The 144179-nt window shown below is 40.0% G+C and overlaps 3 protein-coding genes across 7 annotated transcripts; 1 reads left to right on the forward strand and 2 right to left on the reverse strand.

Moving 5' to 3' along the window:
- Positions 1-3670: 3670 nt before the first annotated feature.
- On the reverse strand, positions 3671-10726 carry PLEKHF1 (pleckstrin homology and FYVE domain containing 1). Of its 2 annotated transcripts, XM_030470843.1 has the most exons (3): positions 6701-6979; positions 6523-6596; positions 3671-5990 (listed from the first exon to the last, which is right to left on the reverse strand). In XM_030470843.1, exon 3 carries the CDS (start codon positions 5976-5978, stop codon positions 5157-5159), a length of 822 nt encoding a protein of 273 aa, XP_030326703.1. In that variant the 5' UTR covers positions 5979-5990; positions 6523-6596; positions 6701-6979; the 3' UTR covers positions 3671-5156. The 2 variants fall into 2 exon arrangements, with proteins under 2 accessions (XP_030326703.1, XP_030326702.1); XM_030470842.1 differs by lacking the exons at positions 6523-6596; positions 6701-6979 and adding an exon at positions 10620-10726.
- Positions 10727-10874: 148 nt separating this feature from the next.
- LONP2 (lon peptidase 2, peroxisomal) lies at positions 10875-76027 on the forward strand. Of its 3 annotated transcripts, none has more exons than XM_030512264.1 (16): positions 10875-11200; positions 15216-15363; positions 34540-34774; positions 35567-35698; positions 37017-37139; positions 38119-38282; positions 39009-39103; positions 40998-41256; positions 49106-49247; positions 55229-55379; positions 55884-56010; positions 57097-57227; positions 66270-66412; positions 71864-72071; positions 72924-73114; positions 74448-76027. In XM_030512264.1, exons 4-16 carry the CDS (start codon positions 35576-35578, stop codon positions 74667-74669), a joined length of 2079 nt encoding a protein of 692 aa, XP_030368124.1. In that variant the 5' UTR covers positions 10875-11200; positions 15216-15363; positions 34540-34774; positions 35567-35575; the 3' UTR covers positions 74670-76027. The 3 variants fall into 3 exon arrangements, 2 of the variants coding, with proteins under 2 accessions (XP_030368124.1, XP_030368123.1); XR_003995078.2 differs by lacking the exons at positions 10875-11200; positions 15216-15363 and adding an exon at positions 33285-33625 and having other exon boundaries at positions 74448-75865; positions 75900-76027; XM_030512263.2 differs by lacking the exons at positions 10875-11200; positions 15216-15363 and adding an exon at positions 33285-33625.
- Positions 76028-76490: 463 nt separating this feature from the next.
- On the reverse strand, positions 76491-98854 carry SIAH1 (siah E3 ubiquitin protein ligase 1). Of its 2 annotated transcripts, none has more exons than XM_030512266.1 (2): positions 98623-98854; positions 76491-79546 (listed from the first exon to the last, which is right to left on the reverse strand). In XM_030512266.1, the coding sequence occupies exon 2, from the start codon at positions 79542-79544 to the stop codon at positions 78696-78698; it is 849 nt and encodes a 282-aa protein (XP_030368126.1). In that variant the 5' UTR covers positions 79545-79546; positions 98623-98854; the 3' UTR covers positions 76491-78695. The 2 variants fall into 2 exon arrangements, with proteins under 2 accessions (XP_030368126.1, XP_030368125.1); XM_030512265.1 differs by lacking the exon at positions 98623-98854 and adding an exon at positions 82816-83152.
- Positions 98855-144179: the final 45325 nt, after the last annotated feature.

Here is a 144179-nt window from a genome sequence, read left to right on the forward strand (position 1 = left end):
GCTGGTGTACACACAATGGGGTGCGTGCAGCTCAGGAGGGCTGTCGTGGGGGACCCCAGCATGCATACTCACCCAGGCTGCCTTCTCACAGCAGGGCTGTGCTCTGTAAGGTGGTCATCACAGGTTGATGGCTATGTGGGGATGTGATGTGATGTGTGTTAGGGGACATGGTTTCCCCTGTGGGCTTCAACAGGAGGGGGAGCAAATCCACGGAGAGGCCTTGGTGTCTCTTGAAGATCCTTTGGTTTTATCTTGTGTATAACTCTCCTGATAAAAGCCACATGTGACTTTTTAATTATTGTTGTCTGTTAGAAGAAAAGAGACCTGTCTGGCCCTGAGTTCATAGAGTCATAGAATTGCAGACTGGTTTGGGTTGGAAGGGACAACATCTAGTTCCAGCTCCCTGCCACCCACTATCCCAGGGGCAGGGACACCTTCCACTAGACCAGGTTGCTCCAAGCTTCATCCAACCTGGCCTTGGACACTGCCAGGGATGGGGCAGCCACAGTTTCTTATATTAATGATTTTCCTTCTCAAATCTGTTCTGGGTTTTTTTTGTTTAAGCTAAGGTTCTCACCAAAACCAGACTGTGTTTAGGACAAAAAAGGAGAGGCCCGGCAAAGCTCAAACGGGGCACAGAATTCTCTTGCTGCATGGAGCAGCAGTATCCCTGGGCAGCAGGATCGCTGCTGGCAGTTCTGCCCCAAGGTGGTTTGACCACCTAAGAGAGGGTGCTGCACAGGAGTGCTCTGCTAAAGCAAACCTTCTTATCTAGCTCCCCTCTTTTTCTCCGTCCTTCCTATGACAGCCAGCTGGGCAGATGTATAACTTGCTTTGGCCATGAGCGTCTCCATAAGAGGTTTACTGAAAACATGCTTATGGTGTATTTGCACTTCCAGGCCATACTGGAAATCAAGTAAAATTCAGTGTTTGCCAGTACTCGACACCACCTCGTTGCCTGCCTCGTCTGCTCCAGCTGCCATCTTGGGACCGCAGCATTGGCTGCTGTGTCTGTTTGGAGGCTTTATGAACAACTGCATGGGCAGAAGAGGGTCCTTCTCATCCCTGTGCACAGTACCAGGTTTTTTCCTGCCTGGGACGTGCAGCATAAAGCAAGCCTGGCTGTGTGTTGCCCTTGTGCTTCCCTGGAGCACATTGCTCCTCCCCAGCGGGTCTGCAAAGCATCTCCAGCGCTCAAGTCTTGGGCAAGGGTTCCTTGGACCTGTTTTCCCAAGCTGTGTCCACATGGACAGTGACAGTTGTGTAACATCTTATTCCTGCCAACACCTTTCATAAAGATGCATGTTCTGGAGCAGAGTCAGATACAGAAGCCTGTATTTTTTGTTGGAGACACAGCGCTTTAAAGCTCAGCAGTAGATGGGACCATCTGTGCTCCTCAATTCCTCCTGCTAACCAAAAATCCCAGGCTGAGGAAAATGGGAAGCTGCCTTGCAGCAGTGGTGAGTTGGGAGAGGCCGCAGGCTTCAGCAGAGCCAGAACTCCTGCTTGGATAGAAACTGAGTGTTTTGAGTAACTGGAAGCAAGACTTTGACTGAGAGGCTGGCTCAGTTCACCCGGCTGCCTCCAAAAGCTTGTGAAGTGCTGAGTCAGCGCCGTGCTCTGGAGGTGGCGGTGTGCCTTGGCTGCGCCTTGGGATGGTGGAGCACACGTGCCCCATTGAACCTCTTTGATTCTTTCTTTTCGGTTCATTCACAGAGCAAATCTCCCGTTATCTTTCCTTTAGCTTTTGTGACTGGCTGCTACAGCAGTGCCATCCTCTTCCTCACCTTCCTACTGACTTTGGCGAGCAGAAGAGGATTGCCTCACTGCACGGCCCCTACCTCTGTTTTCCTCTCTCTTTGCTGGAGAATCCCCAGCAATTGCAGCAGGTCTGATGCTAACATTCAAGTTTTGCTTTCCATGTTTAATGCACTAGTGTTCTTGCTCCTGACAGCTACAGGGACTGTCCTCTGGCTCCTCTGTGCCCAGCTCAAAAGAAACCACTTTTCTAGGAGTGTCTGGGCTCCCGTTTCAGCTCAAGGGAGCAGAAAGAGCATTTTTCAGTGTCTGATTTCCCGAATCAGTGCAGCCTGGGGTCGGGGAGTACCAAGACTGGTATGCATGGGGAGATGCTGCACAGTACAGTGCCCTTCGGGCTGTGACATTTCAAGCAGGGGCTGAGCAACGAGCCCCTTCTGGCAGCTGATCCCCACACACGATGTTTGGGAGCCTTTCAGGAGGAGGATGTGACCCTACAAAACCCCCAGCCTGCAGATGTTTTTCCGAAGCGAGCATTCAAGCTACCGCTCTTCCCAGCCACATGGGTTTGCAAACTGTAACGAATCCCTGGTAAGGCATTCATTTAGCTCAAAAAAGAAAAAAACCCAAACCATCAGGAAATGCCCCATTAATGCACTGGAGAGAGAATCAAGCTGGAAAACTCCAGACTGGGCTTTAACAGCAGAGCCTGTGATGCAAAACCCATGTGTTCAGCAGGCCAGAAGCCAAGAGCCCCAGGCTCTGATCCCAGTGCTGAGCGCTCAAGATTGGCTGATAAACTACAGGAAAGCTGGAGGGGGGAGGCTTTGTTTAAATTTCCCCATGCTTTCCTGGGCAGGCTCCTTTTACCATATGCATTAACAGTTTAAAAGGCACTATGTTACTTGGGGTTTCCATGTGAGATGTCTTCTCTGACCCATGGCAGCCTTCCCAGGTCCCCCCGCTTAGCTGCAGTGCAATACCCTGTCCCTGTCTTCACGGAATGAAGGCATGCCACTTGCTCGAAGGTTGGTGTGTTTCCCGTAAGGCCATCAACTACAGTATGCACAATAAAAACCCAGACTGATTGGTTTTGGTGGAGTTTGTTTGTTTGGCTGTTTTTGTAGATTTTCTTCCCTGCTGTGATTAAGAAAAGCTCTTGCTCAACAAGAAAATATTTATTAGAGGTGTGCCTGGCCTTCATTAGTAGATAAAAACAGTTCATAGCACTTTTGGGGCTGATAATAGTAAGACCTTTGGACATGTAAGATGAAGAAAAGCTGATCTCTAAGAGAACTAAATAGTTCGAAACTGGAATACCTTTCTGGAGCCAGTTACTAGGAAGAAACTGGGAGTTTTGCCTCGGGAGCAGGGAACTGGAATGCTAGGTATGGACGTGGATTCAGCAGCTGCGCTATTTTTGACTTGTGAACCATTCTAATGGCTGTTTATTTTTAAGGTCATTTTCTGTTTGCATAGCATGTACACCCTTCTGCTGGGTGGGAGGCATTATAAAAACAATCACTGCTGCGCAGAGCTATGAACTAAGCTTGCAGAGGGATGGAAAAAACAGAACTCGCTGTACTTATTGCTTTAAAACCTAAAAACATCTGCTTAGGTCATAAGGTTTGTTGACCTACTCTAAGCTGTGCCCCCACTGGAAAAATACCGTTTCAGTTAATACAGACTACTGCAGGGGATTGCAAAAGGCTTGGGAAAACTAGGTTAGATGATAACATGGTATAAATAGAAAGGACGCATCAGATTTGGCTCTTTTTTTCACTCACGCTTACCTCAGGAGCAGTAAATAGAAACCTATAGCATTCACCCCGCAGCCAAGGGGTGGCCAGCCAGGCCTGAATCCCAGCTCCTGTTGAAGGCTCTTGTTAAATAACAACACTTTATTGTCATATTTTCCTGGTTTCTTCCTGTTGGCCATATCTTTATTTGCACACAGTCGACTGACAAAAATTCATTGGAACAGTGGCAGTTTACAAAAAACACTAAAAGTGACTACTTTGAATTAAAATTTAAAAAACTCTAAGTTTGGCCATCTGGCAGGCAATGCACTGTTTGGAACAGGTCATGGTAAGGAAATGGTTTATAATACTGGCAGTGTACTCCCAAGCATGTTGCTTTTCCAGAGCATAAAATACACAATACAAAAATATAATCAAAGTAATAACGAGTTTGTAGAAAATCTGCTGCAAAACAATTGCTGTTGTCTGATTTTCAGTATATTTACTCCCATGCTATATTATGATAAAATACTTGAATAAACATGGCTTATTTCTAACTTAATTTGAACTTTAAAGTTGATCTCAAGTGAACTGTAAAGTCTTGTGCTCCAATCCTGGAAATACATAAAGGACCTTAACTTTGAACTTGGGAGACTGATAGACATGAGGTGAGCCTGCAAGTGAGCCTCATTCAATGCCTTGGGCTCCTGCTCAGCAGGGAGGTGGAAGTTGAAGTGCTGTACTTTATAGATCTTAATGTGGGGCATTTTCCTGGATTTTTCAGGACTTTTAACAAGTCTTCCCTGGGCTGATAGGCTTGAGTTCATCAAGTTGCTGGTAATCTGATGGATTAGCAGCCCATTTTTGAGATCTAGGGCTCTGCACTTACTTGAGTCAACTACACTAAGTCTCTCCCTCCTAAGCTCACTCCTGTGTATAATTTTGCCTGTCCCTTTCGTCTTTTCTTCCTCCCTCCTGGTCCGGTACCATCAAAATGGCTTCTTTCCATGTGAGATTGCTGGATGCTCCAGTGCTTTGCTAAGGCTGCCCACACTGAGCCTTGCATGAGCTCCCTGCATTTGGAGCGCTACTCCCTTAGTGTTTCCAAGTTGAGAGGCCTGTGTGTAGAAGTGGAAGCCTGTGCTGACCTTACCGTGCCGGGATGAGTGGCTATCCCTTTGGGCTGGCAGGCTTGCAGTGAGCATCTCTGATGTAGATGCAATGCTCATGGGAAACAGCAGCTGGAGTGCCCCTTGCCATGATAGAGGAACACATTGCTAGCAGGCAAGTGTTTAACTCGAGGATTTCTTGCTCTTTTCTCGCCCAATCTCAAACCTTTTAAGTAAAGAAGTCAGTATTGCTCTGTATTTGCAGATGGGAAGACTAAGGCACCAAAGGTTGAACTCATTTGGCCAAGCCTGATCTGCAGGTCTCTGCCCAGTCTGTGCTCTTCACTGAGCTGTTGCTCTCTGCACTCATGTTGTACGAAATGCATTCTCAGAGGGGTAATCCCATCTCTGCTCCCCACACAGACACCACACACACGGGCTAAGATCCACTTTCCTAGGCACAGCCTCCAGGGAAAACATCAAGAAGGATGTGCACTGGAGGCCAAAAGTTGGCTTCCCAATGCCTAAATGCCACTGATTCCCAAGGAGGTCAGCTATGGAAAGATGACCAGGATACTTCTGAGGTATAAAACTCAGTGTCTGCTGGCCACTGGTCAGCTTTGTCATCATCAGACTTGTCGCTGTCATCACCACTGGAGGGTTCATAGCCTGGCATGGCAGAGCAGATCGGCTCCTGCTGCCTGCAATCTGCCTCCGCCTCCTTCTTCTTTTCTGCCAGCAGCTGCCTGTAGCACAGGTTGCAAACCCTCAGGGGCTTGGGGGACAGCCGGGGCATCAGGAACCTCTGCCTGGAGCAGTCTGCGCAGACAACAAAGCCGCACTTGCGGCAGTGGTGCCTTCGTGTGAGTGTGGAGAACTTGGTCTGCGTGCAGCGCATGCAGATATCCGTCGCCTTGTCTGGAATCCAGGGAGCTGCGTGCTCTGTGGAGGGCTGTCGGCCCGTCTTTGTCAGCAGGTGCCTGATGCACTCCTCCAGATGGCTGATCCACTCCTTCCTCTCCGTCAGGGAGGCTGCGGAAACCACAAAGGACTTCTTGGAGGTTTTAATCATCCAGCGGTTCTTCATCTGTAAAGTGTCTGGCAGTGTCTCCAAAGTGACATCTTCAAGGGGAATGATGTGCTGGGAATTGTACTTCCTTTTGTTGATGACTATGCTGCCATAGACGAGGATGTCATTGAAAAGGAAGAATATGCGAGGCTTTGGTTTCTTGCGGCATTCTTTGGTTAAAATCCCTTCCCCTAGCAGGACCCTTCCCGGCACAGCTAAGGGCTGTCCAGAAGCCCCAAAGCAGTTTTCCACAGCAGCAATGCGCTGGCTGTTGATCTCAGTGTTTGCAAGATGGTCCACCATCTCCAGCTCGCTCTGAGGAGAGGAAAGTAAAGAGGGAAGTGGTGAAGCTGCAAACATTTGCACCAGGGTGAGGCTGAGAGGTGAACGCATGTACAGATGAGATGCTTCTAATGCAACCTGAGGTTACGACAATCTCCTTACCACTCCTCACTAGTTTGTTACCTTTATAAATCAAATTTTCAAACTTTCTGACACCACTTAACCGCGTGAACTATACTGGGATAGTTCAGTTTGCAGCAGTGGAAGCCCCTGAAAGTCAGAGCCAGCTCTTTCATTACAGCCATACTTTTTACCAGTATAACTGTATGCCCATAGTAAAGGAAGTTGTTTGGTCTGAAACTGCTCTTATGCAGGCATAAGTACTTAACTGTACTATGACAGCTAAAGGATACCAGGACTCCCTGCTTCTATCCCTCTTGGTGCTGGGAGCTAACTGATGTGGAGCTGGATGCAGGCTCAGTGAGGAGATCCATGGTCTTGGTAACAAGCCTCCCATTTCTGACTGCATGCCTGCTTTCTCAAATATTAGTTCAAGCACACACACCCCACAACGCTGTTTGGGCCCACAGCTGAGGCAGGAAAAAACATTGCAGGATCACTTGTTCCCACTGGTCCTCCCTGCATGACAAAAAGGGAAAAAAATAAAAATAAAAATGAAAATAAAAGAAAAAAGCTCCCACTCTGTGAACAAACCCACACAAGCCAAGCCCTTCCTCCCTTACCGCAGTTACACCGGGGCTGCCAGTGCTTCCACTCGAAAGACATGTTATTCTTAAAATAGCCTGATCTCTGCTGAAGGGGAAGGCAGCATGTTCATCCTTCCCACACCTCTGCACCCTCCTTCTCGCACAGTCTCAGGTGTCAATAGTCTGCTGGGGCTTTTTTAACAGAAAAGCCTAGATAAGGGTACCTCTGCAGTGAAAACAAATGTTTGCTATAGGTAGTATGCAGTGAGGAAAGCGCTCCTTGCTGGTTTTGTTGCACCTAGTCCCTCCTGCACTGAAGGGTGCTGCCCCAAGGCTGGCCGGCCATGGGAACCTGAGTCATTTCCTCCTCCAGCGAGGTAGCTCAGCCATCACGAGGCAGCTCCGAGGTCACAGGGATGTGTGGCACCCAGCTGCTGCTAGCAGTTCATTGAATCACTGATGCAGAGCTGCTCCCCACTGTTTTCCCTGTCCTCCTTGTCCAGAGTCCCCGTAGCCATGGAGGTTGGAGGGGAAAGGGAAGGAGAGTAGGACAGCATGCCTGGTCCAGTGTGTCTGGGACAATGATGGTTTGCATTCTTGCCTTGCTCTTCACCCCAAATCACCCCTTTGGTATGCTAGAAGGGAAACCACAGAGCCATTGCTCAAGGCTGCTGCATGCCATTTACCTCTCACCTGAGCTAGCTGTCAGATAGACCCGTTAATTCCTCTCAGTTCCTAGAATTTTCTTCTCTAGAGTGGGCCAGGGTACAAAGGCACAAACTTAAGAAGCAGGTTTAGCCCGGGGAGACCTAAATGAAGTGACCTACCCTGTAAAAATAGCTTTCACAGAGAAGTGTTGAGCGGCCAGTGCTCCTGAAAAGCTGGCTTCTTTGGGGTCTCCCTTGAACTACAAGGAGGATCCCAAGGCCTCCAGCTTCCTTCTGGAAGGATGTGTATCCTCACAACTTTGAAGCACCAGAATGGATTTGATGGAGCTGAACAGCATCAAGCATATCCACTCGTATGGGTGTTCTCCAGTGTGGAGGGCAATTTACAATGAACTGCAATGCTTGGACAGGGGGAATCTGGGCGTCTGACACCATCAGCAGCAGCAGCAGCCGAAGTAACGTCCCAACCAACCTGCTATCTCAGTATGAACATGCAGAAGTTGTGCAAAGGCATTCATCATTTGCCATCAGGAGGGGAGAAAGGCTCCATTCCCCTTCTTGATCTGTCAGCCCGAGTGGACCTGTACATGAAGGCAGCTGCTCTGCTGCAGGACATACATTCAAATCTATTCTGAATTACAACAATGCAGCATGTGGTTTTTTCTCTCCCTCTTAAATACACAAATAAGGCTGAAGAACAAACAGGCAGGGCAAACTGCTCCACGACTGAACACGAAACTCTCTGACTGTGAATACCCAGAGTCACACCTATCCTGGAATGTGTTTTTGGGGGGTTTCTGACAAACAAATACTTTGATAAGGAGCTTCTGCGTGAAAGACCAAGATGAGCACACAAAATAATAAAGGAAAAAGAAAAACTGAAATTACAGCTTGGGAAGTTTGGTGTGGAAAGACTGTGAATGCAACAAAATGCTGTCAAGAATTTTTGGCAGCAGCTACACCAAGTGGGATAAAACAAAGCAGTTAATCCTGTTCCCACCAGCCTCACTTCCTCATGTTTCTGGGTTATGGAGCCCCAGCTCTTAGCCTGCTTCTTTTACTTTACATATTTTAGAAGCATGGTCCAACCTCTCAAGCACGTATGGTGCTTGACACAACTCTGCTTCTAGGGACCTCCCTGTACCTGATGCCAATGGTAATGAAAACTTTTTGTCAGATATAAAGGTCGTGCCTGCAAAGAGCCGGGAAACATAAGCTCATTTTCAAAGAGGAGTGTGAGCAGTGGAACAGCAGTGATAACATGTGAAAATTAGGATATAAATTTTAATTTCTTTTATTTTCCTGTTTGTTCAAGTTTGCCCTGTCAGGTCAGCAAGGTCACAGTGCTTATTACCACAGGATACATATGCACGTGTGCCATATGCAGCAGAAGCTTACAGAGCTGACATGAGGGTGTGAAGATGTGCTTTACTAATGTGCTACTTTTCGCAGAAGCTTTTGGCATGGCAAAGTTTGGGGTTCATTTTTTTCATCAAGATTCTGTTGGTTCTGCATGTGATCAAGTATTACGCAGTGAATATATAACTCAGTGAACATGATTGATACTCAAAGGAAAAAGAATACTATTTGGCAGTCCACCCCAGAAGTAAGCAAGCCATGTCTTGTAACAATGAGCGCTTGTTCACTTGTGATTCTAAATAGCCATGTTGATGCATGCCAGGCAAAGCATTTCAACTGAAACTCCTGGGTCACGGAGCCTGGGGTATGCTTTTCTGTATGTATCTAAGTCTGTATGTATCTAAGGCTTGGGCGTAGCAATGTAGTGAGCTGTTCTACCCAATTCTTCTGTTCTTGCTGTCACACAGAACTGACAGTCTTGGTATCCACTGCATACCTAACGCATACCACATGCAAGGGACGGTCCAGGAGTACCGGCGTGCAGTGAGATCTGACTGCCAAGGTCTGCCAGCAGAAAATGCCCTGAGCCCCAGCTCTCTGCAGCTCTTCCTTACTCCTTTCTGCTTTGCTCAGCTGAGAAGTCTTCCCTGGAGTTAAGGCCAGCATACTCACCAAGCACATTAAGCAGAATGAAGCTACCTTTAAGCCACACACATTTAAAGCAAGAAAAACATAGTTCCTGTCCTTTTGCTGCCGGAGGGGATTTCAGCTTGCCTCTCCCTCCTTCCTGGCATGCTGTAATTGCAGGACTGCTGGGGGCAGGGTCTGGCAACCCACTTCCAGTCATGCCCATGAGGAACACAGTTCAGTAAATGTACGTTTTGGGACTGACTGTCACATTAGGCCTTTGATTAAGAAATGCCACCAGTCCTGGTGGGATATGGACAGAGCTACTGGGCTTCTTGCCACTGTTGCTCAGCATGCCCAGGACTTGTGGCACATAGGGCACAGCTGAGCAGTGGCATTTGAGATGCTCAGACTGATGCTACCCAAACCAGCAGCCCAAGCTCTGTTGTGGCTCTTGTGCACGCTCAGAGGTGTCCAAACAGCCTTGTACAGAAGGAAGGAAAACCTGGAACTCAGCGAAGAGCCTCACCCCCGCCTCAACCCCCACTCTGCCCTGCTCTCTGTCCATGCACCCATCCTCAGGCGGTGCAGCACTGCGCTGCTCCACCTGCACCTCCTGCTCCCCACTGCCGCCCCTCAGCATCAACATGGTGAGTGGCCATAAGGAAGAGACCTTCATTGGCAGCTCTGGAGCTGATGGGACTAATGTAGCAGCATTTGGTGAGGCCACCCGTTACATCCTCAGGCTGGACACCGGCTCTTAACAAATGACATACACAGGCTCGCTGGTGAGCGTCACCGAGGGGGGAGATGAATTCCGTCTCTCGCAGTGCCTGAAAGCCCACGTGCCTTTCAGAACGGATCTGTGGCCAAAGGTGGGGATTCCTCTTACAGCTCCGCAGCGCGATCAGTCCCTTCGGCTTTGGAACGTGGTCAAACTCGGTAACTTAAAAGAGTTCCTTCTAAAATCCCAGTAAATCCGCGCTCTACCCGGCGCTCAGGCCACGCACAGACACCGGGGTGCCGCAGAGCGGCTGCCCGGGACACCACGGGACGGAGACCCGCAGGCGGGCAGGGGACACCGCGGGCCCCGCAGGGCCGGGCTGTCCGGCAGCGAGCACGGCCTTCCCCACCCCTGTCTCCCGCAGCGGACGGAGCAGCAGAGCCAGATCGCTGCCCTCCGGCCGGCACCTCCCGCCGCACCGCCCCGGAAACCCTCGGCTCCTCCACAACTCTCCTCTGCACCAGCAGCCCGCCCGGCCGCCGCGCCGAGGCGCCCGCCCCGCCGCTGCTTCCCGTACCTCCGCGAAAGCGCCTCGGCCGCCTCCGGCGAGCGCTCCCCAGCCCTGCCGCCCCCAGCAGCTCCGCAACAGCCTCGGCCCGGGCCGCGCTCCCGCCGCTCCGCCAAACGGCCCCGCCCACCCCGCGCCCGAATGCCAATGGGCGCCGCTCGGGCTCGGGGTGCCGCGGGGAGACACGCCCCCCCGCGCGGCGGCTGCCAATGGCAGCGCAGAGCTGGGCGGTGACGCAACGGGTGGGGCGCCGCTAGGGGGAGCCCGAGCGCGGCCTCCCCGGTGTGGAGCGGGGCGGTTGGGCTGAGGGCAGTTGGGCAGGGGAGGGGGGGGGCTGGTGCTGCCGCCGCTCCTCGCGTCGGGAGCTGGTGCTTGGTACCGTTTGCCGGTGCTCGTGGCTGCCTCGCCGCGCCCGTAGCGGCCGTGAGCGCCTTCCGTCCGCCTCTCCTCAGCCGACGCCCGGGCTGGTGCCCAGGCGGGTCCGGACGGGTGAGCGGAAGCCGTGTGCGTCCCTCAGCACTCGCTGCGACTGCCCCTGGCTCTGTTAAACACCGCCCAGCTCCCCGGGCCCGTGCTGATGCATAATTCAGGTGCTTGCCCACTCTCTGTAATGGCTTTTCTATTTTTAATGGGAACTGATGGACCTGTCAAGGTGTTCGAGATGGTTTTTTTATTCCCAGGTTTTCGTTTTCTTTGGCAATAATAATGTGGGCTGGGAAGCTCGTGGTGCGCTTCAGAGCTCAAGTGCTCGGGCAGTCATGAGGGTTTCCGCAAGACCTTATTTCTTAATACTTTATGTTCGTTTCAGCTGAGCAGATGAACGAGGACATGGACCAAACTAATTGCATTGTGTAGCTCCCTGGCAGCGTGTGATGAGGGTTACAGAGAGGGCTGTCAGCAGAGCTCAGCACGGAGGGCAGGCTGCTGGTAGTGCTTTAGTGTGGCGTCTCTTCTGTCCTTGTGGGAGAGCAGGAATGGGTGGTCTGTGGGTGGAAGTGGGGGGCACAGCCTTTGCAGGCGAGCTCTCACAACTGGGAGCTGTTTTGTTTTGAGCCTGGACACCAGCTGTCTCCATCCTGCCTGCCTTGCGAGCAATCTTCTGGCTCTGGGGACATCTGACCAGCTTCGGGGTGAACACTCAACATACATAAAGCTAACTGTAAATATACAAGGCGCTGAACTAAGTATATCACAGTTTGTCTTAGCTGCCAGAATAACTCAGATATAACCAGCTATAGATTATTACTCTTAAATTGTTTTTTCTGTCTGTGTGCTAAAATTGTTCTGAATTTGCTCTCATGTGATCCTAATCATAGTCGTTACCACTGAGATGCAGTTGATTTATTATTCTTGTTGTTTCTCAGTACACTCACCTGGGCACTAATCACTACATGTTGGCCAAACATAGCATTGGGATAGCCAAACAGCCTGGGATTTGGAGGTTGTTTCTACTTTCTCACTCTTCAGCCAGAAGCAGAGGTTTGTCAGTCAGTGCTTGCATGGGGTGAGGGAAGTCTCGAGGTACATGCTGTGCGTGTAGTCAGTTAAGCATGTAGTGTTAAGCAGTCGCACTGAAGACCTGACTTTCTGATGGTATTTTATTTGCTTGTTTTGGAAGCCATTACATCCTTGTTTGAATGCCTTATTGAGATACAATCTTGGAGTTTAACTGGTAGTCTTAAAAGCTATTTGATAAGCAGGTCCAGAGCTCTTTTTTCCTGGCTGTGAAAGTGAAACATTTGTGGGATCACTTCAAAAAGCTGCAGCCCAAATTACCAGCTTTTAATGCAACTGGGGCATGGTAAAGAGGCTTTATCTGATCTGTTGCCTCTGGCATTTTCTCCAAACCCACTTGTTTCTCACTAGCAGAAATATCTTGCCCAACTGGGATGCAGTAATTTCAAAGCAAGTAAAGGAAACTGCAGCTGCTCAGCTGCGTCAGCCAAAGGTAAGCTCTGCAGGGGATAAAATGGCTTTTTATTATCTTCTAGTGGCAAAATTACTACACTAGCCTGCAGGAAAAGATTAGATTATAATAGTAACAAAAACATCTGTTAAATTCTGAGCTTAGTGCATATTTAGTGCATGTTAAAAAAAAAATCAAACAGGCATTTGATAAAATTATTTTGAGTAAAACTCAATATTGAGATTCAGTTTGGGATGTCAGGTGCCCACTGTGATCATAGGATAGACAGTGGTTTTAACTAACTGACTACATGGGGCATTTCATCAGTGGACAAGACAGCTTTTAGCTATAGAGATTTTATTGAGCTGGGCTTGGAATACTCTTATTACTTAGTGAGCGAGTAAGTCAACGTGTGCTCATTATGGGGGTTACTTGTAAGCAGGAATAACCTCTGTCCTACGCGCTGTGAGAGTGCAGTGTGCATGGAGAGATGAATGTCTGTCAGACCTGGCTCCTGGGGGACTCAGCTCATCAGCCTATTTTAGAAATACATGAATTGCCATGATTGATTTGTGTCTCTGAAGCCCTACCAGCATCATTTGCATGCTTTAGGAATGAGGTGCTTCCAAATCTGATGGTGCAGAAATTGGCCCTGCTTGGCTCTTTCAGTACAGGCTTAAACTTCAGACTGTCAGTTTCCAAAATACCACTGGTTCACATGCCTTGGAACGGCTGCCAGGCAAACCCCTTTCAGAGGGTGGTTGTGTCCTCGGGGCTTTTCTCAGCCCATGTACAGGCAGTTACCCATTTCTTGAGAGCCTGGCTGCAAAGTGGTTGTCAGAATGATGAAACTATTCCTGGAAGCAAACTTGAGACCCACTTTTCTTCTGCCTTTGGCATAAGGAAGCAGTATGCAATCGATGTGCTTTTGTTCTTACAACAGCATTGTTGTGCTTTGTGTGTGTGCAGCACTTTATTCTGAGGATCCTAAAGTGCAGCATAATTTCTAGTAACAGTATGAGTGTTTCTACCCTTCTCACAGAGAGTAAAACTGAAACTTGGGGAGTCATATGTGGTCACATGCAGCTTGATCACTGAAATAGGAATAGTAGGTTATTTGCAATTGTTTTCAGCAGCAACAGGCTCTGGCACAGAGTGAATCACTTGGCAGGCTGAGGAACATCCCTCAGAGCTCCTGACTCACATCCCCGTGTGCCTCACCACAGGGTCATGTCCCAGCTCGGAAGTCTCAGTGTTCATTACAAAAGCTGTCATGTGCAAGGAGCACAAAACCACTCACGCATGCAGACTCTAAAGCTGCAAGTTTGCTTCATAAGAGCCTTTGTGTCTGCTGTGCCTTGTCTTTCCCTGCTCAGACCTTCAGCCCTGATCTGCGAGTCACATACGTGCAGTGCTATGTGTGGGCTTTAGGTAGAGATGGAGCTTAAGTCTTGAACAGCCAATAATGACCAAGGAGGTAAAATTACCTAGCCTAGAGAGGCTAAATTTAAATGTTACATATAAATAGATAATAAATATTTGCTCTAGGTTGGATTCTATGAAAAAGAAAGAAGGGGGGATATTCTTCCCAGTAAAAAAGACGTGGTTATTATGAGAAGGGTTTGAAACCCATGTTATCTTTAGGCTGTAGGCTGGTGTTTGTGTTAAGCAGTTGTGTGTGGATCTCAGTGCTGTGAAGGCATAAGGTATTTTGCTTGTTTCTTTTTAAGTTTCAAAATTCAAAAAACAGCAGTGGTGAAAGAGGAATATCAGGGATTTCCCTGCTAAGACAATTTTGGTTTTCATAGCTAGTTTTCTTCACAGTGGTCTGTAACTGTAATCACAGAATCGGTTAGAAGATCCGATCCAAAGCTTGGTACGCGTTCTAATTTATGTTTTGGATCAGCATGTAATATGTAGTTCCATTTATATCCCCCTTCTTAACTGTAAAATACTCAGGGTATTTTGTCACTGAAATGTTCTTTATATATGATGTCATCAGTGCGTATTATTCTGTTTAGTAGAGTATACTGTGAGCAGGAGACGTGCTAAAACTGGAAACTTAAAACCATGAGCAAACCAACTCTACTGATTTATGCTGTGGGGTTGAGCAGAGAGTGTGCAGGAGTGTGGTGGATGTCAGGAGGGCATGCTGGACCTCTGGTGCTGGGCCTGGGAAGCTGCTACTGCCTTGTGGTTCAGAACTCTCCCCCCATCCCACACTGGCAGCCCTTCCTCTGCCTTTTGGAGCACCAGCACCACATGCCAAGTTATCTAGTCTCGGGCTTTTTGGATTGTGCCCAGAACAACCTTATAGACACTTGGGCCAAAGAGCATGGCGTTGGCTATATCACAGCCCCTACCACGCACCAGCCTCTGGGAAAATCGAACGGTACAATGGGCTGTTAAAAACTACACTGAGAGCAATGGGTGGTGGGACTTTCAAACATTGGGATATACATTTACCAAAAGCCACCTGGTTGGTCAACACGAGGGGATCTGCCAACAGGGCTGGCCCAGCCCAATCAGAACTTTTACACACTGTAGAAGAGGATAAAGTTCCTGTGGTGCACATAAAGAATTTGTTGGGGAAGACAGTCTGGGTTATTCCTGCTTCAAGTAAAGGCAACCCCACCTGTGGGATTGCTTTAGCTCAGGAACCCAGATATACTCAGGATGCTTTCTTTCATCCTTAACAGCTTGAGCTTCATGTTCATTTTCTGAGTGGATTGATCAAGTGGGTCGATCTCCCTGAGTCTCCAGGCGGCACCCAAAAACTGCCCAGTACCGGGACATACAGCTTAGAAAGCTCAGAAGAAGCGTGTTCTCTTCAGAGGAGCAGGACAGGTGAGTAAGTACTAACGAAAAAACAGTAGGATTGGCATGCTGCCAGACCATTATTTCTGAGCAGTGTTTCCCAGTAATGGGAGCAGATTCTAGTCAAAATATGAAAGAGAAAAGTGAGAAAGATGTGGGGTAAGAATACGAAATCCCAGAACTGTGAGAAGGTGCAGGTATTCTGTGCAGATAGGAGTATAATATTAAAGGAAAAACACATAAAATTAATGTGGAAAAAAGAGGAGTGTCTAAGAAAAGCTGTTGAAAGCATGTTGCAGCATGATATGAAGAGAGTACTGTATCTTGTGGGCTTAGCCTTCCTTCCAGAGTAACATAATTCTGTGCATGTTCTTCATCTCAACTCTTTTTCCTACTCTTGCTATTCTGTTTAAACAGTGATCTCATATTCAGAATGTGGTTTTATTGCACAGGATAAATCATGGTGAGCAATTAGGTATTTCAAACACTAAACTGAGGTAGATTAGGCATTTCAAATATTAAAGTGGGGAAAAAACACCGGGAACAAGAGTGTGATAATCATTAGTTAATTTGAAAAGATGTAAATGTGTTCACCTATGATTGACTGGTTAGTCAAAGACACATAAAAGACTTTCATTCATAAACCTTGCTTTGCCCATGGATATAGCTTCTATTTATGTGAAGAACATGCTTTGGTCTCTTTTCTTTTGGAACCCAAGCTGAGTGTGTGTGTGTTGCTCAGAAAGCAAAAACCATCTCTCTGTAAGGGACCTGCGCCTCACCCCACATCAATGCCTCTTGTGCAGGAAGGCATCTGCTGCGATTGCCTGGGGAAGCTTTATACATCAAGGGCATAGCGCAGAGAGCTCTGGGAAAGAGAAAAAAAAAAATGAAAAAGGAAATCCTTGTTTCCTTTTGTGCTCTTCAAATACAAGAGAAATAGAAAGATGGTGTGGTTTTTTTCAAGGAGTTCTGCTGGTCTCCTGGAAACAAGAGAGCAAATCTGAGCTTGGCTGGGATCCCCGTCCATTGACATGCTGGATCTTTAAATGGAGAGGTGCTGAGCTGAAGGAGGAGCCATGGGGATTTCTTACCAGGTGGAAAAGGTTGAATGGCTTTTAGAGAGTGTATTTTAGAGAGCCTGGGCTGTGCAGGGTGTGAGATGTGACATAGGCTGGGGTAAAGAATATGTGAAGGATCACACCTTCAGTTGTGAAGTGTGAAAATTGTTGCCTGCTTGAGAAACCGGAGGGATTTTATGTAATAGGAGGTTGTGGGGGGCTGTTGTGGGACATCTGAAGGAGGAGTTGAGGATTTTGCTCTGTACTTCAGCTCAAGCTGAGCAAGAATTGTCCACGTACATATGCTACCATCCTGCTTTTTTTGGGAGTGGAATGGACCTGCAAGAGTTAATGTTTTCCTCAGATTTCTCTTTCTGGTGTACCGAAATAGGCAGAAAGCCTTGAGTTTTGTCTTCTGGTTGGTTTGTGTTTTTCTTTTTTTCGTGTTTTCTCAGAATGAAGAATTTCTTCTCTGACCTCAACCCTGAAGAGTAGCTGGGGGGAGGCAGGGGAAGGCACTGCAGTTTAGCTCTGTATCATTTGGGCTGCTTGAATTCATTAGCTTGGGAGCCCCCATGAATGCCTCAGGCCATGTACCTCCTCATGCACCCAACTTGGGAGAATCTCTTACCATTACTGCATGCATTAGCCTTCATTAATACAATTAGCATAATAACGATTAGGATTCATTATTCCCTACAAAAAGATAAAGCCAGTAATACATATCTCAGTATCAAATTCCTCAGTGCCTTGTCTTGGGATTGCTTTATTTTGGAGTTGTTTGCTCTTTATATCCTCCTATCTCCTAGAAAAAAGAAAGCCGCTTAATTGTAAAACTGTTTGGGTCAAAGAAATGCACTGAGATGATCTTTCACGCATGCTAAATAAGTGAATTGATCTATGGGACCCACACAGCTCAGACAGCCACTCAACTGTCGAAACTGCAAACTTCATCTTCTTCTAGCACAAAAGCTACTTAGTTTCCCCATGTTGAAGACTTTTTATAATAGCAATAAGACAACTCTAGAGAGAACCATCTAATATTAACTCCAGGGAGTAATCATCTAATCACAATCTGGGGGTGATTTGAAGCACTCATCTGGACCAAATGCCTCACAACACCCCAGGAGTGGTTTTATTGCATGATAGCAGTACCCCATTGAGCCTTATTGCTTAATTAAAAACAAATTCCCAAGTAATTTTTTTGCCTTTCCATAAAAACACAGTAGTACATAGCATGTATAAAACATCCATTAAATGATGGTAGATGCAAATTTACATTGTGAGATACAATCCGTTTCTTTACCACTTGGGGTTGAAGTTAAATGTAAAACCATTTCCTATAATCTGTGCACTGCTGTGTTTAGAGAGGAATAAATATGGGAAAGAGAGGTTCATTGTAGGATGCCTTGTTTTTATTAAGTGATATGTTTGGTCTCCTTACAAAGGAGTTCAAATTCTCATCCATCTTGCAGACACAATAGTCAATCAACAGTGTGGCCTTTTCTGCTTCCTCCTGGAGGTTTCCTCAGCGTGCTGTTGCTTCAGTGCAGATCTTCAATAGGAATCCTGTATGTCTGCCTGGGAATTTAATTTCTCTGAGAGAGCATGAACAGTGCAGATGATGTATTTGGGATACATCTAGCTTACAAGTGGTGCAGAGGTGTCCTTTGTGGGTTTTGTAGTCTGATCCGGATTAAGCCTGGTTGGTGTACAGCTGACCTCTGCCTGTGCTGGGTGCATGGCTCAGAGGTCTCCACCTCCTGTAGGTTGACTGGGACCACGGCTACAGCTGTGGCTGCTCTGCAGGTGACCAGACTGCAGATGGGAGTATGAAAGTCCTTTTTCATGTTGAGGCATGCCTTAGCATTCCAGCCCACAGCTCCCTTAGACCTTTACAGAGTCCTTTCATAGCCCCAGCTGTAGCACTCCCCTGAGGACTTTGAGCACTGTTGATATGTTACAAGCAAAGAAAGCAAATCCAAGGTTTTAAGTGATTGTCCAAAAATCATACAGGAAGTGCTAGAGACAATGCTTAGAAATCCTGGTAGCCAAAGCTGTAACTGGGTTTTTGGCCACAGCACTAAAGTAAATGCGGAGGGAAAGGGGAAAGGATTGGCATGACATTTACTTCGGATTTGTCACTCAGGGTGCCTATAAGTAACTGGTGAAATAAGCTTGCAAGTACTTATTTTTTAAACGGAAGCTGAGAATTAGTAGTAACTATTACTCTAGTTGTTTCACATGCTGAAGCCTTCCTGTGGTATCTACAGGCTCTGCATAGAAGATCACACTTGTGTCAACCTCGCCCACTGTGGGCTCCACTCTGTTACACCACTATCAAATGGTAGTTCTCCAAGAACTGGTGGGAGCTGAGGCCATGTGTGAATATCTACTGTTGATAGCATGCTGCAGCATTCAGGGTCATAGAGGCAGCATGCTTTGTCCCATATTTAGATTTTGTAAAAAATAAATGGTTTGGTGAACCACTTTGCTAGAATGTTTTGATGGCTTCATTTTTAATGTCTCGTTAGAGAGATGTTAAGTGTTGTGGTTTGTTACAAAGAGGTTATGACACTGTACTAAGGAAATGAATGAGAGTAAAGCTAGTCACCTGCTTCTGCTGCCTGAGATCAGTCTGAAAGCATGGCAAAAAGAATAATTAAGTCTGTGTATTTAAACCAGTTCTGTAGTAATTTGGGACGTTGTCAGGTCAGGAAAGGACATGAAAGGATCTGACAGTGCTCTTGAACAATAAACATTTTTACCTGAAAGATGTCTGCTGCTTTTATTAGGAATGCCATTATCTTGCTTTGATCTGACACTCTAGGACTGGCTGCTCGTACAGCTGACACAGAAAGTAGCCAACAAAGGAAAGACCTAATAGACTTTAGTACCTTTAATGAAGAGTTTCTCAAACCCCCCACATGTATAACATTTTACAAAGGCTCTTTTCATCTTAATGCATCATGCAGATGGCTGTATGCGGTACGACAAGCACGCACTGTTGGCTAGGGGGCAGGGTTTAACAGACTCGCTGTGAGACTTGACTGGCCCTCAGCATGGAGCTGCGGGAGGGTCAGCAATGCTCCTTGCCTGCCCTGCATATGGAGCAGCTGCCACTGGTACCGGTACAGCCTGGGTGCATCTGCAGGGCAGCGCATGGGAGCGGCCTCGGAGCAGGGCCTCGGGGGAGCAGCTGCGGTAGAGTTTGGGTTGGTTTGTTTGGAATTTTTTGCATTTGGGGGTTTTTTGCAAGTGGTTTTTGAAGCAGAGCAGGAGGTTTATTGGCCTTGAACAGAGCAAGAAAAACCAATTGTGCCCTACCTTGTGGCACCCAGACACACTGGGCAGCAGGGACTGCTGGAGTAGGCATGCCTCAGTTGCATCAAACCTGCAGTTTGCTGGGTGACTGCAGCAACACTGAAGGGTTTGCAGAGTACAAATCTAGCTTATTCTCTCATCTGAGCACTTATTTTTAACTGTCAGGACACAGTAAACATGATACATCTGCATTTATCTGGCCTTTTAACAAGATGAGATTTCAGAATCTTAAGTTGATGGTTCTGGGACATGTATGACTTCCTTTAAGAGTATATCCTTTTATGAAGGATATGAAAAGTAGTATTTTAGTAACTGGAAGTGCTTGGCTTAGTTTGCTTCTGGGTTTTTATTTCATTTGGACACACTAGGCAATTTAGAAAACATATTTGCAATAAGGAAATCGCAGTTGTTATGGAAACATCTGAGACAGGCAGCTGACATAGGATAAGATATGCACCAGATTAGTAGCACACATAGACACAGTAAAAAGGCAAGTTCATGTAAGGTAAGGGAGCAGTTTTTAGGCACCCTTTACTTCATGGGTGGTTTTCAGTGAGGAAAAAAAAAAAAATCCCTTTAAAACTGTGAGCATGTGGCTCCATCTTCTGGTACCAAAGCAAAACGTGTTGCTCTGGGCATAGAAGGAGGTTAGGAGATTTCTAAAGCATTCTTTTGTTAGATGTAACAAAAACGGTAGCAACAACAATAATAATAAATTAAAACACCCGTGCCTCAGATCCAAGTCACAAGTTATTAATGTAGTTTTCCTGAAGCTACAAACCATTCTGCTGAATGGAAAGAAAACTATAATTTGAAACATTCTTAAAAGTGTGTAGCCCCCAAAATGCATTGTCTTCCTGCACAAAACCAGTGTTTGATCAGAGCATGGACTGTACCAGCAAAGCTTGGTGCCTGTGTAGGTGCTAATATTGTCTCTTACTTATAGCTGTAGGATGTTTTTCTTTGTTTTCCCCTCCCCAACAATGTATTTGGCAAAGTAGCTAAAATTCATGATACATCTTCATGGAAATGCTTGCTGGGTAGAAGCAGGAATGAACGGTTCTATGAGGTAGACTGCCAGAAGTCAAAAGAAAATAAAGCTGGTTTATTACTTCACCAAACAGTGAATGTTGTTACACTACATACTGCACATGCTTAATTGAGCTTGATTACTCAATCTGTTCACATTAGTAACTCATTTTGTTTTAAACAGAAGTAAGTCATTGTTCAAAACTAGAACATGTTATTGTTCTCCGGGTAAGCCTTGGGTTTTCTAAGTAAACCTAAAGAATTGCCCCAGCTTTGTTGCTTAGGAAAAACCCTAAAACAGCACAACAAACCAGAAACAAAGGTAATTATCTTGATGCTGTGCTGTCCTGAAACTGTTGGTTGCAAGTCATTGCAAATAGGAGGTATTGCACTGTAAATGCAAAATTAAAAATATGGATCATGTGTTGAACTTAGTTAACTTACTCCAGTGTACATATGTAAGTATGTTTGGGTTTGGGGTTTTTTTTTTCACCCTGGATATTGAGCTCAGGCTATAAGGGACTCTCTGTTCCTTGTAGGAATTATTAGTTCTCAGTCCAAACCCCTACGTGGCAGACCTGTGAGAATGAAGGTGTGGGAACATAAATTTAATGGTCCCACTGCTTCTGCCTGTAGTTGTGCCACTCTTCTACTAACATGAGTAGTGAGTTATTTGCATGCTCACTTATCCATGGGGAGGGTTGTGTGGAGACCTGCTTGGGAAGAGTGGGTTCATGTCAGTCCAGCTCCTGTATGGCAGGGAGTCACATCACAGAAATCATCCCTAATAGCAGCAAGGCTGTGGAAACTAGAGGTAGAACTAGCCTTTATTCCTCAGCGAGGTCCTTTCAAGCCCCCCCCAGAGGGAAGCCTTTTAAATGGCAACAGGATGTGCTGATATAATACGATTGTATCCTCTATGGCTTGCATTTATCATTTCAAAACTGTCCCTGCAGCTGGAGTGGATTGGACTTCCCCTTGGTGCTACCTGAGGTTTCCTCTCGAGTCTGTCCACAATTCCCATGATCTTTTTTTTCTCCTCCCTATATTTAACATTCAGTTTCATCCTGTTTCATTTCATTGGTGATTTTTAGCTTTAATTTCTAGGGTCTGTGGTTTTTTCTGTATCCTGTGGATTATTCTAAAGGGATATACTCACCTTCCTGAAAGATGTCACAAGGTAGCACTTTTCACCAACTCTAAGAGTAAACAAATACTACAGACCTCTTTAAGGAAGTACAAACCCACAACAAATCCTGCCTGGATTGTGTTTGATAAATCGGATCTTTTGCAGACATCTGGAGATTGTGTTTGCAAATCAAATGTGCTTCCAGCCAGCCTGTTTTGTAGTCATTGTTACCATAATTCAGGTTAATGTTGTTGCCACTTTTTACTTGCTAAAACACATGTGGTGCTTTATTGCTAAAAAAAAAAGTGTCTGCTTTGGAACAGAAGTTCTTTTAAAACCCTTCTTGGAAGTTTGCTGTTTGGAGAAACAAATGTCAAATCAATTGTCCTAGCTCTGAACTGCCATTCTGAAAATGCAGCTGTGGAAAGAGATTACTTGGGTATTATGATGGAGAGCACATAAGAATCTAGATTGAGAATTATGTAGCAATAGAGACCTAAAATAACAAGTGGAACAAGTAAACTTCTGGCTTCTCCTACAAAGATTAGCTTAAAAAATACTAGACCCCAAGTGAGAATGTACATGCCAAGTTTTAAATCTCATTGGAATTTTTATAGCTGTTATAATCTCTGATATGTAACCTTGGAAATAGGGTCTTGTAACAGAAGTGCTAAGACTATTGCCTCGCAAAAAAGAGTTGCTGTAATAGGCTACAACTCTGAGACAAGTTTGTGAGGCTGGCTTATGTCTGCATATCATCACTGGGTCTAAGCTGGGCTCTTCACATTATTTGAGGGTATCTGTGTACATGATCAACTGTATGCAGTTGTTCCAGTAGTGTCAGCCTCCTAAGTGTAACAGACACAATCCAGTATATCCTTATCCATGGAAAAGTTGCCACAGGGAGAGGCTTGGAACTTGGACACACTGCCATGGAAAGTAAAGAAAAGCTTATTTATTCCTTTTTATCCCTATCCTTATTCTTCCATATTTCAGAAAGAAATATAAATTACAGAAGAAATGGAAGTTCCCAAGAAGCCTGGGCTGCAGAAGGATTCCACATGCCAATGCTCTTTTCCCTCTCATTATCATACGCTTGCAATCAAACTCTAATTTTTGAAATAAAAAACCTGCAGGATTCTTTACTGGGACTATTAAACCTTCAATCTTCATTATTTAGGATGGCTACTTACCTTCTACTCAATGAAGCCATAATGCAACTGCTCCTATAAAAACTATTGAAATGGCTACTGTGGCACTGAGTAGATTTTCCTCCGTGTAAAATAATCCTCTGTGAGTGAGACATAACTATCATTCACATTAATTAGGCAGCCATATAATGGGGTGTTCAATAGCTATTACATCATTTAAATTCTTCAGTGAGCACCTCAGCCACCCAAGAACTACCCAGCTGAACATTTCTGAGTCCATAATTTTGAAATAATCCTTTTGAGGAAGAATATGCACGGCAGAGTGTTGCAGACAATTTCACACACACACACACAAAATCATTTTATTCAAATTTATGAGATTATTTTAACATTTATGAGAAGTGCATAATCCTATTTTTCCGTCCCTCCCAGAATAACAGTGCTATTAAGTGGAGTCCATTTTAAGGCTGATACTGTGTGTACACTAGAGGATGGGCAAGGAGCTGGTAGTCGGAGGTCTGCCTTGGCAGTTGTACTCAGATACACAACAAGTGTGTTTCCCTAAATGTTTTGTCCCAAGCCTGGGGCTCCGAAGTCATGTGGATCAGCTGAGAAGCCCTGACTCATGGACCAGTCAGGGTTGAAGTTTTGGTTTTGAAGTCATAACTTTTGCCTTTAACAACCATATGAGGACTTTAGCATTTATATTAAATTTTGGTTATTGATTTAAAATTTATGAGGTCAAGCCAAAGTCCTTTGGCATTTCTGGTAACATTGTACTTCCCAGAAACTATTATATGAATATTATCATTAATGTTCTATCTTATTATCTTTTTTATATATGTATTTGAAGATTAGTGTCTCAGTCAAAAGTATGCACGTATGTTGTGAGCCTAGGAGCTCATTCTGAAAGATGAAACAAATAAGGCTGATTTCTTAACTAATACACTAGGATGAGATTTCTATCAGCAGGCCTGTACCACAAATCTTTAACATGCTGTTCAGTTGCCTACAGAAGGTGGTGTCTATTAGAAGGCTAGTCAGTGCCTGAAAGTTTTTGAAAATGTTTTAAATCAGTGTTGTTTGGCAATAGTTAGGTGCTATGGGAATAGTTCCTAATTGAATGGAAAAAGGTAATAGCCTAAAAACAGGCTAAGGAGCAGGACAGAATAGATGGTAAAATTTAGGTTGTGCCTTTTGCCTCAGCATCCTTGTTCAAAGATATCAGTTATGTTATTTTAGACAACTGTATACTCAACTTTTTTTTCTCCTCTTAATGGTTATAAGGTACTGTACCTTATCTGACTAATACACTAATAGAAAACTGCAGAAAGCTCTCTTAACAAGGAAAGCTCTTAATTCAGAATTAAATGTTCTGGCTGAGTTCTCTGTAGTTCTCTGTAATTCCTGTCCAACAGGCAGTGTGCAGAGCTAGGTGTCAAAACCCGTCTGCAGGTAGAGCGCTCGGTACTATTTGTTCTGCAGCCCAGGAGGTTTGTGTTTGCCAGGTGTAATGGCTCCTCTCAGCAGCAGTGGATGTTTGATCCTGTCTTTTTCATATTTGCTATTTAATTTAATTAAACCAGTACACCATAGAGAGATTTCTGCCTTACCAAAATAATACATTTTCATCACAGGCTATAGGGAAGGTGGTATTCCATGGAATATGGAATAGGGAAGGTGGAAATTCCATGGAATTGTCTGTTGACAACAAATAATTTGACGTGGTATGTAGGACCATGGTCTGGTGAACATTGAAAGCTCTGTAAATCCAGTTTTTGTTTGTCTAACAGGATGAATGAAGGTGAGCATTTGTTATATAGGTCAGCTAATGTGTTTTACTCATCAAGGCCCTGCACACTAACAAGCTTACCTTGTGTGGGCTTGTTAGTGTGCAGGGCTAGGAGGCACAGCATGTAAGGGTTAGTCTTTCAAAGTAGTCAGGTGTTTTCCATATCAGAAGAGCTTGTTTGGAGTTTAGGTGTTGCCAAAGAGGCTGTGGTGGTGCAGGAGACTGGCCTGATACAGCTGCTACTGACAATTGGGGATTTTCTATACTGCTAATGCTGCTCCAACTTCATGTGGGGCATAGGCTGAAGAATATGGAGCTGTTGGAGTCCGAAAGGAGAGCTTGTGGGCTGCTGAAGCTAGTACTTGCATCTCTTACGGTAAGGTCACAGTGGAGGCAAAGGGAGATTAATTAGGGAAATTGTAATGTGTGCTGTAGTGTGGCCTTCAGTGTGAAGGTGTCAGTGACTGCAGCAGGAATGATAAGGTGACCAGAACTTTTAGTTAAAAAACATGTCTCTGTATGGTTTTGGGACCTGTAACTGGGGAATGGGCACATGTAACTGCTCTGGTAACAGGCTGAGGAATTGCCTTGTTTAGATAAAAGCAGTGGTGCGCTGGCTTTGAGAAGACATTGCTCCTCTTTCTTGAAAACATGCTGCTGATGCAGAGGAGCAAGATGGTGTCTCAGGTCTAATGCACTGCAGTGGGTCCTGCCTTAAACACAGCTGTGTTTTAACTGAATTTTAAAAGGCGTAGAGGGAGGTGTAGAAAAAAAAAGAATAAGTGAACTGTTGTGGTTATATTAGGCAAAGGATGCTATTTAAGTAGAGAGTTGTAAGCAAAGATATTGTTTGATAGCAAACCTGTCAGTGGCTGTGTGGTGTGTGCTGGTTCTTTGGCACATGCAACCAAAACATGTGGCAGAGCGCAGGCCTGGGCTGCTGTAAGAGCAGTTGCAAGCTCAGTGTTTCCCAGTCACCCAAGGGCACCATTTGCCTTGGAAAGTGAAAAATTCTGATAATTTTTAGATGATATGCTGTGGCTTTTGCTCACTTCTCATGGACTGCTTCATATTTATTTGTAGAATGTTGCAGATTATTTCTAAAGCTTTTATAAAAGCTTTAGAAATATCAGGAGTAAAGAAAAAGTGCTGATGTGGAGAAGGACCAGTAGCCCCAGTTGGTTAGTGTGACACACGCAATCTGTAGCAAAACTGGAGTATTTTTTTCCCTAGAAAAGTGGAAGCCTGCAGATGATGCACAGAATTACCACTGGCACACCAGTGAATACCTGCAGCTTTTCTCTGCAGGATTTGTTTTCCTTACAAACTGACTCTCCTTCCCTTTGTTACCCAGTCTGAACTCCACCTCAGTGTTTCTAGCTCTGTATTCTTTCTCACCCCATGCCATTTTTCTGGTCTCTTTCTATTAGAAAACACCAACAATGTTTCCAGTCAGAGTTTCTAAACCTATGATTTGCAAATTATTGTGAAAATAGTGAAGCCAGGTTTACCTACCTTTTATTTACACCTCTCAGAACAATCAGGTGTCAGAAATGTCTCAGGACGGACAGTACCTGTTCCTGATCTGGTATCAGTACCAGATAATCTTGTTAGAGCTACTTCAGGAATGTCGTGCTATAGCTCATTTATGGTGAGCACGAAAGCTCTTCAGTGCCACTGCTATGATCTGTAGGAGGTGGATACTCCTAGTGCTCTAGATGCTGGGACGTGGCCCCATCAGTGCTATGCCTCCCTGGGGCTGTTCTCTAGGGCTACACCCGTTGCTTCTGGTGATTTTCCAAAGTGTTCCCAGAGCTATCATGGGGTGTCTGGAGCCATATTTTTATGTCTTGGAGGTTATGCTGGCATCTCTGGTGCATTCTTCAGTTCTTTGGGGGCCATTTCCTTACTCAGGTTGTCTGGAGCTTCTTCCCTGTGTCAGGGAGTCTGGAGTTTTGTGATGGGAAGGCTATCTGGTCTCTTGCTGGTAGCACAGGAGGTCTTTTGGGCTCCTTGGTGCAAGAGAGGCACGAACATACTGGAGAGAGTCCAGTAAAGGGCCACCAAGGTGAAGAAGGGATAAAGCATCTCTCACGTGGTAAAAGCCTGAGAACACTGGGACTGTTCAACATGAGAGAAGAAGGCTGGGGTTGGGGTGGTGGAGAGAATATCTTACCAATGTCTACAAACACTTCAAAGGAGGGTGTGAAGAAAACAGATCCAGACTCTGTTCAGTGGTGCCTAGTGATGGGACAAGGCGATGGGCACAAACTGAAGCATCAGGAGACACTTTCCACTGTGTGGGTGATGGAGCACTGGCATGGGTTGGCTGCCCAGAGAGGTTGTAGAGTGTGCGACCATGGCGATATTCCAATGCCGTCTGGATACGTCCTGGGCAGCTGGCTGCAGTTGGCCCTGCTTGAGCAGGGAGGGATTGGACCAGAGGTCCCTTCCCACCTTAACCTCTCTGTGATTCTAGAGTCACAACTGTCACATGCAGGGCCCTTAGCTACCACAGGCATGAGAAACTTGCCCCAGGCCCTGAGGGCACCCAGAGTGCCTGGTGCTTTACTCCAGCCTCCGTGCTCGTGAAGAAGAGGAGCAGGTAATTTTGCAAGTACCAGGGCTTTTAGGGTTCAGTGTTCACTCTGGGGCAGGGTCGAGCGATTGGGGGGTTTTGCAGGAACAGTTTAAAAGGGTGTCATAAAAAGCGTTGCAGGGAGGAGTGAAGCAGGCAAGGGGGGGTTAGAGTTGGCAGGGGACTGCCCTTGTTGGGTGCTATGTGCACATGGGTCCAGTGCACATGGGACCACCTCGGGTGCTGTGTGTGGCTGTTAGTGTAGCAGGTGCTATGGGCATGATGGACTTCACTGCGTCTCGTCCAGAAAGCTCTGGCTGATGACCTTATGCCACAACAGAGACTGCAGCCATCAGCACCACTGGATGCTGATGATGACTAGGACAGACCTCACGCTGTGCTGTTGTTTTTGTTGCTACTTGTGATGGTTCTGCAATGGCTTTAAAGATCCGAAATATCCCTAAAGCCTGTCCCAGACCCACCAGATGCTGCCCTAAAGCTGCCAGCAGCCCTCAAACTCTGCCAAACCCTTCCTGAAAGCTCCTCCTGACCCCCAAACACTCCTCAAAGGCACCTTAAATCTCTTTCCATTCCTCTGTCTCCCCATCCCTCTTTTCTTCTCCCTATCCCCTTTCTGTATTCCTGTTCCTCTGTCAGCTGAAGGTTTGGCATTCCTTTGTGTTTTGTCAGGCCTTCACCAGGGCCTGGTGGGTGCTCAGTGATGTTGATCAGCAATGAATGGAAGAATGACCTGCTTCATTCAGACTAAGTGTAACACCTCTCCAGAGATTTTTGTTGCTGGGTCACAGGGCTGTGGATGTGTACTGGGAAATCACCAGTGGGCCAAGACGCTATGTGGGCAGTATGGTTGATAGTAAAGGGGCTTGTGGGGAAGGTGTCAGGAAGACAGATATCAGTCTCCTACTACTTGGGTGTTAGAGCAGGTGCCCGCAGTAGGTTAGCCTGGGAATTGCTGTTACCATCTGTCTCACGCATCAGTGTGCAAGCTGTCCTCTGCGTAGGCTGCCGGTGCCTTTTGCTTGCCTGTGCCTAAACGGGGCTGTCACGAGGGTGCAGCTTGACTCATGCACATGACGCCAGCACAGAGCCCAATTTCCTGTTGGATCTGCGTTTATGTAAACAGGTGTCTTCCTTCCATCTGCCTCATTTTGCTCCTTTTCCACCTCTGCAGTAGCAGCTTGCGCTTGACTCAGCCTTTCAGGCACACTGTTGAAGCACAGGGCTTTCTAACAGGGTCTGTTCAACTTGAGCTACTTGTGCGCATTAGGCAGCCTATGGAAGTGATGCAAAACGTTTGTCCTGCTACAGCGTGTTTCCCACTAGCTTAGCCTCTCTAGTGCTTGGAGTTTTAGAGGCTGATTTCTGAATGGTCTGGAGAACAAAAAAATTGGGTGCAATGGGTGCTATGTGTGTGTGTCTGTGGCACAAGGGCTGGGGCAGCGCTAGGTAGAGAAGCGTAGGTGGGATGCAGGAGTCAAAGGCTGGAGTGTGGGCTGGCTTCCTTGCTTTCAGGTGAATGAGTGGGGTGTTCCTGGTGGCAGCGCGCTGGGTAGGCAGTGCTCTTGGGCATGGTGATGGATGGTGGCCTGGAAGGCTGCCAGCCCTTCCTTCTCTTGCCTGTGTCGAATGAGAAAATTGATAGATGAGAGGGCTGCTTGTGCCCCCTTTCTATGTTAGGTGTTTTGCACGCCAAGTAAGATGAACACTTGTAACATTGAGGTGTCTGTCTGTGCTGCAGTTTCCCTGAGGAGTACCATCTGCCAAAGGCTGAAGATAGCCAGGTGGTTAGGTAGCTTGGACGAGAAATGCTCTGGACTAGAAATGTGGTTAATAGGCTAAAACCATGTCTAGTTTACATCTTAAATATTTACCCACCTGCAGTATTTTACCATCACTCTGGACATTCTGCACCACCTTCTGGATAGCCGAGGTAATGCGAAAGGTTGTTGGTACTGAACAGGAGTTACTGCTTCGTGTGCCAGGCTGGCTCGGTGGAAGTGCAGTTTAGCTGTTATATGTATTGCTTGTTGCATATTGTCACATTTGAACGGTGGCTAAAACCAAGCTTATAAACAGCAACTGTAAAGTGTGATGTGTCTTACAGTTCTGCTGCACTCACAAATGAAGGGGAAATGTTTTAAGCTATAGGCAGAAAATCCTTGGCTTCTCTCTACTGTTTTCCTGCTTGCACGTGCTTTGGTTTTTCTTCTGTAAACCTGAGGGTTTGGAGGTTTTCTTGTGCAGTTTTTTGTTTAGAATTTCTTGTTTGGGTTTTCTCACTCAGGTGTTGTGGTTTTCTTGTTAATTTAGTGGGATTCAGTATTTATCAGTCAGGATTTACAGTTTGCACATTTACTAACCTTAGCCATAAGTCATAAAGCCCTAGCAACTATTTGGGTTCTGATATTTGCAGTTTTTCAGCTAGAGTTTATGGTTTATAGCAGCACTGTTAATGGGGCTGCTGGGGATTTATGGATACTCAGGGCTGTTGATGGCATTTTCCACTATCCTAAGGGCAGCCAGGCCTTGCCCAAGGCTGAATGAGATCCCCAGACTGCTCCTGGCTTTGCCTACAGCACCCTGAGGTGTCCTCAGTGTGTCTGGGGCAGAGGGCTGTGGCCTGTGTTGATGGTGCTGGGAGATAAGGATGCTGCATGCCACTGGGCCTTCTGCTTTTGGCTGGCTGTGCCTCAGAGTCATCAGTTTGCCCTGTCATCCTCTGGTGTTTTTCTTTTCATTGTACCCCATGCCTCTCAGTTTGTTCTTTTCCCCTTAATCCTTTTTCCTTTCTGTGCACCCCAGGGCTTCTCCCTTTTCTTTTGTCAAGCTGCCCTCAGGAGCCAGGGCCCACTTTGCTGCCCTGGTAGCCCCATCTGTCCCTGATGGGGCTGGTGGTGATGGTTCTCGTTCCTGACCATGGGAGGAACATACACCATGTTCCTGTCCCTGACCATGTGACCACTCCTGTGCATTGGGGGGCTGGGGACAGAAAGCCCCAGGTGCAGCCAGTGGCATTGATGGCAGTGGCCCCTCTACATTTTACATGGTATAGTTGAGCAGCAGATGTGCAGTGTGGGGTGGCTGTGCTGGGTGTTGAGACAATGGAGCCACTGCCAGGCATTGCCTGCTGGGACCAGAACTGTGGCCACAACTTCAGAGAAGATGAGCTGGGACTGGGGGTCCCTGCAACTGGGAATGTGCTGGGTGATGTGAAACAAACAGTGGAGGAGACAGCATGCTGGGACAGGGGGAGCTGCACTGGGGTGAGGGGTGGCCCTGAAAAGGGGAAGGTGTTGCACTGGAGAGGTGCACTGTGGCTTACCTGTGAGCACCCCAGTTCAGCTCTACTCTATCCCAGGCATACCTTCCCTGCAGCTCTCTGGCACTGCCCTATGCCTCCAGCATGGTCCCCAGAGTTGTTCAGACCTCCACCCCATGACCCTCCCCTAGTATTAGTAACAAGTACTAATAATTGATGTCTAGAAGGTAAAAAATCCATCACATTGGGATTAATGAGAGCTAATTAGGGATCTAGCAGCTCTAAAACCTGTAGCACATCAGAGATGTTACAGTCTTAGTTAAACCAAACAAAATGCAAAATGGTTTAAAATTCCTGTGCATCTGTAAGAATAATATTTGCTATAATTGTATTTTCTGTCTTTGTGTTAAATTACTTCCTCTTTAAAGTAATGATAATATAATTTCCAAACAATAACAGTGGGTGCCAAATAATAGGAATGTACTTCAAATGAAAATAGGTAGATATACAGCAGGTGTATAATCTGTTTTAATTGAAAGCTTTCAGTAGTTGACAATGTAAATTTCCAGAAACACAAAGTAGATTAATAAGAAGAAAGAAGCTACCAGGTTTTTTTAAAGGGAAACTAGTTAGCATATATTACGTTATCTGTCAAATCTTCCCATCCCTCATGTCCTAATAAATTTTGAAGCTGTTCTACAACATCTAGCAGTGTTTAACAGTTTGGAAGGCATTACATTAATAGGAATAGAAAAAACTCAGATGAAAATAAGAAATCAATATACGTATTGAGCAAATGTGTAACGTTTAGGTTTGGTTTGTGTTCACATTCCAAATTAATATAGTTAAAGACACTCAAACATTTGTGAGTGTTAAACATATATTTACTAAGTAATTATATTTAACATCAGAAAGTTGACAAAACACATTCCATATTCCTATTATGTGCCCTTTTGTGTTAATGTTTCCTAAACATCATGTTGAATAGTATATTAAATTCCAGCTTCTTTGTAAGGTGCATGCGGTGGCTGCCTTAGAAGATGTTTTACTTTATTTTTCAAATATTTTTACAAGATATTTGTAATAATTTCTTGCATTTAAATATATCATTAGTATTTCCATATGTCCTGATACCTTGTGTTTTCCAGTAGGCCAACAGATTAAGGTGTTAATAAACTGCACAATTAAGCTATTTTTTTACTGTAGCTACACTTGTGCGTTTCAAATTGTCATTTTTGTTGCTACTGAGATTTCCCCTCTGTACAGGATTACCTTTGTTCGAAACATATTGTGCAAGTCACTGATTAACAAGGGATTGGCTAATGTATCTCATTATATTATGCAATTTTGATATTGCACCTCTTTCCACCAGTGGGGGTGGAAGGAAAGTTTCTAAAAGCTGCTTTTTCATCTGAACTCTCCATAAGGCCTAAGTGGTTGAGCCCTTTCCCCTGGGCAGGCTTTAGCAGGACTGGGCAAAGGAATGTTACTGATCATAGTGAGCTGTGACCTTGGCTGATCCCTCCAGGCCTGCTGAAAATAGCTGTACTGCAGCAGGACTGCCCCAGCAGTGCTGGAGCCCCAGGGCCTCTGTCTCTACTCTGCGGGCAGCCAGCCTGGCCTGGGCAAGAGGAGCACCAGTGGGTGCTTTGCTCTTCACTGTACCCCAGCCCCTGGGCAAAGCTCAGGCTTTGGGCCCCTGCCCTGCAGAAGAGATGTCATAGAATCCCAGACTGGTTTGGGCTGGAAGGGACCTTAAAGCTCATCCAGTTCCAACCCCCTGCCATGGGCAAGGACACCTTCCAGGTTGCTCCAAGCCCCGTCCAACCTGGCCTTGAACACTGCCAGGGATGGGGCAGCCACAGCTTCTCTGGGCAACCTGTGCCAGTGCCTCAGCACCCTCAGAGCAAAGAACTTCCTAACATCTAATCTAAACGTCCCCTCTATCAGGTTAAAGCCATTCCCCCTTGTCCTGTCACTACAGGCCCTTGTGAAAAGCTCCTCTCCAGTTTTCTTGTTGGCCCCTTTAGGCACTGGAAGCTGCTCTAAGGTCTCCTGGGACCCTTCTCTTCTCCAGGCTGAACAAGCCCAGCTCTCTCAGCCTGTCTCCAGAGCAGAGGTGCGCCAGCCTCTGGTTATCTTTGCAGCCTCTTCTGGACTTGCTTAGGCAGGTCCATGCCCCTGTTGCGTTGGGGGCTCCAGAGCTGGATGCAGTACTGCAGGTGGGGTCTCCTGCATGTCGTTGTCTTGCATGTCCTCCTGTGCCAGGCTGCCCGGAGCACTCCTAAGAGTCCCTCCACTAACTTCTGCATGATGAAACAGGGAGGACCCCGAACCCTTTGTCCATGAGCACGGACCCAGGAGATCAGACTTTGGAAAAACAAGCAAAAATGGTTTTCATTTGGAAACCGTCACATTTAACCGATGTTGATTCTATCACACCCTGCTTCTCCTCTGTCAGACTCTAGTGCCGTGTTCGCCGTTCTAGCGCCCAGCGCTCTCGGGGCCCTGACCCGCAGCGGGCCTTGTCTTTTAAAAGAGCGAAAAAAGACCGACAAAAAGCGAAAGAGGAGTGACTTCACCGGGCACGCCTCGCCCAGCGGTGGAGCTCCCCGGCGGGGCGCGTGCAGCGCGGACTGGCCCGTCCGGGCGCCCGTAGCGGGGCGGAGCCGAGGCTGCCCGGTCGCGCCGGTGTGCGGAGCGGAGCGGGCGGCCATGGCGGCGGGCAGCGCTATCCAGATCCCCAGCCGCTTGCCACTGCTGCTCACCCATGAGGGCGTGCTGCTGCCCGGCTCGACCATGCGGACCAGCGTGGACTCGCCGCGCAACATGCAGCTGGTGCGGAGCCGGCTCCTGAAGGGCACCTCGCTGAGGAGCACCATCATCGGCGTCATCCCCAACACCAGCGACCCCACTTCCGACTGCGACGACCTGCCCTCCCTGCACAGGTGCCGCCCGGCCCGGCTCGCCCTCGCGGCGCGCTGGTCCGGGCTGACCCTGCCCGTAACCCTCCTCGGCCGGGCCGGCTCGGTGCCGGGGCGAGCTTGCCCTGATGTCACCTTCGCGGGGCGTCGCGCTGCGGGCATGGGCCTGGCAGGGCGAGTCCGCTCCGCGCCGCCGCCGTCGTGAGGGGAGCGCTCCTTGGTGCCGCGGAGGCGCGGCTCTTGGAGGGGGCCATGGCGGCAGGGGCTGTCAGGCTGGTGTGTGGGGAAGGGCCTGAGTGGGGAGACCAAGGTGGACGAAGAAAAGAGGATGAAAGGGCGCAGGTCACGGGCGTCGAGGTTGTCTCAGTCGTTAACGCTCGCGTTTTTCACCTGACAGCACGGAGAGTGACCTAGTTCACATAAAATGAAACCGAACCCTATTTCTGTGGGATAAAGCATGAGTAAAATTGACATGCTGTAACCCTTATTCTCAAAACTATCACATCAGTGGACTTAGTAAAGTTTTTGGAAGAAAGTAACTTCTGGCTTAAATCTGCTTAAACAGGTACATGTGATCTAAAACTGTTCAGAATGAGGCTGACAATTTCACTGAAGAACTGTAAATTACAGTCAGTTTCCCAACGTGTATAGTTTAAGCAGAAATGTCAGTGTTCCTGTCCACAGCAAGCTCCATTAAACTTTATGAAAAAAATATGTTCCTAATTTGGCTGACTGTATTGTATTATCTTAGTTTTTCAGTTAGCTTATTCATTTTCAGGTGATGTATTACGAAGTTGTGTAATTTGGTTGCCTTTTGTGATAAGTAACTATGATCCAGAAGGTTCTTGCAACTTATAGCTTGATTGCTGCTTAATAACGGGCACACAAAATGTTCTGTGGAAGGTGACAAGTAACACAGAGATTTGGTCTGTTTTTAGGATTGGCACTGCTGCCTTGGCAGTTCAGGTGGTTGGCAGCAACTGGCCCAAGCCACATTACACGTTGCTGGTTACGGGCCTCTGCCGATTCCAGATCCTGCAGTTGCTGAAAGAGAAGCCATATCCTGTGGCAGAAGTGGAGCAGTTAGATCGACTTGAGCAGTTTACTAATCAGCATAAATCTGAGGAGGAGCTCGGAGAGCTGTCAGAACAATTCTACAAGTATGCAGTGCAGGTGAACTGTTTTAATCCTGTGTATCATATGCATCAATGTGTGCATTTTTTTTCCTTTGTTTCTTATCTGCCCTTCTCTTTCTGTAGTTCTTATGTTTTTAAGTGACTGTTAGAATTTCAGTATTTCTGCTGCAAAATAAATATTTTTGTTACATCTTAAGGTTTCTGTGTTGAGTTGCAGGGTGTCTGTACAGCTTGTTACAGGATGAGTCTAACTGTGTATGTTAGCGCTGTGATAAGTTTGTATCATTTCATATTTAGTACTACTGTAAATACACTAAGAAAAGGAATACTTTGGGGTTTTTTCTTGGATTACATACTTATATGTATAAACTTATACAGTGGGTTGAGATCTTGTGGGTTTTTTTATTTTATTTTTTTTTAATTATTAAAAGAGAAAAGCCCCTCTAGAACCTTGATTGTAAACAGATGTCCCCAGGTATAATGAGTTTGAATTAAAGGATGCACAGAAAAAGAGTCATTTTAGTGTTAAGATAACTGGGAAGGTTTTATTCAGGGTTTGTGTGTGAAATAAGAGGTGTAGGCACTGAAAAAATTGCTGAAGATTATGATATTTTTTAACTTCTTGCACAAGCTGAAAGCCCAGAGTCTTGGTTGCCCTATGCTGAGTTAGTGCTTCCTGTGAACTTTTAAAAATTTATTTTAGCAGCTTTTTGGCAAAGTACCTAGACATGTTTCATACTGAAAGATGTAATCCTTTTTAGATGAGATACTCAAATATTTTAAAAAGAAACACAACAACCATTAATATTGCTCATTGTGCTCCTTACAGTTGGTTGAGATGCTGGATATGTCTGTTCCTGCAGTCGCAAAGCTGAGACGCCTTTTGGACAATCTGCCAAGAGAAGCTTTGCCAGATATACTGACTTCTATCATCCGTACCTCCAACCAAGAGAAGCTTCAGGTATTATGTTCTTAAACTTTTTTAAGGGGAGTTAGATGTTTACTGTTTATGTTTTCTCTTCAGTTAGTCACCTTTTAGATAATTTTGAAGCTGCTTACACTTGAGACTCTGATAATGTTGTGTCAGAAGGTATTTGTGTTACAACTGAGCATGAATACTTGTAAAAAGGTTTTATGCTGTCATTTGAAGTGGTTTTATATGCATGTGTCAGAACTCACCTAATAGGTAAATTAATTTAGTTAGCATTGGAAACAGTTCATTTTATTAAACAATAAACACAACACGGACTTCCCCTTCCCATGGTAAAGATGATAAATCTTTCTTCAATTGTGTTGAAATCTTGCTTATTTATCACAGTTGACATCATTATACATCTCTTAATACCAGCATCTTTCTTCTTACCAAAGGAAGAACTTTTTTAAAGTATTTTAATAAACATCTCAAAGTGTGGGCTTTTAAAATGCTGAGACACTGGTTAAATTTGCATTGTATGTCTGAGTAACTTTATGCAAAAGGAATGCTTATAGCTTGGTGCTTAGTAGTCTGCTTTCTGTATTTGTTTGCTGTGTTTGGAAGTTTTGTTGTTCCTTTTATTTTGTCACTGACAGTACTGCACATTCAATCTTGAATTGAAACCATAAGTTAGGCTCTTTCAAAACACAGTAGAAATTAATGCAGAAATTAATTCGAAGTGAAGGTGTATACTGAGCTGAATATCCTGCTGGAGGAAGGTACATAAATCATTAAATTTACCATGTCTTTTTTGTTTATTAGAAGTGCTAAAGAAAAGAGCAGCCAGTGGAAGTTGTGGAAAAAAGGAAGAGCCAAATTCTACCCATTTCCACATAGTAACTTCATTAAACATGAAAGGAATAGTGTATAAAATTTTAAAAAGACAAACAAAATAAAAACCCTCAAGCAAGAAAACCTTTAAGGCATAAGGTGATTTTTTTCTGGGTTAATCAAGGTGATCATGCTGTAACTTTCTGAGAGGTCTAGCTGTCTCAATTCAGTAAGTGAAGACCAGAGTGCTGATAGATGTCTGCCACAGAAAATGCAGCTGAAATATTAAGATGCTTTAAAAACAGACAGGATATAAGACTTTTTTTTTTTGAGTGCTTTGTAGTTTTGGCATCCAGACCCTTGAGGCTAGGTTTTGTGGGCTGTATTCTCATTGCTTTTCTTGCTACCTTTTTTCCTAAACCACCTATTCTATAACTGGTGAGAAGACAGTAGCAGTGTCCTTCATACTCCCCTCCCCAAAACTGATGATCCATTAGAGTGAACTCGTTGGCAACTTATAACTCCTTGCTTTTAGATTTTAGATGCTGTTAGGCTGGAAGAACGGTTCAAGATGACTATACCATTGCTCGTTAGGCAGATTGAAGGCCTCAAGCTGCTTCAGAAAACAAGAAAGCCCAAACAGGATGATGATAAAAGGGTATGGACTTTAAATGTGGATAATTAAACATCATAAATAAGTATGAAGATACACTTTTAAGGAGGCTAATGCTCATTCGTTAATTTTAATCTGTGCAAAGTTTTAATTTATAGCAGTAATGTTTCATGGTCAGTCTGGAGCTGCAGAGAGCACCCCACTGGCAACTTCGGTATGTTAAATACCTAAAAGAGAAATTATTTTAAAACAGCAAAGTTTTTATTTGGGGTTTGTTTTGTTGTCATTTTGGGGTTTTTTTTTTTTTTTGCATGTGTATGTATGTGGTAGTTTTTGGTTAGTTTTTTGTGGGGTTTTTTGGGTGGTGGGGTTTTGCGGGGTTTTTTTTGGTTTTTTGTTTTTCCAATCTGAGCACTTTCTGACATTGAATAAAGGCTCAGGTTCCTTCAAAGATTCATTTGATGCCCGGTGGCATGCACACATTGAGTTTTGGCCTGTGCAGTGAAATGTGTACCTTTTCCTAATGGCATTGCAGGTGAATGATAGCTTTTGAAATACAGATAAAAAATGTGTGTTGTAAAATGTAGCTTGCTAAGCTAGGGCAGCTTAGACTTTTGCTGCATCTAACTATACTTACATGGTTTAGTAAACAGCAAGTAATTGAGAAATGAAAAAAGGTAAGAGAGATTTACCTGTTTCGTAAAGATAAGAGTCATTATGCTTAATATGTTGGGCTGCAATGGCCAGAAACTCATAAATAACTTTTTCAGTTTTGTTCTTGTCTTCTGTTCAGGTAGATGAGAAATGCACTTAGGAAATACATACAGCAATATAAGAACTATTACTTTTTGAAGTAGTACCAATAATACTTTGTGAAGTTATTTATTGGATTAAAGTCTTCTGAATTTTTCTGTGGAGGCTCTCCCAGCACCTTGTTTCTATCATGGTTTCCATTCAAAGCCAAAGTATTCACCTTGTTTAAAAAATAGAATACTATTCTCTGGCTCTGTTTTCCATTTCGTAGGTTGTAGCTATCCGTCCTAATAGAAGAAGCAATCACATTCCAAGCACTACAGAAGATGAGGAGGAGGAAGAAGATCATGATGATGTTGTTATGCTGGAAAAAAAGATTAGAACATCCAGTATGTCAGAACAAGCTCTTAAAGTTTGTCTTAAGGAAATAAAGAGGTAGGAGACTTTCAGATGGTGGTTTCTTCTCTTGCATTAACCTTTCCATGTTTGATTACATGTTTGTGTTGCTGTGTTTTGGAAATTATTTTTCAAAATTTAGTAGAGTGCAGTTTTCTGCTTATACATTTCATCTTTTTGGAGCAACGGAAGTGATGACAAAGAAATATGAAGTCTTCTAGATATGGTTTATACATTAATATAGCATTAAACTGTAAGCTCTAAGCCTCTACGTTACAAAGATCTAAAAAAACTCATCTGAATAATACCAGTTTTTAATAATTATTTAATTAAAACTGACCCAGTTATTGAGTCTCTTTTCCTCTGTTTTACCTTTGTGAGAAGATAAGTGTGCTATCCATGGGAATATGATGGATAACAACCTCTTCGAGTGAGGATGCATATATAGTGATGCATGCATTGCGGATGCAGCGTATGCATAAGGAATGGACTCTTTTTTTCATTTCTTTTTGTATCCTATAAATAATCTATTACTATGCAAAGACAAGCTCCTAATTGATGGAGTAGGGACTTGCTTTTTAAGTATTACCTTGTCAGAAAGTAAGAGGGTATTCTGTTGTTTAAAGTGTTTGCTAAATGTCTGTCTTGTGGTGCAGGAGAGTCTTACTTGGCATCAGTCAAATCAGTCTTAATTCCTGATTAATCAGTCTTCAGATCAGTCTTAATTCCTGATTAGCCTTATGAATTCTGTGCATATATTTCCAGATTAAAGAAGATGCCTCAATCAATGCCAGAATATGCTTTGACAAGAAATTACTTGGAACTGATGGTAGAATTGCCATGGAGCAAGAGTACAAAAGGTAACCCCCTCTATTATTGTTGATTGTGTCCTGCACAGACGTTTTAGGACAGTTAACCATCATGTATGTGAATACTGTGTACTTAGTTCTGTCTTGCAAATGTTTGTCTCATTGTCTGACCATAAAAACATCATTAATAAAAGAAGGTTCTGCTGTGTCTTAAGCTACTCAAGTTTGGTGAGGAACAAAAGGATGAAAAAGCACAAATGTAGTTAATTTTAATAATTGCAACTTCAGGTACAGTAGAAAAAATGAATGCCATTTCAGCTTTGTAGTCTAGTTTTCAAAAGTTGTGAGTAGAGTGATACTGTTCATATGGGAACAGTATGTAAAACTGGAGAGCGAGGAAAGGGTTGAAAACCAAACATGACTTCCTGCTGAACAGCACAAGTAGATTAAGTGGGCAAAATTACTTTCTAGGAAGTGTACTGCTGGAAAAAGGGATTTTAATTCTTTCTAAGAGCTACTGAAGAATGAAGCTTTTGAATGGTTTTTAAACAATCTGATTTTAGAAAGCAATTTAACATAACACACCAGCAAAAACTTCTGTCTTTTGCCCTCTTAGTACACGTGGTGATGAACTTTGGCCATTTTGAACTAGAGCCTTGGCTGTTTACATATCATCTTGTAATATTTTCTTTAATCATTAAATTGTAAAAAGATCTGCCTACAGATCTTTGCAGATCTCTATGGTATTATTCAAAGAATACCAAAATGAGTAAAGTATTTGTTGATACTCATGTCCTAGAGGAATGGTGGTTTGGTTACATTTGCTGTTTAATCTTGTAAAATTATGCCATGTCACATGTAGTGTGAAGTCTTACTTTAATCAAAGTTTTGAAGTTTGTATTCACATTCTTGTGAATGCTGCTTTGAAATCCATAGTTACAGTGAATAAAAATATACATGAATATAAAAACAGAAAATCCAATAGAAAATTATGATAATTAGTGAATTTTTTGTCCAGTGGTTCATCACAAAAATTTACGCTGTTGATGATGATACTCTAATCACAATTATCTGCATGTGAAATAGGCACACTTAACCAGTATGAGTGGTCTGCACTGGGAATGCATAGGATTTGAAGGGTGGGTGTGTGCGGAGTTGATAGACGTCACTGCTTCCTGCATGCTATCTTTATGTTGTAGAGCAAAGGAGAAGACAGCTGTCAGAAATTCTTGCCCTGTGTAAAGCATTAGTTCATGTCCGTCAGTGAGGCCTGACCATTTATTGCAAATTATGGCAATTGCAAAAACCTATTTTTTCCAGTCCTGGTATCACATGGGTATTTTTTACAGTGCCAAATTGCTTCGTATTGCATAGCATGTAAAGCCTGCCCTTCAGGCCAGTGAGATCTTGCTGTGTTGGTGAGATAGTTACCCACTATAACTATAGCAGAGCCATCTGCTTATGGCTCTTACCATAAGAGCTCTTACTTATGGCTCTTGCCATAAGAGCTCTTACTTATGGTTCTTACCATAGGTAGATGATGAAGACATAGGGATGAATTTGTCTTTTGAGAAGACCTTACAGGATCAAACTTATTTCTGTGAGAAGGTAAATGCTGAAAAATTTACTTGTCACTGAATTGCTGTTATAGAATAGTTCATTTAAACCAGATTCACTAAGTTGATTTGAACCAGATTTCAGTCTGTGACACTGTAAAACAGTGGGTTTTTTTGTTTTCTAAATTTCATTACTATAATCTATCTATCTTATGTCTAATGTCTAATTAAGAGAGACTTACAATACCTTTGTTTTAGGAAAATGTCTGAAAAATGTGTGAGGGGGATTGCATTGATGAACATGTTTGAAAATGTGTATTGTAGAATGAATTGTTTCCGTTTTTAAAGGTAAATGTGCTGATATATTTTCTGTTGTCAATTATTCATAGATCGCCTTGAAATTCGTGCAGCTCGAATTGTGTTGGATAATGATCATTATGCTATGGAGAAGTTGAAGAAGAGAGTTTTGGAGTACTTAGCTGTCCGACAGCTTAAAAACAACCTCAAGGGACCCATTCTTTGTTTTGTGGGGCCCCCAGGAGTTGGTAAAACCAGTGTTGGAAGATCAATTGCAAAGACGTTGGGTCGAGAATTCCACAGAATTGCTTTAGGAGGAGTCTGTGATCAGTCTGATATTCGAGGCCACAGGTAACTACTTCTTCCTTTCCTAATTGAAATTTTCCCTTTCATTTGCTACAGAATGTATTGATTATTTTATTTGTTTAGCTAATACAGAGCAATTTTGCTTATTTCAAACAGTGATAGTTATTCACTGATATTTCTTGATATTCAGTGGAGGATTTTAGTAATGGGAATGAGTGTTTAGTGTTGACATGAGGCCTTTATTCTTCCCTTTTGCTGCTGCCCTTTATTGTCATAGGGAGGAATGGAATTTCATCTTCAGTTATGTTAGCACTTTGAAGTAAAATTCAGTAGAAAGTCTAATGCAAACTCTTAAATGTTGTATCTGATTTTTGTACTTTTTAAGAGGGATGTAAAGATCTAGTTATACAAAATAGCCTATGAATAGCAATACATTACTTTATAACCATGTTTGTTGAGAAAACAGGAAGAGAAACTGAGAGTGATACAAGTTGCTAGAGGATAGCAACTGAGTTACTTAGTATCTCGGACTTGTTAGTGTAGTATTTTCCCATTTCAAACGGAAGTTTATGCAAGGACACCTAAGCTGGAACATGTCAAAGGGGTGTTCTAGGGTAACTTTCCTTAGGATTTTTTTTGATCTTGCATCTCTTTATGTATATACTTCTTAGTCTATTAAACCATTTGTCTGTATTAGTCCATTTCCCATGCCTTGCAACTGGAAACATATGATTGGTAATGTAGATAAGTAAGTGCCAAACATTAGTGCAGCATTTTTTGGTTCTGTTAAACACATTTTATGCTTTTTGCATGCAGCATAGGATATTTGGAATAATAGATTTGTTAGTGTTCTAAAGATCTGTAAAACCATGTGGGTTTTGGTTTGGGTTTGTTCTTCTTTTTTTAAGTCATATTATTAAAAAAAAGTTCTCCTTACAACATTAGGTAAATTATTGTGAATTAAAGCTATCAGTTATTTCTTTGATGCCATGTAGCAGTTAATTTTGCCCAATGGCTATGCTGCTACTTTGAATCATCAGAATACACCATCATTCTGTCTTCAGTTCTATGTTATTCTGTAATTTCTCTTTGTTTTCAAAGCATAAAAAGGATCTTGGTATTTGTATCACTTCCCTATGAAATTTTAATGATAACCTAAAACAAATACCCCGATAAAAGTTAATTCTGTGATATCAGAATTAAGACCTCTGACTGTAAGCTAGTTGCATGTGTAAATACATTAGAGTGGTGGAAACTCACAGTCCCAACTGGAAGGAATGCGGGAGACTCACTGGGAAATCTTGTGCTGAACATACACATAAACTTCCAGGAATCTGGAATATGAGATATTTCTATGAATCTGGAGCGTAAGATACTGCTGATGACTTCTTAGGCCAGAACAAGAGAGATTAAAAAATAACAGAATAGAGATTTTGTGCTTGATTACAACTTGAAAATTCATTTTTTTCATAAACCTTTAGTTCAGCACTCTTGATAAAACAAACAATAGGTGTTTATTCCTGCACATATTCTTCTGTGGCAAATTCGCAGGAGTTTTCTTTTCCAGCATGTTTGATACTTACCGAGAGTTTGTAGCCTGAAAGAATTGTTTGTAGATTTTGTCCGAGTTTAGGTTTTTCTTACTTAGGTCAATATACCCAGCAGCTACTCTGGGTTTGTAGATACATGGTTTGTAGATATGGTTTAATGCGTTGGTTTTTACTGCATAGCAGTACTCTGTGCAGGTATGTGTGTTGTTTAGTAAACCTTTGTAATAGCTGGCCTTTCCCCCACTTACTTACACACTGATGGAAAAAGAAGCGAAACTGCTCTCCTCCTGCACTACATATTATTCCTGTAATTCATTAACTGTGTTAATCACTGTTTCAGAATTCTGATGTTTCAATGACTTATGATATGGATCCTAAAAACAATTAAAAAATGTGATTCAACATGTTGCTATTCAAACTGAAGCCGCTAGAGGTTGTTCAATACTAAGCATTGTAGGTATCAGTCACTTTTCGAGGGCAGAGCAGGGATGAAGCCTTTGTTATAAGGAAACCACGTCTGGGAAATTGACATTATGAATAAGAGTAAAGCTGTTATCAGCTCTTCCTCAATTGCCAGTAATTCCTTAATCTGTTCATTTTTGTTGTTGTTTTGATTAGTTTTGTTTTGTTTGGCTTTCTATCTTGTGCTTAGGCCTAATAAAAAATAAAGGCAGCTGGAGTTATGTGATAATGAGTCTTTTAAAACTTTTACATTCATGTGTTTGTGGCTGTCACTGTAGTATTTTTGAGGGCATTATTAAAAGATTAATGCGTGTTAGAAGCTAACCATTTTAAATTTCATATTAAAAAATTTACTTGAAATCAGCAGATGGGGAGTATTTGATAAGACAGTGTATTTTTCACCAGCAAAGGAAAATACCATCTAGGATTATCAAGAGTATTATGTGGTTACTCTTCAACAAACAAGCGTATAGTTTAACAACAAACTTCACAAAAGTCAGTATGAGGAGTCCTTTGTAAGGAGTGCTTTTGCACATTTTTTGTAGTTAAACCAACTGTTGCATACTGGGTTTTTTTTAATTCTGTTTAATTTTTTTCCCCGCTTTGCTGCTTCTCAGAATAAGATTTAATCAAATGAAATCTCTGGCTTTTCTGTAGAGCTGTTTCTGTAATGTCCTTTTGTGTGAATAAGTCTTTCCAAATTATTCACAGTCAAGTGAATCCACATTGTGCGTCTGGTGGCAGTCACAGAGAGTAATTAGAGAGGAGATCTGAAAGTGGAAGAGACAGAGGGTGCTGTTCTCTGAGTTTTACTGTTCAGTAGGCTGATCTTCTGATATTACATGTTAGGAGCCATTATTTTTCTCCTGAAAGCTCCTTGTTAAGCTTTAAGGCTGAAGTCTGTACCAGCTGTATGTACCAAGTAATGTACTAAACGTACTATAACATTAAAAAAGAAACTGTGATTCAGTTTCACTTGCAAGCAAATATAGCCTGAAATAGCGTTCACATGGGCCACTTACCGCAGTTTTAAGTGAAGGATGCAGAATGACAGATTCAGCAAACAAAATATATGAGATGGCAGCAAGGTGGGGAGTGGAGTTTCAGTAAGTGTGCTCTTCTTTGTGGTGTGTAACTAGGGCAGCTGGAAACACCCAGGTTTTCCCATCTCAGTGTGGATCATGTGCCTGCAGCTGGGGTTTGTGAATTCTTTTTTTGATCGGGTGCAGAGTAGCAACTACCGTTCTGCCTTCCCAAAATGAAATCATCATCTTGGTACAAAACCAGAACTGCTTTATCAGGCATCCTCCAGCTGTCGTTTGCTTTTACCCATTTACCACTCATCTGTATTACATGTTAAAGTTTGCTAGTTTGCATTTGTTCTTAGCTTGTATTAAAAAAAACCCCAAAACCCACAAAAAAAAAAACAAACCCAAAACCAAACCCTACCCTCCCCAAACAAAACAAAACAAACAAACAAAAAAAACCCAACAACAAACCACCCTGAAGGATGACTTAGCACTTTTTCCAAGAAGCTCACTGCATTTAAGGTCTTCTTAGTACCGATACTTCGTTTTACGCAGGAACTATATGATGTCTGTTGCATGTGTGTGTGGTTTTCTATTTTTAAAAAAGAAAGATGTAATTGTGCCATTTGCTTATAGTGGTGATGGTGAGATCACCATGAAGCTCTTTTTTTTCTCTCTCTTTCCTCTTGGTGGAGCACTCTTCCTTACATTACCATTGCTTTTCAGTTTCTGGAAGTTTGGATAGTTTGGATAGTTTGGTTAGCAGAAGTTCACCGCACATACCTTGCTGCGCTAGAAAAACCTCAAGCAGCTTCACCTGTGAGAGGAATAGCTTTGTTAATACAAGTACGAAGCAGAGATACGTTGGTAAAGCAGTTGAGTACACGCAGCCTCTGTCCTTGCAAAAAAATAAGCTGTGACCTTGTGAACTAAGTTCAGAAATAGTTTGTTTGGCGGCATTAATTTTGTTGTCTGTTCCTTCCTCTGCAGTTTGAAAACCACTATAGTTAAAACAATTTAAAATGTTTTGTCTTTAGAACAGTGTGAAGGGAGTGAGTCATGTTTTTATCAATAATATTGGTACTGCTTTAAGTTATGATTCATACACATTCTCAGTTTACATCAGGAGAGTCAACAAGGTTAGACCTCCCAGATGTTTTTCTTGCATTTTCAAGGATACGTAGCTCCTAATGACATGCTGTACTACTATAGTGCTTTTTTAAATGTACCTTTTAACTGATTTTAAAATACATAAAAAATTACCAAATTACAGACCACCTGTGGCATGAGCTCTTAAAAGCTTTTTTTAATTGTTACTCCTTAAGTGAGATAACCAGGAAACTTCATATGTGCTTCCTGTCTTGAATGGAAAGCAGCTTTCTAGGTTTAATGCATGGAGAGAAACAGTGCATCAAGAAATGAGCAAAGCCACCTTGTATAATCAAAAACGCTGAGGTAGAATATTGGTTTTCCTCCTTTCAACCCTAGCTAAAATAACGAAAATAAAAAATAACATCACATTCAGTGGCTGCTGTTCATGAAAAGCAGTATTCAGTTTCACAGGTTACAAGGCAAAGGTTAATGTCCAGACAGATAAATGGCCATATCTGCTTGTAATTTTAATATGTTCTAACAGATTTATGCAGGGCTGTCTTACCAAGGACTCTTGTGTTGTGTTCCATAATAACCATTTAAAACTAAAACCAGGCTACCTATGTTTCTGTTTTCAAGGTAAAATACTATATTATTTTTCTTTGACATCCTACATATGACATTTGCATTAGCATTCTTGCCTTGGAGATCTTGAGTGTTTGATAAATAGTGTAATATAATAGATATTGGTCCATCTGTAATAGATGTATCTCAGATTAGACTTTTACACATGGGAAAAATGGATTGATACCTAGGTATTTGTTATCCAAAAATTTATAGTCCAAATTTCTATTTTGTGATACCTGATCAAATTATGTAAATAAATTTAAGCATGCTTTTATTTGAAATCTAGTGCATCAATTAAACACTTATATTGGACTTTGCTGTTTAAATTTACCATGTCTAGAGATGATTAAAAAGACAAATGAGAAGACAGTGTAAGAGAAGAAGAGTGAGAAAAGTCAATCGTCAGATAGTGAATGGAAGAGCAGAATGCTTCAAGCTACCATGTGCTTTTCTCATCTGTTAACCCTAATTCTGTGGAGACTGAGTATTTTGCAGAACTACTCTATATTTCCAACAATAGTTCCTTTAATTTTGACCTTTGGGTTTCTTGAAAAAACTCTTGGGTTATATAGAGAACCATTTAATCCTCTTCATAACATTGGATCCATTTTAGTTGGACTGTGGTTTCTATTAAAGTTTTTAGCTCATGACCCAAGGCTTACTTTGGTCAGGGTATGTGAAAAAGAAAATATTGATTTTCTGTCACTGTTAGAATGTTTTTTCTTATTACTTGCTTTCAAAGCCACTTAATTATTATACTCTTAAAATTGTAGTTCTCCAAGGTATTGATCTCACTTGACTTGTCCTAAGTTGTCTTCAGTATATTTGCTTTTTCTGGTTTTTCTTCACCACAGATCTTGATACATTGTGATACTTCTTGATACTTCAACCTACCTGGTATTATGGTGTATTATAAAATGTCAAGAGACTTGATTCTGTGCAACAGTTAAGTCTTACTGAAAGATGCTCTATCTGGGAGAATCTTCCACAAGTGTGAACGTACTTGAATCTAAAATGACTGTGCCTTTAAGTCTATTTTCAGGGTTGTTTGACGGCAAAAAAAAGTATTTCAGTCTATTAATAACAGCTTTTTTGTATCACAGGAAAGAAAAATCTCTTCCTGGTTTTGGTTTGGTTTTTGGTTTTTTGGTTTTTTTTTTTTTTTTTTTTTTTTGAGCTTCTATTTGGAAAATCTCCTAAAAAGTTCTTAAAAGTGGTAGATGTGTGTGCATGAATATAAACAAACAGATCTATTATTCAGAAAACCTTTTAGTACCTAATGCTTTTAACCTTTAACCTGCGTTGCAATTGCATGACTACATGACTAGAGAAACCCAGTTTACCCTCATTTAGTTTATAAACCAAAGCTGTTTCTTAAAACTAGATGCAACATGGGTATCGCAGAACTGTATAGCATTTGAAAGGATGAGATAAAACTTGTGTATAGAAAAACACAAACATGCATTAAAACAATGTAATGTCTTTAAGCATGCGCTTGAGAATAATGCACCAAGCAAGAAACAATGTTTGGAGTTTACCTAATTATGTTATCCTATTGATTATTAGAAACAGGCTATATTGTCTCTGAAGCGTATAAAATTGTTTACTAGTGCAGTAAGCACCTTTTGTTTAAAAAAATTTCAATAAAAACAACAAAACCACCACCACCAAACAAACAAACGAACAAAATTTAAAACTACAAATAAATTTAAAAAATAACAAGAAAAAGGAAAAAGAAATCCCCAAATTGCTACAATGATTAATTTGGTTACACTGGTAAATAATTCACTTCTGTGAACTTCAATTCTCCTTCAGTCTTGTAATTTTCTGACTGGATTTTATAGAATCCTTTCATTCTTTTGGCAGGGTTGCCTGTGTGCAGATGGAGAATGAAGTGGCATGCTCGTATAATAGCTCCCCCATGCAGATTCTTGATCTGTAATGAATGTTACACAGTGCAGCCTTTGGTGGAGATGAATCCACTCACTCACTGAGGAGTAAGACTCCACACAAAAGCAGAGAGGTTTGCTGCATGCTGGCTGCTCCAGTCTTTAGCAGCTGTCTCATGGAAGTGGTAATAGGCAAACTGAAATTCTGTTCCATTTCTGGCTATTTAGATGATCTTTTTCTTTTATTTTTGCTCAGATCTAGAATTAAATACAGTAACTGCAATTTGTTCTCTCAGTGATTGAATATGACATGAAACTAACACTATTGCTGTGTGGTTTAGATTAGGGGGTTTTAATATTTAAAGTTTTCTCTAGTATCTTTTGAAATTACTCCCATGGTATTTTTGGTTTTGTCTTTCTTAATGTCATCCTGTTTATTTTGGACTGTAGTAAACCAGATCATATGGCAAAGCAGGCCTGCTTTGCATATCTGCTTTGTGAAGGTCATGAGATAGGTACTGTAGTTCAGCACTTCATGTATCTCTTTCTTCTCGAGTGACCAGCATTTCGTACTTTTAAAAAGCTGTGATAAATGCAGCAAACAAGAGATATGTATGCATGTAAAATGTAGTTGTTCTGTGCATTGTAAAAAAAGGTTTTACCACTATTATTTAATTTGAATTCATTTTTGTTCCGTTGCACTGTTCTAGTTTTTTATTTCATGTTGAAATGACATAGTAAATTCAATTATTTTCTGTGAGCAGTAACTAAAGCATGCTGTTTATACAGGGGACATTGACAGTTCAGCGTATTTGGAATTTTGATGTAATTTCTAACGTACTGTGTGAACTCGATTATGGTGACAAAAACCCACTCACATCATTAGTAAAATGTTATTATTACTGAGGTTCCCAAATCTGCTTCTGTGTGTTCATACAATACAAGCATTCTTGTACTGAATCATGTAAAATGCTTACAAGCCATAAAGTTTGGATATTCTTTAATGCATATGTTTATCATTCCTTATTAACTAGTGCACTATGGCACTGGAATTTTCATCTGCTGATGTAGTTGCTTATATTAGTTCAGATGCATATTTCATATTTTTATCAACTAGTTCCAAAAAGTTTTGCAGAACAGCAAGAATTGTTACAGTGCTACTTATATTTTCCTTCCAGTTTTATTTTGGATGTTTCTACCCCTGTTGCATGTGGCCTCTTTCCCCATATACATTTATTTCTCACAGGCGCACCTATGTTGGAAGTATGCCTGGCAGAATAATCAATGGACTGAAGACCGTTGGGGTTAACAATCCAGTATTCCTGTTAGATGAGGTTGATAAACTGGCAAAGAGCTTGCAGGGGGATCCTGCAGCAGCCTTGCTTGAGGTAAGAGATGTTAAATTACAAGCATTGTTTCATTTGTAATTAAAAAGAATTAAAATACTGAACTCAGAAAGGAGGATTCACTGGGCAAAAGATAGCATGACAGTGTCAGCTTCTTTAGTCAAATACCAGCTACTGTCTTTTGACATTGCTGGATTTCTGTCACTTGTGCACAATGCAAATGCTATTAGGTAGTATGCTAAGTATCTTTAGTCTCAGCGATCTGTACTTAAACACAAAGAAGTGTTTTATGCTAAGTGTTTCGTATATTTAAAGGCTGTTCAAATTAAACATTACTTATTTGGGGGGCTTCAAGACATTGATTTTTAATGACCAAATGCTGTTAGCCATAGGAAAGAGCTGTAGAGCAGCCAGATGGTAGCTGGACTTTTTCAAGTTTTCCCTCTCTTTCTTGGAACAATTTTAATATATTTCTGAAGCTTTTGATGGTACAAGCTTATATTGGAGCTAAGCATTTTATCTAGCATATGATCTAGACTAGTGTGTTTTTTTAGCAACATTTCTTTAATTAGTGTTGTAATTAACTTTCTGAAGTTTTCCATTAAAGTCATGGATCCCCATCCTTGATGGATTATGATGTGGTGTTTGCTTTCCATGAGATTCAGTTATTAAGTGTGTTTTTTCTGAAATTCTGGGACTTTGACAAAGATGTAGATGAATCTAATTTTAAGGTATGTGGTGGTGTTATTTTATCACAAAGAGTTTAGAGGTGTTAACTTGCTTAGAATCAAATGAAATCTAGGAGATACAAGTAAAGACTTTGATGAATGAGATACTGTTGTTATATTTTGTAAGTCCCTCAACTGTTGTGACATTATTTAAGTAGGTTACTTGTTGGGATTTCAGGAGGCTAAAACTTAAGTGATTATGAAGAAAATGAATTCAGACCTATGCCTTGCAGACTTCATGTGTCAGAGGAGTCTATAGCAGAGAGCAGTAATAAGTTGCCAGAACCTTTTTTCTGCCTTCTGTTTTTCCCCGGAGTATGATACATGACAATATCCCAATACAATTCCTTTTTCCACTGGCTCGCATGTTCAGTGGTTTTATTCTAACAGTTTGCTGGAGGGAGGAAAGAGAATCTCCTCAGGCATGGGCAAGAGAAAAAGAGCATTACTCCTCTCCAGCATCTTAGTGCAGAAGGCTGTGTACATCTTCCTGTGCTAGCACTGACGATGATGAAAAGAAGGAATGGGGAAGGTCATGACATAGCAAAGCTGGCTTAGCCTGAAACACTTGAGGCTGTCCAGAGAAGGTGTACCACAAGTGCACTTAGTGGTTTTGATATTGTGCACATAGAATTTCCTCATATTGCAGCATTTTTACACTGAATACCTCTCTTTTATGTCCTCTCTGGCTGTAGGGGCTACCTTCCTATCGCTGTTTCAGCTCAACTGCTTCTGTGATTGTTCTTTACCTGTTTCAGTCAAAAGGAGTTGGCTTAGTCAGTGATATTTATCCAATTTTTTTGGGTTAGCCTGATTCACTTTCACTGAAATAATTTAGGGCTTAATCCTTGAGGCATCTCAGTTGTCAGACTTAAGGTGTGATAACTTCTGTAGCTGGGTAGTTACAAGTGGGGATAAAAGTGGTTCTGGTAATATTTGCCTACAGAGTCATTCTAATGACTCTGACTGACAGTGCTTACAATAATGATTTGAATATGAAAAATGGTACTTACATTAAGGTGTCATGAGCTCCTCTGTATGACTTTCTGCAAATGAAATGTCAATTGACATTCTACAAATGTCACTATTTTCTTCCTACTAGATAGTGTAAAATTACTGTTTTGACAAGGCCAACTAGTTCTTTGAAAATCAGTGTATGAACAGGCTATGGTTTGAGAGCTCTGTTTTGATCTTTGCATGTTAACATGAACTAGTAATAATTTAAATGTGCTAGAAAATACCATGGCTTCACTTTTCTAGCTTTTAAAATATGACAGTTATGGTTCTTTACTTGTGTATTTCGAAGTGTGTAGAACACATTTCGAGGGTGCATGAAGAGCCTCCAAGCACAAGGAAAACAATCAGGGCAGTGTAACAAATACTCAAATATATTTTAGTTGTACTTTTCACATGTGGGATTTTATTTACTCTTTGCTGCTAATGGTAATGAGCTCTGTTCCTCAGTTTGCTGATATTTATTTTGTCATTTCTGCTTTAGATACTGAACTAAGCTGGCCTAAATCTAGTCAATGCATGGATAAAAAATAGCTGAAAATTGAATTTTGTTAGCTGCCTGTTGATTGTAGACAGTCAAAATCCGTAATGAAGCAGTTATTTGGCACTTCTTGGAAAGACAATAGTGGTTTTTTTTAAGTTTTCCAATCATGAATCCAGATCTGTAAATTAATGTTGCTAATTTTATTCAACCTTTGCTGTTTCTTTTAATTTATTTTTCGTTCCTTGTCTTGCAGTAGAGAATTGGTATTTCTGTTCTTCTTTGATCATGTCAAGTGTATAAGGGCAAATTAAATTAATTTATTTTGTAATTGTTTGTGTTTGAATTTTTGATACTTTGTTGCTGCTTTAGAATGTTTCTGTTTCCCATATTTTAAAACCACATTCTCAGTAATTGTTCATCTCAGTTCTTGCCATGGATTTTTCCAGCTGAGGTTTGTCAGGTTAGCTTCCAACTGTCTGCTTGGGCTGCAGTCTGTGTGTAAGTCGTTGCTAATTGACCATTAGTTGCATCTGGAGAAGTAATTGCTCTACTAACCATGTCTGGGCTGCTCCCCTGTGAGATCTGCATATCCCTACTGCTGTCTAAACATCCTGATGCAGGTGCTTTACCTCTTCTAATGGAGAACTCATGCCTGGACATAACAGCTTAATTTTCATCTGCTTTTTGTGGTTTGCATTGTTGGAAAGTCCATCTGGAATGAGCAAAGGTGGCTGTTATGCAGGAGGATAAACAATAGCAAGTGGTCACCTAATTGGCACGTTTGTTTTTCAGAATGCAGCTTCTTGTTTGGTAAGTGCCATCATTATGCATGAAAGGAACATCCTTTTTTCGTTAATGTGTAGGTGTGTTAAATTCTCACTGACTGGCTACAGTGGGATATATTCAAGAAGAAAATTGCTATACCCTGTAAGCTTGGATGCAAAGTTTGATGTTTTATAATATAATTGCTGGATATGTGTTTAGTTCTAGTGCTTCTGCAGAGTTATTGCTTAAGCAAAGCAGAATGTCTTCCTATTTCCAGTTACTGTTCATCAACAAGGCAATATTTTAGCCTAAATTTAGATGACCTCTGTTTAAAACAGAAGAAACCAGAAATGGATCCAAGTGCTCGATAGTGAGTGTTTGTATGCAGGGAAATTAGACCAGGAGCATAGCCAGGCAATTAAATGTTCATGGAACTTGTTCTGGATTTTGTGGTAATAAAAAGCTGGTACAGAGAAGCCTTTGTATGCATGTGAGCTGTTGGCCATAAATTAACCAAGATGTTTTGTTCGCTCAATGTTCTTTTTCTAAGTAATATTTTTGTATTACTTTAATATCTTTGAAAACTTTTGAACTTGAACTTTAGCACAGATACCTAACTGAAGAGTAGTTCTATTTGCTTTGGAAAATCTCTTAAATGCTTAGGCGTGATACTGGTTTATGTCTTATTCTAAGAAATGGTTACCATGACAAAGAATTATTAATCCAGACAAACTCTAACCCTCGTAGAAAATCTTAGATAATTCACATTTTTAGGTATAATCTGTCTTGGTTTTGATTACTGTTTCCTTTCCCTTTATTTAATAGTGTTGTTTTCATATGAGTACAGCATCAATATTTTGTATATTGTTGTAAATGCTGTTATAATCACCAGCTCAACACTTAATGGGATTCGTAAGGATTTCTAATTGCAGACTAGAAGGAGAAAGAGATAAACGTGTGTAGATAAATGTGATAAAAAGCCCAACTTGGTCTGCCAGAATACATTGTTTTTTTCAAGATCTTTGGAAATAGTTGCAAATGCTTCAGCTAATAGACTGGAATTTTGTAGTAATACTTTATTACCAGTGTAAAATAAAAGAAGGGGAGGGTAGGTTGAATTAGGATTTGCTTTTTAAATCAAGTTTGAAAAAATTGCAAGAGTAGACTTTGGCTGAGGGACTAATATTTAGTATATATCTACTTTCTTTGAGAATAGTTTGTAGATGCTGTGCTTAGATAGACTGCCTGTTGTGTTCTTCTGCATTTTAGGGCTAGACTGTGGGACTAGTTGAGGTAAGAGACATCTATAACTCTGAATTATGCATCAGTATACTTGGCTAGTCAGAATACTTCAAGGCCTTTGCCTTCATCAGTAAAGAAGGGAGTAAATGATACCAGCTGCTTGCGGAAGAGCGTAAGAAGCTTTCGAATAGCTTATAGCCAATGAACAATAGCATTCACTGAGTTCCAACCTCAGTTTTAGAATTTAGGCATATGCTTCAGTTTGTTTTAAGATTTCACTATGAAGGGGAACATATAACTTGTATTTTATTACAGTTGAAATACATTTTCAAGTATTAGTCTTAAATCTGTGCAGTACTTCCAAATAAAATCAGAAATTATTCTGTTTTTAAAAAAGTTCTGCTGTTTCTTGCGTTCTATAAATAAAAACCCTTTTACTAGCTTTTTGTTAATATAAAACATTTCTATTCTGAAGATTTTAAACTTTTCAAGGATTGAGCAGATTTTGAGAGTAATGAAAATTCAGGATAGTTTCTTTCATAACCAGCTAAGAAGTGCTCAAATTCCATTTTTTAGAATTATCAGCACTGTTGCTGGCTGTAATTCAAGTTGCTTAAGACAAGGGGTGCATTCATTTGGGTATAGGCAGATAAATTATTTTGACAACAGGGTGTTATTTCTCAGGAGATGCATAGGTCCCATTATTTGTAACATGAGAACTATTCATGTCAGTGTAGTATTGATAATTCATCATTTGGGAAAGAAAAGTGTGACAGTACTTAAAGAGGGGGTGGTGGAATGAAGGTGGTTCATAGGTGGTAAAATAGAAGCCAAATGTAGATTGCTATATACAATGATCTTCCAATTTTCAGCACTGTTAAAAAACCTACAAGACAGCACCTGTGATCCACATATATAGTTATCACTTAATGTAGAAAATCAGCTTATTCAAGTAAAAGCTTAAACACATGCCAGTGTTGCATTAGCATACATAGTACTAAAAGCAACAGGAAAACAATACTGTTATTTAAGCCATAGTTCTACTTGTGGAGTAAATTTTTGAGGTTGGTCAGACCGATGGGTGTTATTCTTCAGTGCTTGTTTAATATTGTCTCCGTTTTCTAATAAAAAATTTGGGGAAAGAAGAAGAATGCAGAGAAGGTGTTAGGAAAAAGCCAGGGCTCACCTAGAGTCAAGGCTTTCATGGAATGTCACAGGCAATAAGAGAAGCTCCTAGTACTACGTTACTAGTAAAAGGCTGGACAGAGCTGAATGAGTGATTTAGTGACAGCAGATAAGGATGAAAGACCCTTGGTTTTCACAGTTAGATTTCAAGCTGGTGTGCTTAGAGTAAGAAAAGCTACCAGCAGCAGATGATTGGAGTCAGGGATTTCTTGAGAGAGTTCTACTCATACAAGTCCATGGGACTACATGGGCCGCTTTTCTAAGTGTGTTGAGTGTCCTTGAAAGGCCCCCCTCTACCAGCTGTGAAAGGCCATGGAGTTGGTTACAGGAGGTGCTTGGTGACTGGAGAAATCATGCAGCCATCTTCAGAAAAGAGTAAAAAGAATGAATGGGAAAATGGCTTTTTTTTTGCATATGATGTGGAATGTAGTTAGAGAGGAAGAGTAAGGCAGGATATTGAGAGTCAGGTTTTAGTAATGTTTGTAACATATCTTATGAATGTAAAGTCAGATTTGATATATCTGAATGGAATATAATAAAAATGTGCATATTTTATTTACTTCTAGTTGAGCAGCTAAATCAGTTTTGTGTTCACTCTTGTTAAGGTCTTGGATCCAGAACAAAATCACAGTTTCACCGATCACTACTTAAATGTAGCCTTTGATCTGTCCCAAGTCCTTTTTATAGCTACAGCCAACACTACAGCTACTATCCCACCTGCTCTGCTGGACAGAATGGAAGTTATTCAAGTTCCAGGTAACAATGCAGTGTTTTCATTAAAGTGGCTATTGCAGGTCCTTAAACAATGTTGGGGTGTTTTTCCTGAAATGAAAGCAGCTCCTTCAAGTAAGCCTGCTAGGAATCTAGATTTGCCAGAAGTATTAGGAGAGACTAGTCAGGATGCCTCTGTTAGGCCTCTGTCATGACAGGGAAGTTCAGTTCCAGGTGTATGGAGATACTTTGATACATTCTGTAACAGTATTTTCACTAATTGATGTATTTGTATTCTAACTGGCTGTTGGCTGATGCATCTTTTTAAGATTCCAGTGAAGAAAGGGATTGTTGAAACACCAAAATTCTGTTCTTCTTGTTCGCATGAAGTTATGAATAACCAGAAGTATCACACCAACAGCCTTTTAAACTATAACTGAGGTCTTTTAGTTAAATTGAACCAGATACAATTATAAATGGTAAGAAATTTGATTATACTGTAGTGTATAAGCAAAAAAGATTAGTAAGCATATGCTTTTTCTTTTGAAGGATACACACAAGAAGAAAAAATTGAAATTGCACATAGACACTTGATTCCTAAACAGCTTGAACAACATGGCCTGACTCCCCAGCAAATACAGATTCCACAAGTAACCACTTTGGACATAATTACCAGGTAAATCTGTTATTCATTGCTTTATGTTTAAGTATCTTTTTTTTTTTTCTTGTAACTAGTAAATCATTTATAAAGGGATAACACAAAACATTTCATAAGATCGGTTGTCCTTAATAGCTTCAGAAGTTCAACAGTTGGTAATTTATGGAATTGCTCTTCCTGAACTCTGTCTGACTCTGCTGCCTTAATTGAATTATCCTTCCCTCTCTAGAGAATTCCTTGTTCTGGCTCTCAGAGGATGGCTCACAATCACTTGTGTTGACACAATTGGCAAGGCACTATGAATAAACAGCAATTCTTGAAGCTAGTATTGCTGCAGTGTTCACTGTGTGAAGCTGGGGTCTTGGCAGGAGGCAGTCTTTATTTTAAATAATGAAGTTTGATCTATGTCATTTTCATAGAAATTATTGAAGTTACTATTTCATTTCTTGTGATTTGACGGGCCACAATTGTCTAAAAATTGGAGTTATTTAAAAAAAACCTTAAAATGTAGTTAGGTAGTTTGTATTAATTAGAACTACTTTTTTTTGGACATGAGAGCAAAGATATTGATCAGAACATCTTTTGGACTTGAAACTAGCTCATTTCCAATTAATTAAGCATTTTGTGACCAGGAACCACATTTTGGCAGTTAGTGTTATTGCCTGGGGTTTCTTTCTAATTCATAGACTAAAGGAAGATACTCTTACAATCAGTTCCTCAACTTTCAGTGAACTATATTTTGAGTTGCAAAATAGTTCTTCCTTTTAATTTTTATGCATCTGAGAAGAACTCAGTGCTATTGGAGCATTGTTTAGCATTTCATTAAGGTTTGGCACCAGGCGTTGGACATGTCTTCTTCCTACTCTTTGTCTTTCGTTACAATTTCTTACCAATTTTATCAGCAAGCCACAATTATTTTGATAAAAGCACATGATATTTTTTCCTGTTTATCCTGAGTATCCTCTTTTTCCTGAGTAGCCCGAGGTCTCACTGCCTTTCACATCTCATTTTATTTGAATGTATTTTCTAAAAAGAAAGCATATATTCAAAAGAAATCTCTCTTACAAAGCACATCCACCAGTAAAACATTTGTCTCTATGTTAGATACACTAGAGAGGCAGGAGTCCGCTCTCTGGATCGGAAGCTGGGAGCTATTTGCAGAGCAGTGGCAGTGAAAGTGGCAGAAGGACAGCACAAAGAAACAAAGCCAGATCGTGCTGAAGTGGGTGAAGAAGGTTGGTATCTTTTGAATGTTGTATTAAAAAGGAAACTTCTAACATAGTCACTAGGAAGCTGATTTATTAACCTTTTCTCCTTCTTTATACTTCTTTAAGGGCCCTGTTTTTAAAAGCTTTGCAAATAAAGGGACATTCTAACTAAACATGGTTCAGGTAATCCTAAATTAAGAGTTGGGATATAAGTAGAGTAATTTCAACCTGCCAGGTTGGTAATAGAGAAGTTCTGTTTCATATCTTAGGTATGCAGTTATGATTTGTGTCTATTTTTGTCTTCCTAGGCTTTTTTTCACAATTTTTTTTTTTTTTTAATTTTTTTTTTTAGATAAACGGCTGAGCATGGCTTTTGTTATTGTATTTAAAGCAGTTCTTTAACCGCGCTGTGCATGGTATACCGGGTCAGAAATCAGTCCCGTTGTTTTGTTGTACTGTAAATGTCTGCTTGAAGAGCTTTGGAATTACAAAGGTGTAGGTTACTTCAGTATGTGTGTTCTGGTTTCTCATGTACACAGACAATAGTGATTTATCATTCCCAGTCATCCAACAGACTCAATGAAAACTAAACATAGAATTCTCAGACAGTAAAGGTACTCAGGTAACTGCTTCACCAGTAAAGGTAGACCTCTTTGTATTCTTTAAATAGAAGGGAGGGAGGAAGGAAGCAATCAGGCCCATAATCCAGTTCATGTGCAACATGCAGCTGGTGACTGCTCTCTTTTCATCCCCAAATTAGTGTTGTCTTTTATAAAAATGAACGTCCCTACTGTGTTTAGTGAAACATACCATACAGAGCAGAGACTGTTTTGCTTTTATTTCAGCCAGTTGCTGATGGAGGATCTCACTGTACACAGGAGTTTTCTGTTGAAGGCTTCACAGTGCTCTTTGCAGCACTAGGTGTCATGAGGAGCCCTCTGTTCAAGATGATAATAAATGTGAAAGGATGGAATCCGAACCTGAAATTGAGCTCCTAAAATGTGGCTAGTCCTTAGTCTTGATAAAATCTAGCAAGCAGAGTGTCACATGTTTGGTTTGTTTGTTTTTCAAAGACTGCAGTGGCTCCAGTTGATACTTCCTGACAAGAAATACTGCCAGTCTGTCAGAGAACAACTGTGTCCCAGAGGACTCTGGAAAGCAGAAACTGCAGAATGGCTGCTTACTTTTGTTCCAGAAGGCTCACAAACTTAAAATATTGAACAGACCCCTCTTGGATTGATGTTGTGAAAGATTCTGTAACATAGGTGATGTGGAAAAAACCTTTAGGTTTTAACATCTGTACAGCTAGAATAGCTCTGGGCTGGTACAGAGGAGGACAAATAAGGAGATTTGTCTGTTCCTTTAAAATAAGGCAGCACTCAGGTCTGAATGGTGCCCCCCTTTCTGAGAGTAAATCCTGGGGGAGGAACTATTACTGATACTTGTACAAATTAATTAGTAGAGTATAGGAAGAGTTTTACCCATACTAAAAGCTTTTGTAATTTGTCTCTGGAAGTCTATTTATTGACAGATTTGGCTTTACCATGCCTTTTTTCCCTAAGTCAGTATTTTCCTTCTGAAAATTAAATCTTGTTTTACCTTGTTGAGTTTTCTAAGATCATTATAATATCTGTAGAAAGCGTAATGTTGAAAGATTGAATTTGGTCTGCAAATCAGTTTTTGCTTAAGTGGGTTCAGCTCAGCTTTCTCTGAATGTTTGGCTTAAAGAAAGTCAATTCTTACTGTGGCTGTACATGTGTGAATGACTCTGCAGTTTAAAAAGTCCCATTGACATTACAAGGAAGAGCTTTTAAGACATCTTTATTAATGCTTTCTATTTATATTATGTGCATCTTGTCTATCTTCTTTCTGTGGTGTTGGATTTTTCTGAAGTCAAACACAGTTTGTTGATTCTTCTGTGATACCTGAATTTGCTCTTGAAGCAGAACACTGAGCTGCGCCTTTGGGCTGTGGTGGCCAGGCTTGCTAGCATTGAGCAGTATCAGGTGTCTTTGCTACTGTCACTTTTTTGATAGTAATTTTGACAAGCCATGTTTTTAAAGTATTTCTTTGCACTAAAGGGTATCTATGTCTAAAGTGGACTTAAAAGGTCTAACATGGTTGCTGAATTTATAAAAAAATAAGTGTCAAAAAAAAAAAAAAAGGAAAAGTTTCAGAGCACAGCTCCTGATACTATAAGAAGAAACATTTTACTATTAAAGCAAAGAACGAAAAGGAACTGTATTAGACATCTCAATCCAGTGAGGGAGGTATTCATAATGTTAAAATTAGCACTGTACTTGCAACTTAGGTATTTACACTGTTAAAATTATACACTGTTAAAATTAGTACTGGACTTGTAACTTACCAAAACTAAGTGAAAACAGCAAGCTGAGTGCTTCAAAAGAGGGCAAATGCTAGTTTTTTTGGGTGACACACAATCTGGAGTAAGCCTGAAAAGAATGAACTGTGAAGAGTTGCCTTTGTATTTCTGGAATTGAAGCTTGCCATTAGAAAAAGCTATATTAATAAAAAGGAGTCCAAGGGACAGATGGCTCTACAGTTAAAGTTTGATATTACGAAGACATGTATAGAATGGTGCAGTCTTCAAAATGTCTTTTATTTTGTACTAATAGTGTGCTTATACCCTGCTGTATTTTTAGCTGAATATGTCACTTGTTGGGAGCGTATGAGAGTAGGACACTGTTAAAAATATTTTTGTTTAGTTTTCATTCAGTCTGTTGGAAACAACCAAGTATTTAAAACAAAGCTCAGAAATATTGCCAAATACTTGCAAGCTGATACAAATAATGGGACTTGTAGCCTAAATTTATTTCTTTGGGGTTTTATTTCCCCTGTGGATTAGTGGTCATTTCTGCAGTTGTGCATAGTGATAATGAATTTTTATTTCAAATAATAAATGACTCTGGAAGAATAGGTAATCAAGTTGTTGTCTCTTAGTAGTTTCATTTAGAATTATTTCTTGATTTATTTTTTTTTTTCTTTATCTATATAAAAAGACCTATAATTCATTTTTGCTTTACACATTTGTCAGTTACTGATGTGGGATCAAGACTCTACAGTTAGCGCATTCATATATCATGAGTGGTGAATATGAGAGAGCAAGCTACAGGCTTGCCTTGTAGATTCCAACTCTCTAAAACATAATTTGTATGATTCGTAGCATATCAGAATAGTAACATGGTGCCTATTTTGTTTGTTCAGCTGAGTGCCTTCTGTCTTGTGGGTTTGTGATAAAAGTTGAAAGACATTAGGTGGTAGAACCACAAGATTTCCATCATTATATTGATTAAATCAGATTATTAACTCAAAGTGGAGCATGTGTTTTTGAAGCTTTGTAAATATTGGGCTTTTGACGCTGTTTGGTTTGTAGGCTCTAAAAATGGAGGATACCTGCCACAGCAGAACTGATGCTAGGAGATATGCTGTCAAGGTGTGTTTAGAACCTTCCAGAACTGCATGACTGAAATACACTGGCAGCTTTGTATTGCCTTCCTGGCTCCTTTGATTCCTGAGCTTTATGATGAAGTGGGCAAGTGGAAGAGTGTTAGTTTGCGTCAGTCGTTGAATTTGTACAGTGAACTTCAGCAAAAGCAAATGGAGTAATTTTTCAGACCTCTCCAGGGAGTCACCCTTGTGTACAGTAACACTATCTGATATTTTACTGAAACACTGAGATTTATGAGACACTCGTCTTTGACACTAGAAGAAATTCTAGGAGTCACAAAGATATGTGAAACTCTCCTTCCTATTTTAGTGCAACTGCCTTGAGAATACAATGCAGCAACTGTGCACTAAGGCACCATGTCATGATGCAACAGTTGAAGCTCAGAGTGAAAAATGATTTGCCTAATTCAGACTTGAAAGGAGGTTTAGGATGGGTATTATTTAATAACTACAAGTGATTAAATGAAGATTCAATCTATGTTGAAACCAAGGCTTTAAAAATACTTCAATAACCTGCTAATACAATACAGTTTGTTCTACTCTTTGTGAATGAAACACTTGGTTGTGAGTTTAAATGTAAGTTTGACTGAAGTGGTCAATGTGGTCAATGTGAACTGAAACATGAAGTCTTTATGTTCCCTCCCTCAACTTGGGCATGATGCGTTTTATTTGCAAAACATTATGCATGACTTGGGGGAGGTGGGGGTGTGTTTGCTTGGTTTCAGTAGTTTAAGGGCCTTAATAGAGCTGGGCTAACATCACTGCTCCTGCAAAAAGTGACCTGTTTTATGTTCTAGCCAAAACTCAGCACTTCCAGCAGCACGGGATCTCCCACAGCACTGGGAAGTGAGTGTATGAAACCTGAGCAGCATAAATCCTGCAGTGGTATGACTGTAGGCACTCGAGTTTGAGCTCAGCTGTGCTGGCATTAGTATACTTACCAGCTCTGCAGACTGTAATATGTGGCTCTTTCTAAAAATTGCTTGGAATGACTTTTCTGGTTTAGGCCAAAGAGACATAAATATTATGTAAAGTTGGGTTTATATGCAAACTATTTTTTTTACCATGTTATTTTATCTAAAAAACCCCAAAACCTCAAAATCAAGTGCTTCAAGTACATGTTGTTGTTCTAGATGAGAATTGATGGAATGTAGTTATTTTGTGAAAACAGAAATTTTCTGATCCTGTGAGGAAAAATGCATGTAGCATTAAATTGAAATATACAAGTAAGTGTTAGCATGATTACGGTCCCAGGAAGTAGTTCCTTTCCAAAAGAAAATCTTTTGGAAGTAACACTTCCCAAGTATGTAGTGCATGAGATTTAATTCGGACAATGGAAAGTTGCTTCTAAGATGTAGTTTCATGTTACCCTGGCTTTGAATGTGGACTGTTGTCAATAAGGGCAATCCCATCCTGTCCTATCTAAATGTAGTTTTATGGTGTTTGGTAGGTAGTTTGGAGGGGCTAAAAGAATTTTGGATCTCTCTATCATGTGCTGGAGCCTCTGCTACTGTATCAGCTGAGAAAAAACATGCTGTTTTCTCTTTAATTGCCCCTAAACTTGAAACTTTTCTCTTTCATGCTTATGTTCTTTCTTACGCCTCTTCATAGCAATTCAGCAAATCAGAGTATGTTTAAAAAATTTAGGTTTCTATTATATTCTCCTATCTTGGCCAGCAAGCATGGCTAGAAATCTTTGGCTTTGAGACTTATATATTGCTAGTGCTTAATTTTAATATTATTTATGCGGAGCTGAGAAATTGCTACATGTTGAGGAAGTTTTAGGCTCTTCTATTCACTCATTTCCATTGTATCTCTATAAGAAAGTAGCAGTCTTAAATTCTTAAATCTTTATGCCATGGAATTCCATCTTGAATCGTATATAGTAGTTCATTGCCAGTATGTTTTCTTAGCAGTCCATTTTCTTACAAATGCGGTATTTACATGCAAGACTTTGATTTGTTTTGGGAACTTGCAAAGACAGATTTCTGAGGAACATTGTTGTGACCTTTGCTGAGTAGCGGCAGATTCTGCTTTGAAAATTTTACGAGCATAACCTTTGTTTTTCGTTGTTTCTGGTTTGTTTTTTTTTGGGGGAGGGGGGGTTTTTTCGTTTGTTTTTTGCAGGAGAGGTGTTTGCTGGTTTGTTGTTTGGGGGGTGATGTTGTTTTGGGGATTTTTGTTTTCCCCCCCTCAGTTTTTAAATGTATAAACAACTCAGTACCATGCTGCTTTTGGTGAAGCAGTAAAGCAATAGTCCATCAGCAGGTGGTTCCTCCAGTGCAGTGTGGAGCTCTGTTAAGGGAACTTTGACTCTTTAGCTTATTTCTCTACTTTAACTCAAAACGTAAGATGATTGAGCTGTGTTCTTAACCAGAAGTTCTGATTCTGGAAACTTGAATTTAACTGTCTTGTTTTAGATGCATGTGTCATTTAGCTTCTGCTGTGGTTTATGTCTATTCATCTGGGATATGTAGGGAACATGTATTTGTCATCATTAATGGAAATCTTAATTACTTGCATCTTTGTAGTCAGCAATTCTATAAAGGTTATGAAAGAAGATGTTTTTTCCTTCAAAAAATTGGTGTCTGTTATTGTATTTTGGAACGTCACTGTATGCTTTTATAGAAAATTAGATAATGTCAGAATTTAGGTTCATATTTTCAGAAAAAGTCTGGAGTTTGTTATTGTTACAGATTATAAAATGGGGTCTACTAATTAGATTATATAAACTCAAAGAGTTTCTGATCCTTCTAATAGGGCAAGTGGCCTCAAATTTACCTACTGATTTGTTTATGAGAAGTGTGTCTCCTTCAGCTGTATACATAGAAGTAGGGGAAATAAGAGCAAGCAGAAATGGAAAATAGTGTTTGTTAGATGGTGAAATCTTGGTATAGAGCAAAAGCACTTGTTTTTAAACTCCATTTTGTTTTAAAATATGAATTGTCCTATCAAAGTACTCAGGTTTTGAAGATCCATAGTATTGAAATTGCAGTCCAAGTTGCAAGAATAGCATGTGGGGTTCTGTTTCGTAGACTGGCTAGTATTTATGTATTTGAATTTATTATGTACAGAAATAGTAATTCAACAAAAATACAGTGACATGCTGGAACAACAGGAGGGCCATCTGACTAAAGTAGTGTTTACAGTAAAGGAATGGGATTTGTGCATGGAGCCATGAGTTGTACAATGGAAAGATTAGTGGCTGTTGGATAGTTACTATTAGGTTTGAGTCCTGAATGAAAGCTGAGTTGGTGTTATTATGGTAATAGTGATGTAGAATGTTTTCCTTGATACTGTACGAAGGCATTAGTGAGAATTGCACTGCAACAAAATTAACTGTAAAAAGGCCTTTATATATCATGATTAATAAAAGGATAGTTGTATCTTGTGAAGGAGACATTCTCTCTTCACCTATTCTGAGAATAACTTTTGCAGCACAGAACACCTCTTAATGTTCTATTAAATAGATTAGATCAATGATTTGTGTTTTTCTATAATTGTTTAAATTACTGGATCTTCAGTTATCTTGCATGTATCAATATGCAAAGGAAGACAGTTTCTTAGTTGAAAATAAAATGAATATGGTGCAGAAGTCTTGAAGCTCAGTATACATTCCTGCATAATGTAAACTATCTCTTTAAATGTATCTTAGGCCTATTTTTTGGGGATGGGAAGAAATATCTTCACTGTATGTATGTGTACAATGCTTTTCTTAATGGTAGCCTCAGGGCAGGGAGGCACTGCCATAAAACTGCCACAGAACCTCAGAAACATCTGGATTGTTCAAGTATTTTTCATTTCTGTGATAAATGTTTCACTAAAATATTGCTTTGGGCTCTCAAAAATGGTAATGAGCCTTTTGCATCTGGATCAAATTCTGTGGGGAAATGACTCCCTGTTTACATTCTCCTTCTGTATACAGTCACTTAAGTAAATGTGCAGTGTAGGCCTCGTACAAATGATGTTTAAGTTCTTGAGCTTATTCATGCAAACAACCAGCTGTGTAGTCTGGTTTAAAACAATTTTGAGGCTTTGATATTTATATGGTCCCCGTTACAGTTCACTTTTGTATAGAAAACACATTTGTGGACAGAACAGAAATTTTAAGGAAATTCTGCAAGGAAACAATTGTATAGGTAAGAAATACAATCGTACTATAAATGGAGAGAGGCAGGAGCACACTTTTGAATCCATAAATATTTCTTTAATATATGGTCCCTTCTTGATGATGTTTGAGTACATTCAATGCAAAATATGATGCTTATGGAGATATATATATATAATTTCATGAAGAATGATTCACACCTCTAGGGGTTTCTGAAAATAGCTAATAATTTGATCTTTGAGGTATTTTTTGCTGCAAGTGGTTATTAGTCAGGACACCTTAGCAGTATCTCATCCAGCAAAGGAAAGAACAGAGCCCTGTGTAAATATAATATTTTGAGACAAAAGCCATAGATGAAGTTGTTGTATGAATATTATTTGAGGTTTTACTACTGAGCAAGGACTGTATATGCTGTGTTCTGGACTGGCTGCTGAGCAAACAAGGAATGTTGATTTTGTGAATTAAGCAAAGACCTGGTCTAGTGAAAGATGTCCCTTTGGTTGGACTAGGTGATCTTTAAAGGTCACTTCCAACCCAACCCATTCTATATTTCTATGATTGAGTAAAGCCATAATAGTCATAAGAGACAAAAATCAAATTAAAGAAGTGTAATGTCAGAGTATGTGCTGCACACACAGGCTGCAATAAAGGTGGGCTGTTCTGTGCTGGGGTAGTTGCTCTATCTGACAGCCCAGAAGGAGGCAGCGCACTGGGGCCGTATGAGTTAGGCGTCCAGTGGAGCTGGTTTCTGCGTGATCTACAAGTAGCAGCCTCTCCTGCACCCCGTCAGTTGGTGTTGAGGGTGTGTGTGCAAGGACCGGGGTATGAAGCAGGGAGGCCAGAGCTGCAGAGCAGCAAGTTACACTGTCCATGTTTGACACTGTGAAAGGAGATGTTATTGAATGTAATGCAGGCTAGTGTAAGCAGTGAAGCCATGTGGCAAAGCAGTGTAGGTAAATTTGGCCAAAATGCTCCTACTTCATTTGTCAGATCTTAATTACTAGTGTCATAAGTTAAGCACTGGAGTCCTTGCAGAAAGAGACCAGAGAGGCACTGTTGTAATCGTGTAAAAAGAATGGTAGTTACTGAACTATCAGTATTTCCACATTCAGCTCCATATTCTGTATTACACATTACATTAAACATGATCATCTCCTACACATAAGGTTTTTATGCACAAATCTAATGAAAAGTGCAAAGTCCCAAATTAACTTAATGTGGTTTACTATTTGACCTAGTTTATAAGCGAGTCACACCTGTCAGTGCTCTAGATTTAACATTATCTTTGCTGAACAGTTAGAACATGTTTAACAACTACATTTGATAGCATATTATCTTTAATTTGACAAGATTTTTGTAAAGATGGTTTAAGCACACTTTCATGAATTTTCTGAGCATTTCTTTGGATATTTTATTTTTCTCTGTTACAATCTTTTTAATTCCTGTATCGAGAAATACTGCTACAAATCCTAAATCAGATTTTCTTCTCTTAGATTGCAAAGAGCATGTCACAGAAGATGCAAAATCAGAATCCATCAGTGACACGGCTGACCTGGCTCTGCCACCTGAAATGCCAATTTTAATTGATTTCCATGCTTTAAAAGATATCCTGGGGCCACCCATGTATGAAATGGAGGTAACATCCTTGTTTGTTTCCGGTTGACTCTTTCTGTCTGGTTTGACTAGTTGTCTGTTTTATTGGTATTGACTAAGTTTATACAATATTAACTTTTTAAAAGATGTATTAGTAACAGCACTGTATGTCTTTGTGTTCTAACAAGTGTGTTTTTCACCTAAAGAAGTTTTCATTTTGGTTTCATTCAGGGTACGTAAATAACACAGTGGCATGACTTTCTGTTAGCAAAGATGCCTGCAGCAGTGCTCAAGAATGCGGTAGTGTTTTTTCAGCTTATAACAACTTTGCTTTTGTCTGGGGGATGTTTGGTGGTTTTGGGAAAGGAGCCAAAAGTAGAACCCAGGAATCCTGTCTCTGAGGCAGCTGTGTTAAGGACTGTCCCACATACCTCCTTAAAGCCAGTCAGCATTTCTGGGTATTAAGAGCACTTCAGTTGCACCAGAAGTTCTCAGACATTCTTTAGATTAATGTGATGCTTCACTATTAAAAATGTTTTATGATCAGCCAGGCATCTCCAGCTTCCTAGTACCAGCTCTATTCCTCAGTGGGCATACTCCAGAACTTTTTCTTTCCCCCATCTATATGTTGCTACAGTCTATGAAAATGCCATCAATAAAGTAGTTTGTTGTCTTGGGGTTCTCTTTTCACCATTTACATTCCTTCAGGTGCAGGTGAACTGATAAAGGGTAAGTAGCATATAGAATACTAGGACAGGAAACCAGTTGCTGATGGAAAGCTAAATTTTTCTGTCTTTATCCAAGAGAAAGATCATTAAACCATTAAGTTACTGAGAAACTAGAAATGAAGGGAAAACTTTCAGAAGTGAAAAAAAGTCAAACTTTTAGGAACTTTCCTGTGATAATTCTCTCCTAAATGAGAGAACCAGACTTCAGTGGGATTTAGAGGACAAAAAGGGAACAAGGTATGCAGGGAAAGCAGGACAATAGGAATGATTGTTGAGGAACGAGTCAGTTTTTAGACCTGAACTGAGGTTTTTTGTTATGAAGATTTTATTAGACATTCTTAATGAAGAGACAGAAATGAAGAAACAGATTAGAAGAAGACATTAGTAATATATATACCTATATATACAGTAATAACTATATGTACTCTTATCCAGTATATGGTTTTATATATATACAACTATACCCAGTAATAAAATCATACAAAACAGTTCAAGGCTATTTTAATTAAGAAGATAGTGTGGCTATACTTCAGCTTGATTTGGGATGACTGTAGCCATCAGATCATTTGTGATACTCCTATGGAAATTTTTACTAGTCTATCCACTACCTGACTTTTAGAAACAATTACTGAAAAACAGCATGTGGGGTTTTTCAGAGATCTAACATTCTGTCTGAATTTTCATTTTGAAGTATGTTTCATACTTCAGACATCTGGTCTTTGGAGCTAAAGCACTGCAGGATCATTTGGCTTTTTAGTGCTTGAACTGCAGATGCACATAAGGGCTATTGTAGTAAATTGAACTTAATATTCAAGGCAGTACTCTGATTTCTACAAACGGTGTTTATTAGTTTGATAAAGGTGCTAAAAATAAATTGAATTTTGTAAATTTGTACAAAAATTCTAGTCACTTGCAGTTGTACAACTAGTTCCCAGTCAAGAGCAGAATTAATTCAAATATGAACTTATCACACTTCTTAAAAATTAGATTGGAGGCCAAGAAATATGCTAAAATGTGACTTTCTTTTGAGGTTCTGCATAGTATAGAACTTTTCTAGAGTTGAGTATTCATTTAAATTTGGTAGCGTGACTGTGGTGGCAAATAATTTCTGCTGTTTTGGCCTTTTCCTACAGGAGTAAGTAATGCAAGTAAAATTCTTACACTGTGGTTCTTCATTCCAAGTATACAAATCATGAGTGCTGTGTCTTGGGGTCTCTTGCATGCACAGTTGCCGTGAATATGCATATGAGCATTTCATGGATCTGCTGGCCTGTATAAGCTGAAATAAGACGGACGCTATTGACCTGTGTATCAAAGGTTTTTTAAACGCTTCTGTATTTAGCAGGCAAATTAAGTAGTGCAGAAATAGACCTAGAGGTGAATCCACACAGCATCAATTCCCTGAGCAGCTCAGGGTTTATTTTCATGTGCTATTTGCTGTATTTATTAATGAGCAAATATTTTTCCATACACTTTATGATCTTTCAATGTAAATTGCTCAGACAGCCACGTAACTCCTGTTTTAATGAATTTTCCCAGCTAACCTCTTATTCCATTGAATTTTGTCAAGTGCCCCCAAGATTCTTTCAAGCTCCTGTGTCAATGGCAAGCGTTCCAGCCTGGCTGATGGCGTTTTTTTTCTGGTTCGCAGTCTGCAGTGTGTCTGTCTCTAGCCTTTAAAGCTTCACCTTTGACCTGCATTTTGGCATTTATAATTAGTTGAAATAAAGATACATGTCAGTGCTTGGATGAGAGTGAGCAAATAGAACTGAAAACATGACATGACTTAATTGATCTCTTGTCCTTCAAGGAATACCTTAAAATAAGTGATCAATCTTTTCAGTGCACTGCTTGTGTATTTTCTGCAGAGGTCTCCCAGCAGAAAGGCAGGACAGAATACTTGGCTCATAGTTATAGGATTAATTCATTCATTACAAGTAAATAGTCTTACGTGTCACCCTATAGAACAAATGTAGGAATAAACTATGCAGAAGAAGAATCTTGACAGTAGTTTAAAAGTGTGGGGTTTCTAACATCTCTGGAGCCTTCCCTCCCAGATTACAGCCAAACTGTGGGTCTCATCTACACAAACTTTCAGGAACACAGACCATTTATGTAGCTCTTTTTCCATCATCTGAGAGACATGGCCAGTCATTCTAACAGCATTTTTAACTGAAGTTTTTTAAAAAGAATAACTAGGGATTTTTTTCTAACTTAAATTCCTCTGACTTGTGAGAAGAAATTATTCAGAGGTGCCAGGTTTGTGTGTGTGTGTTTAGGGATTTTCGAGGTTCTTTTCCAAGGACAGTTATCCAAACTGCCAGGGCGTTTTCTATGCATATATCTGTGAACACACATCAGTTACCACTGAGATGAGGAGGTTGCAGTAGAGGTAGTACAGTCTCTACTAGTACAGCAAGAGAAGTTGCTGGCCTTTGAGCCTGCCATTTAGTGCCAAGAATGATGGTTGAAAGGAGATTAGCACTTGCTACACACCTAGTTTCTCTTACCAGATCTCAAGTTACTTGTGAAAATAGAAAGAGGTGTCTGCATAGTGAGGATGGAGGAAGGAATTTGTACTGAGGTGAAATAACTGATGAGTCTAGGACCATCTGGTTTTTGATCTTCAGTCATGTTTGCTGTTGTCTGCCGCTCAGCTCTCAAACTGTAGAATTAGTCTGTAACTGTTTGGAATTGATACACAGTTAGAACCAGTGCTAAAACCCAAAAAACCTCAACCCAACAAATCTCGCTGATGGCTGTTTTCGGATGGGAGAGCGTATGGACAGTTGCTGTTGTTCATTACACCTGAAATGTTTGAAACCATGACAGGCTGCCAAAATACATGATTGTCTCAAGTGTCAAGAAGAATGACTCACAGTTGTTGGATCTCAGTGTAACTAGGATGAATTGATTTTGTTGACCTGAGTTACCAAGTGATTACTAAGCTAATCTAAGTCACTGTAACTAGTAAAATACAGGAATGAATGTAGAAACTGATGTTAACAAAAATGAAAATGCTTGATGAGGTATTTTGATATCATAGAAGTGAAACACTCTATTATGTACCATTTTCTTAAATGCTAGAAAAAGAAATAGCCATCTAAATTGTGTTAATAAGAGCAAATCCACACTGCTGGTTTACAAAACTTCAGCCTCATGTACTACTTGGGGACTTGCAGCAGCATTTTCTAGTGGGCTCCCATTTTAGTAAGGGTCTAGAATACTCAGTAACTTCCTATCTTTGGAGCTCACAGCTGGAGGTATTTCTAACGCAGCCAGCGCACAGCAGGGCCGTACGAGTCATTCTGCCTCTGGACCCAAGGTACCAGGCTGTGCAGGCTTCTATACAGATTTGTCTGCTCTTGCAGCTGGGCTGATGGTTAAATGCAAGTCACCTTTGTGTGTTCAGAGCTTTGCCTCTTCAGTGTCTGTACAGAGTCTGGTGAGCTGACTTCTCTGCTAACTCTGGGAAGGAAGCGAAATGAAAGCACCAAGATCATGGTGAGTTGCGCAGTGCAGAATGAGCTGATGCTAGAGAGAAAAAAAGTCTATTGCTCTGGATTTGCAAGTGGTATAAAATGGAATGTTCAATGTGCTTAGAAGGGACAAAAAAAAAAAAAAAAAGCAGAGTTCAGAATTGGAATTCTTTTATTGTGGTTCTGTTGTGACGCTCCTTTGATTTACTTTCTATCCGAGAAATTAAACATTTAAATTCTCTAAACAGTTTACTAAAGAATTCATCCCTTTTCAGGAATGACTTCAATCAACTTTTAATTCTGCATTTCACTAAGAGACAGAATTATTTTAAAATGGGCCTATGGTTTTATTTTACAAAGGAGTTTTTGTCTTTTGCTCTGGTCACTGCCTCACGCAGTAAAAATTCATCCAGTTTCTTTTTTGCCTTGTAATAAATATGTAACTTAGTAGCTCAGAACATGCTGAATAGCTATATGATCTTTCAGAAGGGCTTCTTCATCTTGAAGCTCAAGAAAATGAAAGGACTTTCTGTGTATTCTTAATCTCTGACAGAGGAGAAAAAAAAAATCAAAACCTGGAACTTGTATGGAAAACATCCTGCCTGTCTTTCCTTCCCCTTAACATGGGACTTGGAGCCCGCCATTATTCTCATCAGTAACTGGGCCTGGGCAGACTTGTAGATGAGCAGATCAGTCTGGTGTGGGTAGAGCTTGCTCAACTACTTGTAATTACTAATGGCAGTCAGTCAGATTTCGCATCCTCTTTCATTTCTAGCAGAGTCATGTTTCCATTACTCGAAATTATTTTTGCAGTGAGCAAGTCATTATGTTGTCTGATGGTATTTTTAGCAATGCAGCCACCTTGAAGGAGGCTCATAGGTAACGTTCGGGAGCAAAACTGGCTTTTTCATTAAGTAACAGTTGGAGAAAACAGACCTCTAGCAGATGGACTAGGTCATATAAACATTGGCATAACACTTGAAGTCCTTTGAAGAGAAAGATTCTCATTGAACTTTTGGGGGTGGGGAAGGTTTCAAAAGCTTGATATATATACCCAGATGTTTGCCATTGCCTTAAGCTAAGCAGCCACATACAGCTCCAATTCTGTAATAGATGTTTACACATTAGGCAGAAACACTGCTGCATTAAAAAAAAAAAATCTGAACATTTGGGTTTACCTTTTGTGCTTTAGTGGGTACAGTTGTTTTGAAGGCAACTATCAAATTGTTTTTGTGATAGTTTTGTTACAGCCGTTCCCTAAACTGTGTCCCGTTTGTTTTCCTTCAGGTGTCTGAACGCTTAAATCAACCAGGAGTAGCCATAGGCTTGGCTTGGACTCCCTTAGGAGGAGAGATCATGTTTGTAGAAGCCAGTCGCATGGATGGAGAAGGTCAGCTTACTCTGACTGGTCAGCTCGGAGATGTGATGAAAGAGTCAGCGCATCTTGCCATCAGCTGGCTGCGCAGCAACGCCAAGAGATACCAGCTAACCAATGGTAGGTTGGGAAGAAATGACAGTGCATTGTGGAGATGGTGTGCATCCATCGGCTAGATAGATAGACAAGTCTGTAATTTTTTTCTAAAATTTAAGACACGGTTTATGTTAAATATCAGTTTTCATAGTCTTAAGCTTTCATACTTTGAGAATTAGTTGGGTTTGTGTTGCAGCTGTGGAGCTGCAGTGCAGTAGGACTTCAGCCAAGGCACTTTTAACTCTTTTGAACCTCCCAAGAATTCTGGAAATGGGTCTAGTTGGATCATCTGCTGACTAGTCAGTAATTGTCCAGTATCTGTCACTACTCACAGAAGTTTTGATAGGTTAAAAAAACTAAACGGAATTGATGTATTAAATGCTGCTTTTATTAACTGTATATACATTTATCTCTCTAGTTTACACTGTTATGTCCTACAGGTTAAGCAAGATAAAAAGATATAAGTAAGAGATTTACTTTGTAAGATTGGTTAATCTGGGTTTCTGTGGAGTGCTGGTTCTTTGGGATGTTCTCTGAAAACTGACATTTAGAGTTGGGGACATAAAACCCCCTAAAAATTCTATGTTGGAATTGCTTGGTTTCTACGTTACTCCCTACTCAGAATTTCCCGACACATGCAAATACAAAGCATATTGGTTGACTTGTTACGGTTTTGTCTGAGAATCTGGATGTGGAAAGCATTTTGAGTTGGTTTTTTGTTTTTCTACAGCCTCTGCAATATAGCATTGTTTTTTCAGCCTACTGTTAAAAAAGTAGTGCTGAGACTTTTAATTCTCTGGTGGGCTTTTAGAATAAAGACCGGGAACAAAATGGTTTAAGATTTTTCACATTCAAACCATTCTTTTTTTCCTTAAGCTTCTGGAAGTTTTGATCTCCTTGACAACACTGACATCCATCTGCACTTCCCAGCTGGAGCTGTCACAAAAGATGGACCATCTGCTGGCGTTACCATAGTAACCTGTCTTGCTTCACTCTTCAGCGGGCGGCTGGTGTGTTCAGATGTAGCCATGACAGGAGAAATTACACTAAGAGGCCTTGTTCTTCCCGTAAGCATCATTTCAGAAAAGAGCCAAGTTGTATTAATTCTCCCTATTCTGGGTATAAAATCTGGTTATGGCCATTTGCAGCGGTCCAATCTCTTTTGGTGTGCTGTCAGGCTGAGGGCAGCCAGCCCGCTGCAGTGCTGCACCGCTCCTGATGGCCTTACATTGAACACTAAAGCTCCCCTTGATGCTACTTTTGGGGAAAGCACAGTAAAATGTCTAGTTATGAAAGGAAGCCTGGACATCTTAAAATTCAGTATGGTCCCAGAATGTACGTACTGCAATTTCTAAACTGTTACTACAGAACTACCTCCAGTTTCTCTGAAAAGTTGTTTCTTGAAGCTCTTACAGTAACTGCACGTAGGTTACTCTTGAAACCATCTCCAAACATGTGTTTTTGAATTCGTCTTAAATTTTGTTACTTTTATATAGTTCAGTTGAATGGTTCCTGGGAAGCTTTTTCAGAGCATGAGGGCAAAGGCAAGTTTTCAAACCACTACAGTTTTAGTTTTCAGTATCAAACGGAGCCTGGCATAAGTGATTAGGCAGATACAGAAGTGAGTTACCTCATACCAAATGATGGACAAAGGAAGTGTGAAGTTAGTTAGGAAACAGTGATTTGTTTCATGCAGTAAACCAGAGGTAACATGGACAGGTATTGGGACTAGAAGGATTTCTGAAACAGCATTCCAGTGGCAGTCAGACCAACACGACTGCCTGTTGGTCAAGGCTCTAGTGAAAAATAAGCACTGCATTGATGCTGCCCTGGTGCAGTTTACTCAGTAGATAAATTGCCTTTACTGTATCAGTGACCAAATTTTGCCTAGTCTTTACAGTGGGTGCAAAAATCAGGTATCTAAATACTAGACCTGGTTTACCTTCCTTCTAAATGTTGTCTAGAATCTTGTGGCATTGCATCCTTGAGACTACTTTCCCCCTAAACCTGGTACTGCCCTTATCATAAAAACAGTTCTAATGTTTTTATGTGGGTTTCAGCATATCTTTTGCAAAAACTGAGTTAGGGCCATCTTTCTTAAGAAATCCTGAAAACTAATGACTCCACTATTGATGCTTTTGTACCTGCATTCCCAGATTAATTTTTAATTTTCTTTCCTCTTAACTCTTACAAAAGGGTACAGTAGCACATTAACATATTTCCCTCATTAAGCATATAATGAGCTAAAACTACAGCTGCATTTTTAATTGCTTTCCTAAATGACTGGGGAAGGGAGAACCTTTCATTAAAATTTAACTCCTGATGTGATTTGTTACAATGATTACCCCATTGGATCAGTGTCATGGGTGTTCCTATATATGTATTTCTTCTCCATATTAGGTGGGGGGAATTAAAGACAAAGTCCTGGCAGCACACCGAGCTGGACTGAAGAGAATTATCATTCCTCAGAGAAATGAAAAGGATCTTGAAGAAATTGCAGTGAACGTACGGCAAGATTTGACTTTTGTTATGGCAAGCTGCCTGGATGAAGTTCTTAATGCAGCTTTTGATGGAGGCTTTGCAGTTAAGCCTAGAGTTGAGCGCTTGAATAGTAAACTTTAAGCAGCCAGGCCAAGATTACATCTGCATCGAGTTTCAGAGAGATCAAGAGTTATCAATGTATCAAGTAGAACTATGAGCTAAACTTGATTGTTTAAATGTGTAAATGTGAATCAAAATAAAAATACTACTACAGCAGTTAACAATCCGAAACCACATTTTACAGGCATTTTACTAACATCAGCAAAGAATCATGAAAAAAATACTCTTTTTACTGATACGATTAAAGCATGAGAAAGCTGAGGCTGCTGGGAAAGAATCCTTAGCTCATCTGGCATATCTGTATATAAATCTTTAAAGAGGATGCATCCACAAAGAGGGAATAATACACAATTCTGTGAGCTGTAGTTGGAGAACACAAATTGCAGCAAATGCAGCTCAGCAAGAGTCCAATATGATTTAGCCCAAGAGTTTACTTATTTAGGAAATAGCATTCAATACGCTAAAAAGCAGCAGCAGCAGGGAAAAAATAAGGGGGTTGAAATCTAAAAAATACGCTCATGGGATTTGAACAGAAGCAATATAGTCTGAGTTAAGTTACTAAGTCCTTTCAGCTCTCAGCTCTGGTTTCTAGCAAGGTCTATGCAGACATCATTTTTCAAACCTAAATGCAGGAACCTACTCCAAAGAACTGAAATGTTCTAATTCTCATGACGGGAGGGAGAGGGCATGCTCAGGTTCGGGTACGCACAGTTGTACTTACAGCACCAGGAGGAGGTGGAGCACACTTGACTATGAGAAAAGCCTGGTCACATTTTGAAGGGACAACGTGCATGTCCTTCTTTCTTAGCTGACACAAATCACCTTGAGCCTGGGGTGCCTATGTTTGGAGTTAGCCTATAAAGAGTAAATCATTTAAACAATTGGATCATCACATTGCATTAGGTACTGCACACTGCAAGTGCTGCAAGATGTAAGAAAAGTGATGTAAGTGATCTCAGCTGACAGCTTTGTCTCAGCTGCCCTTGAATGTGAGTGTGGGTAGGAATTTAAACTTTTTTAATGTAAGATCCTTGAGTTTTTCAATGGTTCATGCTACAGTCAACCACAAGGGAAGCCCTGTATGTTACAGTCTCATCCTGCTCATTTATTCTGAAACAAACTCAAGTGTGCTCATGAAATGCAAACTGTCACTGACAAAAGCTATTACAGAAGCAGCCTATAGATCAAAAGTAATAATTTGTTTTGCTTTCATTTCCGTAGAGAGAATTTGTTTTGCTTTCATTTCCGTAGAGAGAAAGCTGATTTACCTGGAACATAACAGCACCATAGTAATAAATTCTGTGGGTATTTCTGTACCTGATTACAAAAGATTTTACGACTGTCACCGAAAACTTAATCTAATAAAATGATAAAAATAACCCCCCTTTTGTTTCACTATTTTAAGAATTCCACTTCAGTCATTCACTAGCCACGTTAAGTTGCCACGTAAGAGGCAACAACCACCGAGTTTCAGAACACCTTCTGCCTTACAAAATACTTGAACACAGAATGCGCAAAGGAACTAGACAGTTCGTGAAACACCTCAAAGGTACATCACTAATGCACTGCTTCACCTTCTGCAAACAACAACTAGCAAAAAATGTCAAACAGAACCCAAACATGAACATCCAGTTTGTCAATCATTTTCCTTTTAAGGCTTTTTTTTTTTTTTCCTCAAAGGGCAGTGAAAAGCAATAGCAACAGGGCTAGCAAACACAAGACCTACTGCATTTCATCCCATCTATTAAAGACAAATGTGAATACTCACTCCCAATACAGCAAAGTAAAGTAAAACAAACAATGCCTTCTAGAATAAATAGCTAATGGTAAGACAATGCCAGACTTTAATACACCATTTATTTTAAATAAGGTAGTGAACTGTACAGACTTCTAGTATGTTTTCTGTTTCCATATCAGAGTGTAGTTGACTCACCATATCCTCAAACTCTTTAGAGAAGAGTCACTGAAACAGGCTTCTAATACTTTTGAGGATCTGGGCCTAAGGATAATCTCTAATCATTCCATCTGATAATGGACATCCGATGTTCCATACAGATTTCTTAACAAGACCAGAGAGCTGGAAACAAGCTGACCTCAGCAAGCAAACGCCAGTCCCAGGCAGCTGATCACACACAAGTCAGTGTAGCCCTCAAAATATCAAAAAGTATTCAGCCAAGTTTCTGTCAAAGACCAGGAGACAAAACAGAGGTAAATGTAGACAGGCTTAATTAGGTGAGAGTAATAAATGAATTTAGAAGACTGCAAATAATTACTGTGTATTCATACGGAAAAAGATGCTAGATTGCCAGATTTCTGAAGTGTTTATCTACTGTTAAAAGGCACCAGTACATCTTTTAAATCAAATCTGTGTGCAGTTCCAACAGTCTAAATATCAGATCTTAAGAGAAACTTTTACTACACGAAGCCAACTATTTCTGTAGTATTTTATTAATCCAACTTGATGGATTTTATGTTCCTTACCCATACTTACCTCATCATGAATCAAAATAGTAAGAGCAAGAGTTGTCTTAATAGAGCAACCTCTGACAAGAAAGTTAAGACAGTGCACAGTAAATAAAACTGTATTTTAATGGGTTACAAAAGTAGTTAATAGCCAGCCTACCTCCCCAACCACATGTCCACTACCACCAGGTTTGACAAAGATCTCTTTCCAACAGCTTTTCAGCTTAATCTATTCTCTGTGTCTATGCTCTGGAACACAAATACCATATACATTCGTGGTTAAATCTTTCACATACAGACGGTCTGTGGAAAGCCCAGTATCCTTCAAAAGCCTTTCTGGCTAGGGAGTCACACCTGTAGGAGACTGTTTGCATTGTAACGTCCGTCATGTCACTAATATACAGAAATCAGTTCAAGACAGTTCCTTTAGCAACAACCAAAAGCCATGAAGACAAGAAACTGAGCATCAATGTGTCAAACTTTGAGCTAATGCAAAAAGCAGAAGTTGGGTTGCTTTGTTTTTAAATTTGCCAGGTATTCTCTTAATGACAAATATAAAAAGACTGAAAGCATCTCATTCTGACTGCCTTTTTTTTAAGCAAATGGTCTGGGTTTGTAATTAAAATACTGCTTAAGATAATACCTTCTTTGTACTGCAAATAACAAATACAAAGATGCAATCAAGTTTCTAAGCATCTCTAAATTTGAAGCGTGAATTATTATTTTGTTTAAATTCGGAAAATTCTTAGTAATTGTTCCTTTTTGGTAGAAGATAACTCAAAGTACAACAACATCTTGACTTGTTTTTAGAGGAGCTTTCTTTCCCGATACATCTTTCAATAGAAGTACTTCTTTTGAGTTCCGTACATTCACAAAATAGCTCAATTAAGAACAGCATCACCAATGAATTGACTACTGGAAAGAGACAAAATTTACCAAACATACAGAAATAGAAGTTTTACCATAGCAATTATGCATATCAAAAGATGACACCGGTAATTAATTTTAAAAAGATACAAAAAAGAGAAAAACCTGAATTACAGAAAAGAAAGTCATATTTATTTAATGAAAAACTAGAAGTTAATAAAAATTAGCAAATACACAAAAAATATACACAAACAGCAGCAATACTATGTAGTGACTTACAAAGAGGGGACAGGGAGGGAGGGAAGCAGTGGCCAGAGACCAGACCACTCAACATGGCTTGTCAGTCAAAGGGGGGAGGAAAAAAACACAAACAAAAACACGAAACAGTATCCTTTTCAACAGTACAATCAATCTACAAACAAGTTTTTAGAATTATTTTACAACATTTTCTGTAGAATCAATTCTTAATACAAAAGATGCCCGTTCTGGGTGTATATATATTTTCAGTGGTTTACTGTTGACTTATTTTAAATATATTAGTGTTACTACATGCAACTGCTGCTTGTAATTTAACAGCCTTTCCTTTTATTTACCTTCATATATGTCTACCCTCCATCTACCAAATAATTTGCCTGACAGTCAAAGATGGTTACCCTAGTTTAGGCTAAATTAAATGCAACGGTTTAAACACTGGCCTCAAGAGGTTGGATTGCCATTTCAACACATGGATATAGTTACATTGATGCCTAAATTGCCATTTTCTGCAAAGAGCTGTGCAATGCTGGTGTCAAAGACTAGACAGTCACTATTCATAATGGCTGTTGCAATTCCCTCATGGATAGATCGAGGAGTTGCTTCCCAAGTTAATCGCCGTCTATGACCATTTAACTCCAGTCGATAAGCAAAGTTTTCTGCTTGCTTGCGGGTTCCTATCAGCTGTACAATTGCAAAGAACTGCTGATGACCATCATACTTCTCCTGTTTCTCCAATACTAACATAAAATGAAAGCCAAAACAAGACTGCATCATAACCCAGTCAACAGCACCAGGAAGATTAATGTCTGTAGCAAGGAAGACTATATCTTCTCCCTGAAGTGTTGTAATGGACTTATGTTGATGCATCAGGTGTGGCATTACAGCATCCAGAGAACCTTGCCATTTACAGGAAGCACCAGGACATGGACAGGAATAAGGCCTAAACTCACACAGCTCCTCATGGTCTGCTTTTTCTGTGTGTGGCAAAGTTATCTCACATCCGGAAGAGGCATATTTACATGGGAATAGTACAGAATTGGCAACTTTCTCCATAGCCAGGTTACGAATGGAACCAAGTGGGCCTCGGCAAGTTGGACAGCACGTAAGTTTGGGGCGACAGTTGCTACAAACAAGATGGCCACTCTGACACTGAAGAATTGGTGGAAGCACATAGTCAAAACACACAGGACACTCAAAGAGACTAGCCAAGTCATTATTGGAAGCTGTAGTGCCTGTCAGCGCAGGCACCCTCTGTGATGGTGTACACTTTGAAGTACCTGTGGGTAGTGCTGTAGCAGTCTGACGGCTCATTTCTGCAACAGAACAGAGAAAAAAGAATGAGCACCCAAACACATTTGATTTTCCTCTGCATACAGATTTGTCTGATTTACAAAGAAACCTCAAAAGAAACCAGATACAACTGACAGCGAAAAACCCCCATGTAATACAAACTGTGGATATGTTACATGGAGATATTCAGTTGTGCTGCATACAACACAAACACTTGTACGAGAGGCAGATGTAACAAAAGTGAAGAAGTTCTTGTAAATATTCTGAAGTAGAATTTACTTAGTGGAAGCTGCAAGGTAGACGAGTAAAGATACACTAAAAACGGAACTGAAATCCTCAGTTTGTTGTTGGTGTTTTGTTTGGGGGGGGGGAGGGTGTGTGTGTGTGTGTTAATATTGCGTTTACAAAATACTCCACCCAGGTCACTGGGTGTAACAACTGGGAGCACTATGAAGCAATTCTAAGGCTGAATTTTAAGTTGCTGTATATTTAGTCACATGAGAAACCAGCCATGATTTTCCAGATATGACCTTCTCAGCAACCATGTTTACTGTATATTTTGTGTTTTAAATTGAAAACCAGTATCAAGGAAAACCACAGCTCAGAGATCACTGCACTGCTTTGTTCCCCAGGACAGGGCACTGATTCTTCATTACTCTCTTACTAAGGCTTGAAAAGTGCATCCATTGCTTCAACTTCCTGAACTAAACCACCTGTGAAGATACGAGAAAAGAAAACCCACGAATTTTACTGAACTTCCCAAATAAATTAAAAAGATTGAATTTGAGAATTAATTTTAACATCTTAGAGCTCAAACGTTCCCAGTAACTTGAAGAGGCACTGCTGTTGATTAAGTTTCACAGTCAGTGGAGTTCACACTGAAGTTTTGTCCTTTCAAACATCCCTATACAAAAGCTGAGACCTGCCTGACCAAGCACCTTGCTCAAGCATTCAACAGGCCAGTTAAAGTACCGATGGATGCACCCCCCAACTCTCCTCCTTCCCGTGCAGAAGAAACTACTAGTACTATCAGAAAAAATAAACACTCTGGTTTGAAAAGATAAACCTTGCCATCCTAAGTGAAGGAAGTCAAGTTAAATGCTAACCAAAACTGGCGTCTGTTACACAGCAAAATCCTCAACGACCTTAAGTGCTTCCCTGCAAGTACACCAGCTCTGTATCTGTCACATATTTATAAAGCTTTCAAAATAAACCTCATCCTTAATCTCCTTGCTATTTGACATGGGAATATTAGGCAATAGGCAAGCTTCCCATATTTAGCATCATTTCACCCACAAACTTACTCATACTTGGACTAGCATGCAGCATACTGTGCATGCTTTTGCAAGATGCGCTGTTCAGTGCATGCAGCAAAGGAACTAAGAGACTCCAACATAAAATAAACTTATCCCTTGACATCCAAAAAGTAATCAGACCGGCAATTTCAAACTCTTCTCCAGAAGCACCTCTCTCCCCAGTCGAGAGCTAGAAAAACAACGAGTGTCTAAGATCCAGTATTTGGTCACATGCCCAACAATAGCATCACCTCACCCCTCAAAATCTCTTCCTTCATCTCAAGCTTCTTGGACTAGAGATAACCAGTTCCCATTTTTGGGGAAAAAAAAAAACCCCAAACCAAACAATGCTGGACCTTAACTGATACTGTAGAGATACGACAGGAATGTTTGTATCTTCTGGCTTCACTTCCCTACCGTAAGGCATTCCAGCTTAGATGAAAAGTTTATAAGTTTATTTGATCTGTGACAAATCAAACAGATGTTCTGGGGAAGCAATGCCACGTGAGCTTGTTGCAAGGGGATTCAAATGGTAAAGGCTTCTGTGGGAACTGAGCACTGCTGTTGTTTTTCCCCAGCACTCGTAGGTGGGAGACTCATTATGACACGCTGCAGTTCTACAGTCTAGAACAAATTATACACAGAGAGTAATGCAACACGGGAGAACAAATTCTGATCACGGTGTTCCCTTGGAAAGAGCTTAGAATCACAAATTGGTTTGGGTTGGAAGGGACCTTAAAGCTCATCCAGTTCCAACCCCCCCCACCACGGCAGAGACACCTTCACTAGACCAGGCTGCTCAGTGACCCATCACATGCATATTCATGCCAAATTCTAAGCGTGTTTCTCTTCGAATATTGTAAACATACACATTTCAGAAACGATTGTGTGTGTTTCATCTTCCCTGAATCAACAGGTCCTCATGCAGGGATCCCCAGTAACCCACAGATAACACTGGCGAACCCACTGCGTTAGACCAGTTCCCTTGGCAGTCTGACAAGCTGGGTGAGCTTTCCTTAATTACACCTCTTAGGGCCCATTCAACAGTTAAATTAAGCAACCTACAAACTTTGCAGGAGACCTTATGCACAGAGGTACTTCCCACTCAAACCTCCTAAGCCTCAAAGTACTAAGGAAAAGAATCATAGTACTAGGGAGAACCATACAGCCCTGTTCTACCGCTGTTTCTGTGTGTGACCAACCTTCACACACACCTTCCACAACTGAGGACTGTCCAAATGAGCAGAGAATGAAATTGAGCAGGAATCTGTGAACCAGGCCATTGAGATCAGCACGCAAGGAAGAAACTGGATAAAGCTATAAACAGTAATTCACCAAGCCTAAACCTGCCCAAAGCCTAAATTTTCGTCACTCTTGTTAACACAAAGATGAATAATAAATCATAATGGAAAAGTCAGAAGTTAATTTCTCATAGCTATCTTGAAAACTACAAGTTAATCACAAGCACAACTCTTAACAGTACAATATATTTAACCCACCAAACTATCAAAAACATACAATTAGAAACCAAGTAAAAATAAATACAGAACTGGAAATAAAATACATTTTTAATTACAAAAGCTTTACTACAGGTAAAACCCCCTAATATGCAATATATGTTACTATCTCTGCTTGCATACAGTGGGACTAAGTCTCTAAGCAACACTGACAAACTAAGGCCAAGTGTCACTGTCAAAGTACTGTTTCCTACAACACAAATTATTCACAAGATTGTACAAATTAAAACAAAACAAAAACAAACCAAGAGGAAGAGTGAAAAGGGAAAAGTGCATTTTAAGATTTCCTAGTTCTAGATCAAGAAAAACTCCGTCCTTGACGACACCAGAATGCACCGAGATATTGACGAAACTGTTCTCAACACGGTTCTGGGGAGAGGTGAGCTGCCCGCACCGCCGAGGCCTCCAGAGGGACATGATTTCGGAACTCCTACAGAACAGCTTACGGTCCCGCGCACACCGCGAGTCACAAATCGCTACCTTTCCCCTTGCTGGCGCTACTTCCCGGCAAGCAGGCACACAGCACTCCCTTCCACGAATGCGGCGAGCTGGAGGCCGGTCTCCCCGTCATGGGGCGCGGAGGAGCTCATCGCGTGTCTCCGCGACCGGCGGCGCCCGGGGCTGCGCAAGGTGCCCGGGGCTGCGCAGCGTGCCCGGATCCCTGGCGGGACCCCGCGCAGCTCCAAGCGCCGCTCTCAGCGCCCCATTTACGGCCGCGCACGCTCCGCATCCACCGGCTGCACCCACGCTCCGGCCCGGCGCCCCAAAATGGTTCCCCCAACCGCCCTCCCGCCGCGGGCCGGCCGGGCCGGGCTGGGCTGGGCTGGCTCCTCCCGCCGGCACTGCCCCGCGCCCGGCTGCGGGCCAGCGGCTGAGGCGGCGCGGCCCACACCGGCCATTGGCTGCCCCGGGCGGCCCCGCCCGGCCGCAGAGGGGAGGGCGCGGCGGCCCGGCTCGGGCGCGGCGCGGGCGGCCCCCGGCGGCCGTTCGCACCCCGCGGAGCGGAGCGCCCGACCCCGGCCGCGGGAGCGCGGGCAGCGCCTCAGCGCAGCGCGGACACCCCGAAGGGCCCGAGGCGGCCCTGCTCCCCGCGCACAGCGCCTCCTCCGCTCGCAGCCGTACACAGAGCTCCCACCAAGATCGGTACGTGCTTCTCACGTGCCACAACCAGGTCTCTTCAGACAGACAGATGGATTTGATCATCTCCCCCAAATAACTGTTTCTAAAAGCTGCAGATTACATTCAAAACATGGATTTCTCTTCCCGTTGCTGCTATTTCAAGGATACTGCTCTAATTAGCATTTTCGACTGTATATCTGTAAAGCACCCATTCAACATGAGTTTTCACCATTTCTGTAAAGCAAAAGCACACTAAACTCAAGGAAAAGACCAACAGATTTGGAATAATGTGACAGTTGAATGTCCACATGGACTACTGAAAAATTACAACAGTTTAAGGATAAAGGAGTTGGAAACCAAGTCAACACACTTGCATGATGCACACACTAGGCTCAGCAAAGCTTAGGCCTTATGGAATACAGATGTAAGGATGGAGGTACAAGTGGAGGTACAAGTTCCAGTGGAGGCAACGGAAGAACATACTGCAGTAAATTGTTTTGGTCACATAAGAAGGCTATGGTATCAGGATGAAGACAATTATCTTTGAAAATGCTTCCCTCCTACTTGAAATTCAAACCCTGTTCAAGGAAGACCATGGAAGCTTGTATTGGCATTCTACCACGTGCAAGTAACACCCCATCACTAGTAACAAAAACTACTGGGTCAACACAAGGCATGCTTCAGCCTCACCCCCAAATGCCCAAAATACACCATCCCCACCTGCTAAGAATCAAGAAAGTTTCCAAGCAGCACAGAAAAGCTGAAGAAAACCAGCACTGAAATGGCTTTGGAGAAACCAAGAGCATATTCTGAAGTGTCTAGAACACGCCCTGGGCTCTCCCTCCTGTAGCAAAGCAGCTGTCCCCAAAACAAAACCACTAGCTCCTCCACAGGTCAGTGAATGCTCTGCTACACTGTGATGTAATGTACGATGGCTGAAGAGGGGAACACGCAACCAACCCACTGTTTAAAAAGCACAGCTGAGGAGCAGGCATAGGAAAGCAGGTTCAAGAGAAGCTCAAAACAATGATGTACCTTGCGTGCCATGGAATTAACAGTACGCAGGAAAGGATCGATACCCTGTCAGCAGCTCATCTTTCAAAGGTGTTGGCTTCAGACACCACTCTAGAAATCACCTCTCCTGCCTTGCACCGAAATACGGGGGGTACCTTTGACAAATTCAAGTCAACACCACCCACATCTCCAAAATCTTCACCCTCATCAAATAGATTAAGACTTGGGTTTAACATTTTAATTTGCTTTTGAGGGAGTATCTGAATATTAGTTTTGGGGAAAAAAAACCCACAAAACTCCTGCAGAGTCATCTAAATGGCTGGAAGGGGGGAAAAACCCTCTGACTCTATAATGCTGAGGAGTGGTGTAAGGACAGGATGTGCCTTATCACAGATGGAATAAAATCTTTTTTTTAATCACACTTCAGAACTAATTGAATTCAGAGACTTCCACTCAAAATGCATTCTTAATGCATTACAGCCATCAACAAAGTAATACAAATATCTTTCAACTTTTTCAAGTCTACGTTCGTATTTCAAAAAGACTTTTTTAAAACCAATCCCCTGTTACAGAGCACTGCAAACGAGAATATTTCATGACACTGTTTCAAGTGGTAAAAAACACCGACAGGTTACTTTTTCCACGATGTGATAGAAGCCAAAGAGTGCCAAAACCTAAGAGTTCAACAACCTGTTGAAAATACTCATTAAACGGGTGTAAATAAGAACTTTAAAAGAAGAAAGATTAGCCAGTATCACCAGACACTTGTACAATTTAATATTAGTAACTTCTGTAAAATATCATAAACAATAAACTGAAAATACTGAAGAGCGACCAATATTTCTTTGGCAGCAGCAGCAGGTTTCATGAACGCAACAAAGAAATGTGTGTATATTTAGAAATAGGACTGTGTGCACATGTACAAGTGTACATTAAGTACGTACCATGGGGCCAAAGAAGCTGCAAGCGTTACGGATACAGAAGTCCCAAGTGAATATTATCTCAAGAATGAAGGTAATTAAAAAGCACAGTTGGCTCTGATTAGAAAGGGGCACTGGTGCACTTTAAGTAGGGAGCTTTCTCGCAATTTTAAAGGAGCATTAGATTAATTTTTATCAAAAATTCTTAGTATACCATACTTTTTGTATCATGGCTGCTCAGTTGTGAAAAGTCTTAAGTAACTGAGGTAACATCTACAGCTCCACAGAAAAGCCAGCTTTTCAACTACATGTACTTACTATTTCTGAAAGTTATCCTCCAACGAATCTACCTTTCCTTGTCCCCTCTTGCACTCATAATCATCAGTGTACAGCAAAACAGAAGGGAAAAGGGTTTTAGCAGGCTCTAGTGAAAATATTATATATTAGCCTCACCACCACCAAACCCACACCTCAGCAAACGAACACATGTAACATTAAGTGCATTATGTACAACTATCCCAGAGAATAGCTTGTGAGTATTTTTTAATTAATATTTTTAATTTCTATTTAAATTTCAGGACACTTGAGGGCCCAAGGTTTTTCCATTTTGAGGTCTACCAATCCATCTCCCACAGCTCTCGGATGACGTCAGAGCACAAAGGCCTGGCATGGTTAATATCAAATGCATGCCTGTTCCTGCAAATGTGACGACACTGGACACAGAAAAGTACATCCTGGCTTATCCATCACCTCTCTACCTACTGGACTACTTCAAAACTTCCAGAAGATAGTTCCTGACATAAATTATTAACCAACTACGAAACACAATTTAGTCTCTATACTCCCTGTTTTGATTCATGAATTATGAATTTTTTCAACCCTTCCAGACACTGTTTTCTTTAGTGCCCTTAACTATATGCTATTTATTATTTCAGACACCTCAGGGCTTCTCATTTCATGCACAACAGCCAAAAGCCAGAGCAATCCATTGTAACAGATTACAAAGCAAGCCCCCCAAAAAAATTAAAAAATTGAGGCAAGTCACATGATGATTTCCTTTTCCAAAATACCACCCGTCCAGTTTTTCTCCTTTTCATACAAAATTACAACAATTTCCATCACCTTGTAGTGACCCAGCCTGCCTGGAAGTGCGGGTAGTTTCCTTCTTGCACCTCAAGACACTCCCTACAAACCCTTCTTCCCAACCATCAGGAAAGGAAATCCCAATGGATTTATATAATCATGGAATCAATCATCCTCTTTGTGGCTACCTCTGCAGTGAACCACCAGACCGTAAGGCTCAGTGTTCTGATGCTATCAAATATGTTCTCGTGTACACAATACGATAACCAATTGAGTCACTGCTAGTGGGCAATCCAGGTCTTCTCCAAATTCAACACATACTGCATAGCAGATGCAGATCCAAACAGCACTATGTAAACACAAACAATACTATTATGCCGATCAAATTATAGTGACCTGTTTCTAATCCAATACAAAAACTTGAGCCTTGGCTCGTGCCATTTTGACTTCTGCTTCACCACTATCACTAACTATTTTGCCAGCCTATCAATGCCAGAACATAAAACGCAGATGTTTTTCTAGCTACCAAAGTTTTTCTTTCCAACAACTTCAAAATGTAAAATTAAGAAAGAACAGTGTCCTAGAGAAGATATACACCACCACATAAAATTCATATTAGCAAGCAACTACTACCATGACTACAGCATTCATTTTTATATCAAAGAACTTCATCACTGTAAAAAAAGTAACGCATACTGTAGCCAAACAGAATTTTCCATACTCTAAATAATTAAGATCCAAGTTATCATGGAATCTCAGAGACTATACTGCTATGATACTCCAGTCTGGCAAAGAAAGACAAGCTGAGGAACAAAGTTAATAGAAAAAACAACTAACTGATAACCCCCTGAATTTCATTCTAGAATGAACACTAGAAATGCCTGATCAATAACAAAAACCTGAGTTTGGACCACTCATTCCATACTGTATTACCAGAGAACATCCCAGCTTTCGTATGTCTTGCAATTATAAGAAAACAGACCATAAACAAATAATAAAGCAAAATAGGATGTGCATCTCCCCCATCTTCTAGAGATGGAAGGAGAGGAAGCAGGACAGAAAGCAAAAGGTAAGGGAACTACAAAGGAAATTCCTTAAAATTCCAGCTATATTAAAACCAATTTATCAAACGCCACTACTAGGAAAAGAAAATGCAGCAATATTTTAAACAAACTGGTATAAGCAATAATAGCAAAAATTAGATACTAGAAAAAAATTCTTCCCTGTGAGGGTGGCTGCCCAGAGAAGCTGCGGCTGCCCCATCCCTGGCAGTGTTCAAGGCCAGGTTGGACGGGGCTTGGAGCAACCTGGAAGGTGTCCCTGCCCTTGGCAGGGGGTTGGAACTGGATGAGCTTTAAGGTCCCTTCCAACCTAAACCAGTCTGTGAAAGTTAAGCCACAAACTAGCCAGTGAAACAACCTTTTTCATTTTATAAACAAAAATACAGAGAAAAAGAATTATTCTTTAAACACAAATCAAAACCAAACACTTGCATTAAAAAGATCATGGACCACTTCCAAATTGGACTTCATCATATTTTTCCCTTTGAAAAACAAGCAATTTATCTCGCTGACACTGCTGAATCCCATCTACTATAGAAGCGTGACGGTGGTGCTACAAAAATACTGCTCAAAGCTGTATAGTGCACACTGCTGCAGTGTACTGAAGCAGGGCTCTGTGACAAAAGGCTTGTCTTCTCTCCATTCACTAGCTCTGTATCCTCAGTGCCAGGAGTCAGTCAATGGCCAGAGCCTTCCTTTTACATAGAACACCTGAACCTCTAGCATGCCTACAAACAGAACCTATACCATGATAAAACTATGGTATGAACTAAAACCAGCAGCTGTCCTACACCAGCCTTCTCAGATACCAAACTGAACATGCCTTTTGGCAGCCTCCTGTAGTTTGACCACAGAAAAGCTAACTGAGATAAAGCAGAAGTTAAGGTTTCAAAATAAAGATAGGAGAAACCACTGAATCTAACAAAGAAAAACTTCATATGAAAATACAGATAACTCTATGAAAACAGTAAATACCAGGGAAAACAGGTTTTATTTTTTAGTAATATTTAATTTCCTTTCACCGTGCACAGAGCACACTGAACTGAGCTGCATCAGCATCATCTTCCAACAATAGTTCAGCCCAGTAATTTCTATGAACACAGGTAGCCAGTTACCTCTTCAAAAGTTCCAGACATAGCATGTTGCAATAAAAAGGCAGGCAGGCATACAGGAGGATCAGCTACAAAGTGAGTTAGTAACAGCACCAGAAAAAAAACCCAGCAAGTTATTTTTCATGTCACATATACTACCATGCAGAATTATGTAAAGCAAGCAGCACTTGATTCCGTTCTATAAGATTTCATAGATGGGCTCTGTATACAACTGCACTCTATTAGTTCAAGAAAAAAAACCACAAAACAATCACGACAACAAAAAAAAAAGAAAACAAAAAACCAAACCCCACCAAAACTCTGTAAATATTAACAGCAAATCCTACCGAGTGTGACAATTTGGGGGCTGTGGCTCTTTCCTCAGCCTGATTTTGCAAAAACTATATTCTCCACTGCATACTGTAACTGCCATGCAATATTGCATCACCATTCCTATGTCTGTGGCAGACAAGGGAGGAGGGTGTGGCGTGGAAGCGCCTACCTTAATTCAGTAAGGCTGAACTAAAAGAAGAACCTGTACTTTGATGTGTCTTCACGTACAAAATCTTTCTGTGATAACTACTCCCATTCAAATTCAAGACCTATTTTATGCTCAGTATTTTTCCTGCATAACTAAACAGTTAGGGAGCAGACCATCAGAATAACCAGACCTGATCAAGGAGGACCTGGCTTATAAAAGAGACTGATCATGACACAGAAAGCCGCTCTGTAGGAGCAGTCAGAACAAGCTTATGTATGTTGACTATTTTTATTAAAATCTCCCCATCTTGTGCATTGCTGAGGCCCATACATATTTCCATCTTAAATAACAATTTATTCTTGCCATCCTTAATTTGTTCTGTACTCCTGTAGGCAGCCCTGGTGACAGTGGAGCCCTGTGAAGAATGGCAGTCTGACCTGTGGAGGGCAAACATGTAGGGGTGGGCATGGAGAACTGAGATAACTGATTCCAGAGTACAGATCTGGGTGCCCTAAGGTATGTCAAACATTAAATCTACACGCACGCACCTCCAGCAGCACAGAGTAGTGACACTGGAAGCCTAATTTAACTCATCAGAAATTATTAAATTTTCAGATCTTCTTGTACTAACCTACACAGAATCTCCAGTCATTTTGAGGCACAACATAAAGAAAATAAAACACACAACATTTTAAATGTAAAGAATCAACTGCATATTTTTTAAATGGTAATTTCTACATTTTGGAAGTAAGATTTTCCTACTATGGATACCCAATTCAGGTAGAAAATAAAGAGCACTGAAATTATTTACACTGTAACAAATTTAAGACCTTTGTAAAATAAATGCAAAAGCAGAGTGGTGCTTTCACATTTCTGATGGTTCCAAACTTTTCAGTACTTCATTTCTTTGAACTCCCATCTGCTGCATGTCTTGGGTTTCTAGCATCCATTCTTTGAAGCACATATGCTTCCATTAAACCCAATCCAATTTACTGAAATGACTTGTTTTTCCTCACTCCTCAGTCCTGAATCAACTGTTTCTGTAGTATTGTTACACAACGATTCAACTGCCACCATTAAAAATCTTTTTAAAAATCATTACTATAATGTTACTCAAATTCCTAAACTTGGCTACTGACAACTCTACCATGGTTGCACTCCTGCACAGAGCAACAGTCCTACCGCTTTTCACGAAAACGTTTTAGCAGGTTTTAGAATGTGGCTTTATCTCAGAAATAAGAGCACTCTTCCAGCAAACATTGTCAACCTAACGCACAGCAAACAGAACTGGGCTGAACTGATCACTCCACAGACGACCATGTCACATGAAAAGGCTGAGCATTCCTTGAAACCTAAAAAAAAATAAATATAAATATATATATAAGGATTAGTGATAATACAGCAGTATTGTGTAGCATGGGCGACATGGGGTTAGCTCCTGCTCTGTCACAAGTTTCTGAGTCACCACAGGCAAGTACTTCCCTGCCTTTCACAGGTTTTTCAAACATTTTTTACATGTTCTTCAGACATTAGTGCCAAAGAGAATGAATTAACTTGATAAGGATACTAAATTAACTCTGTAGACCCTATCTAAATTTACTCAAGGTTAGTAATAAGTAAGTATCATTATACACTAAAGGCCACCATGTTAAATTATTTAACATCTCAGTTTTTACAGTCAGCAACAGTCAAACTTCAATCATTGTTTACTTTCCAACTCCTCACATATGGGTAACTGCCCTCTATTCATTCAAGTATTTTGTACATCAAAGAGACAAATTAAGGAGACATGGCATCTCCCTTCTCACTAATTCTATTGTATTAGGCCAATCTGAAGGCCTCCTTCTGTGACTTCAACTCCATACTGACATTTTATGGAAAGCAAATAAAGTAACCTTTCTTTAGAGGGATCCTTGTATTACCAAAAAAAAAAAATGCCTCAGCTTTCTTTGTGAAGATCCAACTACCCAACTTTTGAAGCAAGTGATTCAAATTCAGCAGAAGAGCAACTCTCAGGCAGGAGAATTCTACGTTCTTTAATGGCCACTGAATTCTGACTAGGCATATCTCAAATGCTAAGCAGAATGCACTCACTATTTCACGTATTTGTATTGCCTGGGAAATGGTTCATAGCATGCAAAATTAAAATTCAGCCATAACTGCTCTGAAGTCAGGCTTGAGTCTTCATCATAAAATAAAACACAAGACATTATAAATGGTGTGAAAGTGACAGGAGTAGATGCATCTTTCTGCTACTTTATGCTCTCTTTATCAGCACTTTTTAAATTCAACACCTATGACTATGTCCTTCTTCACAAAATATTGTCCTCTCTTCTGTTACGTAGTTAAATCAAAACTTGAGCCTATGTTGCAGTGCTGAACCTCAAACATCAACTCCTAACAATGACTCGCTATCCAGAGGGCAACTGTAAATTTAAGTATTTTTTAGCTGCCTTCTTTTACAGGAGTTTTACAAAAATATATTGGGTTAGAAGATCAAGCATTCAAAAATCAGGAAATAAAAATTCAAAGTTTCACAGGCAACCCTAAGACTACTTCCTCATATGCCTATTAAGGAACTCCCTTTATTAATAATCTTTTTTCTTAAAACTCAACTCCTTTAGAGAAAATGAGCACCATATACATCCATGGAAGAACTGTGATTGTACAAAGAACAACAACTTTTCCTTAAATGGAACACTGGATTTTAAAATAAAGCTGTTATGCGCAGCAGCTGGTTTTAATATGCATAAAAGTGCTCTTAAACTTACTGCTTTACAGGTGCTCTTTTAAAAGAATGTCCATCTCAACTTCTATTATGGAATGTGTACCTTTTATTTGTAAAATTTCCTTTCTAATGATTATACTTGACTTAGCACAAAGCCAGGCTAAAATTTTATAGTACACCATCAACATCTGCCAGCCAAATTATTCCCCAGTCACACCTGTGCAACCAGTCTTCAAATTACATCCTTAACGTACTTGCATAATCACACAGATATGGGCCATGTAGTGATGAACCCTACACAAATTAACTCAACCGCATTGACACGTTCATGCACAAAAAAGGGGGGGAAAAATTCCTGTTCATCAAAGTAATTTTGTGACTCTAATGACTTTTTTTATATATATTAAACACATATATGTGCATATGTATTTCAAAATAAACAATCTGAAATCAAGAGATAAGCAGAGCATTCATAGCTTTTACAGGAAAGCAACTGTACATGCATATAAGGAGGAGGAACAGAACAAGACTTGAGGCTCATATATAGGCAAAAGTGAACAACTTCACGCAAAGTTAAAAGCTAACTTCAGTTAAACATGAGAAGCTTATCTTGTACACCTTACAGTGGGATTATATATGTATTGACACACAAATGCATACCAAAGCATGTTTCAAACATGATTTCTAAACCATTATTAGGTAATTTAAGAAGATTAAAACATCTGATTATAAGACTAGCAAATTCCGAGTCCTACACCTGGTCAAAAAATGCTAGAAGGTTGTGAGGTTTCAAAACACAAAACCACAAAAAGTTAAAGTCCATTTTCACATATCTGAGAACAGGATTAAGATCTTTGTTCTAAGGCGATGCACAAAGTTGTGCTGGGCAGAGAAGAGATTCAAAGCAGCCCTGTGGAGAAGGACTTGGGAGTGCTGGTTGACAAGAAACTGAACATGAGCCGGCTTCAGTGTTCACTCGCAGACCAGAAACCAGCTGTATCCTGGGCTGCATCAACGACCAGCAGGTCCAAGGAGGTGATCCTGCTCCTCTACTCTGCTCTCATGAGACCCCACTTGGAGTACTGTATGCAGTTCTGGTGTCCTCAACATAAGAAGGACATGGAGCTGTTGGAGCAAGTCCAGAGGAGGGCCACGAGGATTATCAGGGGGCTGGAGCACCTCCTGTGTGAAGACAGGCTGAGAAAGTTGGGGCTGTTCAGCCTGGAGAAGAGAAGCTGCGTGCAGACCTCATAGCAGCCTTCCAGAATCTGACGGGGGCCTACAAGGATGCTGGGGAGGGACTCTTCGTCACAAACTGTAGTGACAGGCAAGGGGTAAGGGGTTTAGACTTAAACAGGGGAAGTTCAGGTTAGATATAAGGAAGAAGTTCTTTACTGTGAGGGTGGTGAGGCACTGGAACAGGCTGCCCAAAGAAGTGGTGAATGCTCCATCCCTGGCAGCGTTCAAGGCCAGTCTGGACAGAGCCTTGGGTGACGATGGTTTAGTGTGAGGCGTCTCTGCCCATGGCAGGGGGTTGGAACTAGATGATCTTAAGGTCCTTTCCAACACAAACCATTCTGTGACTCTGTGATTATCTTTCAAAGAGAAAGTAGCAACAAACACTACATGTTTAATGGTTCTTAAACATCTTAATAGCACTTAAGAACTGCTCAGCTCTAGTATTTCTTCAGAGTTTTCAAATACCACTACGAATAACTGAAGAACAATCCACCAGATAGAGGCTCCACGACTCCACGCACGCACACACAGTATGCCAGGGTGCAATTCTACCACTTCTACAAATAAAAGCAAGCTGCCACCGAACTGAATGGTTGCGTCGCCTTTTACCTATTAGTTTTCTTTCTCTTTAAGGTAATATATTCAGCAAGATCAGCCTTGCACAACGACATGAGTGCTTACATTGGCACACCAGGAAGACACTGAAAACAAGCTGGCAATGGAGAGCCAGACCAGTCTTTCTTAGCTGTAAGCCTACACTTAGACTGAATCCATGCGCACCCACAATGACAGAGGACGACACCTTTTACAGCAGCACTGGCTTATACGTTAACAGGCAGCAAGCTGCTCTGGGAAGTAAACCAAGTCGTAGTTACCCATTCCTCACAGGTGATTAGTTTTCAACTAAACCTGGGACTAAAACTGGCCCATTTCACATTCACATTGGTGACAGCAACACTGCAAGTTATCACTGGCAGTCTGAATTGAAACTGTCTTTAGCTAATGCTGCTACAGCTTGCGCAGTGCTACATCTTCTGTTATTTCTTCTTTCCTAACACCAATGTGTTAACAGCAGCTAACCACTTCCTTCAGAAAAATCATAGGACACAGGAAAAACTACCTTCGCAAACCCACTTCAAACTAATACCTGCATCATATTTCAGCATAAAGCAATGTGTACCAAGACGTACAAAACAGAACTTGGAAACCTTGTATTTCAGTTGTCATCGTCTTGCAAAATACAGAGGACATAGAATCTTCCCTCATGAAAGACCTGTAATACAGACTAAACAGAAACAACAAAGGTAAGCCTTTTAATACACCTATATTTCTAAGTTAAACACCAGCTCTAGCAATTTTTACTTAAAGGAAATGATTTTCGAGCTTCCTCTCCACCAATTTAACACCAAATTGTTTTAAAATACTGCTACTCCAGTTAAAACCTTTTAAACTTTTTGACAATCTGCACATTAGCAAAATTTAACACACAATTTTACTTCATATATAGTTTTCCTTTGGCATATTTCATCTGAACATGTACTTGAAAATAACTCTTTAAAAAAGTGTGGCATTCTAAATGCTCTTCCTTGACAGCATTCAAAAAAAACCAAATCTTGAAAAGTCACTGTAGTCTTTCATCAAAGACTAAACGAATTTTTGCTCCATCTAGTACTATATGCAAGAACTTAAAAATATTAAAGACTTCATGTCATGCAAACCAATGTTCAAATAAGTGCTGTTTCACTTTAAAGGAGCTGATGACTAATTCCTTAAGCAGCAGAAGTTATCACTACACTCTCCTTGTTTTTCTTCATGTCTCAAGCGAGGTCATCAATTGTTACAAGAAAAGATACAAACCTGTTCCTAGATAAGGCAAACAAAAAAGGAAATAGTCAACAACTGTCTGTAGATAAACTTACTGCTCTTTTTACATCAATTTCCCTGTAGGAATATATTCACAGTAATTTTTAAAAAGGCATTTCCAGATGCAAAAGGACAAATACAGTCTTTACCACTGAAATAATATTTTACTTCCCCACCGAAAACAAAGCCAACCTCAGCTTCCCTATTCAGCTTCTACAAAGAGAAACAAATCAAAACCACAAGTGCACCATTTGGTTAACTGTAATTATCTAGCACTTTAGCTGATTAAAGTACTGTGGAATTAGTAACCAAATCTCTCATTATTCCTGTGATAACACAAAGAATCACCATTTTATAGATTAACTCAAACAGGCATGTATTTAAAAAGAGTTGTCCTGGTCATTATAGAAACACAGTAGGTAGTCTGGATTAGAACTAGAAAATATATATGTGTATGAAGTGTGGCGTAAAATTTAGGAGTATTAATGGGGCATTAATCTAGGATTTTTCTTTCTTTACCTAGTATAGTTAACAGCTAAACACACTATAGCATGGCATAAAACAACTCCCAAAGACTTCAGAAGATTTTTGTTATATGTAATTAAGTGCTAATAAGAGAAACCCAGGCAAAGCTGCTGTAACATCTCACTAACAACACAGTATTTACGCATATCTCTCCATTTCTAGTCCATGATGTGGTACTGTACACAGAAGACATACACCCAACTTGCCTTTTTATCATGATGTTGTACATTTAGGACATGAACAGTACTTACACTTTGAAAAAGAGTACGTTGCTTACACCAAATTCTCTTATTAATGAAACAAAGCATAGATATTAAGATAACAGTATGTTTCTACCTCTCGTGTATTTCTGTTAGAATCAAAAGGGGTATATCTTACTATTCTTTTTTAATCACAGAGTGGTTTGGGTTGGAAAGGACCTTAAAGCTCATCCAGTTCCAACCCCCTGCCATGAGTATCGACACCTCCACTAGACCAGGTTGCTCCAAGCCCCGTCCAGCCTGGCCTTGAACACTGCCAGGGATGGGGCAGCCACAGCTTCTCTGGGCAACCTGTGCCAGCACCTCACCACCCTCACAGGGAAGAAGTAATCACAACTAGTTGCTACTCTGATTTTCCTTCAAAAAACAAAGCAAAGAAGAAAAAAAAAATCCAGTAAAAATTATCTTCTGCATCTACAATGTTCATAATGTTAACTTCAGAGAAGAGACCCTAGGCTGTAGGTCCCAAGTGATGGCCGAGATGAACTAGAGCCTGCCAGCGTTCTTACTCCACTGCTGCTGCTCTCTGCAGCAGGTGGCATTAACTACCAACCAGGACTGGGGTAACTACAGTCAGCAGCTCTAAACACAATTTTCAATTTGGCTTTCTGCAGACTGAGTATATGCATCACAACTGCAGAACTGAGTTCCTTGCATGTATCCTTGCATGTATCCAGAACTTCAGATACCATTGATTTACCTTAACTCATCTGGTTCAGATTAGCTCCTGAAAATGAGACAACCATTAAAGCAAAATACACACTGATAGCCTATTTGGCAAAACTCAGAACTTTTAAAGCTGATAGACCACAAATACTACTACAAGCAGGAGGAAAAAAAAAAAAAAAGGCAAAGTGATTCTAACTTAAAAGAACATCACATTTCCCATAGGAGTTGTATATACAGTCTTCCAGAATGCTTCATGTAAGACGAGAGCTCATAAAACTATCCTACTTAAGTTTTCAGACCAAAAAGAGTTGCTTCTTATCTGAACATGCTCACACTCCCCCCTCTTCAACAACAGAGGCAGGTGTCTGACATCTGAGCAGTACCTCTTTCACAATTCACACTAAGCAGACGGCAGCAACTATGCTCAAACCTAAGTATGGAAATTACCTGTGTTATTTAAAATATTTACTTTCCTTAGTTCACACCTACTTAGCTGGAGCCATTGAATTTGTGAGCTAATTCCTCTAGTACAGTCTAATTAGACTACAGCATTAAAACCATACCAACAGAAACGATAGGTTAACAGACAAGATACTTTGTCATAACATGCACTTTCAGGACTAAAATGTTCATTATTCCATCGTTTTCAGAATTCTTGGGTCACAACAGATTCCTAAAACTATACCACTAACAGATAAATTTTATCCTTGTGCTTCCCTGTATAATTTTTCAGTGCCGTAAAAAGTGCTAAAACTATAGGACAACATCAGTTTCCATTTAAGTTCACACAATTATTTCTAGCACTCATTTTTTACACCAGTGTTATGGTGTAGAACAAATTATAAAAGCAGAACTAATCGATTTTTCCTTAGGAATGGCCCCCAAAGTTATTTTCTACAACAGATTACTAGCCCAGAGATCCATGTTTTATCCTAAAAGCCTCTATATTAGTCCACCTCTATTCCAATACCTCAAATCTTCTTGAAGACTAGCTTGAATAACTCAAGCTTGAGAAGAATCCCTTCCATTTTTCCTCCCCCTCTGGAATGCACTGTGCTAGCCTCAGAGTGAAACAGACAAGTGAAACTATGTCCCACACGTGGAATATTCCATGTCCTTCATGACCTAGTCCAATTAGCTATGAGCTTCCTAACATCCACTCATTTGCCACATTAAACAATTTAAGTCACTTTATCTATTTATTTAGCACATGAGTAAACCGTTTATTATAGAGGAAAGGTAGTATTCACCGAGACTAGTTGAAATAGAGACTGAAGACATAATATTGTAGAAATATTGCATGTTTGCAGCTACAAACGAAACGTGAGCTTATAATAAAAGTGCCACCAGTTCACTACCGGAAAAGAAACTTAGTTTTCCTCCCGAAAAAATACTTGGGATGCTTTGCCTTTCACTACAAACGCTATTGTTTCCTGTCCTTTTAAATCCGTGGAGAAGAGAAGAGAACTCCAGCCTTTTAATCTTATAGGGGAAGCCGTGGGATGAGCAAGAATCTCCCCCCGTCTTTGCTCTCACCGGATTAGAGAGAAGGGAGACAGCAGCCTTCCCGGCAAATGTCACAGAGGGGGACCCAGTGGCCCATTTACTCCGGCAACCTGTTTCCTGCGGCGGCGGGGCCCGCCGGGGCGCAGGCAGAGGGGCGCCGCCGGAGGCTCGCAGCGGTAGGGCCGCCCTCGCCGCCCTCCCTTGGCCGCGCCGGGGCCCGCTCCGCTCCGCGAGCACAAAGCGCACCGCGCGGCGAGGCCGAGCCCGACCCCACAAAGGGGCAGCTCCGCGGCCCAGGGCCTCCGCAGCAGCCGGGCCGGGCCGGGCCGCCGCCTCAGCCTGGCGCACAAGAGCCCAGCAGAAGGGCTCGCAGCCGCCGCGGAGCCGCGTCCCTCCTCCCCTAGGGACCCGCAGGCTCGGCCGGGGAAGAAGGTCCCGCCGCGCCTCGCTGCCCCGGGCCACGCTGCCTCAGACCCCCGCCGCGGGCGGCGGCGCGGGGCCCAGCCGCCAGCAGGAAACCGGACGCCCGTGCTGCGCTTAGGCCGCGGCGGGGCCTTGTCCCGACTCTCCTCTGCGGCCGCCGAGCCGGCCCTGCGGCCGCGCCGGGGCCTTCTGCAAGCGACGAGCGGCCGCCCCGCGCCGTAGCCCAGGCGGGGTGAGGGCCCCGTCAGGCCGGCCCCTCTCGCCCCTGCGAGGTCGCTCGGCCTCCCCCTCTGCGGCGCGCTCACCTGTGGGCGCTGGGCTGGGCGGGACCCCGCTGAGGCGGCCTGGCTCCCCCGATCGTGCGGGCTGCGGGGCAACTGGCTGCGGCGCTCTCACCGAGACGCTCAGTGCCCAGCCCCGACCGCCCGAACCGACCGCGCTCTGCCTGCCGCTCGCTGCCGGCTGAGGACACACCGCCACGGGGGCGCGCCAGCTGCGGCGGAGCGAGCCTGCCTGCCTGCCTGCCTGCCGGGCGCGCTCCCGAGGCGGGCGGGCGGCAGCGCGCACGCGCACCCAGCAGCGGCGCGTGGGTCGGGCTGCCCCGCTCCCGGGGCGGCGCGGGGCGGCGCGGGCCGGCGAACAAAGGCCGCTCGGCTACCCTCGGCAGCGGCGCGGCTGGCGCCCGGCTGCCGGGGGCCTTCGGGGCCCGCCGTGCTCCCACCCTTTTGCCGGGCCCGGGAAGAGGCCGCCTCCTACCTGCGCCTCTGCCCAGCTCCGCCAGGGTTACCCGGCTCCCCCGCGGCCCCGAGAGCAAGCAAGCGATCCCAGGGAAGCCGCCGGCCCGGCCCTCGCCTCCCTGCCTTCCGTGCGCCGCGGCGGCGGGAGCGCTGCTGCGCCCAGAGCAGGAGCTGTTTGGCACAGCAGCATTGATGGGGGCAAAGCCTCAGAGGCCCGAAGGGGCGCTCCCTGTCACGAGGGCTGTTAATTCTGTTTAAAAAAAACACGAAAAAGCCCCTAAAAGAGGCCTTACAGAGGCCGATAACGTCCAGCACGGGGGCATGGTGGTGGTTCTAAGGGACTGCTAACACCAAACCCCTCCTCCGGTCTCTTCAAAGACTTTGCATAATTCAGGTTAGGCCCCCGTCCAGCGATGCCCTAAATACACACGTAACTTTCAGCACATAAACTGAGTGAAATTAGTGTAGTTACTACTGTGTTTACGTATGCTTTGTTGGATTAGGACCCTGAGCATCTACTGAAACTATTCAGGTTTGCCAGAGGAAAGCCACTGTTTATTTTCAGTAAAATATTTAAAAATATGTATTTGCTATCTTACTTCGATTTTTGAATGACTGAAGCATTTTCTTGGCTAGTTTAACTGGTTATCCAGATGGTTCTCAATATCGTCCTCATTCCTTTTGATGACCAGAAAGCACTTCTTTTTGCATAACGTTAATGTGTTGAACCTGCCAAGTCTGCTCTTATTCAGAGATTTTAGGGGACTAGTTTTACGGCAGCTTCTCAATAATACACCTGCGTAGTGATGCCGAACAATAGGTACCAAACCCATTATTTAGGAATCTTTCCAAGTATAGATAATCTGAACTATTTGTTGTCGAAGAATGACAGCTATGGGAGCAACTTCATTGCACATAATTCTTTTTCTGCTCTCCTTGTAGCTGTGCAGTGGCTATTGAGCCTTTTGCTTTAAGTATTCATGAGGAGCAGTACACACTCCTCGTTGGCAAGGACTGCCAACCCATAGTTGGGTTGACTTCCTGAATACTTAAGGAAATACATAATGATTATTGTTTTTGTCCTGGATAGTTATAAATATGAAGAGGGTTTTTTTGCCACCTGTGATTTTAGTACAGAGTAGGGCCAATCATTTGATGTATTTTTAAACAGATGGAAATCTGTTCAGTAGTTCAAAAAAGGCAGTCTCCTGTAGACAACAAGGAAAAAACTTCTATAATAGCAGCAGTTAGTATTTTTAGATAAAAGAACCAGAATGCAGAATCAGTTCCAGTAGCCTCTGTGGTTTCATGCAAAGTATCTCTGTGGTTAAGGCCTTGATCCTGCAAACATGCACTAACTTCTTGCTAAAAAAAGGGCAAGCTGACAGAGTCTCACAGCCCTACTCAGATCAGCCTGTTGCTAGATGGTCAGTATTACTAAGCATTTGCCTTTCACCAAATAGAAACTAGTTCCTTGAGCAGCGAAAATCATTAAGCCTGTTTTCTAATGGATTTTTCTCTCTCTTTTCTCACCACAGGAACCTCCCAGTTCACTCCTGCATTCCTGCCAGCCTCCACCTCTGCGATGCCTCCAGCTTGCCCACATGCCTTAAGCCTTTGTAGCACCCCAACATGCACCGGCCCTGTAGCTGCTGCACCAGAGAGAGCATCCAACACAGCTGCTTCCTGGCTGTGGGCACCCAGTTTACATCTTCAATGTGCACTGTCCAGCTGGCAGACCAAAGAGTCCTCTACTACCCATCATCATGCTTTTCAAGAAAGTTACATGAACTTCAGTGACTTTGAGAGTCATTCCTCCTTCAAACTGGGGTGAAATTAGCTCATGAGTTCAAAAGTTAGTAGAGGGAGCTGGCTGGGACAGACCCCACAGCAAGGTCGCACAAGTTTTATTACTGTAGGAAATGAGGGTTAGAAGGTCTCAAAGACACATTAAGAGGTCGTCTAATCCACCTTCCTGCTCCGAGGTAGAATCAGCTATGCTTTCCTTACTCCTGACAGGTGTTGGTCTAAACAGTTCATAAAAATCCTCTTGAAGTAGAAATTTTTAAACCATCCTCTGAAAGTAGTGTTTGTCTGTCCTTACCATTACGTTGTTGGTCCCCGTGATATATAACCTAAATCTCCCACTTTAATTTTAGTCCATTCTTGAAACACTCCAGTGAACACAGAAACATTTTTTTCCCCTTCCCTGGTTTTGAAGACTTTAATCTTCAGTAAATTACATCAGTTCCTTTCCATCTATAGGTCATCACTGCAAGGCCTCCAATCATTCCTGTAATAAAGGCTGACTCTATGGGCATGCCACTAAATTAGCGGTATCTCTCAATATAGTAACTGCCAATTGAAGTTAGTACTTTTAACATCAAGTTTTACTAATTATTAATTTATCAGCATTACTTTTGTATGCATTGTTTACTAGGAATAGTACCTACTGTCACTACAGAAGTGTATAATACCACTGTGGTTGATAAAGTTATGTATGTACGAGAGCTTATATTTTAATGGGGTTACTGTATTTCGTTACCATTCAATAATGTCTGTAAGTTTTCAGTTTCATATTAAGATGCAATAAGATACCTTTTTCTTCTCTAAGCTTTAAACAGTATTCTTATTCTTAGAAGCGTCATTATTTAATATGCATTTAGTAAAAAGATAAACTATTTATGTGAGTTGCTGTAATATTTTACAAAGTCACTAGTGATATTTTGTGTTTCTGTAAAACATGTTCATTGTTTCAAGAATGAAGAGAGTGTTAGCAACTCATGGCAGCATTCTATTGAGATGTAGAAATATGATTACCAATGGATAAACCAGATACTCAAATCTTGTGGCTGGATTTGGTTTCCTGGGCAGAAACACTGCTTCTGATCAAAGGAACACTTGATCCTGGTAGCTTTAATGCATAGATCCTCAGCAAAGCACCCAAACAGAAACTAATTTCTAAGCTTGTCTGTGACAACACTGAAGCTAGCAAAAATACACATGCTTAAATGAATTCTATTTACAGCATTTTAAAGTCTCTAAAAGCAGTGAAGAATTAATTTTTACCCAGTTTTGAGTATCCTATTCTAACTGCTTTTTTTTGTGTCAAAATGAGAACATTAAGCCCTTAAGAAAATGCGATACATAGCGTCCAACAAAAGACACTTATTTTGAGACTTGAGTAAACAAAGTACCTGGAGGTAACATAGTACACTAATTGCAAATTAGTGATTACACAAATTACAAAGGGACATTTAAGATAATCGTTCCTCAGAGTACTGAGTTTACAAGAAAAAGGCTATTCTTCACATGCAAAATGATACATTCTATTTATCAAAATATGAATAAAAATATTTTTAACCTTATTGTTTTCTATCCAGTCAATATCTTCCCCATACATCTTAGCACTCTGGATGCAGTACTAATGATTTTTGCTGCCCATGATTTCCCAGTATCACAGATGACAGACTTTCAAAAGTTTGTCTGGGACATCCAGGGTTCTTAATAATATGAAGATGGAAGATCAGTTGCTGATCTCTACTGATCTCTTCATCCTGCAGTAGGATGAGTTTGGCTTTTTTAAACTATATTCTTCACTGCCTAGGCTGCTAAACATCTCTCTTTCCAAACAGTTTATTTTGGGACTTTCTGACAACAAGAAAGTGGAAGAACAGAACAATTACTTAAAGCAGGTCATTAAAAAATAATCTTACTTTTTCAAGTAGGCATCAATAGCTGTTTCATATGCTTGGACCACACGTTTGGATAGTAACAAAATTTTGAGCTAGCAAGAGCTCCACAAGAAAGCAATTTTGGGGTACGCTGAAGTTCTTATATAAGGTGTTGAATTAAACCTAGCTTGTAAGAAAGTAACAAGATTTTCTGAAATATGTGTGATAATCCCACTCAACCTGCAAAGCATCATCATATACAGGATTGCTGACTCCAATAATTTTATTGATAAATACTTTAGATGACAAAAGGCTTGGGGATATTTTTCCTACTTCTGACATCTGCAGCATTCAAGAGATTCCCTCTAAAGAAAGTGAACAAACAAAACCTTCAAAAGTAAAAGCTACAGTTTCAGAAGGCAAATAAATAGAACCAAAACCTTAGTATTTAAAGTAATAAATATTTCATTTTGAAGCTCATGTTATGTTAGACTTGTTGGATTTGATACTCCTGATGTACCAGTTGACTTCATTGAATATACTCACAGAAACTATATGTTATAGCCTATTACTAGTTATAGTGCAGCTCTGTACCAAGTCTTGAAACACTTCAAAGGCAGCCTGGAAGAATACCAGGCTGATATTCTGTATTTCATAATTATCACAATTGGCTATTTTGACTGATCTCAATTATTTTATAAGGAAACTTTTTTTGTTTGTTTTGATTGAATTTCATGCATTAGATTTATTTACCACTTACATTCTTTTTCAGGATTTATTAAGAACCTGACATTGAAAGAAGCATCAGAAGATAAGTTTTATAGAAAGATTAGGAAGACAGAAGGATTTTTAGTTTAGCAATGAACACTGTTGTGGAGACAAAAAGAATCTTTTTAAAATGAAAAAAATTGTAAATTATTTTTTAAAAGTTATTCTGGGCAGGAATAGGTGCCTTGCTACCCTTTAAGTCATATGAGCATACTAAAGTATATAACAAAAGCTTTTTCAGAACTGGTAATTTTAGGGTCTACCAAATCTAACTCTTCTGAAGCACTATATAAGACTTGCCTTCTTTCCTAACTTCATTCTTCCTGATAGCAGCCAGCATCTTGATGTTTTGTAGACATCCTAACATACAGGAATCACAGGATTAGGTTGCACATATTTTTTCTGTATGTAGCAATTATTTAGAAAATACATTCAAATAACCTGTCAACCAGTTGCAGGCTATCTACCTGATAGGTCATGGAGCTCCACAGAAGTACTTATGATCAGGATATTTCTAGGCAATTATTACCTTGCAGTTTTAGGAGGGAAGCAAATGGCTATGTGCCAATGCAGGTGAAATAATTAATCTAAATTCTGTTTTAGAACAAGCTCTGATTTTCCAGACAGAAGGAGTATGCTATTAGCAGCGGGAAGAGCTGGCACAAGCCATGTCCTCCTGAGGATCAGTATGATTCCAAGGAGAGGCTTGTTATTTAGCAAGAAGCCATAACTAGCCATTAGACAAAATACAATTCCAGTCAGTCCTGACCTTGTTTAGATTCTAACTAACTAAATTTAAAAACCTTTAAAACTGATCAAAATCTGAATCATCCATTTCTCCCTATGTAAATATGCGGTCTTCATTTAACTCCTAAGTAAAAAAATGAGATGTGTAATTAGATGACATTAAAATGGTATAACACTGGAAATATTCTGTGGCCAAGTAGCACATGAGACTATACAGAAATAAATTCACGACTACATGGCAACTCAGTAAGTCAATTATGAGATAAAAAAAATTATTTAAAATAGTGTGAAACACATATAATAACTTTCCCAGGTTCTAAATTTGCATGTCTGTAAGGTTGAACAAGATAAGAAGGTGGGTTTGAGGGGTTTCTTTTGGCAGGTTATGTTTGGGTGGAAGAAATTTGTCTTACACCATGCCCTGAAGAACAATATTCCTGGACAGTGACAGATAATTAGAAACAATATCAAGTAATAAGTCATCCAGGGTTTTTTTTTTAAGTGAGACTTGTAACTAGATCTGTATTAGTTTGACAGGTAATCTGTATACACAAATAATCAGATGCCAGCTAAACCCCAAGCGTTATATAGAAAGTTCTGAACCAGATTCAACACATCTTTAGTTTAATACAGAAATAAACAGCAAACAGTGAATGCAAACACCTGTAGCTGGCACAAATAAATTAGTTTTCCCAGAGGTGTACAAACATAGTCCCATACCATGCACATTATAGGTAGTTCCTGTCTAAATTCTTACAGTTTGCTCCACTGTATTGCTACTCATGGTTCGGTCAAACAACCAACATTTTGAGCCTTCTTAAAATCAGAAGGAGACCCCTGTAGGATGTAAGTATGTCTTTGGCATAAGCCTAATTATTTATTAAATAGTTGCCTTGAACATATTGGAGGAAAAAGGAGAGTGCCATCACCTTCCTTGCTTAAAGATCCCTTTTTTGCCTTATTTGTGAATATTTGTGAAATACCTCCGACAGAGGCTCATGGCTGCTCTTCAAGTTTTCTGATGAGAAAACTCACACTAATCCTCATTTCTATACTTGCAACCAATCTCCTGAGGCACATGATTAACACCTTGCTCAGATCCTGCCACATCTGCCAGTTCTCACTGTTGTAGCTCTCTCAGTACACATGAATGTTTCATTGTTCCCTTGCTCAGCCTTTACTTATTGACTGTACTACTCAGGCCCATGACTGAACACAGTCACAAACATTTACCAAAAAAAGAGCATTTTGAGAACACCTCCAAAGAAAACGGTCATGCTTTCATCCTTTTTCCACCCTCTCTCCTTCCTCTATCCATACAAACTGGGACAAAAAGTCTCCTGATTTTCATTTTCTGCATGAATCAGTAAGAATGAGAGCACTACTATGGGGAAGCTTGGACAAAGCAGCAAGGTTTGCATTCAGCTTTAAATGAAGGGTGATTGGGGAGTTTTCATTTTTCCTCTTGCTAGTAGTTTTTCAGTAGAGTCCTGGTGGTCACCAAAAGATAAATGCAGCAAGATCATACAGTACAGTGTCTGCTTTATTCATATTCCTATTTATGTTTAAAATGCATTTAAAAATCATTATCACTGTCAACAAATTCTTGTGACCAGAAATACATCAGCAAATCACATACTGGCTGGATGTAACACCTTACATTAAGTGTTCTGGAAAGAGTACAAAGTAAGGGTATTTGTTATCAGGTATCCTTTGTCATGCAACATTCCTGTTAATGTACCGGGAGTTAGCCTGAGCAGATACCAGGAGTGTAGTGAGGATTATAATGTAGGAGGGGGCGCCTCACTGAAGAAGCTGTCTGCCACAAAGAAATCTGATTACATGCATTATCCCTGACACTTCTGATTTACCAGTGAAGAGGGAAAATTACAAAAGACAACATTCTGGTTTCCACAGCTGAGTACCCAGAAAGCTCAAGGCGTTATAATGTTCTTTGGTATGAATGCCTATTTCATACTGCACACATCTTTTTTACTTCCTACTGTAATATCATTTACCATTGTAGCACCTCTTATTTCCAGCCCTCCCCCTTGACTGCTGGTGCTGCACAGGAAAGTTTTTGAGTCACAGGCTTCCTTTTATTCAGTGAGGTCATTATATGTGTTATCCCTCATCTCAAGAGAAAAAAACACAGCCCGATTTGCAACAGGATAATTCAAAGAATGTAATATGACAAGACCAGGTTTGCCATCCCAGTTAGCGTGGTGACACTGGCCATCAATATTGTCACTGTAATTTTCCCTACTAAAGATGTTTGGGGTTTAATTCCTGTCATTTTTGGTGGTTTGGGTTTGGAGGTTGGGTTTTTTTGTTTCAATTCTCTCAGTCGTGTGGAGAGGACAGCTCTCTGGCTAAGGTGAAACACCCTCTTTTTAAAAATTACTAGACTTGATTCATTAAAGAGTAAGGGTGTACACCAAAATAAGCCCAAAATTAAATGTAAAATCTCTTAGGTAGTTATAAATAAATCCATACTTGTTTTGATTATTTTGCACATTTGCTTAAAATGAAAAGCTCTTGGGAAGATCACACATTTACAGAGCTGCCTGAGAGAAAATTTATAGCTTGTCAGCTGCATAAAGATATCATCTTCCAAAGTATTTTTGGGTGACATGATAACAACATTCAATAAGATGTTATACAGAAATCCTGTGCAAGCTGTGCCTGCGTTCACTGTGATAATGCAAAAAAGTTTATTTCTCTAAATGGAAGAAAGCAAGCACATCCTTTGAACATCTGCACAGTGAAATATGCATCCTTTTTCATAATTATGGAGCAAATCCTGCCCTGGCTGGCCCAGCAGGGATAAGGAGAAGCATTACATAGTGCATCCCTCACCACAGGGATCCTGCAGACAGGGTTGGATTCCAACAGGCACACCCCAGAGAGGCACTTCAAGACATGATAAAATACTATAACCCTGTATGCCTGCATGGCCTTATATACAGTATTAGGGATCCTATAAATCACCATCTTCTTATTTTAAATAATATGCAATTCAAGGTTCATATCAAGCAGGGGTCTGCCACAGCCTCAATCTTGCTGTTTCTTAATACATTATTGTAACACACGTTTCTTTAAAAAGTTATGAAAAGAGTGCTAATGGAAAAAAATCCCTAGTTTTTTCAGAAGAACATAAGCTCTAGAACATGGGAGTTTCCTGTGGCAGAACTATTCTTGCATCCTACACATTTAGAAAGTTTGAAAGGGTGGTAAGGAAAGCTACTGCCACATAAAAAACATCAATCATCTCTGTATGTATCCTAAACTACACAATTCAGAGACCAAGTTCAAATAAATCGACTCCAGTACTTTCAAACAAACATGTCTGTCCCTTTAGTCATCACATCACAGCCAATTTTCACAATCAATAAATTTCATCCATGAGCTTCCAATAAATGGTCCTTAGAAGAGCATTACAATGGGAAGCCCTGGAATGTGACCTATCCAAATAACTAACCAAAGCAGAATCTTCGCAGCTGCACATCAAAGCAGCTGGAAAACTACTTTTAGCAAGGAATTAGAGTTCATTCAAAAAAATCCACCTAATTTACCCTATCAAATTTCTCCTGATCGTTGACTGTAGAGTTCCTATACTGCTGCATCCAAAGTTTAGGTTTTGCTGTTTTTGTTAAGCTTTTTTTGAGGCAGTGATAAATTTCAATGTATTCCTGGAAACAGGAAAGAACGTCTTGATTCCAGCTGCTAAATCTGCCACCATTCCTCATTCACAATTTAATTTTGACAATTTAGCTTCCTTTTACAATGGCTACTCTCTCTTGAAAAGTTTTATTCCACTATTCAGCTTCAACTTTTCGAATGTGTGTTGTTTTTCAGGGTTGCATATTTCCTTTTTCTCCTTCGTAAGGAAGTGCATTAAGAAACTGCTTTAAGTTGTGGGTACTTTAACTTTTTCCTCCTTTTTTAACTGGTGTTTACTGTAAGCTCCCAGTTTTATTGTCACCTTCCTGATTGCTGTCTAATTAATTAGATAGTGAAAAGCAAAAGGGTATCTGGAGTTTCTATCAAGGAGAAAGTACCCCTTGGGAATGAAACACAACCCGTGGCTGCTGCATCTGCTGAATTCTAGTGGAAATGAGTTTAATCTAGTTAGAGGATAGACACTGGGGCTTATTAGTGCCAGAGGCCTTCTGAAGTGTGTACATGCTCATCATAAATCCTCAAACTATTTTAAAATTCATTTGTCTTTGTAGTTTTCTAGTTTGCAACTTTGTTATAATGCTTAATGAAACCATAACAAAATCCTTTTACTATGCAAAACTTTTTCCAACAGGATTTTTTACAGCAGAGACTGACAACTAACACAAATAAGAGCTGGGTGGTGGGGGAATACTGTTTATGTCAGTATGGCTAAATATGTGGTCTCAGCAGCCTAAGCTTGTATGTGTCAAACCTGCAACCATTTTTAAAATACTATCCCCCAAAGAGGATGGTGAAAACACCATATCCAAGAAAGGAGATAACTCTCTATAGGCTATCAATACAAATTAAGCAGAGAGGTTATAAATTGCAGTCTCATATGCTGATGGAGGAAAAAAGGAAGCAAAAAGTGAATCTTGACCTGAAAACTCTTGGTCCAAGCAAGACACTTTTCTAAGCCATTCCCAGTTTATCATGTTTTTACTTTGAGTTTTGAACTGCAGTTGCAATGACGCTGAGATGTAAATATTGTGATCTGATTTAAGAATGTTAAAGCACTATAAAACTAACTAATTTCAGCCAGTTGGCTAAGAAATGCAGGTTTGTCTGCCTTTCAGATCAGTTGCAGAATGCTTTTTTTTTTTTTTTTTTTTTTTTTCTGATGCACCAGCAGAGATTAGCTTAGCCCAGGTGCTGTAACTACATGCTATTACCCATTTGGACAAGTTACAAGGCTAATTGAAAAAGATGATTTACTGTTTTGGAGAGCCAACAGAGGTTATTTCTGACACCAAAACAATTATATTGTCTACAACATGAACTGTGAATAATGTATGCATTATACTGTGTTTGTAGACTACCAAAAGTCGTCTAAACAAGCATAATCTGGGAATACCCTAATACGTCTCCTTTTGTGCATGTCTGATACAAGCAGTACCAATCTTCCATATTCTAGGATACCCTGAATGCAGACAATGAACAAGAAAAGCAAAATAGTACCTGAAATCTTGTGTATCTATTTCCAACAGCAGATTCTCTGAGTGCTGGAAGAAGATGGAATAGTCACTGCACTTCCCCAGTTTGTCTTCATGTGTGCATACAAAGACATGATGTGTTTGTATGCACTGATGAGTTTAATACATTATCTTTGCAGTACCTACAAGAGGACTAGGAAAAATCCAGCATTTCATGACCATAATTCAGGAATAACCCTCCTGAGCAACCAGAATATTAGAAGGCTAATGGACAGCTTCTCATCATTGTGATGTCACAAGGCATGTCCAAACAAGCCCCCTGGCTAAGGTGCCCTTACACAGCCCACACTGAGCAGTTGGCTCAGTTCCTGTGATGGAATACTGAATTTAATTCTTTCATCTATGCAACCTGCAATTGGCCACCTCTTCAGATTACATGATGCTAAAGTATATTAGGTAAAAATACAAATATATATCAACTGGATTTTCAGAGATCTTTGTTTGATCATAGGTCCCTTTACATAACTTTAATAGTAACATGGCCGGTTTCAAACCAGGCTAAGTTACACAGGTAACGCTGCTTTTATTAAATGCCCCCATGCCTGTAAATGCTTATCATATGCCAGGGCTTCAGTATGCCAGTTGTTCAATAAACATAAAGTTAAAATGACACTTAATACCCCACAGAGAATTTTGTATAAGATGGGAGAACATGGACAAAAGAAAGTGGTGAGACAATAAAAGCTAGCAATGTAGGAAGTAGTTACAGTCTGTTGACATCCTGATATTTCTCCTGTTTTGTAGGCATGGCCATAAAAAAGGGGACAAAAAGTTCACGAGAATTTGAATGAAAATAACAGAGTTTTGCAGGCGTGCAAAACCTTCTTCCAAAGCATGAGTGGCATAGAAAAATGTGCATATTTGAGTTGAGTGGTTAACTAAAAAGTCATTGATCCTACTGTGTTTAGGTTATTGGAAGAAGAATTTAACCACTCAGTACCGTTCAGAGGTGACAGACGTTAACAGAGAGGCTGTGAATGGATCTAGAAAGGGGGATGGTTGGTTTGCTTGATGCAATACACAAACCAGAAGCATATGACCCCAGAAAGGGATCATATTCTCAAAGTCACTGTCTAGAAGAAAAAATGTTTTAGCAACACAGACACCAACAGAGAGAAGTATCAGGATACATTCATTTACTGTGAAGCACAGATACAGAATCTTAGAAACACAGCTTTTTTTCTCTTTCGCTCCCCCCCCCTTTTCCTCCTCCCCTAGCTGATGTACTGTATTTGTTGAAAGTAGTGAATTAGGGTACTGAGAATCAATCCTCACAGTGTGGTTTTGGAAAGCATTTCATGTTCATCAGCTACCTGTTTAAACAGAAGGATTTCCTGGCATCACTACTGGCTTACACACAGATTCACTTACACACACTCCATTTTTAATGAGGTGCCCACATCAGTCATATAACATTACTTACAGAGAAGCCTTACTGATTTTCTTCAGTGTTTTTTAATAAGACAAGACTTCTGTAACTCCCACTGGTTGAGATAAGAACAGTCCAGTAACTAAAGTATAATATAAAACCACTACTGCTATCACCAATAATAATAATGATAAGGGAAATGACAAGGGGAGAGAATATAAAAATAAAAGGGGAAAGGAAAAAAAACAATAAACACAATTGATGCACAATACAATTGCTCACCACATACCAACCGATACCCAGCCTGACCTGAGCGGTGATCTGGGCCTTCCAGCTAACTCTCCCCACTGGGCATGACATACTGTGGTATGGAATACCCCTTTGGCTAGTCTGGGACAGGTGTCCTATCTCTGCTCCCTCCCGGCTTCTTGTGCCCCTCCTCACTGGCAGAACATGAGACTGAGAACGTCCTTGATCAGAGTAAACATTACTGAGGAACAACTAAAAACATCGGTGTGTTATCAGCATTGATATAATGCTAGATAACTAGCATTGATAACTAACATTGATATAATAGCTAGATAACTCAGACTAAAGTCGAAAACACAGCACTGCACCAGCTACTAACAAGGAGAAAAACAACTGTTACAGCTGAACCCAGGACAGGGTCCTACCGTTTCCTCTTCGTTCCTTTATACCCCAAGGCACAGAAGAACTTCTGCTGCCTTTCACTCTATTCCTCTGCTGGCTGTAAGGAGTAATATTCATACTTGGTGTAAGACCTTCATTAGGAGAGATCCATCTTAGTGAGAGACCTCTCTCTGGTTTGGGAAAAGGTTAGTTTCTTTCTTCTGTTATATCTCTGGCCACATAAAGAAACTGTGTTTGGCCTTCCCTGTTTGCTGAAAGCCTACCTTGAGTTTCATCTTCCAAAGAAGCTGATCTCCATATGCTTATGCTTCTGTATAAAGAGTTACATGTATGAACTTACAGAGGACTAATTCCAGTTTATAAAAGGCCTTGAAATTCCCACAGCGTAAGAATTGTGTCAATGGCAGAAACCATTCGTACCCCATTCGTGCTGTGAGAGCCCTTGGACAGTAAAATATCTTTCTGCAACAGATATGCAGAAAGATCTGGGGGCCAAGCATGAATAGCTGAGCTATAGCCAAATGGATCTCCCAGGCTGATTCATACATTGCATTTAAAATAAGTATTCTGTCCCAGTGATGATGGTGCAGTAGTAAAGAAAAAGCTGTATGGATACATCCTATTTGCAGTTTCATGGAGAGAATGGAAACTGCTGTCATAATTCTTCTGTACATATCTGCCAACCTATTCTGAGGTATAATTCCCACAGGTTTCAATAGTTGGTAGAGAAGGCCTGAAGGCGTTAAGCTATTTTATAGTTTACATCAGTAGTTTGCGGCATTAACCCTGTTTCATCTCCGTCAACACAGATGCAATTTGTCAGCCATCAAATCTTCAGAGAGCTCCCCTAGTACTTGTTGATAGTCCTCAGGAAAAGTTCTATTTTATTATATTCCTTTACTGAAAACATAGGTAAGAGAACGGCTTTAAACATTTTCCATTTCCAGGATAATTTCTAACAAAGCCTGTGTTAGAATCTCCATGGCTTTAGTGATTTGAGCTTAACAGGCAGACTAATTGCTCAAGTCTTTGACTCTCTCAACTGGAAAGAGATTGCTACCTGTAATTTAATTTATGAACTGTGCACATACCCTTAATTCTCTACAGGAATAAAGTAAAAGATAAGAAGGGGAATAATATATCTTAAAGCTCTCAGTTACTGCATAATTCATCATATTTTGCTTCTCTTTTCCTCTACATATTTCTGAAAAGCCTGACTACATAAAAGGGAAATGAGGAGAACTTGTGAAGAAACAGAAAGGACCACCAACATGTATATCTGGATATGCACAGAAGGAAATTGAAATTGTTAATGAAAACCTGAATGAGGGATTTTTTTTTTTTTTTTCCCTACTAACCTTTATTTAGAGATTTTGCAGGCAAATTCCCATTTGGAGAATAGTGTATAAGAGTTTACAGAGTGAGAAGGGACTTTCTAAGCTAGAGCAAGACCTTATACAGGATAGACCATATAGGCTTTCTCTATAGTCTAAGACCTCTGTTCAGAGTGGTACAACTCTGCATTAGGTTCCTCACTTGAGAAATAGAGCACAGTGGTAGCGTCTGCACCTCTTGCCTAGAGCAAAATTTAAATAGGAGGGTAATACTTTTCTTAAAAATACAATTGAAGAACTTACAAATGATCAAATAAGGTTTTGGACTTCATATAACCTGAAAAGGGTCTCCTTTGCAGTGACCACAATCTAATTTCATCCATGGTAAAATCTGAAATAATTTTGTTACTTCAAACTCTACTTTGTTTAGAGGTAAAATACATTGCACATCTGTAAATTAATCATGAGGGATGAAGGGAATGTTTTCTTATAGCTTACACAGGAAGCTGAGATAATGATAAATATAATCACTTCCCACTCTGTTGAATAGTGGTCTCCAGTTTAACAGACCCAGAGTTTTCTGGCTACATTGTTCTTACAGCCCCCACAAATGGAACGGCTCATAATACAAATTAGTAATTTCTTGGGTAACAACTCAGTGATGTTTCAAAGAACATGTTTGTCATGCTAATAAATTCCTCCCACACATGGTGGGCATAACGTAAATCTTCAAGTGTAAGCCAGAGTTTGAATGTAAGGAACAAAAGGAACCCTCGTAAGCTTTAAGGGAATGTGGATGCAGTATCCATCAAGACTTTGTGAGCATTATATTACTTGCTATCACCCTATTTTAACTCTCTATATTGATTTGTTAGAATCACCCTTCTTCCCTCTCTCTGTCATCAGTCAAGATACAAGTGAACATGCTCACATCCTGTGATTAATATGTTGCTCTATAGGGGAAATTTATGAGATTACCAATGTTTGTGTAGCAATTTGTAGTGCAAGAAAATGCCTACAAGTGAACTTAATCTGCCCCTCTGTCATCAAATACTTCAAATCACATCTTGTAATTCTGACTTTCCCCCAAAATACAACTTGTATTTCTTCTGTATTTTTCCAGAATTCTTTTTACAAGGGTCAATGGGGTGTCAAGGGTTCAAAACATAAGGCAGGGTAGATTCAAGTACACCGTGCAAGAAACCTAATCTCATAGCATCATACAAAGCACAAATATTCAGCTGTGTTTTGACACAGATAACCTTTCCCATTAATTCCCACAGAAAGTACTGTATTTGTTTAAACTAAATATAACTATATCAAATGCATATTTCTTCATTTTACATATGTCAGACTGAAGAATATTTAAAGCAGTTTTTATTGTTATTATTAAGATAAAAGGTATTTTCCTTTTAGCATGTGCTTCATGTACTTTGACATGATCTGGGAAACTAACCAGAATAAAAGAACTAAATAGATTTATTTACACAGCGCTATGCTGCCAACAAGTGTTGGATAGGAAGGCCAGAAGTCAAGTTCCAATCTTCTGAGTCAAATCCACAATAGCAAACTATGTCACCACATTTTCTGGAAACATTGTCTGTCTTTTTTGCTACCCATTTTTCAGCACTCTGTCAAGCTTCTCCACACCATAATGAACTGTTAGCTACCTCAGATTATTCACTATTATTTGGCTAGATATTTTTGAAGCCTCATTAGCAAAGGTTATGTCATTAGTGAAGAGTTAGTCCTGGCAAGGCTTGGTCCATTAGAAAGAGCTGTTATATAGTAATTTTGCAAGTTATATTAGCTATACTTCCACACTTGGTAAACTGTGTTTATATTAGGTATTTTCTTGGTATGAGAAGAAAACATAACTACCAACAGACATTCACTCTGAGAGCAGTGAAACCAATCAAGTCCAGCTGTCTGGAATTTGAGCACTTGTGGCATCTGAACACTTACTGTCACAAATACAAATACACAAATGCCCCCCAAACACGACTACCTTCAACCCTTTGGTATAAATTGGGCAGTGGTGTGAAAGCTGACAACTTGAACAGCAGCTGAGAGAGTATAGAATCTCATAAAACTATTTTAACTAGGAGGCCAAGCAGAGTTAATATCTAATCTAGATTATTACACCGTTGTAGTGTGAATCAGGATTTAAGAACAGCAATAATATTTAGAAATCTGTATATTAAATTAGTATTAAGTGCTTTCTAGCAAGTATGAAAACAATATCAATTAAAAGTTAGCAATGAGACAGAATATGTGCACATAAAATATTTAAGAAAATATATCCAATATCTTCCGCTCATATCATCAACTGCAGACAGCTGTATAATGTGATACACACAGGATAAAAATAAGAGAGAACTATGAAAATGCCTGCTATCTTTAACATGCTACACTTCTACAGCCCACTGCAGAGAAAACTTAAAGCCTAGAATTTACTTAGATTTATTTTGCAGAGATTCTAAGAGCTCCTAAGACGACCTTTAGATGATGTCAAAACACCTTTAATTTATCTTGAAAGGCATAAACCAACTGTGCGTCAATTGTTGCTAAATGTTTTCAACCATTCTTTCTTTCCCTGCTGGCATTACCCCTTTCACAGAACCTGAGCTTAGCATGCAACAGCAATTAAACTTATCTTGACCCATGCAAGGTGACAGAAGAACTGAATACACCAGCTAATTTTAATTTCTTTCTAGTCAGCTTGTGAAAAAGGTCAGTATGCAAAGCATGGGTGGGTCAAAGCCCATTGACACATACAGCAATGTTATGTTGGTGCACAGGGATAGAAGTTTGCACAGGAAGTTGCAATTCCAGTCTTATATATCAGACAAGGGTCACACAGAGCAGAAGTCCTTGCCATTGGTTTGCTTGATTCTAAGAAATAAGCTCATTAATAGATGGTGGAACCATATCTACTTTCTTCCTCCACTTTCCTTTCAAGAGCAACATCATGTAATAACAGAGATAATGTCGGCATTGAGGTCACTCTTATGTGAGCATGGCCACTAACTTAAGCTGTATCCTGCTTTAAGCTAAATTCTATCCCAAATCACAGCAAAAGCTCTGACAATCCCACTTACCCCCTTGTCTGAATAGATCCTACTCTGTACATTTCACCCTCAGAACTTTACAATTATTATTTTAGCCACATCCTTTCTCCTCAGCATATGATCCAAGGAATGTCAGTAACGTTTGGTTAAAAGAAGGCTTATTTATATGATGTCTAATAAGTAGAATGTAACGTTGCATAAAGTTATACACTATGATTAGCCTCTGTAGTAGCATATGCTTTCTAAAGCAAAGGTATGTAACTTTGACAAGGTATCTAGAATTAATCTTCTAGTATGTGCAGAAATAAAAACATCAAAAGTAAAGTCACTCCAAACATGCTTTCTCAGCAATTGATAGATCTTCCTTTATTTCTCATTTTGCAGAACAGCAGAGTACCCCTGCATCTCTAATACATGTATTTATTAATATTTCCTCTTGAACTTCCATGCTCAGGAGGGATTTTCCCAAACGAAGGCCTTCCAAATAGTTTTCCATGTCAACTTGTGACCCTGAAGCAAACTCGCTGACATGCCAGTATCTTCCAAGGGTCACATATCTATTCCCCGATATATGAGCACCTTGAACTCAACCTTATGTAGTCCAAATTGCAGGGATGACTAGATCATGATGCAATTCTGCGATTTAGTAGGATTGCATAGAGGTGTATTTGGTTTGTGGAACTCAGCAATGATTTCATCTCTATTTTGAAAACCTACAGGAGAAAGACAGCTCCCCCCAGACTACCCGATAAGCTCTATTTCTTCTTTCCCCACTGCTAGTACTCTAACAGATGTTAGTTTTGAAAACCAAAAACTCAGCATTCCACATACTATTGCTTCAATGGCAGGCATTCTGCTCTTTTTCTTGTACTTTCATTTTAACACCATTGCTATCTTCTAAATACCTGCTATATTTTGAAACAAGTATAGCAGGTATCCCTTCTCCTTCTGTTTCTACCCCCGTATTAACTTCCCAAGTTACATAGATAAGGACAGAGTATAATCACGGTACAGACATTAGATTCTAACCTTTTATATATACAACACTTAAGATCACATCAATATGCAATAAAATAATCTCCTGAAGAATTCAGTAGCACTCTTGCAATCCCACCAAGGTCAGTGAACATGTAGGAAAACAGCATTTGACCCATAATAAAAGTGTCCCCACTAGGCACAAACAAACTTTCTTCCAAAAGCCACTCACATTTCTTCAAACATTTTTTTTTTTAAACGGGTGCCAATTACTTAGTTTATATTTCCAGATTTAGTACCCTGTATTAGTGAGACAGTTCTGAAAATGTTATCCCAATCTAATAAATAAGTAAAAAGAATTTGAGTTGAAAATTTCCATCTTCAAATATAGCGCTGATACTTATTACAACACTACCTGTTTTTTTGGGAAGGGGTGGCATTTTTGGATACATGGCAATTATACGTATGTTTTTGTGGATGATCCTTAGAAGCTTATTGAACATTTTATACTATTGAACATTTTATACTTCGAGTTTTCAGTAAAAACATTTCTGTAGGATTGCTGATTTTCCAGAAGGCTTGCAGATACTGTCCGAAACCTTCCATACTGCCAAGTGGTAGAAAAGGCAAAGAAAATTATTATATTGGAAAAGAGTTAAAAGGGGTGATTTATAGAAAGAAAGTAAGAGCCATTAATCTTTAATTTCATAAAGCAATAGCTATAATGGTATAGATTCTTGCAAGACTTTTTCCTTCTAATCTGAGTTGTAAACGTACTAAGAACTGCAGTCAATGGGGAAGAACTAGCATTATCGCAGCTTTGCTTCTCAAAGTGGATAAAGCCAGGAGCACAGGGACCAGAATGTCGAATTTTATTTCCTTTGTATTCACTTTCATTTTTTTGAATTAAGTCTCTGCTACAGCAGCAGCAGCTAAAAACATTGTTGAGATTAAAGTTAGGAAAAAAGTGTGTATGTGCATATTTGTATTTGTGAGAAACTCCCATTGCATAATATGAAGCAGCTGAAAGAGGAATTTCTAGGTGAGGCACACATTCCTATCATTAGTAGTTAAAATCTCAAATCTCACTGGTGCTTTCCTCTGCTGATTTCAAAACATTGCCCTTGAAGGACCCCAATGTTCTCCACCATCCACTTTAAATCACATGGAGATAGGGCTTTCACATGCTCTGCTGGCCAGCTTAAACCCTGTGCACAAGCATTGTGGTATTAGCCTGTCAGTTGTTCATGTATTATTTGTTCAATTTCTATTAATGCTGCATGAGTTCAGAGAAGAAGGGAGACGACAAAGAAATGTAATCCACAGCTGGTACAACTGGAGTCGCACATTTTTAGAGAAACTACAAAAATAATTAAGCTTTTTATAAGAAAGACATACTTTCCTATTCTTGTGGCAAAACCAGCATCAAATGTAGTAGCTTTGCTCAGTCATAGATACATAGAACTTAGGTTCAACCCCCTTGTTCAAAGCAAGTGCAAGTAGATCTGGTGGAACAGAGCTTCCAGGACAAAGATCCCATGGCTTCTTTGGTCATCTGTTCCAGTGCTTGATCGTCCTCACAGCGAAAGCAATTTTCTTCATGGAATCATAGAACAGCTTGGGTTGTAAGGGACCCTAAAGGTCATATGTAACTGTGATTTCCTGTGTTCCAGTTTACATCCATGGTCTCCCATCCTGTAGCTGCACACTCCCTAGAAAGACTTACCATCTACCTTTTCTCTACCTTTCCATGAAATAAATGTAGAGAGCAATAAAGTTTCCCCCTCATCTTCTCCAGGTTCAAATAACTCAGTTCTCGCAGCCTCTCCTTGAGTATCATGTACTTCAATCCCTTGGTTTTCTTAGTGGCCTTTTACTGAATTAACTGCAGTATTTTCAATGTCTTTCTGGTACTGGAGAGCCATTAAGAGGTTACTGGCACTTATGTACCAAACAGATGCATCTCAGTTAAATGACTGTGAATGCTTTGAAATTCTTTCCAAAGTAGCAGTAGAATATTTTACAAGTGGATAATAAACTGTCATACTTTTGCATTTTTATCTTCTCCGTCTTTCACAAAGCTTTTACACACTACAAGATACACAAATTAATATATATCAATACAAAAGGCTTGCCAAACTTCTGTTTTCCAAAGTGTTTCTGCTGGAATTAGGAACTGGAAACTAGGACACTTCCTGCGTAAGCTTTACCTTCACTCACAGTGCAAAGAAATGTTAACAAGGACGTTGGGACTTTGAAAAGTGTCATAGCTTTGCTGTCCTAGATTTAAAAAGGAAATAGCAATGCAGTGTCTGCTACATTGAGACTGACTCCTGGGAGCCAGAGAGAAAGCAGAGGAAAAGCAACATTTTTTTTTTTTTAATTTTTTAATGACAACACAGGTTTCTAAATTTAAACCTCCAAAGACAGATCTTGCAAAGATCTTAAAGTGATATCCCACTTTTAGATACAATGATTTTTTTAAAGTGCTAGTCATATATAGAAAAATAACAGCACAGGGATTACATCACCTCAAAAATGCATGAGAGGATAATAAAGGATTCTGTGGTTCAAAAAGAAAGGTGGTGCAAACATCAGCCTCCACTTGGTTAATATTGACAAAACCCAAACAAAACAAACCTACTCTTGCTCATAGCATATCTCATGCAAAGCATGGTTCCAGTGAGGCATGTGCAAGTGGAGGAAGCAGAGGCAAGGCACTGGCCTCAAGCGGGTTCGTGTGCTGGGGTAAACACTGCTTCTTTCCAAGAAAACACTGCATAGATCCCTGTGTAATAGTGCACCTACATCTGTCTAATACTAGCAGAATGCCTCACATTTTCTCCAGTTGGTTTCCTGAAGCACGCAGATCTCCATAGCTCCAACACACAGCCAGGTCACATACAATAAATAAATCAGGAGCCTGCCAAAATTTGCGCTCAACCAATAACATAGCTTTCAAACATGTTTGGGTTTATTTTAAACCGATGGACACCTGGAGACAAAATGGGCATTGAAGACCTTAAATCCCATGTTAAATTGCTGACTAAATTACTCAGATACGTTAGCCTCCATTATAGGCACAAAATCTCTGACCTCATTTAAGCTACCTGCAAAAACAGAGACACAAAGATGGCAGTGAAAAACATATTTAAAATTAGACACTGAGATATTCAGACAGCATGTGGTAAATACTGTTTTATTCACTGTCAAGGTAGAGTGCTGGAATCAGGAAGTTCCACAAAACCTGAAAATGACAGTGGCTTGTATAGTGAGAAGGAAGTGAGAACCAATCCAGCTAGCTCCTCATTCTGTATGTAGGCAACACAATTCTTTATGTTTGTTTTGTATGATTTCCCAAAGAGTTTAACCACAAATGGGTAAGTTTTTCAGCCCCTTGCAAATAGCTGAGGCTTCTTTTTAATGGTGATGAGTTAGAAACCTCCTGTAAACTGCACGCATAAAAAGCCACAGCGCTCATGGGAGCTATCTGACCTTTGTTGAAAGTCATACCAGTGTAAACAGAAGTGTTGTCTTTACAAGTACTTGCATAACTGGGGCAAGCCCCTGAATAGATGAATTTAAGTACCTTTACAAAACACAGGGAAGACTATAGCTGGAAGTGATTGGAGTCGTAAAGAATCTCTGTCCGTATATTCTGCTTTCATTTATATTTGAGAAAATAATCAGAAAGGTTGTCACTTCTACTGTTATGTGTAGTGGTTCAAGAACATCAACCAGCTCTACTGATTTTCTTTCTTCTCAAAAGAGGAATTTTTTTTTTCCTTTACTGTGTTATTGCCAGCCATCTTGTCATATTCGAAACTCACTTATTATAGCAGTTGGTGGTGTTTTCTGCAGCTCATATTTGGTGCTTGTTTACATTCTTATTTCCTACCCTTGACTTCTAGGAAATAATATGCTAGTGGCATAGCCAGTATTTCAGACTATGCATGCTGATCGATACAATCGGTGGAGCTCTTATATAATATAATCACGGAAAATTTATTGGAAAAAGAGCTTTCATCTGAAACACTTTAAGATACCTTGGAGGAAAAAAACCCCACACTACAATTCAATAAGAGGAGGAAAAAATTACAATCTATGCATAAAACTTGAGATTACTTTTATGTCTGAAATGTTGCCAGTGCCAGTATTATTAATAGCTTTCTGAAGGACAGTGTAAAACCTGAAACTCCGTAACAATCCAACTAGTAAAAACAACGAAGATGAGAGCAGGGAAAGTGTTGGGTTCTGGTTATTGGTTTGGTTTTGGTTTTTTGTTTGGGTTGTTTGGGGTTTTTTTGGGGGTGTGTGTGTGTTTTTTGGGCTTTGTTTTGTTTTGTTGCTTATTAGTAGCTCTGAAAAAAAAAACCCCCAAAAAAACAAAACCAAAAAAAACAGAGAAGGAATGCACCATTTTGAACTTTCGTGTTCTTTTTTTTCAACTAAATATCTGTGGGGTGCACAGATACCTGCCTTCTTGACACAGTACTGTTGAAATGGGTCTCTGGTCTTGCCAAGTTCACCACACCACTCTGGAACCGTAGCCCATTATACCTCTGAATAAGCTGAAAAAGGCGTAGAAATAAAAATACTGAAATGAATTCAAAAGAGTTAAAGGAGTAAATAGGCAGGGAAGAATCTGTTCCTTTTCAATACAACATTTAGGAAGAGACAAAGTAAATACAGCACAATCTCAATCATTCAGATGCCAAGAAAAAGGATCAACTATGCTTGAAACAAGTGATTTATTATGGTTTATATAGTCCATGTATGCACCCACATCCTCCTACAGGGATGTGGATACCAATGTCACATGGACTTTCACCTACTACAAACTGGGAAGGAGGCCAAGAACAACCTTTCCATTGGCCTTTGATGGCTGTGCTTTCTATCAAGCCAAGGAAAATTGCAAAGGGACGCTCTAAAAGTGAAATTATTTCTGCACTTAAAAAATCCAGACTGATTACTTCTGTAAACAAAATCTCAAAGAAAAACCCTGATAAGGTCCATAACAAGTGATATTCGCATAGTTGATGCACACAAAATGGATCCGGTATCTGCGTTCTGCATACCCATATTAAAATTTTTAAAGATGTTCTGAAAAACATAATATGAAACCTTTGCATTAGTATTTACTGTTCGATTTCTGAACATTTTTATATTTTCTCTCTCCTGCCAGTTAGTAAATATGCTACGTTTCCCCCTAACGTTGGAACTTTTTAGATGAAAGAGTGAGAGCACATCTTAGCAACTGTGTCAGAAGTTGGCCTGATTCACCAGCTGGCTCTGAAGAATCTCTCTGGCCTTCTAGCATGGTTAGGGTGTAGGGTCTCAGGATCAAACTTTAGCATTAATATTTAGAATGATTATTATATATATACACTGCTTCAAATTATTTAAAAAATTTATTTAGATACAATGGAGAACATAAAGGAGATCTGTTCCCTTATGAATGGTTAGCCACAGCAGAAGTGAAATACCTTAGATCAATGGACATTTATGTTTTGGTAACTGATTCATGCCTCAAAAATGAAGTCCTAAAAAATAGAGGAAGTAGGATAGAGCATGCAGGATTTGTGCCCAATCTGCTGTGTCTAAGTCTACACAGCTGCATAATACTAACTGCATACCTTATGAGAACGTAACAGTACTTAGGTAACACTTTCTACAGTCAAAAATTTTACAAAATTAATCTTTATTACCTGTAAGTTATTGGCATATCATAATTTTACAAATTGAAATGCGATTAGTTGATTTCCTTGACACAAAGGACTACAAAATTGTAAGGCATTAGGATAGAAAATTGACTGCAGTGGTTTATGCTCAAAGCCAGAGAAGCTTAATACAGGTTGGAGTGCATATGTTCAACTAGACCTTTCCCCATCTCCTTACTCCCCAAAAGGCTTTTAGCACATATGGCAACAGCTTCCCATGTTGTTTATAAATGGCAAAATGAACATGACTTGACCATGCAACTTAAATTCAATCAAGAAGGCCCATCACTTTGAAGTTACAGCTACATTTAAGGAATTAAATTTGTTCACTAACTAATCAACAATATCGAAGTCCTTCATGGTTACTAATGCTCAAAGACAAGAACATAAATATTATGATCATCAAGGGATATTTTCTTCATGGATTCATGGCAGTGTTGCTGTTTCATGTAGTATTCAGTACCTCAAAGAGAGATGCTTGGTACTTCTCTGAGTCGGTCATAAAGGTACAAATTAATTTACTCATGGAGGAAATAAATTGGAAGCTTGCAAAAAGATTGCAGAGCAATTTATCATATTTCTGTTATGACATCAAATGGCAAACAATAAAAATCAATTCAGAGTGAAAAATTCCACTAGCCAGGATTAGAAATTTTTTTTACTGCTATATCTTTGCAAAGCGATTCCTGAATGTTTTTCCACACCTTTTTTACAAATCCTATGGTTATTACACTGCAGCAGCATTCTGCACATGAACCTGAATTTTATTTTCTCCTTTTTTCTTAAGTTATTTGGTATTAAAGGGCATTTACAAAGTCTCAATTAGTTGGATTGATAGTAAATTTTATCTCAGAAGAGTAATGCAAGCAAAGTATTCAAACCTCCAGACACCTATTGCAGTGCATTGGAGAGAGGCCAGTTTTCACTCATGATGTTCTTTGACTAAATTGAATCCAGATGTTTACATGGAATAAAATATTAACAAATATATCCCAAGGGCAGCCAATCATTATTGAGTGCTTTAATAACCTAAACCAAAAATTCTTTAAGGTGACAACTAGCCTTTAGCTAGAAAGATACTTTTGTTTATTTTACTTTATTTTTTTAATAATGAAGGGTGTATTATCTTAATTTAATTCCAGCTTGTCATCAACAAAATACTTATCTGATATAATTCTGAAAAAGCTGTACAACAAACCATTTGTGAAAGTAGCAATAACTTAGTTTTAAACATGTGGTTCCAATTTTGGTTTTCCTTTTTTTTTTTTTTCCTAAGTTACTTGTAGTTTTACTTTTGTAACACAAATCAGATATCTTTGACAGAGAAATCTAGACATAAAAGAAAAGCTGTATTTACATTTTAAAACTGCTTCAATAGCCCGCTGTCTTGTGCCTGTTACAATGCAGTACTATTCAACAGTGTTCCAGTTATTGAAGAGTAAATTCAGAAAGGCTATTATTTAACAGGAATTTCCTGGAAAGACATTTCAGCTTTACATTCCTTGCAAAAATTACTTGACACTATCTAAACAAACATATAGCTTATTTGTGTCTGCAGCTTGTACACATGCAAATCCAAATTCTAGATTTTATAGAAATCAGTGTGAAGCTGACCTGAGAGAATTCAATAGCATGTCAAGAAACTAACATTCACTTTCAATATATTCAAGCATAGACGAAGGTAGTGGAAGATTCTTATTTACATTTCAACTTCCTTCTCAAGTAGTTTGGCCTAATTTACTGTATTAGGAACTTGCAATATGCAAGAAATAAAGTTATGGTCCATTTTAGTACTACGAAGTATTTTGATAATTAAAAATATATTCTACATTTTCTTGGGTTTTAAACATGTCCTAGAGACTTCAAAAGAAAGTATTTTTATGACCAGGAAAAGTTTACGTTATACCTGTTAAAATGCAATATATTGATAGAAAAGCTGAAATTCTATGTAAGAGACATTTCTCGAGCATATTTATATATAAATACTGTGAGGAATATTCAGTTCAAAGAATGGTCAACAACAACAGATACACTGGAGAGTTTAGTCATCCTATTTCATACTTCCCTAAAACAAGCATTGGAAATATCTGGAACATGTTAAAAGCTTTCAGTACATTTGACATGTGAAGAGACAATGGGACATGCAAAAATGAATAAGCTGAGACTCTTAAGTACTATTCACAGAGAAATACTTGTAGGACTTACCCACTAGACATGCAAAGACCAAGCCAACACAAACACAGATGGTGAAGCCCTTTTTGGACCCTATCTGGTTTCAGAGACAGGAGGAGGTATCAAATGAATTTTGCAACCTAAAAGTATGAAAGGAACCCAGATTCCTCGATCTGCTTTACAACAACAGTTCAGCACGCTAAAACAGACAACAATGCAATAAGTGTACTTTCTGGCCTTGCTTTTAGGTTTGTGACTGAGGACTTCTTTCAGAACTGTATCAGTGTAACAAGCTGCCAAGCCTCATGCCCCTAGATATACACATGGGTACTACCTTCTCTTCTTCTTTACTTGAATTTCATATCAGTTACTGAAATGAGATACCAAGCATGTCAATTAAAAAAAAAAAAGTTCAGCATTCACTGACATATGGAAGAGATGTCACAGAGTGGATTCTTCCCTCTTCTACATACACTGGGCTGAATATATTCCGTCTTCATACCATTTGGAAAACAAGATTTAGGCCTACATTTTATTTAAGAGAGATCCTTCTTTCTTACTAGTTGACAGAAAGAAAAGCAGTAGCTTCCAGGAACGTACTCAGGCATTACAGAGATAACTGTAGTACACAAACCTATAAAAATTGGATTACAGTTCATTCCTTCCAGGCCTCTCTCGTCCCTTGAGGATCTTAGCCTGATAGTTTAAGGGGGTCATGAGCTCAGGATCCCGATGTATTTACATGGGGGCTACTAGTTCTTTTAGACCTGTTGCAAAACTGTAGTCAGAGACAGCACCACTCCTTCTAAATTGCAGCTATTCTGCACTTCCCAATTATCAAATCTTGTTTCAAATACTGTATCTTTTTAAAAAAGAAACAGGATCTTTCCTATGATATTTTCTTAATAGTTTCACATTGCAATGCAATCAAAAGAAGGGAGCTTAGAGAATGAGGTGTCCATGTCAAGTCTTGGTGTTTAATCAATCTTCATTTATATTTAGTTTCAGAAAATTATTTATAACATCTTTGAAATGTTTCACTTTGGAACTTTGATAATGGGCTGAGAATTGCAAAGGAGTAGCATGCTGACTATGCTCACGGTCTGCAAGTGCTACAGAATAAAAGTAACAGGATTGTAGTATAAACATACCTACACTTTCACATATGAATAATTTTTACAGCTACTGAGAACTAAGCTGAAAATATGATAAGTAATAGGAAGGTAAAAGCAGGCAATTTCTGACTTTGCTAGTAATGGCACTTATATCTATAAGACAAAAAGTAATCGAAATCAAAATATTTACCAATGATCTGGCATCTCTGCTTTTGCTGAGTCACATCATACAGCATTTATAACTTATGTTGATTCTGGATCTGTCTATATTTATTCAGGTGCTTTCGTAGGAAGAAGAGCATAATCTTTTTAGGCCAAAATATCTTATCCTGACCATTAACTCATGGTACCTTTAATCATGAGGGAGCCAAGTAAAGAGAGCTCACGATTTAGCTTTTCAGTATAGGTAAGCACTTGCAATCCTTAAACAAAACAAGCATAAGTGGTCAAGTCACTTTAAATTAATCTATAAGGAACAGACAGTAAACAAAATTCCTAACCACATCAGAGGTTCTTGGTCAGTCTAAAAAAAAAAATACCAAAAACCAAAAACCAACAAACCAGAAAAAGCAATCTAAAAAATTTTCTTTGTTCATACCTTTCATTTCTCTCTAGCTTCCCCCCCTGCCCCCACTCTTTTAGGACCTCCATTCTTTCTTCCCCACTTGCGCTCTGTGGCTACATAGGTACAAATAAATAAGATTAACCAGAACCTAGTCTCTGACCCTCAGGACAAGTGGTACTCAGCCAGTCTACATCTAGGAGGGCTGAACTCTCATTTCTTGCATGACATCCCCCTGGCCTGTGCTACCCTCACCACTGCCTGGGGGAGCAGCCTGGGAGGCTTCAACTGCTTCAGCCAGCATGCTAACTGTTCAACAGCATGGATGACTAAGGGCCAGCATGTGAATATGTGGCCTAGTCCAGCTTAATTTGCTAGCACAGACTAGAAAAATAACTTTTTCCTTCCCCCTGTAGCCTATCTTTTCCATATTTTAGGAAATTTTCAGTCAGACCAGACAACCTCCTCCTGCGACGGAATTTTACTTCCGTGAAATGCCTGGGAAAAGTCATAGCACCACTCAAAATGCATTAGTTAGTAGCTTCCTACTTAGATTGTATTTGAAATATGCTTGTAGCTGTAAACGTCTACATTCCTTTTAGTTGGAGCTCTTTTGGGGTTATTGTTTTGTTTAGTACTTCTTGGAGAGCACATTTTCCAGCTGTTACATAGGGAAAAATATCTGGAGGTTAGACCATCTAGCAGTGTTTTCATTACTACACAGAAACCAGGAAAGGAAAGTGAAGAAGTTAACAAAAAAGAGATGGCAGGTTTTTGCAAATACTTGCAGACAAATTAAATGCAAAATGCTGTTATCACCAGAAAAATCATCATTACCACTCAGAAGGACCCTTAGCCTTAGGTGAAAATTAAGAATATCAGATTGATCCAGCTGTAACGTCAAAGTTCTGGTTCCCACAATGGTTTGCAATCTTTGCTGGGCCAGCAGATCCTGAAACAACTGAACAGCTGTGATTTGTTAGGACTTACAAGTAAATCTGCTTATGCTTTCACCTACCATTACGGAGCTTGAATACTTTATATATATAAATTAGTAAAGTCTAAAGTATATTTCATAAAAATCTTTGTCATATCGCTTTCTGGTAAAATCAAATGTTTGAGACATCTTTACTTAAAGATTTAGGTTTTTTACATCAAAATAATTATTGGGTGCTGCCAGGTTTTTCCTGGGCTAAAGCTGGTATCCAGATATTGTATGTAATTTCAACAGTATGAAGACTTTTTCTGTAAAGAAGATTTTACAGAAGTTCCCAAGGAGGTTCAGTGCCTGGCTTTAATCTGCCCTGGAAGCATGTGTCTGAGCCAGAACCACTTAAATGAAAAAACTTTACCCAGGACTTTATGATTTACTCTGCATTGTCCCACGGGTTCACAGCTATTGTCTTAACATTCCAGAGACTGAAATTCCGTCTTTAGTGTAGCTGTGGTTTGATCTATTAACTACTATGTCTTGTCACCAAATTAATGAAAAAAAACCAACTTGGAAGACAATATGTTATGTAAATTTAATCCATTTATCAGCAGAATTATTTAGCCAAACATTACCACTGGAGAAATACATATTTCACTAAGTGCGATTGCCACAATATAAGATGTTCTGAACTTTGTTTAGAAACAGTCTGAACAGCCACATCAGTTACATAAGACAAGGGTTAGAGACATGATAATGAACAATTCAAGCACAGAACTGTTGACAGGAGACACATCTAGAGAATATGTTTAGCATGTACAGTCCTCTTGAGAAGGAAATCATGCTGGTAAATAAGAACCACACAGGAGGCAAACTTCCTGTTTGTAATAGTATAGTTGTCGCAAGGGAAGAATCAATGTCACAAGCAGTTTGAATTTAAAATGATAAAGCGTGTTAAACAGAAGAGGAAACAACAAGTTCAGATGCAAATACCTCTACACAGTGCTTCACAGCCTCAACAAAGAATGTTGCTTTAAGGTCGACACAAGTCTCTAAGCAGATCACTGGAACTTATCTGCAAAGTTATCCCAGATGGTCCTTCTTGGCTTGACACCACAGTAGCTATCTCAATGACAGGAGTGATAAAACTCAGTCATTGTGTTAAGATAACTAAGCAGCAAAGGGAGTATATTACCATTTGGAAATTCACTGGAGAATTTCAGTGAGCCAGTAAAATGTCAGATATTATCAGTGACTAAATAAAGATCCACACACCCTCTTGCAGATGTGCTGGGACGAGTGGAGGGACTTCCTGGGAGGCATCAGGAATGGAACACCTCCCAGAACCCTGAGCAAATGAGTAAGAGGTGGTTACAGAAAAAGTCTAATTTTCAGAATATATATCTTTATTAGTCATCCTTAATAAATAAATCCTCATAACCAGAAACAAAGACTCATTCAGTATGAGAATAGCTCAAGAAATGCACTCTAGAACTGCTATTTTCAGAGAGGAAGCAAAAATCATCCTAAATTTGCCCAATAAGTAACACCCTATTTGCCTAAAGAAAGCACTTGAAATGGGTGTAAAAAAGTTACTTAGCATTAATTTTTAATTTCTGTGACCACTGACTTTCCTCAGATCCTCCTCTTCTGCCTGTTACCATTTCTCATTGCATTATTTTCATGTTAACTCATACGCTCCTCCAAGGCATGTTCAGTTCGTATCACACACTATTTAGCTCCCAGTAGGATGCTATGGATGAATTCTGGCATACTCCACACACCAGAATCTCGCCAGTGTTCACATGAGTATTGCCTAGTCATGAACAGACTGGTGATAAAAATCAACTTTCTGCAACCAGCTGGTAAGAATTTTGGAGCCAAATAAAAATTAATATTAGCTTCTACAAAATTTCATAGAGACAGAATGATGCAATTCTTATGTATCATTCAAATGAGCCAGTGATTACTCAGACAAATACTGCTTAAAGAAAACAGTTAAATGCATATTGAGTATCTAATATTGAGAATATGGGTCAGAAAGAAAAATTTCAGAACTTTCCTATTTCAAAATCAAAATGTTTAGAAATATCATATACAAGATGATAATTCTGTTACCACCTCATCATTTAATATGTTGTGTTTTGAATTTCAAAATCCAAAAAGCTAAACTGAAGCTACTTCATCATTAAAATAAAAACTGAACTTGCCTAAGCAAAAGTTTTAAGATTTAATCCATAAAGAACTGTCTTTAGGTACAAAAAACATTCTTCTGAGAAGAACAACTTATTTGGGAGCATAAGGGGAAAAAAACCCAAATTCCCCAACAAATTAAATGCATCTTGGGAAAATTCTTTCAAAGTGTCCCTAACTGAACTTGCTTAGACTAAGACGTATTTTTTTAAATAGCATGTAAACGTTTGAAAATCAATAGGAACAAGGTGTCTCTAAGTTTTACTTCTTAAGAATTAGCAACAAATACCTAGTGAAAAGACAGTTTGTTTCTTACTTAGAAGTAAGGTTTTTTTAAAATGGTATTCGTACAAAAGCAAACCAAACTAAAACTTGGTTTCTTGTTCAACCACTTTCAGAAGGTCTGCAGAGCCAACATAGGAAAGGCTCTAAGTATTAGAGAAGGTGTTTTTAATCCCTTTAATGAGGTAACAGTAATTGTCTTTGGGGTTCTCTTGGAATCAGCAATGTGCTAACTTGCTGCTCTACCAGTTAGCTGTAAAGCATACCCTGCCTTCTCCCAGGACCTTAATTATTGCTTCCTCCACTGGCCACAACAATCCATTCTGATTTTCATTAGAGATTGTTGTGGAGTGGAATCCTCTTCTACAGACAGTACCATATGGAACTAAAATGATAATACTGTGTTGAGTTCTTTGGAGCCCTCAGTAGGCATTTTAAAACAGACAAGATAGTAACTATTGCTACCCACAAAAGCTTAAACGGTCACCTGTAAATTCAGCAACATTTTTTCATTCCTAAAACTAAATAAGTAATAATGATTCAGAAAACACAAATGTATTCAGAGCCTGTAAGTTCATGCTAGAAGTGTAAATTCTCTAACGCCTTATATGCCCTGGCTCCACAAACACAGAATTAGAAAGACAGTAAGTCAGTTTTGTGTGAGTCAACTCCTGCTGCAGCTTCATCTCATTCAAAACTAGGCGATCCACTTGCTCTGAATGAGAATGTTTTAAATAAACCCATTCTTGCAAAATTCATCCTGGATACTTCTGTTAAGTCCTAAATATTTATGAGCAGTAAGAAGTGCATGCCAAATCCTATCTCAAAATAAAGCAAATCAGTTTAAATACCCACACTGACAATGCTATGGATAGTGCTAACTAGATCTGAACTTTCCTAGAACTCAGAGACCTTTGAAATTCATTTTGGCATTTGTCTCTGAAACAAGAATATTTGCGTGAACAATAGTTTTGTAGCAGCCACTGCAATGTATTAACCAGAGAAACTACTTTTACCATGTCCAACTCTGCAACCCTACATGCTGACCTTTCCAGGAAAGAAATAATAAGAAAGTGTAAACCCATACTGAACTAGCCAAGAACTGCACAGAAACCTATTCAGAAACGCACAATTTTTGTCATTTCTGACAACCAAGTACTCTGTAAGTTACTTGAGCAGATTCAAACCTTATACAATCATGCAGCCTAGCCCTGTCAGGGAATTTTCTCCTTCCTCATGCTAAGAATGTGACTCTAAACAAAACTACATAGCTGAGCTATGCTTCCACATAATTTAACAATAAATTTATATTTGACTTTTTGTAAGTTCATTTTCAAAACTTTTCTGTTGATTTGTATGTTTTCTTAATCCCCCAAATAAGTACAATGCTCATATTAGAACCATTTATATAATTATTCACAATTGGCAGGACTATCTGTGTACTACTTGTTATCTAGGACTTTCTGTTGGTCACATGTATGCTACAAAGCGGAACTCAAAAATAGAAGCTTCCATTTAATCTCTTCTGCATTACACAGAAATATTTGGCACTTGTTCATAATACATTAGCTTCTAAGTAACATAATAATAGAGCTAGCTGTCTGACTCAGGGCTATTTCTGAAGCTGCTAATTTGATTTTTTTCCAATAAACAGAAAACTTTCCCCATTATATATACCATTATGTAGCTTTTCTGCTTGCAATGAATTATCCCAGATTGCTACATAACTAGATAATCTGATAAGACAAATTCTGTTTGTTTCAAATAACCTTTATTCAAAGCATCCACTACATACAATGATGAATGTAAAGTGAGGATATAATGATTTTTTAATAAACATACCTTATACTTTTGACTGATTTATATGATGGTAATATATCTTCGGTATCAAAAGAGGAGGTGTGTATCCTCAGGGGACTATACTAACACAGATCTATAGCACAGACATGACACATTGGTAGCTGGGCAGCTGAATGCTCAGGGACACGTCAATGCAAGCTCGTTGTGCAGGTGTAGTTCCAGATTAACATTACTCTTTTAGATATATTTACTCGGTCTATCCCAGGAAAAAAATTCAAACTTTGCAGTCATCAATATTACAGCATCCATAAAAAACCTGCATGTTAGTACAGCATATAAATATTATCATATCAATAATGTGCTTCTAGTTTAAGTAACAACTTTGAAATAACCCTAGAGCTGTACACATTCTGTCCTGTCCTGGACTTGCTCCTGAGCTCAGCGAAACAGTTTCAAGGAGACATGAGGGGAATTTTTATTCATGTCTAAAGAGCTAATCAGAGCTGGGGGGTTTTAAAGAGATAAAAATGAGAGTTCTCTTGTCCAGTGGGTATACAGAAACTTATTTGGCAATTCAAAATTTCATATTTAGGTTTTAGTTTCATTATTAGTCATTGCACACTCTTTTAGAACATGAAAATTTAAAAATTGAATTCATGCAACTTTCCTTAAGATTGCTTTTACTGTAAGAACTGGACTAGCAATCACACACACTTTAGTGAATGCATTGCTATACGAGACTTGACCCTCTGCTTTTCAGTTAAAAGCTGAAATTAATGTGGATTTTGCCTGTGAAGATGCAACTTTACCTCCCATCCCCGCCCCCAAACTGTCAAAGATCAAATAACCCTGGAGTTAGTAGTTCATTAAATAACATAGATTACATAAACAGAATGTTTGTTTGGGTTCCAGCTGCTCATAGATGAAACGCTAGGGCTGTTGGTGGAGAATAGCCAGATCGTGTGCAATGATACATATTTTTCCTTTTGGGTAGCCGCAAATCAAAGATGTGCAGTTTCTCATAAAAGATTTAACTGTGGTTAATAACCTCTAAAAACTCCTGATTTATATTCAGCCGATATTAAGAACGCATTTGCACTTCAATAATAAAATCCAAGATAATCTGAGAATTTATTTCAATTTGCTGATCCTACATCTCAGATAGAATCATAGAATGGTTTGGGTTGGAAAGGACCTTAAGATCATCTAGTTCCAACCCCCTGCCATGGGCAGGGACACCTCACACTAAACCATGTCACCCAAGGCTCTGTCCAGCCTGGCCTTGGACACTGCCAGGGATGGAGCATTTACCACTTCTTTGGGAAACCTGTTCCAGTTTCTCACCACTCTCACAAGGAAGAACTTCTTCCTTATATCTAACCTGAACTTCCCCCATTTAAGTTTAAACCCATTTCCCCTTGTCCTATTGCTACAGTCCTTGATGAAGAGTCCCTCCCCAGCATCCTTGTAGGTCCCCTTCGGATACTGGAAGGCTGCTATGAGGTCTCCATGCAGCTTCTCTTCTCCAGGCTGAACAGCCCCAACTTTCTCAGCCTGTTTCATACGGGAGGTGCTCCAGTCCCCTCATCATCCTCGTGGTCCTCCTCTGGACTTGCTCCAACAGCTCCATGTCCTTGTTATGCTGAGGACTCTAGAACTGCACACAGTACTACAAGTAGGGTTTTATGAGAGCAGAGTAGAGGAGCAGGATCACCTCCTTGGACCTGCTGGTCCTGCTTCTTTTGATGCAGCTCCGTATATGGTTGATTTTCTGAGTATTGCTTGCTACCACTACACTATTGACTTCTTAAAATATGAATCTGAACAATTTCTGCCAGAGGTTTAGTGTTATTTTTGCCAACCCCTGAGGGAGTTGAAAGAAGTTGATTCAGAAAGACAGTCATTTCCTGGTCATTTAAATCCAAACAGAGCATCATCTTAGTGAATTCAAGAAGCATAATTATGATGATACTGTGTTTAATCCAATAATCAGCAGCTTGGGTGTCAGAGAATCCACTAGATAAAACCAGCAGTCCTTCTGATTACCAACTCAAGATTTGGGCACAATCCCAAATTGGATATTGGGAAATTGGGAAATGAGTCAAAAGCGTCCCATAGTTTCTGTAACAAGACAGCGAAAATGATGGTGACAATGCTAATGGCAACAGAGAAACAATGGAGAGAGTAAGACTTTAGATAGAATTTTCCTATAACGACCACTTTCTGGTAAAAACCTTTCCTTGTAAATATTGCTGGTACCAAGTCCAATTCCTGGAGAGGGTGGGTTTACAATGAGTAAATATATGACAACTCATTTGCACAATAAACTGAGAGAGATTTGTTATGCATCTTTCAGTACTGTTGTCCATACTGCTCCCGTTTGTGAATGAGAACTTTGGCAATCATGTTTAGAATTCTTCGTAATTTCTCCAACAATTTAAAGGTGTAATACTTAAATTAATTTGTTTGTTTCACCTTTCTTATCTGCTTTCATGAAAGGAAAGCAAGGAATGACTGCTACAGACACCACAATAGCAGATTTCATGTGATCTTAAAAAAGTCATTCTGATTGCTGCCTTCTGAGAGTAGTGTCACCTCTTGACCACCAAAGTTATTTTCAGAAAGACCAGTCATCTGCATTTGCAGCTGACAATGATGGGAGATGCATATGTAACTTTAGCTCTTTCCAAGTCACCAGCTCCTAACTGATGAGTACCCAGAGAACCCCCAAATATTTAACAAGTTAGGAACATTATTCTTGTTGGGAATGAAGATTCAGTGGGGCAGTTCAGAGACAGGAGGTAAAGAATATTAGATTGTCTACTTCAATTCACAAGAGACTTTATCTACACACTTTTCCTACAGCTCTATCAACTGGAAGATAAAATAATAATATAAACCTTATGCTGCATGAGTCCTTATATTGACCTGATAGGCACAGACAGGCCACAAAGCAGTGTAGGACCTGGATTGCAACACACAAATTCCACCCACCGGCTGCTCTAGAATTTTTGAGCAAGCTAAGAGGGAGACACATACATTTCTTTAAGGAGAGAAACATGCAGAGAGTAATCGCGCATCTGGAGAAGGGTAGCATATGTTATGAAGGGAGTTGAAGAATAATAGATGGAAGTTTCTTGTTAAAGCAAGAGGAATGCATGTCCCTAGGCTGCAATAAAGAACAAGACATCCCAGTTCCCATTGTCCTTCAGTAACCACTGCTGCCACCTCCACAGACAACATCTTTGTGGCATAAAGATCATGATATTATTGAGGCCTTCCTCTCCCAAGTATGAAGACTAAATTTCCTAGTTGTAGGTTTGCTCATATGGAGGTTGTATGAGAAAAATGAAGTTCTCAGAAACCAGCCTGTATTAAGGCCTCTGAGAAATATTTAGTTGGCATAATTCAATTTCTTCAGTGTTGTATCAAGAAGAATTCTGCTAATATTTTGCCGTATGAAAAACCCCCCTTGTAATTCATTACTAAAAAAAAAAAGTGAAAAAATGGTGGTCAATATACAGAAAGATCAGGTCAAGAATCTCTTGCACAAGATTTCCCCCCCCACCCCGCCCCTCAAAGACGATGTAATTATTTCTGCAGTTGTGTAGAAATCTGGAAGCAGTTTTACAGAAAATGTCTTATTGAAAAAGGTCCTTTCAGGCTGGGAAGGGAGTGCTGGATTATAAACCATGTTATGCAAGCCTGCTGCTTCAGAAGTCAAAACCATGCCCCATCAATTGCATAACCAGCTCCAAGGGAGATCTGAGCCCTGCTCCTTCACGAAGAAGCCTTGATGGAAATTCAGCAAGTTACCGGCCTTGCCCAGGCAGTAAACAAGGCATTTACTGTCACTTGGCATTTACTAGAGCCAATTGTGCACAGTTTGATTTCCCTCCCCTTCTTATTTCACAGTGTAAACAAAACACAACTTACAAAAAAGTGACACTAGGCAGACTGTCTCCTGTTGACACCATTCTGATCTGGGAATCATATTGCCCCTTTGAAACACTGAAAAAGCCTGTAGGCTGCTGGTACAATTCTGAAAGGAAGTGGGAGAGGCAAAAGCAAAACAAGATGCTCTGCAATGGAATGCACTAAAGAAAATATTTCAACCAATACTTAAATTCCTCAAGCACAGGACAAGACCTACTCATCTCATCCTTACTAACTGAAACCACTACAAAAAAACATAGGGCTGGATTTGAATAGACAATAAAAGAAGTCACGCTTCGCTATGGATCAGGAGACACCTTAACCATTCAGTTACCATGTTTTTGCTGTACCATTCTTTCTAGATTGTAGCATTTGGTCCTGTTACAGGGATGATAAACTGTTTTGCCAGGTTTGTACAGGTAAAATGGCTGCAGAGAAATATAGTTGAAAATAACAGCACAACTTTCTCAAGTACACCTGCATCGAGTCTTCATCAATATTACTCTTCTTGTGCATGCTTGTAATGCTTCTAGTACAGCATTACTAAAGCCTTCTGCATGCATATTGTTCTCATCTTTACTGGTCTATGAACTGATTTAACACACAGGATGCCACACTGCTGCTTTTCCATGACAGTAAAAGGCAAAAGGACAAAAGAAAGACGCAAAGTCCACCTGAGTCTTGACAGCACATTAGGCAGGTCTGGCCAAGGGATGATATTTCCCATAGCCAACCTGAAGGACTCATATGAATATTATACTTTATAAGCATTTCCCTCCCTCCCCTTATTTCTTCTTCTCTTGTCCTTCTAATCTCTTTCAGCTTGGAAAAGCTGACTACAGATTGCACTCACACACCAGGCTGGAATAAGAATGGCAAGCATTGGAACAGATAAAGTTTGTTTATACTTAGTTTTGCACATAGTTTTGTTTTACTCTTGATTTTAAAAATTCTTATGGCTGGCGTTGCATTTCTCCGAATACTACATTTGTTGAATACTAGTTAGGGTAAAGAACTTTTGTAGAACAGCATGTAAATTTACTTCATTTTCCCGACAGCACCAGGCTTTCAAACGGTATCTCCTGGAAAAAAATATTGTTATTCATAAAATATATAGTTTTGTCAATCATTTTCCTGCAAAGCACTCAGCAGAACTGAAGGACCTGAAACAGACCTGGGTAATTTCCTTCACAGATTTACAAAGAGACTGAAGTGTAGTAAAAATAATACCCATGCTTTAAGAAAGCAGCTGCACAGGCACCCTAAAAAAAATTTTCTGTTGTGACACATAATAGTGTCAGTTGTTCTGACACTATTATGTGTCACATATGACTAGAAAAAATCAGCCACCACACTAAAAATCTAACCTAATATTCCCAAGTCTCTGTTACCAATTAATTCTAAAAAGCAAAGCAAGTTTAAGTTTGTAATGTCAAACCCAGCAATTAAAGATCTGCGTACTGGCAGGAAGCACTCAAAGAAGGGCCTTTTGAGTTTTCAGTTGTTAGGATTCCTTAGATATGATAAGATTAAAACTGATGAAGCTCATAGCCAGCACAAATCCCCCTCTCTCCCTTGAATCAGATTGCACAACACAGGCGATTGAGCAACATATGCTAGCTACCTTTAAGATACATTTATTTGAGCTATGACCAGGAAAATGTAGAATTTATTATAAGCAAATAAAAAATCAAATGCGAAGATAAATGTTATGAGATACATTAACAGGAGCATTGTTGCACATGATACACAAGGCGCAAGCTAGCAACAAGAACTATCAAATGTCATTACTGAGCATCTACATGCAAACTAGCTCTGAGTAGGTAACTTCTTCCCCCTTCACAATTAATTTTCCTATTCAATTAATAATCATTAATCAGATCCTTATGATCTTACCATTGAAATACAGAGGATTCCCTTTGATTTGCTCTTTTACTGAGATGACTACTATAATTTCGTCCTGACTGCTTAAAAATCCAGCTGCTTTGCTTAGAGATGTTAAAATCTCCCTGAAGGCCACTTTGGCCATACACTGCATGTTCCTGTAGCACCCTAAAAGCAATTTTAAACACTGACAAAGTTACATAATGCACGATTGACTGAACAGAGCTTAGCAAGTGAAGGACTTTTCAACCACCAGCTTTTCAGCCCTTACATTGTTTTCTAATTAGTTACTAGGTTTGAATCTATGCCAAACACCACACCCTTGGCTAAGCATCCATTAAAACCTCAGTCAGTAAATTGGTCAAGTTGTACAACCTCTTTTAAACTCTGTCAAGCCAAATAAATATTGCCTTGACATAATGGAGACACTTTGAGTAACCAAAGTAAAATGTTTTTGTAATATATAAACCTGAACTCTTTTCAATTAAAAACAAAACAAACTTTTGGCAGAAGGGTAGTGTTCCAAAAGCACTTATTTGCCCTTGGAATCAATGAGAAAGAGTCAATTAGGCAGTTCCGAAATTTTCATTAGGTGTATCTCTGAATATTCAGTTACTAAAAATATCATTATAGCCAGAATTTTCAATGAACTATAGAGGTCTGGATAAGTTGCTTAGTTGTGATCCATTGTGGTAGCTAATGACATGGATTACGCTTTTAGAAGAGACACCCATTTTCTAAAGCACGTGCTATCCAGATGTATTCTTTGTGTAATTTTAAAGGAGTCAGAGATTATACTAGACCATAACATATAAATTACTCATGTTTTTGATACAGTATAATGATAATAAAAGTATTATATTCTCAGTAAGCAAGTCTACATTGGGGCAGATATCTACAGATACAGTACAGTTGGGTTACATCGTAAATAAGCAACTTGAGTACCTTATTTTTAATCTGCAATGTAATTCTCAACCTAATTGTCTCCACAAACTTAGGCCAAGTTTAGTTTCCATCTGGGCACTTTCAGTGAAACAAAAGTAGTTACAGCTGGACCTACTTACAGACAGGATTTGCTTAATGGTTACAGTCCAGGTCAACTTCCCAATATTTATCTATTTTATTTTTAAATATACATTATTAGATAAGTACTCATTTCATACTACACAGACTTACTTGTCAAGGTATACTCTGTGTGCAACTGGATGGATAGCTGACAGTTTGTCAGGGTTTTGTGAAAACTGGCAGCCCTTGCAAAAATTGCTAGTTGGCAAGAAGCACACAGAATGCTCTCCCTCAGAAATTCTTCCCCTTATACACTCTTAGGTTATAGATTAATCATAGATATAAGTTCCTAATTCAAACTGCTCCTTAATTGCTGCCTGAGAACACTTCATTATTAAAGTACTGAAGCTTAACAAAAATTATATTAATAGACCTTGACAGGTAAAGAAAGGGGAAAAGATCAGCAGGTAAGGCAGCTGCATTTTACCAGAGCATTTCATGTATCATCATATACAAATACATATGTATGTGATCTATGTACACTTTTTTTTATATGTATATATATATACACACACATACACACACCCCCCCATACATATTTAAATATTCTATTAGGAACAGGAACAACACTAAAAAGGCTGAAAGCAGGCTGACAATAGATCTTAAAACATAACTATCAACATTTGCAGGTTACTAGATCACACTAGGTTTGGATCACGCTATTTATACTTGCATAGGCAATCTAGACAGTTGTGGAAAATCTTTACTGCTGAAACTATATAGGATGTCAAGTTATATTAGTGATGCTAAACACATGGTTTGAAGATCATATTGAATAATAATAATAACTGAGTGCATTACAATGTACCCAGGAAGGAAGAAGAAAGGACACAAAAACATATATTTGAGATGGAAGTAATCCTGAAAGGTAGTGATTCGCAGGAAGACCTGAGGATCGTTGACACTAACACAATTCAGCTCTTTGTGCAACCTTGTAATTAAAAAGGTCAGCAATACCTACCTTAATCATGTCATTACTTTAGTAGTTCTTTACAATGGATTTTTGCATATTTGTAAACAAGAATATCAAGTAGAAATATAACACTTCACACCCAGGTGCATCTTTGGAAAGACAGCTTCTCTTTAGTTCTGATATCCATTCTTCAGGAATTAAAATATTTTGAAAAGCTTAAAGCACAGAGGCTTTAACAGTGATGCAGGGGACAGGAGGTTAACAAAGCTCAATTTTGTCAAGGAAAATTTTGATAGGTGCAAGTCATAGGTACTTACACACTAAAACAAGCTTTTCAGTTTTGCTGATAAACGGAAATGGATGAGAGACAAAGTCAGTGTTAGTATTTCCTACCAATGAAGTTCTACTATTTTTGATAAACATTTTTATCTAGGTAGGTGGCAGAAGAATTTCTCACCTAGCTGTTTGTTTATCAATAGATGAGTCTTAATGGCATGCTCGCTCCTATTTCTCTGCTTGCAACATTTAATCTCTCGGAATGCAAAAAGATGGACCCTAGTATAACCATCCAAATTATTAGGTGTATAATTGCCCATCATCTACATGTCAGGCTATGTAATCTGCTGGCTATTCGGTTATAAACTCTATGAAAGTACAATGTGACTATCTTTACTAACTACGTAACAGCATGCAGACTAATTATGAACCCAGCAGAACGCTAGTGGCTTGTGGAGAACCAGATAGTGATGCCTTGAATAGCAAACATCAAGGATTTAAAAGGATATTGTTTAATCACAATTAACTACACATATGAAGAAGCCAGAGTTTAAAAGCAAGACAGAAATTTGCTTGGTATTCAATAAAATAATTAAGCTTTTATATCAAGGTATCATCTTACCTCAGGATCTATGTCAAATGGTAGTACATATTCATACACAAAATAGCAACATATACCCTGAACAGAGTTGCAACATATAAATCCAATGAACATGAATATTACATCCTTTTTTCCCCCCTATTTTTTAAGGAGGTAACAGTATGCCCATGAATCTGTCAGGCATATCTTCTGCATTTAATGGTAAAGAAGATGCATATTGAATAAGGCCTAATAAATAGGACACCAATGTCTCCATTACCAACATTCAACAGAATTCACCAAGAATTCAATAACAAGAAGTTGTGAAGTTAGTTACTCACAGTTTTTTCTTTCACTTGTAGTTTTAAAACTGCAAAATTCAACCCCTTCCATGTTTTTAGTGGATTTCTTCATAACATGGTCTATGGAACAAGGCTAGTGTGATTAAGATTATTCTGTTAAATGTAACATTTTGCATAGTGAAATGCATGGCATACCATTTCCTATAAACCTTAAATGTGGGGAACTAGAGCTGTAAGAGATGAAGATTTAATGACATCACCAGCAAAATAAAGATATTTCCAAGATATATTTGCCTTAAATTCTCTTTGCCACGACAAACAGTAGCACTTTGAGGCATAATTTTTTGATAAAGCAATTAATTATATTATTTAATTGCCAGACCAGACTTTCAACAGATGGAGTTAATTAACAAATGTAGCACACCAGTCAGGCAACGAATGTCTCAAAAAGTCAGAGTTAAAAGCAAACTGATAATACATGGAACATGGATCAATTCCATACCATTTGCTAATTGTGTTAGCATTAAGTAGATCTTGTCATCTGCACATCTTACCTTCATGACTAAACAAGCATATAATCTGTGAAATTTTTACTCATTGTGCTAAAAAACCCCAATGGCTTTCTCTTGGAAACTTTTTAATGGGCTATTTCCTGTTGATTTGTTCTACTTGGGTAACTAGCTAGTTTTTATTGTCAGGATTTTTTGTTTCCAAATGACGGAGCCTTTTACATTGACACACAGGTTTTCTGCATGTGTGATCTCTCTGTTTCACATATCTTGGCCATTCTGAAAATGCCAAATCAAATTGAAATGCTGCAGATGAAGATTATTTCCATAAAATACGTGATAGTTGCAGACACAACAAATCTGTGTCTACTGACATAGATACATAACAGCAACATACAAAGATGAGCCTACTAGTAAAAAAGCTTCTTTGAAGAGTTTCAGAAAACATTTCCACAATCACGTCTAAACACACAGTTCTGTAGACTAAAATCATAATGAGAAAGCTCTTCAATATTTTCAACCTTATTATAAAGTTAGCTTAAAATATTTCAACTTGAAACCCTACCAAATTTTCAGCTTGGTTACTCTCTCTAAATTGGGGCTTTGCTACTCTGAGAAGAGAAGCTATATAGACATGGTATTGTAATATTCATTGAAACAAGAGTTTCTGTATAAAAATTCTTGTATATAAACATGAGGATTTCTCTTTTTCCTATCCCCCTTATCGAAGGGAGGTTCTGGAAAATCATTTTCAGGTTTGAGACACAAGCTCAGAGACTTATTTTTGCTTAAGATTTTGCAGTTACCATGTTTATGGGGAATCTTGAATCCTAATTTACATATATACAGCTATAAAAATCTACCAATACAGAAGGATCCCTAAAGCTACACTGTTTTACTTAGATACATGAATACTCAAGGACTCTACACAAGTATTTGAAGTTAAGCAGAAGTTACTGTAGCCTGAAATAAAAAGAGAATATCTGAGTAATTTTTTTTTTTAATACTTAGAACTTCATAAGCAGTGAACAAGCATGGATCTTTACATGGGTGCCTTGATTCTGTACATTAAATTCTATTCTTTTTCATTTTCTAATTCAAGACCTTATGTTTGTCACTGGATAAACAAACAGTGGGCAAAACAGAACTAATGTACAAAATCATTGTAATAACAATCTAATATTACATTTACTGGAAAAAGTTTTGTCATTGAGACAATTTCTTCCAAACTTGAAAAAAAAATCCAAGCAAGGATGTAGTCCTAGTAAGGTCAGGCAAATAAGAGCTGCAGGACTGGGCAGCTGATCTATTATATTAAAGTCAAATTTTAGAGTATTTAATAGACATCGTTAATGAAATTTACAAGGCTATAAGCTTTTGAGATAGCAGCTTCACTGACATGTGGATTATTTCCAAAGATTACCTTTGTGGCCAAGGTTTCTCTTTAATTGCTGATCTATTTTTTGAGACAAAACTGTTCCAGTAAATAGATTACAAGGTAAGCTAAGCATCCTGGCTCAAATAATGAAACCTTGTACTGACTCCCCAGGTACACATGCAGTCTTCCCCAGTGAACTCTTAAGTTTACCCCATAGATAAACCAGCTGGGAAGGTTCTGCAGCACTACAATGAACACCCTCTTCCAGACCATATGCTCCTTCTAAGACAATACGCCCTTTGTGACCGTCCCAGATTAACCCAGTTTGTGTGATCTCAAAACCCACACATGGCACCTTTGTAGGCCGTAGGAGCAAGTCACAGGGCCCCCTTCTCTCTTTCTCTCAGAAAAGCCCCCACCCCAAAACCTACCCTTCCGAAACAAACCTATCCCCTCCAAAATGCACCTCCAACCAAAAAACAAGACACCCCCACTCTCCTCAGCCCACACAAAACATTTTTTTTTTTTTTTTTTTTTTAAGTATTACAGACTTTCATTACATAGAGAAAGAAAGACTTTGGTTGTTTTGTTTTGTTTTGTTTTGTTTTTGTGGGTTTTTTTTTTTTTTTTTGTTCAGGTGAAGCAGAATCAAGGGTGGAAATACCAAAAGAATTTGTTTTATTACACTAGTTACAACATAAAACCTCAAATTAGGGCACTTCCAAATTAAACCAAGCTAAATAAAAAGTTAGACCAATTACAATGCCTCTAGGATTTAGAAGAACATGCTTGTCTGCAAGTCCTTTCTTCTTTAAATGCACAACCAATTTTTTTATTATTTTTTTTTTCTTTCATGGATGGAGTAAGTGGCATGTTCAATATTCCATTTGAAAGTGCATTGGCTCTTGCAACTTAATTAAATGCCTCACTAACTTCACACATCCAAGAATTTCAGCATGGTTTCCTCATATTAAACAATTCACAAGAAACAGAAAATATCACAAGATGCTTCTGTAATCAGATATGCCATTGTACTATAAATTATTTTTGTGTAATAGAAATTGTGCTAATAAATACAGAGGCAGCTGGTAGAGAAGCCTTTACGGTTAAACGGACCATCATCATCACTGGTTAAGCAGAGGGGAATTCCTAAGGAGAAAAACACTTCCAAGAAGCTTACCTCCCAAGCACCAGGCTAGGAAGATTAACAGATTCTCAGTCACACCAAATCACTATGATCGTTGCTTCACTTTTATGCAAGCATTCTGTTGCTTGCTAGTTTTCTATTTTCAAACAACTTGTGTACCCATGTTTCATGTAAGCGTTTATTGTTACTTTTGTATTGAACAGCAGTCACAAAACGAGCTAGGTAGAGGATGAGTTGAAGACCTGGAAACCACCAGCAAAACAAAAACTCTCAAGTGAGGAGATGGGCAGTTTGTCAAGAAGCTTTGTCAGGCCAAAAAGGCTTCGATTTCATATGAAACCAAGATCAAAGCATCAGTACATTTAATGTGCCAAAGACATTCAGAGTGGCTGTATAACGTACTTCACACTGGAAATGCTCCTTTTGCTTTGGAAGAGTACTATCCTGTGCCAGTTTCAGACAAAACCAGACAATTTGAAGTACTCTGAATCTTCTGTGAAAGCATTTCAATGTCTATCTCTGCAACAAGATACTGAACTTGCTACCTTTAATGCC

The sequence above is a fragment of the Strigops habroptila genome, chromosome Z (genome assembly GCF_004027225.2).
Source record: "Strigops habroptila isolate Jane chromosome Z, bStrHab1.2.pri, whole genome shotgun sequence".
In the NCBI taxonomy this organism is placed as follows: domain Eukaryota; kingdom Metazoa; phylum Chordata; class Aves; order Psittaciformes; family Psittacidae; genus Strigops; species Strigops habroptila.

Coding starts and splice junctions, on each gene's coding strand:
- PLEKHF1 (XM_030470842.1), bottom strand. CDS start 5,978: ATGGTGGACCATCTTGCAAACACTGAGATCAACAGCCAGCGCATTGCT.
- LONP2 (XM_030512263.2), top strand. CDS start 33,393: ATGGCGGCGGGCAGCGCTATCCAGATCCCCAGCCGCTTGCCACTGCTG. Junction 49,248..55,228: donor CTGCAGCAGCCTTGCTTGAG/GTAAGAGATGTT, acceptor ACTCTTGTTAAG/GTCTTGGATCCAGAACAAAA. Junction 55,380..55,883: donor GGAAGTTATTCAAGTTCCAG/GTAACAATGCAG, acceptor TTTCTTTTGAAG/GATACACACAAGAAGAAAAA.
- SIAH1 (XM_030512265.1), bottom strand. CDS start 82,906: ATGACGGGGAGACCGGCCTCCAGCTCGCCGCATTCGTGGAAGGGAGTG. Junction 79,547..82,815: donor TAGCGCCAGCAAGGGGAAAG/GTAGCGATTTGT, acceptor GTTCTGTTGCAG/AAATGAGCCGTCAGACTGCT.